The sequence below is a fragment of the Anomaloglossus baeobatrachus genome, chromosome 4 (assembly GCF_048569485.1).
Source record: "Anomaloglossus baeobatrachus isolate aAnoBae1 chromosome 4, aAnoBae1.hap1, whole genome shotgun sequence".
NCBI classification, from domain to species: Eukaryota; Metazoa; Chordata; class Amphibia; order Anura; family Aromobatidae; genus Anomaloglossus; species Anomaloglossus baeobatrachus.
In genome coordinates this window covers 676,525,254-676,668,691 of record NC_134356.1, presented here as the reverse complement: position 1 = coordinate 676,668,691, position 143,438 = coordinate 676,525,254, and the positions used below count along the sequence as shown (strand labels likewise).

Below are 143,438 nucleotides of genomic sequence, written 5' to 3'. Positions count from 1 at the left end.
CAGACCAATCAGATCACTCCTTTTTACTATCCGGGCAATGTGGCTCCTCCCCCAAGGAGCAGAAGTGGAGGCTCATTTGATAAGTGTCTCACCAATAGACGGATGGATGGAGACGTGAAGAATTGAGAGGCTTAAGGGCCGCATGAAGAAGCACAAAATGACTGTTCACACCAAGTACAGCTGCTCAGTGCATCATGGCGGGGCCAATTATTTAAATGCACCATCCCACCTGCTTGTTTTCTCTCAATCTCCACCTTTTTCTGCTCTATGAAGCAAGAGTTATCAAAGAGGGAAAGGTGAACATGGTGGGAAGATGCACTTAAATGTTTCGCCCCACCTTGATGCACCGAGCACAAGTACTGTCAGCACAGAATGACATTCAAACCAAATCCACATTTAAGGTCTCATACAGACATCCATGCAACACAATTGCCAAGAGTCTTCCCAACCCAAGCGTTAAGATAAGAAGTTGTCCCGTTATTCGGGAGACCCCTGAAAAATCTGTGCATTATGGACCCTGTTGTACAGATATCTGCATCCATCATCTGATGGGTTCTGACAAAAAGGAATAACTATATCCTGGGACACATGGAACCCTGAGACAACTTTGGGTGATAATGACTGATCGAAACTAAAAAAATAATTCAGTCCTCCAGAAACTTTAGGTATGGCTCTCTAATTGAGAAGGTCTGAAGTTCACGGACCCTTCTCACCGTAGTGATTGCAACTAGGAAGACGACCTTTGAAGATTACATGTCTAAATCCATGGAGGTTATTGGCTCAAAAGGGGGCAGTGTTAACCCTTTGAGGACAATTCAGATTCCAGGGAGGAATTAAGGTGGAAGGTTTTGGATGTAATCTGAAGGCCAACATGAACCTTTTCATCCAGCAATGATCCGTAAAGTTCTTGTCTCAGAAGGATCCTGAAGGGTGAAACCTGGTCCTGGAGGTATTGGGTTTTAAGCCTTTTTCCAATCCAAATCTGAAGGAAATCTAGAATCTGGGCCATGATAGGATGAAGTGGGTCTGGAGGATTAGGTGCACACCATGATACAAAAGGTTTTCCATGACTTGTAGATCAGTGGCCCTTAACCTGTAGCTCGCGGGCCCATGATGTGTGGCTTGTGGCTGTCTGCCAGCTTGGTGCATTTGCCCCAGGTCTTGTGAGCAATTATGAAGAGCAGGTGTCCAGATGATGACATTTGTAAATAGTCCCATGCAGAAGGGCAGATCTGAATAGAGGTAAGAACCCCTAGATATTGGTCTACTGCCACGATGAGGTGATTTCTGTGGAGAAGCTTTGGCTGTCATTCTACTGGTGGGGTGTGAACTGGATGTGGCTCGTAACCCTCTCTCAGAGGTGAATGTTGGTCTCAAGGTTGATTGGGACCTCGATCTGCACACATATCAGCTGTTTTCAACAGCTGACATGTGTGCCTGCTAGCCGCGAGTGGAATCGCTTCCACCCGCAGCCATTAACCCCTTACATTTTGCTGCCAAAATCTGGCAGCGATATGTATATGGGCGCCACCATGACAGTTACTTACCCCGCCCCACCAGAAGTCACGGGACATGATCATTTGACTTTCGGTGGTTGCCATCGTAGCACAGGGTCTTGTGATGATGCCTGCAGCTATGAAGTTTCACTTTCGTTTTCACCCGAATCGGAGCAGGGTGAAACAGGAAGTGACTACAGCTGTAAACAGCAGATAGATAAGAGCGATCGGATTGCTAGTCGCTATAGCCCCCTAGGGGCTATAGTAAAATAAAAAAAAAAAAAATTCAAATCACCCCCCTTTCACCCCATTGAACATTAAAGGGTTAAAAAAATAAAAAGAAGGGAATTTTGTTTACTTACCGTAAATTCCTTTTCTTCTAGCTCCAATTGGGAGACCCAGACAATTGGGGTGTATAGCTATGCCTCCGGAGGCCACACAAAGTATTACACTAAAAGTGTAAAGCAACTCCCCTTCAGCCTATACACCCCCCGTACTGCTACGGGCTCATCAGTTTTGGTGCAAAAGCAAGAAGGAGGAAAAAATTATAAACTGGTTTAAAGTAAATTCAATCCGAAGGAATATCGGAGAACTGAAACCATTTAACATGAACAACATGTGTATACAAAAACAGGGGCGGGTGCTGGGTCTCCCAATTGGAGCTAGAAGAAAAGGAATTTACGGTAAGTAAACAAAATTCCCTTCTTCTTTGTCGCTCCTAATTGGGAGACCCAGACAATTGGGACGTCCAAAAGCAGTCCCTGGGTGGGTAAATAATACCTCATAATAGAGCCGTAACGGCTCCGTCCTACAGGTGGGCAACCGCCGCCTGAAGGACTTGCCTACCTAGGCTGGCATCTGCCGAAGCATAGGTATGCACCTGATAGTGTTTCGTGAAAGTGTGCAGGCTCGACCAGGTAGCTGCCTGACACACATGCTGAGCCGTAGCCTGGTGTCGCAAGGCCCAGGACGCTCCCACGGCCCTGGTAGAATGGGCCTTCAGTCCTGAGGGAACCGGAAGCCCCGAGGAACGGTAAGCTTCGAGAATTGGTTCCTTGATCCACCGAGCCAGGGTTGATTTGGAAGCTTGTGTCCCTTTACGCTGGCCAGCGACAAGGACAAAGAGTGCATCGGAGCGGCGCAGGGGCGCCGTACGAGAAATGTAGAGTCTGAGTGCTCTCACAAGATCTAACAAGTGCCAATCCTTTTCACATTGGTGAACTGGATGAGGACAAAAACGAGGGTAAGGAGATGTCCTGATTGAGATGAAAAATGGGCAAGGCAAATGGCCAGGGAGAAGAAGGGAATTTTGTTTACTTACCGTAAATTCCTTTTCTTCTAGCTCCAATTGGGAGACCCAGACAATTGGGTGTATAGCTACTGCCTCTGGAGGCCGCACAAAGTACTACACTTAAAAGTGTAAGGCCCCTCCCCTTCTGGCTATACACCCTCCCGTGGGAGCACGGGTCCCTCAGTTTTAGTGCAAAAGCAAGAAGGAGGAAAGCCAATAACTGTTTCAAAAACCAAATTCAATCCGACAGACAATATCGGAGAACAGAACTTATCAACATGAACAACATGTGCACCCGAAAAACCAATACCCTAAGAAAAACAGGGCGGGTGCTGGGTCTCCCAATTGGAGCTAGAAGAAAAGGAATTTACGGTAAGTAAACAAAATTCCCTTCTTCTTTTTCGCTCCTAATTGGGAGACCCAGACAATTGGGACGTCCAAAAGCAGTCCCTGGGTGGGTAAAGGAATACCTCGTGATAGGGCTGTCAAGCAGCCCTTTCTTACAGGTGGGCTACCGCCGCCTGAAGGACTTGTCTACCTAGGCTGGCATCTGCCGAAGCGTAGGTATGCACCTGATAATGCTTGGTAAAAGTGTGCAGACTCGACCAGGTAGCCGCCTGGCACACCTGCTGAGCCGTAGCCTGATGCCGTAATGCCCAGGACGCACCTACGGCTCTGGTAGAATGGGCCTTCAGTCCAGAAGGAATCGGAAGCCCAGCAGAACGGTAGGCGTGAAGAATTGGTTCCTTGATCCACCGCGCAAGGGTGGATTTGGAAGCCTGCGACCCTTTATGCTGACCAGCGACCAGGATAAAGAGTGCATCCGAACGGCGCAGAGGCGCCGTGCGGGAAATGTAGATCCTGAGTGCCCTCACCAGGTCCAACAGATGTAAACCCTTTTCAAATTGGTGAACTGGATGCGGACACAAAGATGGTAAAGTGATATCCTGATTGAGATGAAAGGAAGATACCACCTTGGGAAGAAACTCTGGAATTGGACGCAGAACTACCTTGTCTTGGTGAAACACCAGGAAGGGAGATTTGCAAGATAACGCCGCCAGCTCTGACACTCTCCGAAGAGACGTGACCGCCACTAGAAAAGCCACTTTCTGAGAAAGCCGAGAAAAGGAAATCTCTTTCATAGGCTCGAAAGGCGGCTTCTGGAGAGCAATTAGAACCTTGTTCAGATCCCAGGGTTCCAATGGCCGCTTGTAAGGGGGGACAATATGACAAACCCCTTGCATGAACGTGCGTACTTTAGGAAGTCGCGCTAGGCGTTTCTGAAAAAATACGGATAGCGCGGAGACTTGACCTTTTTAAGAGAGCTAAGCGACAAACCTTTTTCCAACCCAGACTGCAGGAAGGAAAGAAAAATAGGCAATGCAAATGGCCAGGGAGAAACTCCCTGAGCAGAGCACCACGATAGGAATATCTTCCACGTCCTGTGGTAGATTTTGGTGGAGGATGGTTTCCTAGCCTGTCTCATGGTGGCAACAACTTCATGAGATAAACCTGAGGTCCCTAGGATCCAGGACTCAATGGCCACACAGTCAGGTTCAGGGCCGCAGAATTCAGATGGAAAAACGGCCCTTGAGACAGCAAGTCTGGACGGTCTGGTAGCGCCCACGGTTGGCCTACCGTGAGATGCCACAGATCCGGGTACCACGACCTCCTTGGCCAGTCTGGAGCGACGAGAATGGCGCGGCGGCAGTTGGACCTGATTTTGCGGAGCACTCTGGGCAACAATGCCAGAGGTGGGAAAACATAAGGTAGCCGGAACTGCGACCAATCTTGAACTAGGGCGTCTGCCGCCAGAGCTCGGTGATCGTGAGACCGTGCCATGAAAACCGGAGCTTTGTTGTTGTGCCGTGACGCCATCAGGTCGACGTCCGGCGTCCCCCAGCGGCGACAGATCTCCTGAAACACGTCCGGGTGGAGGGACCATTCTCCTGCGTCCATGCCCTGGCGACTGAGAAAGTCTGCTTCCCAGTTTTCCACGCCTGGGATGTGAACTGCGGATATGGTGGATGCTGTGTTCTCCACCCACGTTAGAATCCGCCGGACTTCCTGGAAGGCTTGTCGACTGCGTGTTCCCCCTTGGTGATTGATGTACGCCACCGCTGTGGAATTGTCCGACTGAATCCGGATCTGCTTGCCTTCCAGCCACTGTTGGAAGGCTCGCAGGGCAAGATAGACTGCTCTGATTTCCAGAACATTGATCTGCAGGGTGGACTCTTTCTGAGTCCACGTACCCTGAGCCCTGTGGTGAAGAAACACTGCTCCCCACCCTGATAGGCTCGCATCTGTCGTGACCACCGCCCAGGATGGGGGTAGAAACGACCTTCCTGTTGACAATGAGGTGGGAAGAAGCCACCACCGGAGAGAGTCCTTGGCTGTCTGAGAGAGGGAGACGTCTCTGTCGAGGGACGTCGATTTCCCGTCCCATTGGCGGAGAATGTCCCATTGTAGGGGGCGCAGATGAAACTGCGCGAAAGGGACTGCTTCCATTGCTGCCACCATTTTCCCTAGGAAATGCATGAGGCGCCTCAAGGAGTGCGACTGGCTCTGAAGGAGAGATTGCACCCCTGTCTGCAGCGAGCACTGCTTGTCCAGTGGAAGTTTCACTATCGCTGAGAGAGTATGAAACTCCATGCCAAGATATGTTAGTGATTGGGTCGGGGTTAGATTTGACTTTGAAAATAAGAATTATTCTTACCGATAATTCGGTTTCTAGGACCTTCCACGACAGCATAGGAGGTTGTCTCTCCACGCCCTAATTGGGACAGGAAGTTCAAGAGGTTTAAAAGGACCCTCCCACCTCCCACAGCCAGTGTCTTACAAAGAATCCATAGCATATGAGAAGTACTACACATTCAGGAATACATGAATACATAGGGGAGGGAATTACCTGCTGTCGTGGAAGGTCCTAGAAACCGAATTATCGGTAAGAATAATTCTTATTTCTCTAGTCCCTTCCACGACAGCATAGGAGGAATACCAAAGAATTGATACCTAGGGGGGGACCACAGCCTGCAGGACTTTCCTGCCAAAGGCCAAATCCCTGTTGGAATCCAGATCCAGACGATAATGCTTCGTGAAAGTATGGAGCGAAGACCACGTAGCCGCCTTGCAGATCTGCTCAGGGGAGGCCCCTGCCCGTTCGGCCCAGGAGGCAGAGGTAGCCCTGGTGGAGTGCGCCGTGAATCCAGTAGGCGGAGAGAGATGCTGAGCGAGGTAGGCATCTCTAATTGCCCGCACAATCCAGTTGGCGACGGTACTCTTAGCCACCTTCTTGCCCTTATTGCGGCCAAAGGGCTGGATGAACAGGTTAGAATCAAGGCGCCAAGAAGCAGTAACCTCTAGGTAGTGCAACACTATCCGACGGACATCCAAAGAACGAAACACTTCCTCACCCGGAGTCCGAGGATTCTGACAGAAGGAAGGCAGGACGATGGACTGCGAACGGTGAAAATCCGAAACCACCTTGGGAAGGAAGGAAGGGTCCAGCTGAAAAACAATGCTGTCATCTGTGATGGTCAGGTAAGGTTCCCTAACAGACAAAGCCTGAAGTTCGCCGACTCTGCGAGCAGATGTAATAGCCACAAGAAAAGCAGTCTTGTGAGAAAGAGAACGAATGTTACAAGAGCACAGAGGTTCAAACGGAGACTGAGATAGTCCTGTAAGGACCACATTGAGATCCCAGCGAGGTGTCAGGACCCTCTGACGTGGACAGAGTCTACTAGCGGACACGAAGAACCGACGGATCCAACGATGATCTGCCAGAGCCGTGTCAAAGACCGCACTGAGTGCTGACACCTGAACTTTCAGGGTGCTAGGCCTAAGACCTAAGTCTAAACCACTTTGGAGAAAGTCCAGAATCTGCGCAATATTAGGCCGAAGAGGGTCAGGAGGCCGAGAACCACACCAGGAGGAAAATCTCTTCCAGAGTTTGTTGTATATACTATTAGTCACAGGTTTACGGTTCTTCTGCAGCGTAGCCACAACTTTGTCAGAAAGCCCTTGGGCCTTCAGTGCCCGGGCCTCAGAAGCCAGGCAGCCAAGTTGAGTTTCTGAGGAGCCGGATGGAAAATCGGACCCTGCGATAGTAAGCTTGGGTCTGAACCTAAGAGGACTGGGCCGTCGATTCCTAGCGTCAGGACCAGGCTGTACCAACTCCTCCGGGGCCACAGAGGGGCCACCAGTATAGTTGGGACCCCCTCGTCTCTGATCTTCCTCAGGGCCCGTGCGAGAAGAGGAAGAGGGGGGAACGCGTAAGCGAGGCGAAAGGACCAACTGTGGCAGAAAGCGTCTACCCCTAACGCCTCGTCCCTTGGGTTCAGGGAGAAATATGTTGCGACCTTGCGATTCCCTGCCGAGGCAAAGAGGTCCACCTCTGGTGCACCCCACCTCGCCACTAGAGAGCAGAACACCGCTTGATCCAGGCTCCATTCTCCCGGATGAACATCCCGACGACTCAGGAAATCCTCCTGAAGATTGAGGGAGCCCTTCAGATGGACCGCAGAAAGGGAGAGCAGAGATTGTTCTGCCCATTGAAAGATTCGGGAGGACACTGATTTCAGGGCGCCGGAGCGTGTACTGCCCTGATGGCGGAGATGTGCCACCGTTGTGACATTGTCTGAATATACCAGGACGTGAGAGTCCCGGACGAGGTCCTGAGCCGCAAGGAGGGCTTCCCTGACTGCCCTGAGCTCCCGGTAGTTGGAGGATTGGGAACTGACGTAAGGACTCCAGACCCCTTGAAATGGGGAATTTGCCACCATTGCCCCCCATCCTCGTAGGCTGGCATCTGTGGTCAGTGTAACCAGGGGACTCTGAGTCCAGGCAACCCCCACCTGCAGGTTGGCGGGACTCAGCCACCAGAGAAGGGATGAGGAGACGGACTCCGAGAGGCGAAACCTTCTGTTTAGGGATGACGGGAGTCTGTCCCAATGTGCCAGGATATGATCCTGGAGACACCGAGAATGGGCCTGAGCCCACCTGACCGAGGGAATGCAGGATGTCATGGAACCCAGGGCCGACATAGCCGCACGAAGCGTCGGGCGAGCCTGCCTGCGGAGTTTTGATATATTGGATAACAGAGCTATCCTGTGGCCCTCTGGGAGAAAGGATGCCTGTCTGTCGGAGTCCAGCAGCACTCCGAGAAACTGCCGAGTGGAGGAGGGGGTTAACTGTGATTTCTTGAGATTGGGAATCCATCCCAGAGACCGAAGGATTCCCAAAGACCTCTCCACATGGCTCCGGAGGGTTGGAGCAGACGGAGCCATGAGAAGAAAGTCGTCCAGATACGGAACTATACAGATACCCTGCAATCTTATGAAGGCGACCACCTCTGCCATGATCTTGGAAAAGATCCTTGGAGCTGAGGAGATCCCGAAGGGAAGTACATTGAATTGGAAATGAAGTACTTCCTCCCCGTGAAGCACCGCAAACCTGAGGTATTGTCTGTGTCCCGGATGGACGGGTACATGGAAGTAGGCATCTTTCAGATCGATAGAGGCCATCTGATGGTGTAGACCTATCAGGGGAATAGCTGATTTCACCGACTCCATCTTGAACCGCCGGTACCTGACCTGACGGTTTAGACTTTTTAAATTGATAATTATACGGACGTCGCCGGATGGCTTCTTGACCAGGAAGAGACGGGAGTAGTGTCCTACCCCTTCTTCCTGACTCGGGACTGGGGAAACGACCCCCGAGTGCACTAGCTCTATAATCTTTGTGTACAACAGAGTCTGTGAACCCGGTGACGCCAGCGCAGTGACTCGGAGACCCGGAAGAGGGGGGGAAAGGAATTCTATGAGAAGACCGTCCGAGATGATCTTCAGAACCCATTGGCAAGAGGTTATGGACTGCCACTGGGTAAGAAATGCCGAGAGTCTTCCCCCCACCCGGGCCGAGTCACTGTTTGTCCTGCTGAGGACGTTGCTGATGTGGAGGGATGAGGATGTTTCTCCCTCTACCTTTGGGGTAGCTCCACCTGCCTGCCTTCCCTTTCCCTCTGGGCTGGGAGGCCTGAGGCATCGAGGGACGAAAGGACCGCTTCCTGTTAGGTCTAGGATCGGGCAAGGCCTTACGATCAGTCGCCTTGTCCAGGATATCATCCAGGGCAGGCCCAAACACTAAATCCCCTTTAAACGGAAGGGAACAAAGCCTCATTTTAGAGGTGGAGTCTCCACTCCAGGCCTTAAGCCAGAGGGCACGTCGGGCAGAGTTAGAAAGCACCGAGGTCCTGGCTGCCAGGCGGACAGATTCCACCGAGGTATCTGCCAGAAAACAGGTAGCCTTCCTAAGCAAGGGAAGGGATTCCAGTAATTCCTCCCTAGGGGTCCCTTGTGAAATATGAGCCTCCAACTGGTCTAACCACCTAATTAGGGACCTGGATACGCAGGTGGAGGCAATGTTGGCATGAATAGAGGAAGACGATGCCTCCCAGGACCGCTTCATCAGGCCCTCTACCTTCCTATCCATTTGATCCTTCAGTTGGGAAGTATCCTCAAAAGGAAGAGCCGTTTGCTTAGCTACCCTAGCCACCTGAACGTCCACCCTTGGGATCTCCCAATGTAGTCCCGAAGGTTCCAGAGGAAACCGGAGTCTAAGGTCACTCCGTACCCGCCTCTCAGGACATTCCCATTCCTGAGAGACAATATCCAATATATTGGCATGAACTGGGAATCCCAATTGTTTGACTGACTTCAGGCCAGCAAACATTTCGTCCTGGATTGAAGGAAGAGACTGCACTTCCTCTAAACCCATAGTGCTCCGAACTGCCTCAATAAGATCCCCCAACTCTTCTGAGTGAAAGAGAAAGGACTGGTCAGACCCCCCAGATGGAATTCCGTCATCAGGACCCTCAGAGGTGGAATCAGCGTCCTCCTGATCAGAAGGGGTCGACTGGAGTCTCCTCTTTTTTGGAGGAGAGGGTCCAGTAGCAGGGCCAGGCGCAGGGCCAGGAGCAGGGCCAGGAACAGGGCCAGGAACAGGGCCAGGACCAGGGCCAGGAACAGGGCCAGGAACAGGGAGAGAAGACAGTGAGGCCCTAATCTCCTGTTTCATCATGGACCGCAATTCATCTATCAGAGATGGTTGTTCGGCCCTAATAACCTGGTCCGTACATTGCTGGCAAAGCTTTTTATCCCATACTGCAGGGAGCTTTTTTACACAGATGGGACATTTTTTAATTTTGTCCACTCTGTCAGGTCTATCAGGCTTATCGGACTTGTCAGTTTTTTCTGACTTCTCAGGCTTCTCTGATTTCTCATTCCTGTCAGTTTTCTTGGTGGCCTTGTCCTCCTAGAAAACACAGAGCAGAGAGCCATAAATCAACTGATGAGACCTAAGTCCGAGGGACCATTCCCCTCCATACTCACAGTAGCAGGGGGCACACTGGGTTCTGCAGAGGCAGCTGCAGCGGAAGACATGACAGGGAGCACGGTCTTACCATGATCTGATGTCTTCGTGGCAGCCCTTATGGCAAAGGGCCTGCCTCCCCAGTGACGGTGCACGTTTTCCCCGCCTCCCGCATCCGGTCCTGGGCAGGCCGAGTCACTGTCGGCGTGCCTCCACGCTGCCTCCGCAAACCGGAAGCGCTCGACCGGAAGTCCGCAAGACCGGAAGTCCCGCCCCCGGGAGCACTTCCGGATCGCTCCGGCAGCGTGCATGCGGGAAGCGGCCGGCGGCTCAGGGAGGACGCCGGCCGGGGAGCTCAACAGCCTGCATCACCCCTCAGGAGGATCCGGAAGGCTGGAGCAGCGGTCTCCCACAGCGTGAGGGAACAGCAAGGGAGGAGCGGCGAAGGCCCGACCGATGCTGTCCGGCTGAAGGTAATAGGGGGAAAAAAAAAAAATATACTGCAGGTCGCCGGCCACCACAGCATAGGAGAAAAACAAAACCTCTCCATGCCCCATGGGGACAGGAAAGACACTGGCTGTGGGAGGTGGGAGGGTCCTTTTAAACCTCTTGAACTTCCTGTCCCAATTAGGGCGTGGAGAGACAACCTCCTATGCTGTCGTGGAAGGGACTAGAGAAAGTTGATAATCCACCCGAACCTCTGGAGAGTCTTCAGTGCCACGTTCAGACTGTGTTGGCATGCCTCTTGAGAGGGTGCCTTTATCAGTAGATCGTCCAGATACGGGATCACAGAGTGCCCTGCGAGTGCAGGACTGCTACTACTGCTGCCATGACCTTGGTGAAGACCCGAGGGGCTGTTGCCAGCCCGAAAGGTAGCGCTACGAACTGCAGGTGTTCGCTTCCTATAACGAAGCGTAGAAAACGCTGATGCTCTGGCGCAATCGGCACGTGGAGATAAGCATCTTTGATGTCTATTGATGCTAGGAAATCTCCTTGAGACATTGAGGCGATGACGGAGCGGAGAGATTCCATCCGGAATCTCCTGGTTTTTACGTGTTTGTTGAGCAACTTTAGATCCAGGACGGGACGAAACGATCCGTCCTTTTTTGGTACCACAAACAAATTGGAGTAAAAAACGTGACCTTGTTCTTGAAGAGGAACAGAAGTCACCACGCATTCCGCCTTTAGAGCGGCCACCGCCTGCAGCAGAGCATCGGCCCGGTCGGGCGGTGGAGAAGTTCTGAAGAAACGAGTTGGAGGACGAGAGCTGAACTCTATCCTGTACCCGTGAGACAGAATGTCCCTCACCCAACGGTCTTTGACCTGTGACAGCCAAATGTCGCCAAAGCGGGAGAGCCTGCCACCGACCGAGGATGCGGAAAGAGGAGACTGAGAGTCATGAGGAAGCCGTCTTGGTAACGGGTCTTCCGGCTGGCTTTTTTGGGCGTGATTGAGTCCGCCAAGAATCTGAGCCTCTCTGATCCTTTTGAGTCCTCTTGGACGAGGAGAATTGGGACCTACCTGAGCCTCGAAAGGACCGAAAACTAGACTGACCCCTCCTTTGTTGGGGTTTGTTTTGTCTGTGTTGAGGTAAGGATGAATCCTTACCCTTGGAGTGTTTAATGATTTCATCCAAACGCTCACCAAACAGTCGGTCACGAGAAAAAGGCAAACTGGTTAAGCACTTCTTGGAAGCAGAATCTGCCTTCCATTCTCTCAACCACAGGGCTCTGCGTAAAACCACGGAGTTGGCTGACGCCACCGCCGTACGGCTCGTAGAGTCCAGGACAGCATTAATCGCGTAAGACGCGAATGCAGACATCTGAGAGGTCAATGGTGCCACCTGCGGAGCAGATGTACGTGTGACTGAGTCGACTTGTGTAAGCCCAGCTGAAATAGCTTGGAGTGCCCATACGGCTGCGAATGCTGGCGCCAACGACGCTCCAATAGCTTCATAGATGGATTTCAACCAGAGCTCCATCTGTCTATCAGTGGCATCTTTAAGTGCCGCTCCATCTTCTACTGCAACTAAGGATCTAGCCGCAAGCCTGGAGATTGGAGGATCCACCTTGGGACACTGGGTCCAGCCCTTGACAACGTCAGGGGGGAAAGGATAGCGTGTATCTTTAAGCCTTTTGGAAAACCGCTTATCAGGATAAGCGTGGTGTTTCTGGATTGCGTCTCTAAAGTCAGCATGGTCCAGAAAGGAGCTTAATTTACGCTTGGGATACCTGAAATGGAATTTCTCCTGCTGTGAAGCTGACTCCTCCGCAGAAGGAGCTGGCGGAGAAATATCTAACATCTTATTGATGGACGCTATAAGATCATTCACTATGGCGTCACCATCCGGTGTATCTAGATTGAGAGCGGTCCCAGGATCAGAATCCTGATCAGATACATCCGCCTCATCACACATAGATTCATCCCGCTGGGATCCTGACCAGTGAGACGAAGTTGAGGGCCCCTCATAGCGAGCCCGTTTAGGTTGTCTGGGACTGTCGTCCGAGTCAGAGTCGTCACCCTGGGGTGCGTGTGACACCCCTGGAGCACGGAAGTGTTCCAGCTGAGGGGGACCAGGGAGCAATGATTCAACCGTGTCCATGGTCTGAGTAACTGGTCTAGACTGTAATGTTTCAAGAATTTTAGACATAGTCATAGACAATCTGTCAGCAAAAGCTGCAAACTCTGTTCCTGTCACCTGGACAGCATTCACAGGTGGTACCCCCTGGGTCACGTCTAGCAGAGGCCCCGGCTGTGCCAGTGTCACAGGGGCCGAGCACTGCACACAATGGGGGTTAGCGGAACCTGCCGGTAGAACAGCCCCACATGCGGTACAGGCAGCATATAACGTCTGTGCCTTGGCACCCTTGCGTTTTGCGGACGACATGCTGTTGCCTCCTTGTAATCTAGGAGGGTATATAGCCGAGAAAACACCAGCGACCGCACAGTGCAAAGTATTTGCAAACACAAAATACCAAGTACACAAACGGCACAAGTGGGGGTGAGCCCTTGAGGGCTGCTTACCGCCCGCTGAACAGCGGGTATGAGGCCGCAGAATCCCGTGTCTGGGTCTCCCCGTCTTCCCTCTGCAGCTCAGCGTGCAGGCAGGAATGGCTGCCGGCGTTGTGTGCAGAGGGGCGGACCGTGGGCGTGCCCAAACAAAAGTGCGGGAAACTGCGTCCCCCTGTGCCTAGTGTGAGGGCTGGAGTATGTAAAAAAGACTCCAGCCCTCAGCGCTGATGCTCTATACAGCGTCCCGCCCTCCTCCTGACTGGCAGGTGCGGAGGCGGGAACGAGACAAACTAGGCCGCAAAAAGCCGGGGACTGTAGTAATAAGCGCGGCCATGATATATGCACGGCCAGCGCGGAAGTCCCCGGCGCACCACAAGTCACAGCAGTGTCGCAGTGCGACTGACCCCAGCGGCCTGGCGCGACCGTTCGCCCTAGTCTACCCACTCAGCTGAGCTGTAGTGAGGAAATGGCACAAGCGCAGCAGCGCTGATGTCCCCGGCGCACTAACACACCCAGCAATGCTGCGGTGTGCGCGCGTATGCACGGGGACACAGAGTACCTTGACGGAGCAGGGCCCTGTCCCTGACGATACTCAGCTCCATATCCAGCGGCTTCTCCAGGGGCTGCGGATGGAGCACGGTCTCAGTGCCTGGAGACCGGTAAAATCCCACTTCAGCCAGAGCCCTAATGGGGATGGAGAAGGAATCAGCATGTGGGCTCCAGCCTCCGTACCCGCAATGGGTACCTCAACCTTAACAAACACCGCCGACAGAAAGTGGGGTGAGAAGGGAGCATGCTGGGGACCCTGTATGGGCCCTCTTTTCTTCCATCCGACATAGTCAGCAGCTGCTGCTGACTAAACAGTGGAGCTATGCGTGCGTGTCTGACCTCCTTCGCACAAAGCAAAAAACTGAGGGACCCGTGCTCCCACGGGAGGGTGTATAGCCAGAAGGGGAGGGGCCTTACACTTTTAAGTGTAGTACTTTGTGTGGCCTCCGGAGGCAGTAGCTATACACCCAATTGTCTGGGTCTCCCAATTAGGAGCGAAAAAGAAAACCCCTGAGCAGAGCACCACGACAGGAATATTTTCCACGTCCTGTGGTAGATCTTGGCGGACGTTGGTTTCCTAGCCTGTCTCATAGTGGCAATGCCCTCTTGAGATAATCCTGAAGACGCTAGGATCCAGGACTCAATGGCCACACAGTCAGGTTGAGGGCCGCAGAATTCAGATGGAAAAACGGCCCTTGAGACAGCAAATCTGGTCGGTCTGGCAGTGCCCACGGTTGGCCGACCGTGAGATGCCACAGATCCGGGTACCACGACCTCCTCGGCCAGTCTGGAGCGACGAGGATGGCGCGGCGGCAGTCGGCCCTTATCTTGCGTAACACTCTGGGCAACAGAGCCAGAGGAGGAAACACATAAGGAAGCTGAAACTGCGACCAATCCTGAACTAAGGCGTCTGCCGCCAGAGCTCTGTGATCTTGAGATCGAGCCATGAATGTTGGGACCTTGTTGTTGTGCCGTGACGCCATTAGGTCGACGTCCAGCATCCCCCAGCGGCAACAGATCTCCTGAAACACGTCCGGGTGAAGGGACCATTCCCCTGCGTCCATGCCCTGGCGACTCAGAAAGTCTGCTTCCCAGTTTTCTACGCCCCGGATGTGAACTGCGGATATGGTGGATGCTGTGGCTTCCACCCACAGCAGAATCCTCCGGACTTCCTGGAAGGCTTGCCGACTGCGTGTCCCACCTTGGTGGTTGATGTAAGCCACCGCTGTGGAGTTGTCCGACTGAATTCGGATCTGCTTGCCTTCCAGCCACTGCTGGAACGCTTTTAGGGCAAGATACACTGCCCTGATCTCCAGAACATTGATCTGAAGTGAGGACTCTTGCTGAGTCCACGTACCCTGAGCCCTGTGTGGTGGAGAAAAACTGCTCCCCACCCTGACAGGCTCGCGTCCGTCGTGACCACCGCCCAGGATGGGGGTAGGAAGGATTTCCCTTTCGATAATGAGGTGGGAAGAAGCCACCACCGAAGGGAAGCTTTGGTTGCTTGAGAGAGGGAGACGTTCCTGTCTAGGGACGTCGGCCTCCTGTCCCACTTGCGTAGGATGTCCCATTGAAGATGACGCAGGTGAAACTGCGCGAAAGGGACTGCTTCCATTGCTGCCACCATCTTCCCCAGGAAGTGCATGAGGCGCCTCAAGGGGTGTGACCGACCTTGAAGGAGAGATTGTACCCCTGTCTGTAGTGAACGCTGTTTGTCCAGCGGAAGCTTCACTATCGCTGGAAGAGTATGAAACTCCATGCCAAGATATGTCAGTGATTGGACCGGTGTCAGATTTGACTTTGGAAAATTGATGATCCACCCGAAACTCTGGAGAATCTCCAGAGTAACGTTGAGGCTGTGTTGGCATGCCTCTTGAGAGGGTGCCTTGACCAGCAGATCGTCTAAGTAAGGTATCACTGAGTGACCCTGAGAGTGGAGGACCGCAACTACTGTAGCCATGACCTTGGTGAAGACCCTTGGGGCTGTCGCCAGGCCGAACGGCAGTGCCGCGAACTGAAGGTGTTCGTCTCCTATGGCGAAGCGCAAGAAGCGCTGATGCTCTGGAGCAATTGGTACGTGGAGATAAGCATCCTTGATATCGATCGATGCTAGGAAATCTCCTTGGGACATTGAGGCGATGACGGAGCGGAGGGATTCCATCCGGAACCGCCTGGTCCTTACGTGTTTGTTGAGCAGTTTTAGGTCCAAAACAGGACGGAAGGACCCGTCCTTCTTTGGAACCACAAACAGGTTGGAGTAGAAACCGTGACCCTGTTGCTGAAGAGGAACCGGGACCACCACTCCTTCTGTCTTCAGAATGCCCACCGCCTGCAGAAGAGCCTCGGCTCGCTCGGGAGGCGGAGATGTTCTGAAGAATCGAGTCGGAGGACGAGAGCTGAACTCTATCCTGTAACCGTGAGACAAAATGTCTCTCACCCAACGGTCTTTTACTTGTGGCAGCCAGGTGTCGCAAAAGCGGGAGAGCCTGCCACCGACCGAGGATGCGTTGTGAGGAGGCCGTAAGTCATGAGGAAGCCGCCTTGGTAGCGGCACCTCCGGCGGTCTTTTTAGGGCGTGATTTAGACCGCCATGCGTCGGGGTTCCTCTGATCCTTCTGAGGCCTTTTGGACGAGGAGAATTGGGACCTGCCCGCACCCCGAAAGGACCGAAACCTCGACTGTCCCCTCCTCTGTTGGGGTGTTTTTGGTTTGGCTTGGGGTAAGGATGTTTCCTTTCCCTTGGATTGTTTGATGATTTCATCCAATCTCTCACCAAATAAACGTTCGCCAGAAAATGGCAAACCAGTTAAGCACTTTTTGGAAGCCGAATCTGCCTTCCATTCCCGCAGCCATAAGGCCCTGCGTATTGCCACCGAATTGGCGGCTGCAACCGCTGTACGGCTCGCAGAGTCCAGGACAGCATTAATAGCGTAGGCCGCAAATGCCGACGTTTGAGAGGTTATGGACGCCACCTGCGGCGCAGACGTACGTGTGAGTGCGTCAATTTGCGCCTGACCAGCTGAGATAGCTTGGAGTGCCCATACGGCTGCGAATGCTGGAGCAAAAGACGCGCCGATAGCTTCATAGATGGATTTCAACCAGAGCTCCATCTGTCTGTCAGTGGCATCCTTGAGTGAAGCTCCATCTTCCACTGCGACTATGGATCTAGCCGCCAGTCTGGAGATTGGAGGATCCACCTTGGGACACTGAGTCCAGCCCTTGACCACGTCAGGGGGGGGAAAGGGTAACGTGTATCCTTAAGGCGCTTGGAAAAACGTTTATCTGGACAACCTCGGTGTTTCTGGACTGCCTCTCTGAAGTCAGAGTGGTCCAGAAACATACTCTTTGTACGCTTGGGAAACCTGAAACGGAATTTCTCCTGCTGAGAAGCTGACTCCTCCACTGGAGGAGCTGAGGGAGAAATATCCAACATTTCATTGATGGACGCAATAAGATCATTCACTATGGCGTCCCCATCAGGAGTATCAAGGTTGAGAGCGGCTTCAGGGTCAGAATCCTGATCAGCTACCTCCGCTTCATCATACAGAGAGTCCTCTCGCTGAGACCCTGAACATTGTGATGATGTCGAGGGGATTTCATAGCGAGCTTTCTTAGTCGGTCTGGGGTTGCGGTCCGTGTCAGAGACCTCACCCTGGGATCCATGAGACACCCCGGGAAGACATTGCTGTTCCAACTGAGGGGGACCATGGGACAATGATTCTACAGTGCCCATGGCTTGAGATGCCGGCCTGGACTGCAGGGCTTCTAATATCTTAGCCATAGTCTCAGAAAGTCTTTCAGTAAAAACTGCAAACTCCGTCCCTGTCACCTGGACAGTGTTAGCAGGTGGTTCTTCCTGGGCCACCCCTAGCAGAGGCTCCGGCTGAGAAAGTGCCACAGGGGCCGAGCATTGCACACAATGAGGGTCAGTGGAACCTGCCGGCAGTATAGCCGTACATGCTGCACAGGCAGCATAGTAAGTCTGTGCCTTGCTATTTGTGGACGACATGCTGTTGTCTCCTCTGAGCAATACAGGAGGGGATATAGCCAAAAATCAACAGTGCACCATACAGTGTAAAGTATAGACTATAATCCATAAACTATAAATACACTTCTGCACTAGTGGGGCCAGCACCACAGGTGCTGCTTACCGCCCTTGCAAAGCGTTTGTGTGGGCACCAGAATTCCTGCCTGGGTCTCTTTCAGCTTGTCTGTCCTCTCCAGCATTAGCAGAGCTGAGAGTAATGGCTGCCAGCGTCCTGAGGAGAGGAGGGAGCCGTGGGCGTGACCCAGAAAAGTGCGGGAACTGGTGCCCCACTGTGCAGAGTGAGGGGGGTGGAGTATGCAAAGCATGCTCCAGCCCTCAGTGCTGCTGTACTGTAGCCATACCCTGTACAGCGTCCCGCCCTTCCCCTGACTGGCAGGGCTGAGGGCGGGAAGAAAAAGAGACTAGGCCGCAGAAGCCGGGGACTCGAGTTATAAGCGCGGCCGCCGTATAAGCGCGGTCGGCGCGGAAGTCCCCGGTGCACTAACAGTCCCAGCCGCGCCGCAGTGATACCCATGGCAGCGGCGGCCAGCGCGGCAGTCCCCCTACACAAACACACTCAGCAACGCTGAGTGTATAGTGGCACAAAACGCAGTCAGCGCTGCGGTCCCCGGTGCACTAGCACACCCAGCAATGCTGGAGTGTTGCTGTGCGCGGTCCCCACGGGGACCCAGAGTACCTCCAAGTAGCAGGGCCATGTCCCTGAACGATACCCGGCTCCTATCCAGCAGGGTCCTCAGGAGCTGTGGATGGAGCACGGTCTCCTGTGCCTGGAGACCGATGAGATCCCACTTCACCCAGAGCCCTAATTGAGGGATGGGGAAGGAAAGCAGCATGTGGGCTCCAGCCTCCGTACCCGCAATGGATACCTCAACCTTAACAACACCGCCGACAAGAGTGGGGTGAGAAGGGAGCATGCTGGGGGCCCTGTCATGGGCCCTCTTTTCTTCCATCCGACATAGTCAGCAGCTGCTGCTGACTAAGCTGTGGAGCTATGCGTGCATGTCTGCCTCCTTCGCACAAAGCATAAAAACTGATGAGCCCGTAGCAGTACGGGGGGTGTATAGGCTGAAGGGGAGGGGCTTTACACTTTTAGTGTAATACTTTGTGTGGCCTCCGGAGGCATAGCTATACACCCAATTGTCTGGGTCTCCCAATTAGGAGCGACAAAGAAGAAGGGAATTTTGTTACTTACCGTAAATTCCTTTTCTTCTAGCTCCAATTGGGAGACCCAGACGATTGGGTGTATAGCTACTGCCTCCGGAGGCCACACAAAGCATTACACTAAAAAGTGTAAGGCCCCTCCCCTTCTGGGTATACACCCCCCGTGGGATCACGGGCTGCTCAGTTTTAGTGCCAAAGCAAGAAGGAGGAAAGCCAATAACTGGTTTAAACAAATTCAATCCGAAGAACATCGGAGAACTGAAAACCGTTCAACATGAACAACATGTGTACCCGAAAAAACCAAAAATCCCGAAGGAAACAGGGCGGGTGCTGGGTCTCCCAATTGGAGCTAGAAGAAAAGGAATTTACGGTAAGTAACAAAATTCCCTTCTTCTTCGGCGCTCCATTGGGAGACCCAGACGATTGGGACGTCCAAAAGCAGTCCCTGGGTGGGTAAATTAATACCTCATGTTAGAGCTGCAAAAACAGCCCTTCCCTACGAGGAGGCAACCGCCGCCTGCAGGACTCTTCTACCTAGGCTGGCGTCCGCCGAAGCATAGGTATGCACCTGATAATGTTTGGTGAAAGTGTGCAGACTCGACCAGGTAGCTGCCTGGCACACCTGTTGAGCCGTAGCCTGGTGTCGTAATGCCCAGGATGCACCCACGGCTCTGGTAGAATGGGCCTTCAGCCCTGAAGGAACCGGAAGCCCGGCAGAACGGTAGGCTTCAAGGATTGGTTCCTTGATCCATCGAGCCAGGGTGGATTTGGAAGCCTGCGACCCTTTGCGCTGACCAGCGACAAGGACAAAGAGTGCATCCGAGCGGCGCAGGGGCGCCGTGCGGGAAATGTAGATTCTGAGTGCTCTCACCAGATCTAACAAATGCAAATCCTTTTCATACCGATGAACTGGATGAGTACAAAGAGAAGGTAAGGAGATATCCTGATTGAGATGAAAGGAGGATACCACCTTAGGGAGAAACTCCGGGATCGGGCGCAGCACTACCTTGTCCTGGTGAAACACTAGGAAGGGGGCTTTAGATGACAGCGCTGCCAGTTCGGACACCCTCCGAAGAGACGTGACCGCTACCAGAAAGGCCACTTTCTGTGAGAGTCGAGAAAGTGAAACATCCCTCAGAGGCTCGAAGGGCGGCTTCTGGAGAGCAACTAGTACCCTGTTCAGATCCCATGGGTCTAACGGCCGTTTGTACGGAGGGACGATGTGACGAACCCCCTGCAGGAACGTGCGTACCTGAGGAAGTCGTGCTAGACGCTTTTGAAAAAATACAGATAGCGCTGAGACTTGCCCTTTAAGGGAGCCGAGCGACAAACCTTTTTCCAACCCAGACTGCAGGAAGGAAAGAAACGTAGGCAATGCAAATGGCCAGGGGGACACTCCCTGAGCAGAGCACCAGGATAAGAATATCTTCCACGTTCTGTGGTAGATCTTAGCAGACGTGGGCTTCCTAGCTTGTCTCATGGTGGCAACAACACCTTGAGATAATCCTGAAGACGCTAGGATCCAGGACTCAATGGCCACACAGTCAGGTTCAGGGCCGAAGAATTCCGATGGAAAAACGGCCCTTGTGACAGCAAGTCTGGTCGATCTGGCAGCGCCCACGGTTGTCCAAGAGTGCCAGAGGTGGAAACACATAGGGCAGCTGGAACTGCGACCAATCCTGCACTAAGGCGTCTGCCGCCAGAGCTCTTTGATCGCGAGACCGCGCCATGAAGGCCGGAACCTTGTTGTTGTGCCGAGACGCCATTAGGTCGACGTCCGGCATTCCCCAGCGGCGACAGATTTCCTGAAACACGCCCGGGTGAAGGGACCATTCCCCTGCATCCATACCCTGGCGACTGAGAAAGTCTGCTTCCCAGTTTTCTACGCCCGGGATGTGAACTGCGGATATGGTGGAGGCCGTGGCTTCCACCCACAGCAGAATCCGCCGGACTTCCTGGAAGGCTTGCCGACTGCGTGTCCCGCCTTGGTGGTTGATGTATGCCACCGCTGTTGAGTTGTCCGACTGAATTCGGATCTGCTTTCCTTCCAGCCACTGTTGGAAGGCCAGTAGGGCCAGATACACTGCCCTGATTTCCAGAACATTGATCTGAAGAGTGGACTCCTGCTGAGTCCACGTACCCTGAGCCCTGTGGTGGAGAAAAACTGCTCCCCACCCTGACAGACTCGCGTCTGTCGTGACCACCGCCCAGGAAGGGGGTAGGAAGGACTTTCCTTGTGATAATGAGGTGGGAAGAAGCCACCACTGAAGCGAGTCCTTGGCCGTCTGGGAGAGGAGGACTTTCTTGTCTAAGGACGTCGACCTCCCGTCCCATTGGCGGAGAATGTCCCATTGAAGTGGGCGCAGATGAAACTGGGCAAACGGGACTGCTTCCATTGTTGCCACCATCTTCCCCAGGAAGTGCATGAGGCGTCTTAAGGGGTGCGATTGACCTTGAAGGAGAAACTGTACCCCTGTCTGTAGTGACCGCTGCTTGTCCAGCGGAAGCTTCACTACCGCTGAGAGAGTATGAAACTCCATGCCAAGGTATGTCAGTGATTGGGTCGGTGATAGGTTTGACTTTGAAAAGTTGATGATCCACCCAAAAGTCTGGAGAGTCTCCAGCGCAACGTTTAGGCTGTGTTGGCATGCCTCTTGAGAGGGTGCCTTGACAAGCAGATCGTCTAAGTAAGGGATCACCGAGTGTCCCTGAGAGTGCAAGACTGCTACCACTGCTGCCATGACCTTGGTGAAAACCCGTGGGGCTGTCGCCAGACCGAAGGGCAGGGCTACGAACTGAAGATGGTCGTCTTCTATCACGAAGCGTAGAAAACGCTGGTGCTCTGGAGCAATCGGCACGTGGAGATAAGCATCTTTGATGTCTATTGATGCTAGAAAATCTGCTTGAGACATTGAGGCAATGACGGAGCGGAGGGATTCCATCCGGAACCGCCTGGTTTTTACGTGCTTGTTGAGCAGTTTTAGGTCCAGAACAGGACGGAACGAGCCGTCCTTTTTTGGCACCACAAACAGATTGGAGTAAAAACCTTGACCTCGTTCCTGAAGAGGAACAGGGATCACCACTCCTTCTGCCTTTAGAGAGCATACCGCCTGCAGAAGGGCATCGGTTCGGTCGGGATGTGGGGAAGTTCTGAAGAACCGAGGCGGAGGACGAGAACTGAACTCTATCCTGTACCCGTGAGACAAAACGTCTGTTACGCACCGGTCCTTGACCTGTGGCAGCCAAATGTCGCAAAAGCGGGAGAGTCTGCCACCGACCGATGATGCGGAGGGAGGAGGCCGAAAGTCATGAGGCAGCCGCCTTGGAAGCGGTTCCTCCGGTTGCTTTCTTTGGGCGTGAGTGAGCCCGCCAGGAATCTGAGCTCCTCTGCTCCTTCTGAGTCCCCTTGGACGAGGAGAATTGGGCCCTGCCCGAGCCTCGAAAGGACCGAAACCTCGACTGTCCTCTCCTCTGTTGAGGTTTGCTTGATCTGGGCTGGGGTAAGGAAGAATCCTTACCCTTGGACTGTTTAATGATTTCAGCCAATTGCTCACCAAACAGTGTCTCCAGATAATGGCAAACTGGTTAAGCATTTTTTGGAAGCAGAATCTGCTTTCCATTCCTTTAACCACAAGGCTCTGCGCAAAACCACAGAGTTGGCGGACGCCATTGAGGTACGGCTCGTGGAGTCTAGGACCGCATTGATAGCGTAAGTCGCAAACGCAGACATTTGCGAGGTTAAGGACGCCACTTGCGGCACTGATGGACGTATGAGAGAGTCCACCTGCTCCAGACCAGCTGAAATAGCTTGGAGTGCCCACACGGCCGCGAATGCTGGAGCGAACGACGCGCCGATAGCTTCATAGACCGATTTCAACCAAAGGTCCATCTGTCTGTCATTGGCATCTTTTAGTGAAGCCCCATCTTCCACTGCAACTATGGACCTAGCCGCAAGCCTGGAGATTGGGGGGTCCACTTTTGGACACTGGGTCCAGCGTTTGACCACGTCAGGGGGAAAGGGATAACGTGTATCCTTAAGACGTTTGGAGAAACGCTTGTCTGGATAAGAATGGTGTTTCTGGACTGCTTCTCTGAAGTCAGAGTGGTCCAGAAAAGTACTCAATTTACGCTTGGGATACCTGAAATGGAATTTCTCCTGCTGTGCAGCTGCCTCCTCCGCTGAAGGGGCTGGGGGAGAAATATCCAACAGTCTATTGATGGCCGCTATAAGATCATTTACCATAGCGTCACCATCAGGAGTATCCAGATTGAGAGCGGTCTCAGGATTAGACTCCTGATCAGCTACCTCTGCCTCATCATACAGAGAAGCCTCTCGCTGAGACCCTGACCAGTGTGATGACGTCGAGGGTCTTTCCCAGCGAGCTCGCTTAGGCTGCCTGGGACTGTCGTCCGAGTCAGAGCCTTCAGCATGTGATGCCTGAGACCCCCTTGTAGCCTGGACTAGTTCCCACTGAGGGGGACCGGGGAACATTGCATCAACAGTGTCCATGGTCTGAGTGACCGGCCTGGACTGCAAAGTTTCAAGAATTTTTGTCATAGTCACAGACATCTTATCAGCAAAAACTGCAAACTCTGTCCCCGTCACCGGGGCAGGGTTCACAGGCGTCTCTGCCTGGGCCACTACCACCATAGGCTCCGGCTGACGAAGTGGCACAGGGACCGAACATTGCACACAATGGGGGTCAGTGGAACCTGCCGGTAGATCAGTCCCACATGCGGTACAAGCATATAAAGCCTGTGCCTTGGCACCCTTGCTTTTTGCGGATGACATGCTGTTGTCTCCTCAGAGCAATGGGGTATAAGCCAAGAAGCGACCGTACAGTGCAATATATAGGTACAGACAAAAAGTACACTAAATAACACTGTGGCACTAGTGGGGTCAGCACTTTTGTGCTGCTTACCGCCCGCTTAACAGCGGGTGTGTGGTCGCCAGAATCCCTTGTCTGGGTCTCCCAGGGCTATGTCCGTTCTCCAGCTCAGACTGCATGCAGGAATGGCTGCCAGCGTCCTGTGAAGAGGGACGGTCCGTGGGCGTGTTCAGACAAAGTGCGGGAAACTGGCGTCCCACTGTGCCCAGTGAGGGGGCTGGAGTATGTAAAGAAGACTCCAGCCCTCGGCGCTGACTGATTGTACAGCGTCTCTCCCCTTCCGTGATTGACAGGGTTGGGGGCGGGAACGAAACGGAGCTAGGCCGCAAAAGCCGGGGACTAGATTTATGAGCGCTGCCGTCGTACAAGCACGGTCAGCGCGAGTCCCCGGCGCACTACAAGTCTCAGCCACGCCGCCGCTCCAGGGGCGGTCGGCGCGGTAGTTCCCAACACAGAAAGTCACCCAGCTAAGCTGTAGTGAATAAGACCCAGGCGCGCAGCGCTACTGTCCCCGGCGCACTAGCACACCCAGCAACTCTGGCGTGTGTCTGTGCCTGTTCTGTGGTAGATCTTAGCAGACGTGGGCTTCCTAGCTTGTCTCATGGTGGCAACAACACCTTGAGATAATCCTGAAGACGCTAGGATCCAGGACTCAATGGCCACACAGTCAGGTTCAGGGCCGAAGAATTCCGATGGAAAAACGGCCCTTGTGACAGCAAGTCTGGTCGATCTGGCAGCGCCCACGGTTGTCCAAGAGTGCCAGAGGTGGAAACACATAGGGCAGCTGGAACTGCGACCAATCCTGCACTAAGGCGTCTGCCGCCAGAGCTCTTTGATCGCGAGACCGCGCCATGAAGGCCGGAACCTTGTTGTTGTGCCGAGACGCCATTAGGTCGACGTCCGGCATTCCCCAGCGGCGACAGATTTCCTGAAACACGCCCGGGTGAAGGGACCATTCCCCTGCATCCATACCCTGGCGACTGAGAAAGTCTGCTTCCCAGTTTTCTACGCCCGGGATGTGAACTGCGGATATGGTGGAGGCCGTGGCTTCCACCCACAGCAGAATCCGCCGGACTTCCTGGAAGGCTTGCCGACTGCGTGTCCCGCCTTGGTGGTTGATGTATGCCACCGCTGTTGAGTTGTCCGACTGAATTCGGATCTGCTTTCCTTCCAGCCACTGTTGGAAGGCCAGTAGGGCCAGATACACTGCCCTGATTTCCAGAACATTGATCTGAAGAGTGGACTCCTGCTGAGTCCACGTACCCTGAGCCCTGTGGTGGAGAAAAACTGCTCCCCACCCTGACAGACTCGCGTCTGTCGTGACCACCGCCCAGGAAGGGGGTAGGAAGGACTTTCCTTGTGATAATGAGGTGGGAAGAAGCCACCACTGAAGCGAGTCCTTGGCCGTCTGGGAGAGGAGGACTTTCTTGTCTAAGGACGTCGACCTCCCGTCCCATTGGCGGAGAATGTCCCATTGAAGTGGGCGCAGATGAAACTGGGCAAACGGGACTGCTTCCATTGTTGCCACCATCTTCCCCAGGAAGTGCATGAGGCGTCTTAAGGGGTGCGATTGACCTTGAAGGAGAAACTGTACCCCTGTCTGTAGTGACCGCTGCTTGTCCAGCGGAAGCTTCACTACCGCTGAGAGAGTATGAAACTCCATGCCAAGGTATGTCAGTGATTGGGTCGGTGATAGGTTTGACTTTGAAAAGTTGATGATCCACCCAAAAGTCTGGAGAGTCTCCAGCGCAACGTTTAGGCTGTGTTGGCATGCCTCTTGAGAGGGTGCCTTGACAAGCAGATCGTCTAAGTAAGGGATCACCGAGTGTCCCTGAGAGTGCAAGACTGCTACCACTGCTGCCATGACCTTGGTGAAAACCCGTGGGGCTGTCGCCAGACCGAAGGGCAGGGCTACGAACTGAAGATGGTCGTCTTCTATCACGAAGCGTAGAAAACGCTGGTGCTCTGGAGCAATCGGCACGTGGAGATAAGCATCTTTGATGTCTATTGATGCTAGAAAATCTGCTTGAGACATTGAGGCAATGACGGAGCGGAGGGATTCCATCCGGAACCGCCTGGTTTTTACGTGCTTGTTGAGCAGTTTTAGGTCCAGAACAGGACGGAACGAGCCGTCCTTTTTTGGCACCACAAACAGATTGGAGTAAAAACCTTGACCTCGTTCCTGAAGAGGAACAGGGATCACCACTCCTTCTGCCTTTAGAGAGCATACCGCCTGCAGAAGGGCATCGGTTCGGTCGGGATGTGGGGAAGTTCTGAAGAACCGAGGCGGAGGACGAGAACTGAACTCTATCCTGTACCCGTGAGACAAAACGTCTGTTACCCACCGGTCCTTGACCTGTGGCAGCCAAATGTCGCAAAAGCGGGAGAGTCTGCCACCGACCGATGATGCGGAGGGAGGAGGCCGAAAGTCATGAGGCAGCCGCCTTGGAAGCGGTTCCTCCTGTTGCTTTCTTTGGGCGTGAGTGAGCCCGCCAGGAATCTGAGCTCCTCTGCTCCTTCTGAGTCCCCTTGGACGAGGAGAATTGGGCCCTGCCCGAGCCTCGAAAGGACCGAAACCTCGACTGTCCTCTCCTCTGTTGAGGTTTGCTTGATCTGGGCTGGGGTAAGGAAGAATCCTTACCCTTGGACTGTTTAATGATTTCAGCCAATTGCTCACCAAACAGTCTGTCTCCAGATAATGGCAAACTGGTTAAGCATTTTTTGGAAGCAGAATCTGCTTTCCATTCCTTTAACCACAAGGCTCTGCGCAAAACCACAGAGTTGGCGGACGCCATTGAGGTACGGCTCGTGGAGTCTAGGACCGCATTGATAGCGTAAGTCGCAAACGCAGACATTTGCGAGGTTAAGGACGCCACTTGCGGCACTGATGGACGTATGAGAGAGTCCACCTGCTCCAGACCAGCTGAAATAGCTTGGAGTGCCCACACGGCCGCGAATGCTGGAGCAAACGACGCGCCGATAGCTTCATAGACCGATTTCAACCAAAGGTCCATCTGTCTGTCATTGGCATCTTTTAGTGAAGCCCCATCTTCCACTGCAACTATGGACCTAGCCGCAAGCCTGGAGATTGGGGGGTCCACTTTTGGACACTGGGTCCAGCGTTTGACCACGTCAGGGGGAAAGGGATAACGTGTATCCTTAAGACGTTTGGAGAAACGCTTGTCTGGACAAGTATGGTGTTTCTGGACTGCTTCTCTGAAGTCAGAGTGGTCCAGAAAAGTACTCAATTTACGCTTGGGATACCTGAAATGGAATTTCTCCTGCTGTGCAGCTGCCTCCTCCGCTGAAGGGGCTGGGGGAGAAATATCCAACAGTCTATTGATGGCCGCTATAAGATCATTTACCATAGCGTCACCATCAGGAGTATCCAGATTGAGAGCGGTCTCAGGATTAGACTCCTGATCAGCTACCTCTGCCTCATCATACAGAGAAGCCTCTCGCTGAGACCCTGACCAGTGTGATGACGTCGAGGGTCTTTCCCAGCGAGCTCGCTTAGGCTGCCTGGGACTGTCGTCCGAGTCAGAGCCTTCAGCATGTGATGCCTGAGACCCCCTTGTAGCCTGGACTAGTTCCAACTGAGGGGGACCGGGGAACATTGCATCAACAGTGTCCATGGTCTGAGTGACCGGCCTGGACTGCAAAGTTTCAAGAATTTTTGTCATAGTCACAGACATCTTATCAGCAAAAACTGCAAACTCTGTCCCCGTCACCGGGGCAGGGTTCACAGGCGTCTCTGCCTGGGCCACTACTAGCATAGGCTCCGGCTGACGAAGTGGCACAGGGACCGAACATTGCACACAATGGGGGTCAGTGGAACCTGCCGGTAGATCAGCCCCACATGCGGTACAAGCAGCATATAAAGCCTGTGCCTTGGCACCCTTGCTTTTTGCGGATGACATGCTGTTGTCTCCTCAGAGCAATGGGGTATAAGCCAAGAAGCGACCGTACAGTGCAATATATAGGTACAGACAAAAAGTACACTAAATAACACTGTGGCACTAGTGGGGTCAGCACTTTTGTGCTGCTTACCGCCCGCTTAACAGCGGGTGTGTGGTCGCCAGAATCCCTTGTCTGGGTCTCCCAGGGCTATGTCCGTTCTCCAGCTCAGACTGCATGCAGGAATGGCTGCCAGCGTCCTGTGAAGAGGGGCGGGTGGGCGTGTTCAGACAAAGTGCGGGAAACTGGCGTCCCACTGTGCCCAGTGAGGGGGCTGGAGTATGTAAAGAAGACTCCAGCCCTCGGCGCTGACTGATTGTACAGCGTCTCTCCCCTTCCGTGATTGACAGGGTTGGGGGCGGGAACGAAACGGAGCTAGGCCGCAAAAGCCGGGGACTAGATTTATGAGCGCTGCCGTCGTACAAGCACGGTCAGCGCGAGTCCCCGGCGCACTACAAGTCTCAGCCACGCCGCCGCTCCAGGGGCGGTCGGCGCGGTAGTTCCCAACACAGAAAGTCACCCAGCTAAGCTGTAGTGAATAAGACCCAGGCGCGCAGCGCTACTGTCCCCGGCGCACTAGCACACCCAGCAACTCTGGCGTGTGTCTGTGCCTGTCTGTACGGGGACACAGAGTACCTGAATGATGCAGGGCCTTGTCCCTGACGGCACTCAGCTCCGTATCCAGCAGGATCTCCGGGTCTGTGGATGGAGCCCGGCCTCAGAGTCTGGAGGCCGGTAAGATCCCACTTCCCCAGAGCCCTTCAGGGGGATGGGGAAGGAAAGCAGCATGTGGGCTCCAGCCTCCGTACCCGCAATGGGTACCTCAACCTTAACAAACACCGCCGACAAGAGTGGGGTGAGAAGGGAGCATGCTGGGGGCCCTAGTATGGGCCCTCTTTTCTTCCATCCGACATAGTCAGCAGCTACTGCTGACTAAACAGTGGAGCTATGCGTGGATGTCTGACCTCCTTCGCACAAAGCTTGAAAACTGAGCAGCCCGTGATCCCACGGGGGGTGTATACCCAGAAGGGGAGGGGCCTTACACTTTTTAGTGTAATGCTTTGTGTGGCCTCCGGAGGCAGTAGCTATACACCCAATCGTCTGGGTCTCCCAATGGAGCGCCGAAGAAATACACATATTTGGTATCACTGCGTTCAGAAATGCCCTATCAAAATATAAAATCAATTAATCTGATCAGTAAATGGCATAGTGGCAAAAAAATTTCAAACGCCAAAATTACGTTTTTTGGTTGCCGCAATTTTTGCGCAAAATGCAATAACAGGCGATCAAAATGTAACATCTGCGCAAAAATGGTACCGTTAAAAACGTCAGCTCGAGACAAAAAATAAGCAGTCACTGAGTCTCAGATCCTGAAAAATGAGAACGCTACGGGTTTTTGAAAATGGTGCAAAACGTGCGCCACTTTTTTTGGACAAACTTGTGAATTTTTTTTAACCCCTTAGATACAAGTAAACCTATACATGTTTGGTGTCTACAAACTCGCACTGACCTCAGGCATCACATAGATCTTAGTTTTACCATATAGTGAACACAGTGAATAAAATACCCCAAAAACTATTGTACGATCACACTTTTTTTGCAATTTTTCCGCACTTGGAATTTTTTTGCCGTTTTCCAGTACACTATATGGTAAAACTTATGGTTTCATTTAAAAGTACAACTCGTCCCGCAAAAAACAAACCCTTATATGGAAAGATTAATGGAAAAATTAAAAAAAAAAAAAAGTTACGGCTTTCGGAAGAAGGGGAGCAAAAAAAACAAAAACGGAAAGTGCCCGGGGGCTGAAGGGGTTAATGACACTGTCCAAGAGGCCCCTGTTTTTAGGAGTTGCAGATTCAAGAGCCAGAATCAAGTTCTGAGGATTTGTGTAGCATATTGGACCTTGGTGAAGATTGCTGATCGGTGAGAGCATGTTGGGACCTTCTCGGGGGGGGTAAACAGATCAGATCACCAAACCAGCTTCCTCTTTGGCCAGAGGGGTGCTACCAGGATCTATTAGAGACAGCTGCCCCCTACCCCACTAATAATGTTATCCATCCCAAGAGCTTTTGCAATTCTATTATCAAAAAGAGAAATAAGTCCAGAAAGAAGGGAATTTTGTTACTTACCGTAAATTCCTTTTCTTCTAGCTCCAATTGGGAGACCAAGACAATTGGGGTGTATAGCTACTGCCTCCGGAGGCCACACAAAGCATTACACTAAAAAGTGTAAGGCCCCTCCCCTTCTGGCTATACACCCCCCGTGGGATCACGGGCTGCTCAGTTTTAGTGCTAAAGCAAGAAGGAGGAAAGCCAATAACTGGTTTAAACAAATTCACTCCGAATAACATCGGAGAACTGAAAACCGTTCAACATGAACAACATGTATACCCGCAAAAAAACCAAAAATCCCGAAGGACAACAGGGCGGGTGCTGGGTCTCCCAATTGGAGCTAGAAGAAAAGGAATTTACGGTAAGTAACAAAATTCCCTTCTTCTTTGTCGCTCCTAATTGGGAGACCCAGACAATTGGGACGTCCAAAAGCTGTCCCTGGGTGGGTAACTTAGTACCTCATGTTAGAGCTGCAAAACAGCTCTCCCTTACGAGGAGGCAACTGCCGTCTGCAGGACTCCTCTACCTAGGCCGGCGTTCGCCGAAGCGTAGGCATGCACCTGATAATGTATGGTGAAAGTGTGCAGACTCTACCAGGTAGCTGCCTGGTACATCTGTTGAGCCGTAGCCTGGTAACGTAATGCCCAGGACGCACCCACGGCTCTGGTTGAGTGGGCGTTCAGCCCCGATGGAACCGGAAGCCTAGCAGAACGGTAGGCTTCAAGAATTGGTTCTTTGATCTATCGAGCCAGGGTGGATTTGGAAGCCTGCGACCCTTTGCGCTTACCAGCGACAAGGACAAAGAGTGTATCCGAGCGGCGCAAAGGCGCCGTGCGGGAAATGTAGATTCTGAGTGGTCTCACCAGATCTAACAAATGTAAGTCCTTTTCATACCGATGAACCGGATGAGGACAAAAGGAAGGTAAGGAGATATCCTGATTAATATGAAACGAGGATACTACCTTAGGGAGAAACTCCTGAATGAGGCGCAACACTACCTTGTCCTGGTGGAACACCAGGAAGGGAGCCTTGGATGACAGTGCTGCTAGCTCAGACACTCTCCGAAGAGACGTGATCGCTACCAGAAAGGCCACTTTCTGAGATAGTCGAGAAGGTGAAACATTCGTCAGAGGCTCGAAAGGCGGCTTCTGGAGAGCAACTAGTACCCTGTTCAGATCCCATGGATCTAACGGCCGCTTGTACGGGGGGACGATATGACAAACCCCCTGCAGGAACGTGCGTACCTGAGGAAGTCGTGCTAGACGCTTCTGAAAAAAACACCAATAGCGCCGAGCCTTGCCCTTTAAGGGAGCCGAGCGACAAGCTCTTTTCCAACCGAGATTGCAGGAAGGAAAGAAGAGTAGGCAATGCCAATGGCCCGGGGGACACTCCTTGTACCGAGCACCAGTATAAGAAAATCTTCCACGTCCGTGGTAGATCTTAGCAGACGTGGGCTTCCTAGCCTGACTCATAGTGGCAACGACCCCTTGGGATAATCCTGAGGACACTAGGATCCAGGACTCAATGGCCACACAGTAGGTTCAGGGCCGTAGAATTCAGATGGAAAAAACGGCCCTTGGGACAGTAAGTCTGGCCGGTCTGGTAGTGCCCACGGTTGACCGACCGTGAGATGCCTGTCGCCAGAGCCCTTTGATCGCAATGAAAATCGGGACCTTGCTAATGTGCCGATTCTTGACATCCGTCCGGGTGCAGAGACCATTCTGCTGCGTCCACGCCCTGGTAACTGCGGATATGGTGTATGCTCTGTCTGCCACCCACAGCAGAATCCGGCGAACTTCCTGGAAGACTCGCCGACTGCGTAGTCCGCCTTGGTGGTTGATGTATGCCACCGCTGTGGATTGTCCGACCGAATTCGGATGTGTTTGCCTTCCAGCCACTGCAGGAAGGCTTGTAGAGCAATATACACTGCCCAGAGCTCCAGACAATTGATCTGAAGAGTGGACTCGTCTGAAGAGAGTTCTTGATCGTCTGAGAAAGAGGGACGTTCCTGTGTAGGGACGTCGACTTCTCCTCCCATTAGTGAAGAATGTTCCATTGAAGTGGACGTAGATGAAACTGCGTGAAAGGGACTGCCTCTGGATGAGGCGTCTTCTTGAACGAGAGACTGCACCCCCGTCTGTAGTGAACGCTGTTTGTCCAGCGGACGCTTCACTATCGCTGAGAGAGTGTGAAAACTCCCTGCCAAGATATGCCAGCGATTGGGTTTAACTTTGAAAGTTGAAGACCCACCCGAAACTCTGGAAAGTCTCCAGCGCCATGTTCAGGCTGTGTTGGCATGCCTCTTAAGAGAGTGCCTTGACAAGTAGATCGTCTAAATAAGGGATCACAGAGTGACCCTGAGAGTGCGGGACTGCTCACACTGCTGCCATGAAGTTGGTGAAAACCCGTGGTGCTGTCGCCAGACCGAAGGGTAGGGCTACGAACTGAAGATGCTCGTCTTCAAAAACGAATGGTAGCAAACGCCGGTGTCCTGGAGCAATCGGCACGTTGAGATAAGCATCCTGATGTCAATTGATGCTAGGAAATCTCTTTGAGACATTGAGGCCATGACGGAGCGGAGGGATTCCATCCGGAACCGCCTGGTTTTCACGTGCTAGTTGAGCCGTTTAAGGTCCATAACGGAACGGAAGGAGCCGTCTTATGTTGGCACTACGACCAGATCGGAGTAAAAAGCGTATCTTGTTCCTGAGGAGGAACAGGGATTACTACTCTTTCTGCCTTCAGAAGAGCCTCGGCTCGCCGGTGAGGAAGTTTTGGGACAACTGTCTCTCATCCACCGACCTTTGACCTGTGGCAGGTAAGTGTCGCTAAAGCGGGGGAGTCTGCGACCGATCGGGGACGCGGAGTGAGAGGGCTGAAGGTCATGAGGAAACCGCCTTGATAGCAGTTTCTCCGGCTGCTTTCCCCGGGCGTGATTGAGCCCGCCAGGAATCTGCGCCCCTCTGAGCCATTTGCGTCCCTTTGGACGAGGACCACTGGGACCTGCCCGAGCCTGGGGAGGACCGAAACCTCGACTGTCCCTTCTCCTGTTGGGTTTTGTTTGATGTGGGCCGGGGTAAGGAAGAATCCGTACCCTTGTACAGTTGAATGATTACTTCCAACCACTCACTAAACAGTCTGTCACCAGATAACGGCAACCTGGTTAAGCACTTTTTGGAATCAGCATCTGCTCCAATCCCTTAACCACTAGGCTCTGCGTAAAAACACGGAGTTGGCGGACGCCACTGACGTACGGCTCGTAGCGTCCAGGACAGCATTAACGGCTTGAGTCGCAATGCCGACATTGCGAGGTTAAGGACGCTACTGCGGCCAAGATGTACATGTGACAGCGTCCCCCTGCGCAATACCAGCTGAAATAGCTTGGAGTGCCTCTATGGCTGCGAATGCCGGAGCAACCGACCCGCCGATAGCTTCATAGACAGAGTGCAACGAGAGGTCTATCTGTCTGTCAATGGCATGTTTAAGTGAAGTCCCATCTTCCACTGCAACTATAGATCTAGCCGCAAGCCTGGAGATTGGGGGATCCACCTTTGGACACTGGGTCTAGCGCTTGACCACGTTAGGGGGGGAAGAGACACCGCGTATCCTAAATACGGTTGGAGAAACTGTTATCGGGATAAGCGTGGAGATTCTGGACTGCTTCTCTGGAGTCAGAGTGACCAGAAAAATACTCAATATACACTTGAGATACTGAAAGAGGGATTTATCCTGCTGTGAAGCTGACCCCTCCCCTGGAGGAGTTGAGGGGGAAATACCCAACTTTCCATTGATGGACGCTATAAGATTATTCACTATAGCGTCACCATCCGGTGCATCCGGATTGAGAGCGGTCTCAAGATCAGAGTCTTGAACAGCTACGTGTGCCTCATGATACAGAGAGTACTCCTGTGGTGACCCTGACCAGTGATGAAGTCGAGGGCCATTCCCATGGAGCTCGCTTAGGCCGTCTGGGACTGACGTCCGTGTCAGAGCCTGCACCCTGGGATGCATGGGAGCCCCCTGGAACCCTGATTTATTCCCAATCAGGGTGGCCAGGGGCATTGAATCAACCTTGGCCAAGGTCTATCTGGACTGCAAAGTCTGTAAGATACTAGTCATAATCACAGACAATATAGCAGCGGAAAACTGCAACTCCATCCCTGTCCATGGACAGGGATCACAGGTGGTCTTTTGGCTACCTGTAGCGGAGACCCCGGTTGAGCAATTGCACATACTGGGGGCCCTGGAACCGTATCACATGCAGTACAAGCAGCATAGAAAGCCTGTGCCTTGGCACCCCTGCTTTTTTGCTGTTGTTGTCTAGCCATCTAGGAGCATTAGCTCAGAATAGCGACCTTACAGTGAATGCATACAAGCATGAAGTACAAATAAACACTTCAGCCCATGTAGTACAAGCAGCCTAGAAAGCTTGTGCCTTGGCACCTTTGCTTTTCTGCTGCTGTTGTCTAGTTATTCAGGAGCATTAGCGAAGAATAGCTACATACAGTGAATGTATAGCATACAAGCATGAAAATAAACACTGCAGCACATGCAATCCAAGCAGCATTGAAAGCTTGTGCCTTGGCACCCTTGCTTTTCTGCTGCTGTTGTCAAGTTATCCAGGAGCATTAGCCAAGAATAGCGACATACAGTGAATGTATAGCATACAAACATGAAAATAAACACTGCAGCACATGCAATTCCAGCAGCCTTGAAAGCTTGTGTCTTAGCACCCTTGCTGTTTGCTGCCGCTGGCTAGCCATCTAGGCGGGTAGACAGCCAAGAATAGCCATTACAGTGCCATGTATAGTCTGTGCTTTAGCACCGCTGCCTTTTAGCTGCTGTTTCTAGGCCTGCATCCTGAATAGCGACTTTACAAAGAAGGGAATTTTGTTACTTACCGTAAATTCCTTTTCTTCTAGCTCCTATTGGGAGACCCAGACGATTGGGTGTATAGCACTGCCTCCGGAGGCCACACAAAGCAATTACACTAAAAAGTGTAAGGCCCCTCCCCTTCTGGCTATACACCCCCAGTGGGATCACTGGCTCACCAGTTTTAGTGCAAAAGCAAGAAGGAGGAAAGCCAATAACTGGTTTAAACAAATTCACTCCGAGTAACATCGGAGAACTGAAAACCGTTCAACATGAACAACATGTGTACCCGCAAACAAACCAAAAATCCCGAAGGACAACAGGGCGGGTGCTGGGTCTCCCAATAGGAGCTAGAAGAAAAGGAATTTACGGTAAGTAACAAAATTCCCTTCTTCGGCGCTCCATTGGGAGACCCAGACGATTGGGACGTCCAAAAGCTGTCCCTGGGTGGGTAAAGAATACCTCATGTTAGAGCTGCAAGACAGCCCTCCCCTATAGGGAGGCAACTGCCGCCTGCAGGACTCTTCTACCTAGGCTGGCGTCCGCCGAAGCATAGGTATGCACCTGATAATGTTTGGTGAAAGTGTACAGACTCGACCAGGTAGCTGCCTGGCACACCTGTTGAGCCGTAGCCTGGTGTCGCAATGCCCAGGACGCACCCACGGCTCTGGTAGAATGGGCCTTCAGCCCTGATGGAACCGTAAGCCCAGCAGAACGGTAGGCTTCAAGAATTGGTTCTTTGATCCATCGAGCCAGGGTGGCCTTAGAAGCCTGCGACCCTTTGCGCTTACCAGCGACAAGGACGAAGAGTGCATCCGAACGGCGCAAGGGCGCCGTGCTGGAAATGTAGATTCTGAGTGCTCTCACCAGATCTAACAAATGTAAATTCTTCTCATACTGATGAACTGCATGAGGACAAAACGAAGGCAAAGAGATATCCTGATTAAGATGAAAAGAGGATACCACCTTCGGGAGAAACTCCTGAATGGGGCGCAGCACTACCTTGTCCTGGTGGAAGACCAGGAAGGGAGCCTTGGATGACAGCGCTGCCAGCTCAGACACTCTCCGAAGAGATGTGATCGCTACCAGAAAAGCCACTTTCTGTGATAGCCTAGAAAGCGAAACCTCCCTCAGAGGCTCGAAGGGCGGCTTCTGGAGGGCAACTAGTACCCTGTTCAGATCCCATGGATCTAACGGCCGCTTGTACGGGGGTACGATATGGCAAACCCCCTGTAGGAACGTGCGCACCTTAGGAAGGCGTGCCAAACGCCTCTGAAAAAAGACGGATAGCGCCGAGACCTGACCTTTAAGGGAGCCGAGCGACAAACCTTTTTCTAACCCAGATTGCAGGAAAGAAAGAAAGGTAGGCAATGCAAATGGCCAGGGAGACACTCCCTGAGCAGAGCACCAGGATAAGAATATCCTCCACGTTCTGTGGTAGATCTTAGCGGACGTGGGCTTCCTAGCCTGTCTCATGGTGGCAACGACCCCTTGGGATAATCCTGAAGACGCTAGGATCCAGGACTCAATGGCCACACAGTCAGGTTCAGGGCCGCAGAATTCCGATGGAAAAACGGCCCTTGGGACAGTAAGTCTGGTCGGTCTGGTAGTGCCCACGGTTGGTCGACCGTGAGCTGCCACAGATCCGGATACCACGCCCTCCTCGGCCAGTCTGGGGCGACGAGTATGACGCGGCTGCAATCGGATCTGATCTTGCGTAGCACTCTGGGCAAGAATGCCAGAGGTGGAAACACATAAGGGAGCCGGAACTGCGACCAATCTTGCACTAGGGCGTCTGCCGCCAGCGCTCTTTGATCGCGAGACCGTGCCATGAAGGTTGGGACCTTGTTGTTGTGCCGGGACGCCATTAGGTCGACGTCCGGCCTTCCCCATCGGCGACAGATTTCCTGAAACACGTCTGGGTGAAGGGACCATTCCCCTGCGTCCATGCCCTGGCGACTGAGGAAGTCTGCTTCCCAGTTTTCTACGCCGGGGATGTGAACTGCGGATATGGTGGAGGCCGTGGCTTCCACCCACATCAGAATCCGCCGGACTTCCTGGAAGGCTTGCCGACTGCGTGTCCCCCCTTGGTGGTTGATGTATGCCACCGCTGTGGAGTTGTCCGACTGAATTCGGATCTGCCTTCCTTCCAGCCACTGCTGGAAGGCTAGTAGGGCAAGATACACTGCTCTGATTTCCAGAACATTGATCTGAAGGGTGGACTCCTGCTGAGTCCACGTACCCTGAGCCCTGTGGTGGAGAAAAACTGCTCCCCACCCTGACAGACTCGCGTCTGTCGTGACCACCGCCCAAGACGGTGGTAGGAAGGATCTTCCCTGTGATAATGAGGTGGGAAGAAGCCACCACTGCAGAGAGTCCTTGGCCGTCTGGGAAAGGGAGACTTTCCTGTCCAGGGATGTTGACTTCCCGTCCCATTGGCGGAGAATGTCCCATTGAAGTGGGCGCAGATGAAACTGCGCAAACGGGACTGCCTCCATTGCCGCCACCATCTTCCCGAGGAAGTGCATGAGGCGTCTTAAGGAGTGCGACTGACTTTGAAGGAGAGCCTGCACCCCAGTCTGTAGAGACCGCTGCTTGTCCAGCGGAAGCTTCACTATCGCTGAGAGAGTATGAAACTCCATGCCAAGATACGTTAGTGATTGTGTCGGTGACAGATTTGACTTTGAGAAGTTGATGATCCACCCGAACGTCTGGAGAGTCTCCAGTGCAACAGTCAAGCTGAGTTGGCATGCCTCTTGAGAGGGTGCCTTGACCAGTAGATCGTCCAAGTAAGAGATCACAGAGTGTCCCTGAGAGTGCAAGACTGCTACCACTGCCGCCATGATCTTGGTGAACACCCGTGGGGCTGTCGCCAGACCAAATGGCAGAGCTACGAACTGAAGATGGTCGTCTCCTATCACGAAGCGTAGAAAGCGTTGGTGCTCTGTAGCAATCGGCACGTGGAGATAAGCATCCTTGATGTCTATTGATGCTAGGAAATCTCCTTGAGACATTGAGGCAATGACTGAGCGGAGGGATTCCATCCGGAACCGCCTGGCGTTCACATGCTTGTTGAGCAGTTTTAGGTCCAGAACAGGACGGAATGAGCCGTCCTTTTTTGGCACCACAAAGAGATTGGAGTAAAAACCTTGACCTCGTTCCTGAAGAGGAACAGGGACCACCACTCCTTCTGCTCTTAGAGAATTCACCGCCTGCAGAAGGGCATCTGCTCGGTCGGGATGTGGGGAAGTTCTGAAGAACCGAGGCGGAGGACGAGAACTGAACTCTATCCTGTACCCGTGAGACAAAATGTCTGTTACCCCCCGGTCTTTGACCTGTGGCAGCCAAATGTCGCAAAAGCGGGAGAGCCTGCCACCGACCGAGGATGCGGAGGGAGGCGGCCGAAAGTCATGAGGCAGCCGCCTTGGAAGCGGTACCTCCGGTTGCTTTCTTGGGGCGTGAGTGAGCCCGCCAGGAATCAGAGCTCCTTTGCTCTTTCTGAGTCCCTTTGGACGAGGAGAATTGGGGCTTGCCCGAGCCTCGAAAGGACCGAAACCTTGACTGCCACTTCCTCTGCTGAGGTTTGCTTGATCTGGGCTGGGGTAAGGAGGAGTCCTTACCTTTGGACTGTTTAATGATCTCAGCCAATTGCTCACCAAACAGTCTGTCTCCAGATAATGGCAAGCTGGTTAAACATTTTTTAGAAGCAGAATCTGCTTTCCATTCTTTTAACCACAAGGCTCTGCGCAAAACTACAGAGTTGGCGGATGCCATTGAGGTACGGCTCGTAGAGTCCAGTACCGCATTGATAGCGTAGGTCGCAAACGCAGACATTTGTGTAGTTAGGGACGCCACTTGCGGCACTGCTGGACGTATGAGAGAGTCCACCTGTGCCAGACCAGCTGAAATAGCTTGGAGCGCCCACACGGCCGCGAATGCTGGAGCAAACGACGCGCCGATAGCTTCATAGACAGATTTCAACCAAAGGTCCATCTGTCTGTCATTGGCATCTTTAAGTGAAGCCCCATCCTCCACTGCAACTATGGATCTAGCTGCAAGCCTGGATATTGGAGGGTCCACTTTTGGACACTGGGTCCAGCGTTTGACCACGTCAGGGGGAAAAGGATAACGTGTATCCTTAAGGCGTTTAGAAAAACGCTTGTCCGGATAAGTATTGTGTTTCTGGATGGATTCTCTGAAGTCAGAGTGGTCCAGAAAAGTACTCAATTTACGCTTGGGATACAGGAAATGGAATTTCTCCTGCTGTGCAGCTGCCTCCTCTGCAGAAGGGGCTGGGGGAGAAATATCCAACAGCCTATTGATGGCCGCTATAAAGGTCATTTACCATGGCGTCACCATCTGGCGTATCCAAATTGAGTGCGGCGTCAGGACAAGACTCCTGATCACCCACCTCTGAGTCATCATATAGAGACCCTTCTCGCTGAGACCCTGATCCGCGTGATGACGTGGAGGGTCTCTCCCAGCGAGCTCGCTTAGGCGGACTGGGACTGTCATCGGAGTCAGAGCCCTCAGCCTGTGATGCCTGGGACCCCCTTGAATTACGGATTAATTCCAGCTGAGGGGGGCCGGGGAACATAGACACAGCGGTGTCCATGGTCTGAGCAACTGGCCTGGACTGCAAGGTCTCCAGGATTTTTGCCATAGTCACAGACATTTTATCAGCAAAAACTGCAAATTCTGACCCCGTCACCGGGGCAGGGTTCGCAGGCGACTCTGCCTGGGCTACCACCACCATAGGCTCTGGCTGACGAAGTGCCACTGGGACTGAACATTGCACACAATGAGAGTCGTTGGAGCCTGCTGGTAGATTAGCCCCACATGCTGTACAAGCAGTGTAAGCAGCCCTTGCCTTGGCACCCTTGCGTTTTGTGGATGACATGTTGTTGTCTCCCCAGAGTAATATAGGGTATACAGCCAAGAAGCGACCAAACAGTGCAGTATATGTATATATAAATATATCTGGTACAGCGAAAAAACAGTACACCAATATAACACTGTGGCACTAGTGGGGCCGCACGTATGTGCTGCTTACCGCCCGCTTAGCGCGGGTGTGTGGTCGCCAGAAATCCCTAGCCTGGGTCCCCCAGAGCCTGCGTCCGTTCTCCAGCCAGACTGCATGTGTATAATGGCTGCCGGCGTCCTGGGGAGCTGCAAGCCTGGGGGCGGGCCTAGGGCGTGCACAGAGAAAAAGCGCGAAGCCTGTGTCCTACTGTGCTCAGTGAGAGGGCTGGAGCATGTAAATCGTGCTCCAGCCCTCGGCGCTGCCGATTGAACAACGTCTCTCCCCTACCCTGATTGACAGGGTGGGGGGCGTTAACGAAGCGGAGCTAGGCCGCAGAACAAACCGGGAACTAAAGTTAGAAGCGCCGCCGCCGTAAAAGCGCGGTCGGCGCGTCCCCGGCGCACTACAAGTCGCAGCTGCGCCGCCGCTCCAGGGGCGGTCAGCGCGGCGATCCACACACATAAAGTCCCCCAGTAATCTGCGGGGACTATAAGCCCAGCGCACAGCGCTACAGTCCCCGGCGCACTAGCACACCCAGCAAGTCTGGGATGTGCGTGGCCTGTCATACGGGGACACAGAGTACCTGAAAGTTGCAGGGCCTTGTCCCTGAACGGCACTCCCGCTCCACATCCAGCAGGTTCTATGGGTCTGTGGATGGAGCCCGGCCTCAGGGCTTGGTGGCCGGTAAGATCCCACTTCCTCAGAGCCCCTCAGGGGGATGGGGAAGGAAAACAGCATGTGGGCTCCAGCCTCCGTACCAGCAATAGGTACCTCAACCTTACAAACCACAAGTGGGGTAAGAAGGGAGCATGCTGGGGGCCCTAGTATGGGCCCTCTTTTCTTCCATCCGATATAGTCAGCAGCTACTGCTGACTAAACAGTGGAGCTATGCGTGGATGTCTGACCTCCTTCGCACAAAGCAGAAAACTGGTGAGCCAGTGATCCCACTGGGGGTGTATAGCCAGAAGGGGAGGGGCCTTACACTTTTTAGTGTAATTGCTTTGTGTGGCCTCCGGAGGCAGTGCTATACACCCAATCGTCTGGGTCTCCCAATGGAGCGCCGAAGAAAAATACAGCAGGACACTTCGGCATTAGTGGGTCAGCTGCAGCTGCCGCTTACCGCCCGCACAAAAGCAGGTGTTGGCGCCTCCTGTGACTGCTAGCTCAGCGCTTGTCTCCGTTTTCCCGCTCTGCGTGCCGGAATGGCTGCTGGCGTCCAGAGAAGAGGGGCGGGCCGAGGGCGTGCCCGAGACAAGAGCGGGAACCCGGCGTCCCACTGAGTCTAGTGAAGGGGGCTGGAGAATGCAAAGCAGACTCCAGCTCCCTGCGCTGACTTACTGTACAGCGTCCCACCCCTTCCCTGACTGGCAGGGCTGGGGGCGGGAACGAAAGGAAAACTAGGCCGCAAAGCCGGGGACTCGAGTAATAAGCGCGGCCGTCCTATGTGCACGGCCGGCGCGGAAGTCCCCGGCGCACCACAAGTCCCAGCCGCGCCACAGTGTAAAACACCCAGCAGCGGCCGGCGCGGCCGTTCCCAATACATAAATTCACTCAGCAAAGCTGCAGTGAATAATAGCACAAGCGCTCTGCGCTGTTGTCCCCGGCGCACTAGCACTCCCAGCAATGCTGGTGTGTGTGTGCGCGCTTGCCCGGGGACACAGAGTACCTTAATGTCACAGGGCCCTGTCCCTGAGGATACTCAGCTCCAAATCCAGCAGGTTCTCTGGGTCTGTGGATGGAGCCCGGTCTCAGTGCCTGGAGACCGGTAAGATCCCACTTCACCCAGAGCCCCATCAGGGGGATGGGGAAGGAAAGCAGCATGTGGGCTCCAGCCTCCGTACCAGCAATAGGTACCTCAACCTTACAAACCGCAAGTGGGGTGAGAAGGGAGCATGCTGGGGGCCCCATATGGGCCCACTTTTCTTCCATCCGACATAGTCAGCAGCTACTGCTGACTAAACAGTGGAGCTATTGCATGGATGTCTGACCTCCTTCGCACAAAGCTTGAAAACTGAGCAGCCCGTGATCCCACGGGGGGTGTATAGCCAGAAGGGGAGGGGCCTTACACTTTTTAGTGTAATGCTTTGTGTGGCCTCCGGAGGCAGTAGCTATACACCCCAATTGTCTGGGTCTCCCAATTAGGAGCGACAAAGAAACCTGAGATTTCAAGACATCTGGCCTTCAGTCAAAAGGTTTTCCAGGTCCTGGCACAAGTATTGAAAGTGACAGTTTTCGTAAAGTCTACTACTCCGGAATAAAACCCATCGGGGTTCCAGGTAGAACGGTGTAGATTGAAGTGTGGAACCGTGCAATACAAGAAGATCCTCCATCTCCAGAAAGATACAAGGATCTGATGCAGATGACTTTGTGAACCATTTCATCCAGGCTGCCTAGCCAAAAATGGAGCCATGAAGATGACTTTCCACTTGGTCCTCATTTTATTACCCTCAGGAGCAGAGAGGGAAAGTCCTGAAGAAAGGTGAAATCTTATTTAAGCCTGGTGCCTAACACCGGGTGGTGGTTGGGGGGGGGGGGGTCAAGAGAAAGTGAAGCCCAAGGACATTGAGCTACATCAGTCAGAGGCGCCCCAACCCATCTGTAATAATAAAGGAGCATTGTACACAGGTTTGGTGTTTTTGTTTTTTTTTTTTTAATAAATCGGGTCCGCCATAACAGAGTTGCTCAAAAAAGTTCAGAAATGGATAAAAAGATTCTCATTATCAAACCACTTGGCTGGTCATGTTCAGACTTCAACAGAAAATATTCCTTTCACTTTAGGTTGGAGGGGAGAGAAAAAAAAAAAAAAAACCACCACAACACACCCCACAAAATTGCAAACATACAATCAATGGGGACGTTTAAGTGGTAGGTAATCATATACCTACCACCTGATGGCAGTGTTTTTCCACTTTCCCATAGAAAGCAATGGGGAGAAAAGAAAAAAAAAAAAAAAAAAAAGCTTGCAGTATATACAGGGTCCGACCAGGAGACCCGTTCGTTGTGACTGGAGGGACACCAGGGAGATTCAATAACCGGGTGACGATGTCTCTCCATTTAGCACCGGGTGATTTTTAGACTCGCTGGTGAATGTTGTGCACAGTAATGGAGCTGCAGACTTAATCTAGACAAGTGGATCTTAGATCTGCAGTCACAGGACCGCGGGGGAACAGCTGGAGGACTAAGCAGCACTGCACCCAGTTCACACCAACAGCCGTGTGCGCTGTCTTGCTCCCCACCATATATTATATAGCATGACCCCTCCTGCGCGGGCTGTTGAGCAGAGTTTACGTCTGCAGCGGAAGCCCCGCACTGTATACTCATTACACCGTCCACTACAAAAGCCAGGGAGACCTCGCTTCACTAGTAAAACGTCTTTATTGTTCTTCCGGAAGCCACGATTGCCATCAGATATGGCCTCCACTATACAGGACAGAAAAGGCGGCTACAGGAGAAGTAGTCCTGTAACATACAAAGTTCACTCACTCCTAGAAACGTGGGGGATAAAACAACCCCCGATAATATACCAGTCAGTCACAAACTCGCTTATGTGGGGTGGGGGTTAGCAGTTTGTTGTAGGGCGCAGATCACACAAAGGTGATTTTGGTCCGGGCCTGGTTGACCAGCCAGACGTTCAGCTCCTCGTACTCCTCTAGAGCCGCCTCGATCTGTGCGGGGGTGAAGCCTTTAGATACGCAGCGCTGCTCGGCCTCGGAGAACTTCACGCTACGTGCGCCCTTCTCAGGGACCATCTCACGGATGGTGGCAAAGATCACGTCGGCGGGTCTCTGTGTCCTGGAGAAGATAGAGAAGGTATTACCGACCGCCCGCTATAAATCAGGCACCGGCGGGATGTCACGTGGGTATGGAGATCTCGGCCGCTTACCTTGCCGTCTGCCCCTTGTCTCCCAGCAGGGAGTCTTTAGACATCTCCATTAACCTCATGGCTTCATTCACATCCTCCTTCTCCACAACATCCTCTAGACGTAGGCGAGCCTAGGGGGGGCGGTGTAGGGGGAAGGTCACTACCAGGAAGCCAGCAGGTATCAGACAAGATCCATTAGCCAAAGCGACATTGAAGTACCAAGCACGGCATTGAGTGACTTTACGTAACGGAGTGTTTCGCCAACACTGTCAGACCGAGACAAGTGCAATGCTCCCAGGATTCACCAGCAGTTGCTCCTGTCTCTGCCTGTCAACATCGGCCCGTCTGAGGAGGAGGACTGCGGCGGTGCAGAGCCGGGTCACAGCGAGCGGCGGAAGTGCTGTCCCTACAGTAGATCTGTACGCACCTACCTGCACGAACAGCACTTTGGAGCTCAGTGGACGGAAGAAAAGCTATAGGGAAAAATAAAATAAATGCGAAATCCCACAAGGAGACCCCCTTACCAGAGCGGTGGAGAGCCGCAGGATGGACAGCAGGGTTCGGGCGGAGGTGAACGTGGTGTCCTTGTTGGTCCGCGCCTCCTTCCTCATCTCGACGTAGGCCGCGGTCAGGTAATCGGCGAGGGATTCGGGGATCGCAGGCTGCTTGCGTTTACACATTGTAATATAACGTCTACGGAAAAAGAAAGGATTAATGTGATAAAGTTCCCAATCACAAGGAGGAGACCAGGGGACAGGGAGCACGGGACTGACCTCATCAGCTTCATATCCAGGGCCTGGAACTGAGAAGGCGGCTGCTTGCTGTGCTGATGCACATAGGTGATGTGCTGGGCGAGCCTGGCCGGAGAGGACAGAGGTGAGGACACAGCGGGAGGGGGCGTCGGGGGCACAGACATAATGGTGACTGCTGTACCTGAGGTCGTTGTCCCGGTCAGGCTTGTCCTGAATGAGCCAAAGCAGATCGAACCTGGAGAGGAGGGCGGCCGGGAGCTGGATGTTCTGCTCCACCGTCTTCTTGGGGTTGTATCTTCCGTAGGCCGGGTTGGCAGCGGCGAGGATTGAGCAGCGGGCGTTCAGGGTGGTCATTATACCCGCCTAGTAAATAAACAATGCAATTAACCCTTCCATGTCAATAAACTGTATTTTTCGGATTATAAGACGCACTTTTCCTTCAACAATTTGTAAGGAAAATGAGGGGTGTGTCATAAAATCCAAATGTAGCTTACCGCGTGTGCTGCCGGCGCTTGTCGGTACGGCGCTGTTGTGTGCATTGGCTCCACTCTGCGCGCGGCTGCTTTGTTCTGCACGGTTGCGCTGTGCATTAAGATGTTGACGGTCAGGGATTCAAATGGCGCCTAGAGTCAGCACCTGCGCAGATTGAGCTCTCAGTTCAAGCCCTCATCTGCGCACGCGCTGACTATGGCCGCCATTATTTGAAGCCCTCACAAGTAGACCACTGACATCTTCAGAATGGCTGGTGACTCCCTGCTCCCCGCACAAAGAGCGGTGTCACCGCCCCCACACAGAGCAGAGACCGCATGAGTATCTGGGCCTCCTTCTGTACCATGCCAGCATCACCGTACTCCAGTACCTCTCCTGTCTCCCCCGCTCCGCTGCTGCCCCCTCTCCCTGGTAAGGCACCACCAGATTATAACACCAGACCCCATATTTCTACCCACCACCCACTTTTTTCCTCCAAATTTGGGGTTAGTCTTAAACCATGGTAAGTCACTGTCAGGGGAGCCATCACTCCCATATTTCTTACTTTAGCGATGGAGATGGTTTGCTGCTCCATGACCTCGTGAATGGCGGTGCGGTCAGTGTCCATCATCTTATCGAACTCGTCGATGCAGCAGACCCCCTGATCTGCCAGCACCAGGGCGCCCCCTTCCAGGGTCATCTCTCCGGTTACTGTATCCTTCATGACAGCGGCGGTGAGACCGACCCCCGAGGAGCCTCTTCCTGTGGTGTACTGACCTAGCAGACAGAAGGAGCGGTCACAGGACAGCCCACCGACCGGGAGAAGAAACAACTCAACCAGAGCTGTACTCACTGCGAGGGGCCAGGCGGTCAATGTAGGAAAGCAGCTGGGACTTGGCCACTCCGGGATCTCCCATCAGGCAGATGTTAATGTTCCCTGCAGATGGAGACACTGTCAGGAAAACTCGAGACAACAAACTCCGGACCACCAGGAGGACACTAGGCAAGCACTGACCTCTGATCTTCATGCCACGGGGAGAGTGGTCCACGCCGCCCACCAGGAGCAGCAGCAGCGCCTTCTTCACATCCTCATGTCCATAGATCTCAGGAGCAATGGAGGCAGCAAGTTTCTCATAGAAGTCATCCTCTAGAAATAAACAGACGTCAGAAGAAGCTCCGGATGCCCCGATATTAGCCGCATTCGCACACCAGCGACCTCACACCTCACCTGTGATCTGCCGCAGCTCCTCCTCACTCAGCTCCTCCGTCCCCAGCTCGTCGTCCTCGGTCTTGTTCATCTTCACCATCCGATGAGCCTCCAGGTAGGTCTCCGACAGCAGACCCTGCAAGAGAAGACATCAGAGGCCGTGTACCAAGAATATACAATAACAGAGCGCCGGGCTACCAGCATCCCTACCTGGACTACTTGCCGGAAGCCGGTTCTCAGCATGGGGAGGAAGACTCCGGTAATACTGACGTGGTCGCCGGGCTGCACCAGCCGCGTGTTCTCCCCTCGGATGTAGACGGTCATACAGCGAGGGATGTTACCCACCGGGACTTGGTCGCTCTAACAGAAAGCAACAAGACGGCGCATGTCAGCCTCCGAATAATGGCTGCCGGTCCTGAACTGACGTAGGTAGAGTAATGCTGTCCACGCTCACATGCTCCTGGATCTTCAGCTCCTGGAACTTTATGAACTTGGACCCTCTGGTTTGCAGGTAGAGTCGCCCTCCGGAGCGGTTGGTCTGGCACTCTTTGCTCGGACACATTATCAAGGGCATGAAGGTCGGAGACTGGATCTGTAAAGCAGGGAATAAAATGGTTACAAGGTGTAGGAGGATGAAAGTATAGCAACATCTCCATACAGGGCCTCACTCACTGGCTGGTAGGTCTCCGCGCCGCACTGGTCACAGGTGTACGTGGCCACCACCATCATGGGCTTCACCTCCGTCACCCTGGTCACAATTCCCCGCACAGTTACTAGTTTTCCTATGGAGTCGGCTTTCACATCGCGGACGACACGGGCTTTGGAAGTGGAAGGAGCCTTGAAGTACAACTCACTGGAAGATGGCAGAGTAAAGTTGTCAGTGCCACCAGGAATTAAACTCCTTACACGTGCCGTAGATTACTACATAAAGCCCTGGTGCACATCAGAGTGAGCGTGTGGTGCATGCTTAACAAGGTGACAAAAAAACATGGTGTATGGTGCAGTGAATGCTGCTGTCGATTGCTGAGGGAGGCCATTATGATTCAGTGACCGAGGAGGATCAGAAAAAGGACAAAAATTCGGAAACCCAAAAAGTAACCAGAGTGGCTGGAACCTTAACGGACTGCAGACCTAATCCTGTCACACAACTAGAAGTAGCCGTGGGACAAGCCTATGATGACTTGGACGCCTCGACACAGCCGGAGAACTAAATATTCTTACAGAGAGAAATATAAGAAAAGCTAATCTGCCTCAGAGCAGTCCCCAAAGATAGATAGCCCCCCACATGTAAAGACTACGGTGAAATAGGAAAATACATAGCTAGAAAACAGATTCAGCAAAAATGAGGCCCAGACTATCTGTATAGGAAAGAGCAACTGTCTTCAGCCGTAAAAACCCTAAAAAAAAAAAAAAAAACAAATCTTAGCATGCCCGATATGGAAAAATACTGAGCCTACACAGGCTCTCCCCCACTAAATCAGTACTCTGGTGTTACTGGGATCCAAAAAACCACTAATATAGATTAGGGACTGAATTTAATACCAAGCATGACAAAACACAATACATACAAGAACATGGAGCTAAATATACAGACACTCCGAGCAGAGAATGATCCAACTCCACACAGGCAAAAATCAGGAATCAAGCATTAACAGAAAAAAAAAAAAAAAACCTACAAAAGAGTGGAAACAATAAGCAGAGGTACAAAGTCCAACTTATCTGAGAGGTCTGGTTTCAGAATGTCCTTAGCACACAGGAGATACATTGAGCACCGGCAAGGAACAGGAGAAAACTACTCAGTTATATAGGCCCAATCTGAATGACCTGATTGCCAGTCCTCCACAGGTGTCTGGCTCCCATTCAACAAGGCAACTGCACTACCAGCACTGCCCACAAGAGCGAGCCCCAAACTGGCAAATGTATTCACAACAGGAGGCATTTAGATAGTAGTTATATTGCTTCCCTACAGTTACTGGGTGCTAATGAGGTTACCATGGCAGCTAAGAGATTACAGAAGGTCGCCAGTACCACCAGCTGCACAGGAGATCTGTATATTGACAATACACTGGAAGCATTTGGTGTCCGCCAAATCCTTGAGTCCAGATAATATAATCCACAAGGCTAATAACAGAAGGACAGGACAGTTTTCCTCCATGTCAGGACTTACAATCTGCGCATAAGCTCTGCGGGATACTGGTTGTGGGCGTCCCGGATTTCTGTGGGGTCCCGGCCCCTCTGCTCCATCATCAGACGGTGCTCGATGTAAACGTCCAGAGAGTCCTTGTTTACCACCTGAAGGAGACAGATCCGGGTGAGCGGTCCGGTCTGCAGACACCGGCTGCTGCCTGTGAGGAGCGGCACTCACCTCCCTCTCCTTGTACTGGGGCAGCAGCTCCTGCACCGCATCTGCAAACAGGTTGGTGTATCTGCGAGTGTTCTCACAGATGGCATCCACCAGCTCGGGGTCGTCCTCTGACAGGTCATCCAGGTCGATGTACAGACCCACCTGCTCTCTGTGGGCAATGTTAGTCTAAGGAAAAAAAATACAGTGCCCAACATTACAGCAGGCGAGAGCGACGGGCTGTATACAGAGCTGCACGGGGCGTATAGGGCTCACCAGCTGCATGCCGTACTTAAAGTGCTTCTTCCCCAACTCATCGTCCTTATAGAACTCCTGCAGGAAAGTCTTGAATTTTTCTGTAAAGAGAATAAGTAATGTATGTACACAGTGACTCCACCAGCAGAATAGTGAGTGCAGCTCTGGAGTATAATACAGGAGGTAACTCAGGATCAGTAATGTAATGTGTGTACACAGTGACTGCACTAGCAGAATAGTGAGTGCAGCTCTGGGGTATAATACAGGAGGTAACTCAGGATCAGTAATGTATTTACACAGTGACTGCACTAGCAGAATAGTGAGTGCAGCTCTGGAGTATAATACAGGAGGTAACTCAGGATCAGTAATGTATGTACACAGTGACTGCACCAGCAGAATAGTGAGTGCAGCTCTGGAGTATAATACTGGAGGTAACTCAGGATCAGTAATGTAATGTACACAGTGACTGCACCAGCAGAATAGTGAGTGCAGCTCTGGAGTATAATACAGGAGGTAACTCAGGATCAGTAATGTAATGTATGTACACAGTGACTGCAGCAGCAGAATAGTGAGTGCAGCTCTGGAGTATAATACAGGACGTAACTCAGGATCAGTAATGTAACGTATGTACACAGTGACTGCACCAGCAGAATAGTGAGTGCTGCCCTGGAGTATAATACAGGAGGTAACTCAGGATCAGTAATGTAATGTATGTACACAGTGACTGCAGCAGCAGAATAGTGAGTGCAGCTCTGGAGTATAATACAGGAGGTAACTCAGGATCAGTAATGTAATGTATGTACACAGTGACTGCACCAGCAGAATAGTGAGTGCAGCTCTGGAGTATAATACAGGAGGTAACTCAGGATCAGTAATGTATGTACACAGTGACTGCACCAGCAGAATAGTGAAAGCAGCTCTGGAGTATAATACAGGAGGTAACTCACGATCAGTAATGTATGTACACAGTGACTGCACCAGCAGAATAGTGAGTGCAGCTCTGGAGTATAATACAGGAGGTAACTCACGATCAGTAATGTATGTACACAGTGACTGCACCAGCAGAATAGTGAGTGCAGCTCTGGAGTATAATACAGGAGGTGACTCAGGATCAGTAATGTAATGTATGTACACAGTGACTGCACCAGCAGAATAGTGAGTGCAGCTCTGGAGTATACTACAGGAGGTAACTCAGGATCAGTAATGTATGTACACAGTGACTGCACCAGCAGAATAGTGAGTGCAGCTCTGGAGTATAATACAGGAGGTGACTCAGGATCAGTAATGTAATGTATGTACACAGTGACTGCACCAGCAGAATAGTGAGTGCAGCTCTGGAGTATACTACAGGAGGTAACTCAGGATCAGTAATGTATGTACACAGTGACTGCACCAGAATAGTGAGTGCAGCTCTGGAGTATAATACAGGACGTACAGTACTTAAAAACTTAAGTGTGGAATGACAATGCTGTAAAGTGCTTTAATTTTAATGGGGGTAAAAGATGAGTGATTTGAAGTAATGATATTTATTTTTACAGCTGTTTAAGCTTTTTTGAAGCTGTCTTCTGATGGTCTGATCCGTACAGCAGAAACAATCAGCCCCCGCTCTATACAGCAAAAATCAGTCTCCTGTGAATGTCCTCACAGCCAGTGATCACAGGAGGACCGTCATGTCAGAGACCGGGTCATTAGCAGACCGCCATTTGCCACGGCAACCCATTGGCACCTCACATCACGGTGCAGCCAATGGGAGCGTGGAATGACGCGCTCCTCACTGAGGCATGTTAGATCCCGCTGTCAGATTACCAGTAGGATGTAACAGGCACTGGTGGATCTCAGATCCACATGTCACAGCTGAGGTGAGGACAGGGGCAGCCTCACCACAGGGGTCGGCATTAAAGGGCCACACACAGCCATGGATGTACAGTTACTCCCAAGATCGTGAAAGGGATAAACACCGCTCAGAGCCTGACGGCAGCAGTTAAATGGTTAACAACGGCAGAAGCCAGATCATTTTGCGTGAAGGGGTTAATTGATAATACTATGACCCCTGCTATTGTGCGAGTGCCGCTCCGGGGCGCACTGTGAGCATGCGCAGCTGCCCTCTCCTGTGACGTGACCGGGGCGAGCCGGATGCGGAAGCCCGGAGCACCGGCCGCCCTGCTCTCAGTGTCGCGCTGTTAGGCCGGAGATCCCCGGACTGGTGAGTACTAGGAGCCGCCGCCCGCCCGGGAGCAGAGAGGAAGACGGCCGCCGCCTGCAGAGCGGCCGCCAGGACACGACGCGCGCCCTCTGGTGGTGGAGGACGGTAACTGCAGCCGCCTATGTTATCCCTGCAGAACAGTGCGCTCCTGTCAGTCATTCCGATCCCGGCGCCGCACAGCCGACTCCCGCCTGACGTCGCCCCTCCCCGCCGGCATCCTGCCCTTCTCCCCGGCGCGCTCCTTACCTTTATCGGCCTGGTAGTCCCGCGGCATGGTGTCGGTGCTGCTGCGCGCTCTGCTGCTCTCCTCACTGACTGCGCTACTCTCTTTTTCGCGGGCTTTCTTTTCGCGCGCTTTCTACACAAGTAGAACTCTGATTGGCTGAAAAGCTTAGCACCGCCCCCTTAGCGACAGAGCCGCTTGTACGTAGCCAATGAACGCTAAGCAGTAAAGAATTGACAGCCCCGCCTTCCTCTGCTGACTGACAGCGGGCTCAGCCAATAAGCGGCGAGCGGCTCTAGAGTCTTTTTCCCGCGCTTTTGTGTCTTTTGTCGTGAGGTGACTGGAAAGACGCGTCTTTGTGTCGCCTTATATCACGATATATCACGATGTGAGCAATAAATATAACCATTTGTGCCCACAGAGTCACTTTTGTATGTATTTTGGTGCAAAATATATCAATTTGTGTTACACGCCGCAAAAATTACCTCACGCCGTCTTTAATGGCGGAACGTAGTCGCGATTCGTGCAATCACCATTATTTTTTTGACCCTGTTTTGAAAACAACTTCACTGATGTTATAATCACACAGAAATGGCGATTTTTTTTTTTTGCAGAAATTTTGCGTGTTAGGCCGGCGTCACACTTGCGATTGACTCGCACGAGTGCAATGTGAGAAAATCTCGCACTGCGCTCGGACCCATGTTAGTCAATGAGGCAGCTCCCATCTGCTATTTTTTTTCTCAGCTCAAATCGGAATGAGAAAAAAATCGCAGCATGCTCCGATTTTTAGTTTCTCGCGCGAGTCACTCCAATACAAGTCTATGGGTGCGAGACACAAAAATGGACGGCACACGGACCATCCTAGTGACATGCGTTTTTCTAAATACATTTATCGCATGATGCAGAAAACACTGAAAATGAATGAGGTCTGTCGATGTCGGTCAATCTCTCTGTCAGTCGGTCTCTCCATCTCCGTCTCTCTCTGTCCGTCGGTCAGTCTCTCCCTCCCTCCTTTATACTCACTGATCACCGGCGCGGCGCTGCACGGCGTTCACACTGCTCCGCTGGCTTTTCCTCTTTTGAAAATGCCGGCCGCTCATTATTCAATCTCGTATTCCCTGCTTTCCCCGCCCATGATTGGTTGCAGTCAGAATCGTCCCCACGTTGAGTGACAGCTGTCTCACTGCAACCAATCAGAGCTGCCGGTGGGCGGGTCTATATCGTGCAGTAAAATAAATAAATAATTTAAAAAAAACGGCGTGCGGTTCCCCCCCAAATTTTGATACCAGCCAAGGTAAAGCCACATGGCTGGAGGCTGGTATTGTCAGGATGGGGAGCCCCACCCACCCTAAGAATATTAGCCAGCAGCCACCCGGAATTGCCGCATACAATAGATGCGACAGTCCCGGGGCTCTACCTGGCTCATCCCGAATTGCTCTGGTGTGGTGGCAATCGGGGTAATACGGAGTTAATGACAGATGACATAGCTGCTGAGAATAAAAACGGATCACACACGGACTACAATCATGAGAAAAATCACAGAATCGCATTGCAGTTGTGTGAAGCCCCACAGGTGTTGTGTAGCATTACCTTCAGGGACTCCACGTGGAATGGTCTGGTCACAGGTAAGTTATCTTCTTTGGATTTTTGTGATGCCACTCTCGGTATTGCGGTCAGGGGACCGCCGCTGCAGGTTAGGGGATGCCTGGGGCTGGTGTTGTGTGCAGCTGGGTGTCGTGGCCTCCCGAGAGTGAGGCAGGCCCCAGGGTCCGGTTGGAGCGTGTGTGGAACCACAAGTAGCAGAATGACTCAGGCACAGTCCAGACAGTCTTTCAGGGTTTTTACTCACAATTGATGGCAGGGTGAGTACCCGGGCGTAGCTGGGATGAACCAGAGGAAACCAGGCACTCCGTCAGGCTGACTTTTGAGGGTGACTACTGACTCACCCTCCTAGCCCTGGCGTTTTTGGGGTGACCCCGACTTGTAGTCCTGCTGGGTCGCCCAGGGAAGTTGCTGCTGCCTGTTCTCCCCTCGTTTCGGCCCGTTTGCTTGTAGCCTGGACCAGGTCACTCCAGCTGCTTGCCTCCTGTGAGCTATGGGTAGTCTCTTTGCTACGTGGCTGCGGACTCTGTGTTGTTGGGTGGAGGGTCTGAAGTGCCCCCCCAGGTTTGGCAGGAGAAAATTGAATAAATCTCTGCACTGGGACCTGTAACCCCGTGTGGCCTGGTACCTCCCTGGCAGTCCCGTACTCAGCCACCCCTTTGCTCTCTCTAGCCTTGGGTGGATTTCGGGTGGCACTACCAGGTGACCGATCTCCCCCGTTGGTAGCCACTGCACGTGCGTTGTCAGATTGTGCCAGGCTCCAGGGTCTGCTTCTTGCATCTGCTCTCCCTGAGCTGCACTCACTAACTGGCTCACTACTCCCTCCCCTCTGTGCCTGCCTACGCAACCTAGCAACCAGGCTCTCTACCACACCCCTTGAGTGGACATGGAGGCTCCGCCCCCTCCTGGATTCCCCAGGGGTCCCTATCAAAGGTAGATGTGTGAGACCTGGTTACTATGCGCCTGTGTAGTCACACCTCGGTCAGCCTTCTGGATCACCTGTATTGTACTGCCCCCAGCATGGGTGCAGTACTCAGTGGTGCCTGACCAGGTCAGGGGCGCCACAGTTGCATTGCACACGGATCAACACTCGGACAGAGCTCATGCTACTTTCCAGCATGAGAGTTGGACCGATTTTATAGTCGCAAGTGTGACGCCGGCCTTAGACTTTTTTCCACTTCCAATCGCAAATTCAGTGCGTTTTCTGAGTGAAAATCATGGTCGTGCAATAAAAACACGTTCTCTTTTGCCTGAGGTGATTTTCCATTTTTTTTAAATATTTATTTTAATTTCTCTATTGCTCGTTATTTGCGGGATACGTTGCAGTTGTGAAGGACAACGTTCATTTTACCATATAATGTCCTGAAAAATGGGGCGAAAAATTCTAAGTGTGGTGAAATGGGGAAAATAAACAAAATTCTACCATTTTTTAAACATTTTGAGGTAAAAATATGATTACGGCGATATCAGATATGTCTTTCTTTCTTCAGAAATTTCTGATTAAAGAAAAACTACCCCCCCCCCCCAAAAAAAAAAAAAAAAAAAACCCTCTTTTTATTTTCCCACATCTGGAGCATTTTTCTTGTATTTTTCGGTGTGATTTCTGTTTTCCGTTTTTTTTCCTCCCTTTCTTCTAAGAGCCATAAGTTTTTATAGCCATATCAGGGCTTGTATTTGCGGAACGAGTTGTACTTTTGATTCATTCCGCCCCTTATTGTACTGGAAAACAAAGTGTGGTGATATTGCACGATTATATTTTGTGTTCCCCGTGTTCACTATTTGGTAAAAGAGACCCGGAATTATGATTCCTCAGGTCGGTGCGAGTTCGTAGACACCAAACATGTATAATTTTACTTTTATCTAAGTGGTGACAAAAAAATCAGATATTCGTCAAAAATAAGAATTGCGCTTCTGTCGCCTTTTTCTGAGACCTGTGGCGTTCTCATTTTTCGGGATCTGGGGCTCAATGATGGCTTAGTTTTTGCGTCTTGAGCTGACATTTCTAAATATACCATTTTTGGGTGGATACAATGTTTTGATCGCCTTTTTATTACATTTTAACCCCACCCACCCATGGACAAACCCCCGCCAACTTGCAACGGACCAATTAAACAGCTGAGTGGGTGGGGTTTCACCCACCGAACAATCAAGTTTTACACCCAGTGAGAGCCATTTAAAGGGAACCTGGCACCAGAATTTTCGCTATTAAACTAAAAGAATCCCCTTCTGCAGCTCCTGGGCTGCATTCTAGAAAGGTTAATCTTGCTACTGGCCCCCCTTTCAATAAATAACAACTTTATAACCTATTACCTTTTGCTATGGTAATGAGGTTTGCTGGCCACGGGGGCGGGCTGTATTTCGTCCGTTATCCCCCTCCTGCCGCTGTTCGCCATCCCCCAGTGTTCATTTACATAAATGAGGCCGCTGCCCTCATGTTATGCAGTGCTCCTGAAGTCTTGCGCATGCGCAGTGGCACTATCGCGGGACTGAGCACTTTTCAAATCGCGAGCGCCAGTGATGTTATTGCGCAGGAGCGAGATTATGGGCGGGTACTTGGATAACGCACCAGCGTCATCCAAGAAGCCACCCGTAATCTCGCGCCTGCGCAATAACATCACCAGCGCTCGCGGTTTGTTAACAGTGCTGTAGTGCGATAGTGCCACTGGGCATGCGCGAGATTATGGGCGGCTACTTGGATGACGCGTCACCAGCGTCATCTAAGTAGCTGTCCATAATCTTGCGCCTGCGCAATAATATCTCCGGCGTTCGCGATTTGAAAAGTGCTCAGTCCCGCGATAGTGCCACTGCGCATGCGCGAGACTTTAGGAGCACTGCGTAACATGAGGGCGGCGGCCTCATCTATGTAAATGAACACTGTGGGATGGCGAACAGCGGCAGGAGGGGGATAACGGACGAAATACAGCCCGCCCCCGGGGCCTGCAAACCTCTTTACCATAGCAAAAGGTAATATTTTATAAAGTTAGGTCTGAAAGGGGGGCCAGTAGCAAGATGAACCTTTCTAGAAAGCAGCCCAGGAGCTGCAGAAGGGGATTCTTTTAGTTTAATAGCGAAAATCCTGGTGACAGGTTCCCTTTAAGAGAATTTAGTGGCTCTCACTGGGGTGCCGGCTTCTGTGAGTCACAGCAGGGAGCTGGATCATTCATGACCAACACATCAGAAGATTAAACCAGCAGTGATCGGAGCTCGCTCTGATCACTGCTGTTAGAAGTGCTGGCTGTATGAAACAGCCACCACCTACCCTGTGTGGCGCCGACTCCGTTCCTGAGCCCGTACCCATCGTAGGGCATACTGTAAAGTCCTATATTGAGACGGGTTAAACATTTTTGTACTCTATTTTTTTTCCCCCAAATTTGAGGCAAATACAGCAGATTCCTCCAATCTGAATTAATTCTATAGAAAAATAAACGACACCTACTGTTATGAAATAATGTATGGGATTAAAAATAATATTCTAAAATCCAAACTTGGTCTGGGCGTGAAGAGAATAAAAAAAAAAATTACCCTAAAAAATATTTAGGAGATTTTATACCCACCGAGCTCCAGTAGGGAGGGGGTGTAATACCTCTGTTTTCCTGCGGGAGCGCTGTAGCACACACACACTACACTTCTAGTTTCTAAACATGAGGTGGTGCCTTCTGTAATTCGTCACTGTTTTCTTCTTTTCCAGGGCTGAGGTGGAACCATGATCTCACAGCTTTTCATCCTTTCCTCCAAAGGCGACCTCCTCATCTACAAGGATTGTATCCTCTAGTTCGCACATCTTAAAGGGGTTGTCTTATTAATTTGTTAGATATAAAGGTCCAAGCGAGTTATTTCTCACTCTTCTAGACGACTATCGCTAAACCCCACCCCCAAAAAATACCTTGACCACTATTTTTTCCTTCTGTGTAGGTCTCCCAGAAAAACTAAAGCTTGTTGGCCAATGTCACATGACCCATTTCACTATTCTCTACCTGCAGTTCCAAAACCCTCTACATCCATCTTTTCCTTCTTTTTCTCAACATCACGTCCAGTTAGTCTTCTTCACCCTCTGGCAGCAATAAATATAGTTCATCATTAAAGGACTACAGGGACTATGTGTCTTGGTTGACTAGTCTTAGGCAGGTCCTAAGCAGACTTCTCCCCAATTCACTTTAGTTGACAGACTGATCGGGGTAGGGAAAAAACGGTCAATCAGAGGGATTGGTCAAGAAACTGTCTCCCTCTGACCTGTCAGCCAAGACACCTAGTTCCCGGACGGCCTTTTGATGTATATTTGCTCTGAGATGTTGCATTGTTTCAAAATAAAACATACAGTACAGACCAAAGGTTTGGACACACCTTCTCATTCAAAGAGTTTTCTTTATTTTAATGACTCTGAAAATTGTAGATTCACATTGAAGACATCAAAACTATGAATTATCACATGTGGAATGAAATACGTAACAAAAAAGTGTGAAACAGCTGAAAATATGTCTTATATTCTAGGTTCTTCACAGTAGCCACCTTTTGCTTTGATCACTGCTTTGCACGCTCTTGGCATTCTCTTGATGAGCTTCAAGAGGTAGTCACCGGAAATGGTTTTCACTTCACAGTTGTGCCCTGTCAGGTTTAATAAGTGGGATTTCTTGCCTTATAAATGGGGTTGGGGCCATGGTGTTGTTCAGAAGTCTGGTGGATACACAGCTGATAGTCCTACTGAATAGACTGTTAGAATTTGTGTTATGGCAAGAAACAAGCAGCTAAGTAAAGAAGAACGAGTGGCCATCATTACTTTAAGAAATGAAGGTCAGTCAGTCCGAAAAATTGGGAAAACTTTGAAAGTGTCCCCAAGTGCAGTGGCAAAAACAATCAAATGCTACAAAGAAACTGGCTCACATGAGGAAAGGAAGACCAAGAGTCACCTCTGCTGCGGTGGATAAGTTTATCTGAGTCACCAGCCTCAGAAAACGCAGGTTAACAGCAGCTCAGATTAGAGACCAGGTCAATGCCACACAGAGTTCTAGCAGCAGACACATCTCTAGAACAACTGTTAAGAGGAGACTTTGTGCAGCAGCCTTCATGGTAAAATAGCTGCTAGGAAACCACTGCTAAGGACAGGCAACAAGCAGAAGAGACTTGTTTGGGCTAAAGAACACAAGGAATGGACATTAGACCAGTGGAAATCTGTGCTTTGGTCTGATGAGTCCAAATTTGAGATCTTTGGATCCAACCACCGTGTCTTTGCATGACGCAGAAAAGGTGAACAGATGGACTCTACATGCCTGGTTCCCACCGTGAAGCATGGAGGCGGAGGTGTGATGGTGTGGGGGGGCTTTCCTGATGACACTGTTAGTGATTTATTCAAAATTGGAGGCATACAGAACCAGCATGGCTACCATAGCATCTTGCAGCGGCGTGCTATTCCATCCGGTTTGCGTTTAGTTGGACCATCATTTATTTTTCAACAGGACAATGACCCCAAACACACCTCCAGGCTGTGTAAGGGCTATTTGACTAAGAAGGAGAGTGATGGGGTGCTACGCTAGATGACCTGGCCTCCACAGTCACCAGACCTGAACCCAATCGAGATGGTTTGGGGTGAGCTGGACCACAGAGTGAAGGCGAAAGGGCCAACAAGTGCTAAGCATCTCTGGGAACTCCTTCAAGACTGTTGGAAAACCATTTCCGGTGACTACCTCTTGAAGCTCATCAAGAAAATGCTAAGAGTGTGCAAAGCAGTAATCAAAGCAGAAGGCGGCTACTGTGAAGAACCTAGAATATAAGACATATTTTTTTAGTTGTTTCACACTTTTTTGTTAAGTATTTCATTCCACATGTGATAATTCATAGCTTTGATGCCTTCAAAGTGAATCTACAATTTTCAGAGTCATGAAAATAAAGAGAACTCTTTGAATGAGAAGGTGTGTCCAAACTTTTGGTCTGTACTGTACTTGGCAGCAATTGTACAGCCAGTTTTGATCTATGCTGCCCGTAGTTCTGGAAGCCCAAATCTTATTACACTCTCCCTTTAAGTTCATTGTCAATCCTATTCCACCTCTGAAAGCTGTAGATATAATCTAGTGATTTCTAAGCAAGTCTCTATCTCCGTCACACGGAGTTTTGCACAAACTTCGCCAGTTGTCATGGTGGCATTGGACTCTGTTCAGATTGCAGCTTCTGACGCTTTGCCTGATGGATTTTCTGGTGACTGGCATCAACAGAGGCAGACTCAGGCGTCAGCCTGTTGTGTGCTGATTTCAAGGCAGGCTAGCAAGAGTTTATCTCGGCTGGTCTGCTTGCTCCTTTAATCACAGGTTGTGGGGAGGCCTATTACATCTGCTCCCCTCCTATTTATGCTGGTGGAATCCTTCCACCCATGCCAGCTATAGTTTATTCTATATTGGTCTGTGAGATGAGGTGTTCCAGACTCTCTGGTGAAAGTTGTGCTCATTGCTTGAAGCGTTTGTGGAGTTTACCCCTGATGTTTTGTAGCCTCTTTCCTGCTCTTGTTTTTCCTCCTGAAAAATCGTATTGTCTTTACCTTTGTATCTGCTTGCTATGTGACAGAGTTTTGTTTTTTCCCTTGTCTGTCTTTATCTGTTATTTTCAACAGACTCCTGTCCTGTCCCTCCCTAGGGGGAGTCAGATTAGGATTGGTAAAGAGCAGGGCCAGGAAGGAGACTCAGGCCTCTTCATTATCAGGAGTATTCCTGAAGTATCTTGAGGTACATCTTTGGAGCCCTGGTTTTCCGCTATCCCATAGTCATCGTGACTATCCCCTTATGGGAGCAATAAATATAGTCCTCAATAAGTTTCTATTCAGTCTATTACCCCCTCTTGCAGCAATAAATACAGTCATATGAAAAAGTTTGGGCACCCCTATTAATGTTAACCTTTTTTTCTTTATAACAATTTGGGTTTTTGCTATTTCAGTCTCATATATCTAATAACTGATGGACTGAGTAATATTTCTGGATTGAAATGAGGTTTATTGTACTAACAGAAAATATGCAATCCACATTTAAACTAAATTTGACCGGTGCAAAAGTATGGGCACCTCAACATAAAAATGACATTAATATTTTGTAGATCCTCCTTTTGCAGAAATCACAGCCTCTAGTCGCTTCCTGTAGCTGTTAATGAGTTCCTGGATCCTGGATGAAGGTAGATTTGACCATTCCTGTTTACAAAACAATTCCAGTTCAGTTAAGTTTGATAGTTGCCGAGCATGGACAGACGCTTCAAATCATCCCACAGATTTTCAATGATATTCAGGTCTGGGGACTGGGATGGCCATTCCAGAACATTGTAATTGTTCCTCTGCATGAATGCCTGAGTAGATTTGGAGCGGTGTTTTGGATCATTGTCTTGCTGAAATATCCATCCCCTGCGTAACTTCAACTTCGTCACTGATTCTTGCACATTATTGTCAAGAATCTGCTGATACTGAGTTGAATCCATGCGACCCTCAACTATAACAAGATTCCCGGTGCCGGCATTGGCCACACAGCCCCAAAGCATGATGGAACCTCCATCAAATTTTACTGTGGGTAGCAAGTGCTTTTCTTGGAATGCCGTGTTTTCTTGCCTCCATGCATAACGCCTTTTTGTATGACCAAACAACTCAATCTTTGTTTCATCAGTCCACAGGACCTTCTTCCAAAATGTAACTGGCTTGTCCAAATGTGCTTTTGCCTACCTCAGGCGACTCTGTTTGTGGCGTGCTTGCAGAAACAGCTTCTTTCGCATCACTCTCCCATAGAGCTTCTCCGTGTGCAATGTGCGCTGTATTGTTGACCGATGCACATTGACACCATCTGCAGCAAGATGATGCTGCAGGTCTTTGGAGGTGGTCTGTGGATTGTCCTTGACTGTTCTCACCATTCTTCTTCTCTGCCTTTCTGATATTTTTCTTGGCCTGCCACTTCTGGGCTTAACAAGAACTGTACCTGTGTTCTTCCATTTCCTTACTATGTTCCTCACAGTGGAAACTGACAGTTTCAATCTCTGAGACAACTTTTTGTACCTTCCCCTGAACAACTATGTTGAATAATCTTTGTTTTCAGATCATTTGAGTGTTGTTTTGAGGAGCCCATGATGCCACTCTTCATAGGAGATTCAAATAGGAGAACAACTTGCAAGTGGCCACCTTAAATACCTTTTCTCATGATTGGATACACCTGCCTATGAAGTTCAAAGCTCAATGAGGTTACAAAACCAATTTAGTGCTTTAGTAAGTCAGTAAAAAGTAGTTAGGAGTGTTCAAATCAAGAAATTGATAAGGGTGCCCATACTTTTGCACTGGTCAAATTTAGTTTAAATGCGGATTGCACATTTTCTGTTAGTACAATAAACCTCATTTCAATCCAGAAATATTACTCAGTCCATCAGTTATTAGATATATGAAACTGAAATAGCAAAAACCCAAATTGTTATAAAGAAAAAAGGTTAACATTAATAGGGGTGCCTACACTCATCTGACCACAAGAGATTAGTTACAGTGCCCAGAGTTGTTAACGTCTTGATTATGTTGCGCACCATGGACAAAAGAACATCAAGATCTCTGGAGATAAACTTGTAATTTTGAGATTAATATTTTTTAACAATTTTGGTTCTGAAATCCTCAGACAGTTCTCTCCTCCCCTTTCTGTTCTGCGTGTTTAGTGTGGAACACACAGTGTAAAGATTGAGTCAACCTCTCCCCTTTTTACCTGGTTTTATTTGTGATTTCCATATTGCCCACACCTGTTACTTTCCACAGATGAGTGTGAACAAGCATCCCACGCTTGAAACAAAGTTATTTACCTACAATTTTGGAAAGTTGCCAACAATGTTATACAGCCCGTTTTTGGAGTTTTGTGGGAAAGTATGTCCAATTTGCCAGTTTTCTCATTTTTTGTGTTGTTCCAATACATGCAAGGAAAATAAATTTATATAACAAAAAATGGGACACTAGGACCTATCATGATTAATTTATCCAGCGTTTTAAATAAATTTGTAACAAAACGTGTAATTGCAATACTTTTCTGAGAAATACTTCAACACTTTCGGCCATGACTGTATGTTTTATTTCCACTAAATCTCCTTTCCACCCTGGTATAGTCCCCAGTAAATCTACTTCCCCCTCTGGCAGATGTAATTATAGGTCCCAGTCAGTGTCCTAGTAAGTTCCAAATAATTCAGTTTCTCCCTCATACAGAAATAATTGTAGTTCCCAGTAAGTCTTCTTCCACTTCTGGCAGAAATAACTATGATACTCAGTAAGTTCCTGGTCAGTCTACTTCCCCTTCTGGCAGATATAAGTATAATTCCCTAGGTAGTGTCCTAGGAAAAGCCAAGTTAATCTGTTTCTCTTCCATACAGGAATATAGTTTCCAGTGAGGTAAATAGGGTATATAGACAAGCCCTTTAAGTCATCTTTAATTATATTAACTTCGATATATACAGAATAAATATAAGTTCTTATTTTTCAGCGTGAAAATCCAGGTTTGGTCTGTTTTTTGGTACGATGCGTTTCGTCTGGAAGTCAGCAGTGTAGACGTCTCCGTTTTCTTGTTACTTTCCTTACAGTCGTCTCAGATCACGGCCTCTCCACAAACTCTGCTGCCGCTGATGGCCTGTACCTGAAGCTGTCGTCTCTTCCTTCAGACCAGGCCCCCGTGGTCATGGTAAGAAGCCTCTTCCTCCTCCATTTGCTTCTAATTCTTTCTTCATGTGGGGGGTCGTCCCGAGTGGATTGTTAAGTGCTGCTATAGGAGGTTACCACTCAACTTTCCCAGGAGTAGATACTACTTTGATTTTACCGCTTTTCGCCGTCCTCCTTTGATGATTGATGTGGATGACGCATCCATCATCATCCACGTAGTTGGGCTAAATCCCATGCCTGCGCAATCATTCCTGGCTTGTACAGGCGCACTTCGCTCTGCCCCATTGCAGGCAGAGCCGAAAACATACTGTAGGTGCACGAGCCAGTGAGCTCTCTGCGCAGGCGCGAGATTGTGAGAGAGCTCACCGGCTCGCGCAAGCGAAACTATGTTTTTGGCTCTGCCCGCAATGGGACCGAACGAAGTGCACCTGCGCAAGCCAGAAATGACTGCGCAGGTATGCGATTTCGTCCACTACGTGGATTATGATGGAGGCGTCAACCACATCAATCATCAAAGGAGGACAGCGAACAGCGGCAAAAGGAGGGACAGGAGCCGAAAAAGAGGACACCCATCCGACCAAGAAAAGGACACCCATACGACCAGAATGGTTTATTTACATACGTGGCGGCAGATTTTATAAAGGTATTTGTGGGGTCTGCAAGAGGAGTCGGGGAACAAGGTGCACCTTCATAGAATGCAGCCCAGGAGCTGCAGAAGGTGATACTTTTGGTTTAACACTCAAACTGGTGACAGGTTCCCTTTAAGAAGAAACTTATTTAAAAATCAGCTTCTCTGGGGCTTAATTTGAGGACACAGGAACCATGGGTTATTTGCTGCCACCTGGAGGCTGAGACTTAGAATACATCTTAGAAAAAATGTGTTCCCACCAGCCGACACCCAGCTATTCAGTTTCGCTTAGTGTCACGTCGGAGGCAGACACAGATCTCCATTTCAAGCCTTTTTTTTGCCTATGATTCTTCCTTCTGCAATACTACTATTAATTTGCCCACCCCAGAGACTGCGTTGTGATGTTCTATGGTTCCGATCTCCTCTAATGAAGCTCCTGAGAAATGAGGATTTCTTCGGCGCTCCATTGGGAGACCCAGACGATTGGGTGTATAGCTACTGCCTCCGGAGGTCACACAAAGCATTACACTAAAAAGTGTAAGGCCCCTCCCCTTCTGGCTATACACCCCCCGTGGGAACACGGGATGCTCAGTTTTCAAGCTTTGTGCGAAGGAGGTCAGACATCCACGCATAGCTCCACTGTTTAGTCAGCAGTAGCTGCTGACTATATCGGATGGAAGAAAAGAGGGCCCATATAGGGTCCCCAGCATGCTCCCTTCTCACCCCACTTGTGGTTTGTCAAGGTTGAGGTACCCATTGCGGGTACGGAGGCTGGAGCCCACATGCTGCTTTCCTTCCCCATCCCCCTGAGGGGCTCTGAGGAAGTGGGATCTTACCGGCCCCCAAGCCCTGAGGCCGGGCTCCATCCACAGACCCATAGAACCTGCTGGATACGGAGCTGGGTACCGTTCAGGGACAAGGCCCTGCAACATTAACAGGTACTCTGTGTCCCCGTATGGAAAGGCCGCGCACACTCCAGACTTGCTGGGTGTGCTAGTGCGCCGGGGACAGTAGCGCTGAGCGCTAGGGCTACAGTCTCTGCAACTTTGCTGAAGGACTTTATGTGTTGGGGACTGCCGCGCCGACCGCCCCTGGAGCGGCGGCGCGGCTGAGACTTGTGGTGCGCCGGGGACTTAGCGCCGACCGTGCTTTTACGACGGCGGCGCTTATAAATTTAGTCCCCGGTTTTTGCGGCCTAGCTCCGCTTCGTTCCCGCCCCCACCCTGTCACTCAGGGAAGGGGAGAGACGCTGTACGATAGTCGGCGCCGAGGGCTGGAGTCTTATTTACATACTCCAGCCCTCTCACTTGGCACAGTGGGGACGCAGGTTTCCCGCACTTTGTCTGCACACGCCCAGGGCCCGCCCCTCTCCACAGGACGCCGGCAGCCATTCCTGCATGCAGTCTGGCTGGAGAACGGACATAGCCCTGGGAGACTCAGACAAGGGATTTCTGGCGACCACACACCCGCGTTAAGCGGGCGGTAAGCAGCACATTAGTGCTGGCCCCTCTAGTGCCACAGTGTGATATTAGTGTACTCTTTTCTCTGTACCATATATTCATATATATTTGCACTGTAAGGTCGCTTCTTGGCTGTAGACCCTATATTGCTCTGAGGAGACAACAACATGTCACCTGCAAAACGCAAGGGTGCCAAGACACAGGCTGTATACGCTGCTTGTGCCGCATGTGGGGCTGATCTACCGGCAGGTTCCAATGATCCCCATTGTGTGCAATGTTCGATCCCTGTGCCACTTCGTCAGCCGGAGTCTATGGTGGTAGTGGACCAGGCAGAGACGCCTGTGAACCCTGCCCCGGTGACGGGAACAGAGTTTGCAGTTTTTGCTGACAAGATGTCTGTGACTATGACAAAAATCCTGGAGACCTTGCAGGCCAGGCCAGTCACTCAGACCATGGACGCTGCTGTGTCAATGTTCCCCGGTCCCCCTCAGTTGGAGCTAATCCGTGCTTCAAGGGGGTCCCGGGCTTCTCAGGCTGAGGACTCGGACTCAGAAGACAGTCCCAGGCAGCCTAAGCGAGCTCGCTGGGAGAGACCCTCCACGTCATCACGCTGGTCAGGGTCTCAGAGAGAAGAATCTCTGTATGAGGACACAGACGAGGGTGAGCAGGAGTCTAATCCTGAAACCGCTCTCAATCTAGATACCCCTGACGGTGACGCCATGGTAAATGACCTTATAGCGGCCATCAATAGACTATTGGACATTTCTCCCCCAGCCCCTTCAGCAGAGGAGGCAGCTGCTCAGCAGGAGAAATTCCATTTCAGGTATCCCAAGCGTAAACTGAGTACTTTTCTGGACCACGCTGACTTCAGAGAAGCAGTCCAGAAACACCATGCTTATCCAGACAAGCGTTTCTCCAAACGTCTTAAGGATACACGTTATCCCTTTCCCCCTGACGTGGTCAAACGCTGGAACCAGTGTCCAAAGGTGGACCCCCCAATCTCCAGGCTTGCGGCTAGATCCATAGTTGCAGTGGAAGACGGGGCTTCACTTAAAGATGCCACTGACAGACAGATGGACCTTTGGTTAAAATCTGTCTACGAAGCTATCGGCGCGTCGTTTGCTCCAGCATTCGCGGCCGTGTGGGCACTCCAAGCTATTTCAGCTGGTCTGGCGCAGGTGGACTCTATCATACGTCCAGCAGTCCCGCAAGTGGCGTCCTTAACTACGCAAATGTCTGCGTTTGCGACCTACGCTATCAATGCGGTACTGGACTCTACGAGCCGTACCTCAATGGCGTCCGCCAACTCTGTGGTTTTGCGCAGAGCAACTGGCTGAAATCATTAAACAGTCCAAGGGTAAGGACTCCTCCTTACCCCAGCCCAGATCAAGCAAACCTCAACAGAGGAAGTGGCAGTCGAGGTTTCGGTCCTTTCGAGGCTCGGGCAAGCCCCAATTCTCCTCGTCCAAAGGGACTCAGAAGGAGCAAAGGAGCTCAGATTCCTGGCGGGCTCACTCACGCCCCAAGAAAGCAACCGGAGGAACCGCTTCCAAGCCGGCTGCCTCATGACTTTCGGCCTCCTCCCTCCGCATCCTCGGTCGGTGGCAGGCTCTCCCGCTTTTGCGACATTTGGCTGCCACAGGTCAAGGACCGGTGGGTAACAGACATTTTGTCTCACGGGTACAGGATAGAGTTCAGTTCTCGTCCTCGGCCTCGGTTCTTCAGAACTTCCCCACATCCCGACCGAGCAGATGCCCTTCTGCAGGCGGTGGGCTCTCTAAGAGCAGAAGGAGTGGTGATCCCTGTTCCTCTTCAGGAACAAGGACAAGGTTTTTACTCCAATCTCTTTGTGGTGCCAAAAAAGGACGGCTCATTCCGTCCTGTTCTGGACCTAAAACTGCTCAACAAGCATGTGAACGCCAGGCGGTTCCGGATGGAATCCCTCCGCTCCGTCATTGCCTCAATGTCTCAAGGAGATTTCCTGGCATCAATAGACATCAAAGATGCTTATCTCCACGTGCCGATTGCTACAGAGCACCAACGCTTTCTGCGTTTCGTGATAGGAGACGACCATCTTCAATTCGTAGCTCTGCCATTTGGTCTGGCGACAGCCCCACGGGTTTTCACCAAGGTCATGGCGGCAGTGGTAGCGATCTTGCACTCTCAGGGACACTCGGTGATCCCTTACTTGGACGATCTACTTGTCAAAGCACCCTCTCAAGAGGCATGCCAACTCAGCCTGAATGTTGCGCTGGAGACTCTCCAGGCTTTCGGGTGGATCATCAACTTTTCAAAGTCCAATCTGTCACCGACCCAATCACTAACGTATCTTGGCATGGAGTTTCATACTCTCTCAGCGATAGTGAAGCTTCCGCTGGACAAGCAGCGGTCACTACAGACAGGGGTGCAGTCTCTCATTCAAGGTCAGTCGCACCCCTTAAGGCGCCTCATGCACTTCCTAGGGAAGATGGTGGCAGCAATGGAGGCAGTCCCGTTTGCGCAGTTTCACCTGCGCCCACTTCAGTGGGACATTCTCCGCCAATGGGACGGGAAGTCAACATCCCTGGACAGGGAAGTCTCCCTTTCCCAGACGACCAAGGACTCTTTGCAGTGGTGGCTTCTTCCCACCTCTTTATCGCAGGGAAGATCCTTCCTTCCCCCATCCTGGGCAGTGGTCACGACAGACGCGAGTCTGTCAGGGTGGGGAGCAGTTTTTCTCCACCACAGGGCTCAGGGGACGTGGACTCAGCAGGAGTCCACCCTTCAGATCAATGTTCTGGAAATCAGGGCAGTGTATCTGGCCCTACTAGCCTTCCAGCAGTGGCTGGAAGGAAAGCAGATCCGAATTCAGTCGGACAACTCCACAGCGGTGGCATACATCAACCACCAAGGAGGGACACGCAGCCGGCAAGCCTTCCAGGAAGTCCGGCGGATTCTGATGTGGGTGGAGGACAGAGCATCCACCATATCCGCGGTTCACATCCCGGGCGTGGAAAACTGGGAAGCAGACTTCCTCAGTCGCCAGGGTATGGACGCAGGGGAGTGGTCCCTTCACCCGGACGTGTTTCAGGAAATCTGTCGCCGCTGGGGTGTGCCGGACGTCGACTTAATGGCGTCTCGGCACAACAACAAGGTCCCGACCTTCATGGCGCGGTCTCGCGATCAAAGAGCTCTGGCGGTAGACGCCTTGGTGCAAGATTGGTCGCAGTTCCGGCTCCCTTACGTGTTTCCACCTCTGGCACTCTTGCCCAGAGTGCTACGCAAGATCAGATCCGATTGCAGCCGCGTCATACTCGTCGCCCCAGACTGGCCGAGGAGGTCGTGGTACCCGGATCTGTGGCATCTCACGGTCGGCCAACCGTGGGCACTACCAGACCGACCAGACTTACTGTCCCAAGGGCCGTTTTTCCATCGGAATTCTGCGGCCCTGAACCTGACTGTGTGGCCATTGAGTCCTGGATCCTAGCGTCTTCAGGATTATCCCAAGGGGTCGTTGCCACCATGAGACAGGCTAGGAAGCCCACGTCTGCTAAGATCTACCACAGAACGTGGAAGATTTTCTTATCCTGGTGCTCTGCTCAGGGAGTGTCCCCCTGGCCATTTGCATTGCCTACTTTTCTTTCTTTCCTGCAATCTGGGTTAGAAAAAGGTTTGTCGCTCGGCTCCCTTAAAGGGCAAGTCTCGGCGCTATCCGTCTTTTTTCAGAAGCGTCTAGCACGACTTTCTAAGGTGCGCACGTTCCTGCAGGGGGTTTGTCATATCGTACCCCCGTACAAGCGGCCGTTAGATCAATGGGATCTGAACAGGGTACTAGTTGCCCTCCAGAAGCCGCCCTTCGAGCCTCTGAGAGATGTTTCACTTTCTCGACTATCACAGAAAGTGGCTTTTCTGGTAGCGATCACATCTCTTCGGAGAGTGTCTGAACTAGCAGCGCTGTCATCCAAGGCTCCCTTCCTAGTGTTTCACAAGGACAAGGTAGTGCTGCGCCCCATTCAGGAGTTTCTCCCTAAGGTGCTATCCTCTTTTCATCTTAATCAGGATATCTCCTTGCCGTCCTTTTGTCCTCATGCAGTTCATCGGTATGAGAAGGATTTACATTTGTTAGATCTGGTGAGAGCACTCAGAATCTACATTTCCCGCACGGCGCCCCTGCGCCGGTCCGATGCACTCTTTGTCCTTGTCGCTGGTAAGCGCAAAGGGTCGCAGGCTTCCAAGGCCACCCTGGCTCGATGGATCAAAGAACCGATTCTTGAAGCCTACCGTTCTGCTGGGCTTCCGGTTCCTTCAGGGCTAATGGCCCACTCAACCAGAGCTGTGGGTGCGTCCTGGGCATTACGACACCAGGCTACGGCTCAACAGGTGTGCCAGGCAGCTACCTGGTCGAGTCTGCACACTTTCACCAAACATTATCAGGTGCATACCTATGCTTCGGCGGACGCCAGCCTAGGTAGAAGAGTCCTGCAGGCGGCAGTTGCCTCCCCGTAGGGGAGGGCCGTCTTTGCAGCTCTAACATGAGGTATTTCTTTACCCACCCAGGGACTGCTTTTGGACGTCCCAATCGTCTGGGTCTCCCAATGGAGCGCCGAAGAAGAAGGGAATTTTGTTACTTACCGTAAATTCCTTTTCTTCTAGCTCCTATTGGGAGACCCAGCACCCGCCCTGTTGTCCTTCGGGATTTTTGTTTTTTTCGGGTACACATGTTGTTCATGTTGAACGGTTTTCAGTTCTCCGATGTTACTCGGAGTGAATTTGTTTAAACCAGTTATTGGCTTTCCTCCTTCTTGCTTTAGCACTAAAACTGAGCATCCCGTGTTCCCACGGGGGGTGTATAGCCAGAAGGGGAGGGGCCTTACACTTTTTAGTGTAATGCTTTGTGTGACCTCCGGAGGCAGTAGCTATACACCCAATCGTCTGGGTCTCCCAATAGGAGCTAGAAGAAAAGGAATTTACGGTAAGTAACAAAATTCCCTTCTTTTGGTACTCACTGTAAAATCTCTTTCTCGTAGCCTTCATTGGGTACACAGGTGTCACAATTCCACCACTCACCTATGGACATTGTGAGTGACAGCTCAGCCAGCCTATAGGATCAAGGGTGTGTTGGGCTGTCAGTATTGTGAGTGACAGCTCAGTCATCCAATCTAAGGCAGGGGCGTGCTGGGCTGTCAGTATTGTGAGTGACAGCCCAGTTATCCAATCTAAGGCAGGCGAGTGCTGGGCTGTCAGTATTTTGAGTGACAGCCCAGTTATCCAATCTAAGGCAGGCGAGTGCTGGGCTGTCAGTATTCTGAGTGATAGCCCAGTCATCCAATCTAATGCAGGGGCATGGTGGGCTGTCAGTATTGTGAGTGACAGCCCAGTCATCCAATCTAATGCAGGGGCATGGTGGGCTGTCAGTATTGTGAGTGATAGCTCAGTCATCCAATCTAATGCAGGGGCATGGTGGGCTGTCAGTATTGTGAGTGACAGCCCAGTCATCCAATCTAAGGCAGGCGAGTGCTGAGCTGTCAGTATTGTGAGTGACAGCCCAGTCATCCAATCTAAGGCAGGGGCGTGCTGGGCTGTCAGTATTGTGAGTGATAGCTCAGTCATCCAATCTAAGGCAGGGGCGTTCTGGGCTGTCAGTATTGTGAGTGACAGCTCAGTCATCCAATCTAAGGCAGGGGCGTGCTGGGCTGTCAGTATTGTGAGTGACAGCCCAGTCATCCAATCTAATGCAGGGGCATGGTGGGCTGTCAGTATTGTGAGTGATAGCTCAGTCATCCAATCTAATGCAGGGGCATGGTGGGCTGTCAGTATTGTGAGTGACAGCCCAGTCATCCAATCTAATGCAGGGGCATGGTGGGCTGTCAGTATTGTGAGTGATAGCTCAGTCATCCAATCTAATGCAGGGGCATGGTGGGCTGTCAGTATTGTGAGTGACAGCCCAGTCATCCAATCTAAGGCAGGCGAGTGCTGAGCTGTCAGTATTGTGAGTGACAGCCCAGTCATCCAATCTAAGGCAGGGGCGTGCTGGGCTGTCAGTATTGTGAGTGATAGCTCAGTCATCCAATCTAAGGCAGGGGCGTTCTGGGCTGTCAGTATTGTGAGTGACAGCTCAGTCATCCAATCTAAGGCAGGGGCGTGCTGGGCTGTCAGTATTGTGAGTGACAGTCCAGTCATCCAATCTAAGGCAGGGGCGTGCTGGGCTGTCAGTATTGTGAGTGACAGCCCAGTCATCCAATCTAAGGCAGGGGCGTGCTGGGCTGTCAGTATTGTGAGTGATAGCTCAGTCATCCAATCTAATGCAGGGGCATGGTGAGCTGTCAGTATTGTGAGTGACAGCCCAGTCATCCAATCTAAGGCAGACGAGTGCTGGGCTGTCAGTATTGTGAGTGACAGCCCAGTCATCCAATCTAAGGCAGGGGCGTTCTGGGCTGTCAGTATTGTGAGTGACAGCCCAGTCATCCAATCTAAGGCAGGCGAGTGCTGGGCTGTCAGTATTGTGAGTGACAGCCTAGTCATCCAATCTAAGGCAGGCGAGTGCTGGGCTGTCAGTATTGTGAGTGACAGCCTAGTCATCCAATCTAAGGCAGGGGCGTGCTGGGCTATCAGTATTGTGAGTGACAGCCTAGTCATCCAATCTAAGGCATTGGCGTGCTGGGCTATCAGTATTGTGAGTGACAGCCTAGTCATCCAATCTAAGGCCGGGGCATGCTGGGCTGTCAGTATTGTGAGTGACAGCCTAGTCATCCAATCTAAGGCAGGGGCGTGCTGGGCTATCAGTATTGTGAGTGACAGCATAGTCATCCAATCTAAGGCAGGGGTGTGCTGGGCTGTCAGTATTGTGAGTGACAGCCCAGTCATCCAATCTAAGGCAGGGGCGTGCTAGGGTTGTAAATATTGTGATTCACAGCCCAGCTGCCCTATCTGGCCGGGCCTGCAGGATTTTCTTCAGGTGTCACCCGTTCAGGGTGATTACGTGACTATTTAGCTGGCTGGCAGGGATCAGATCACTGCCAGTTGTAGCTTTGCTCAGTGGTGTTTGTCTTATATTCTAACCTTGAATATACCTTTGACTGCTCGCTTGGATTATCCCTTTTACCTTGATGCACTCAGACCTTTTTTACCTGACTCCGGACTTTGCCTCTGACTTTCACTTGGTCTGATGCCTTTGTCCTTTGATGTACTCCCCTGGCTTTTGATCTTGGACTCTTGACATCTCCGCCCTATGGCTTGTCTGTGAAAGTGACTCAGCGTGGAACCAGAGTTATATTCTGCCACCTAGAGGCTGAGAATATATTAGAAAAAAAAATTGGCTCCTCAGCAACAGCGTACATCTGGCTATTCAGTGTTGTTTAGTGTCACGTTGGAGGCAGACACAGGTGTTTTAGGCTTTTTTTGCCTATTCTTCTTCTTTCTGCTATACTGTAACTAATTTGCCCATCCCAGGGACAGCTTTAGTACATCCCATGATTCCTATGTCCTCCAATGAAGCGCCCCACGAATGAGGATTTTTGGTACTCACTGTAAAATATCTTTTTATTATTCACTAGGGGGGACAAATCATCCTTCATTCTTTAGGGGTAGTCTGGGGAGAACATACCTTTTTTTTCTCTCTAGGTGGCAGCAAGTAACCCATCCCCCAATGAAGGCTATGAGAAAAAGATTTTACAGTGGGACCCAAAAATCCTCATTTCTATTGTGCAGCTTTTTCTATTCCTTAGCATATCGCCTGCAGTGTAAAGAATGGAGGGTAGCGTGGCATGACTATGTCCACGATCATGTGCAGAAAAATACATATATACTGTCACAACCATGTGATAGTAGATGATTAAAGGACAAAGTTGACTTCACATAAAAGCATAATGTATAGATTGAAAACCACCATTCTTTACACTGCAGGCTGCACCCAGAGAAGTGGAAAACTGCTCAATATAGCCAAGATTTATACTAGAGTATATGGGATTTGTGCTGTTAGTCCAGTGGGAGACCTCCTCCCCGTTAACTACTTTCCCCCCTCTCCCGCTGTCTAACAGGAACACGAGGGCAGTCACTTTCTCCACACCCGGCACCGGGGTCTGTATTTTGTCATCGGCGTTCGCCCGGATGATTCTCCCTTCATGTATCTGGATCTTCTGAACCGGTCAGTATAAGACCAGACTCACACGCCGGCTTCTCAGGCTAAGTTCACATTTCCGTTGTTTTGTATCAGTCACATGCGTCGCTTGACGCATGTGACTGATGCGCTGTTCAACGCTGTACAACGGATGACAAAGAACAGAATTCTTTGTCGGATTCCGTTGTGTGCGGGGGGCGGAGTTCGGGGGGGAGGGGAGCCGAGCGGGGGGCGGGGCCAGGCGCTGAGGATGTCAGTGGAAGTGCTGCGGTCTGCATGGCTGGGGACAGGTGAGTGTATGTGTGAGTGAGTGTGTGTATGTGCATGTATGTATGTATGAGCAAAAATTTAGCCATATTAAATATAAACCCCATGGAAACACTCAGTAGTGACCCATAGGGAAATGCCTACTCCGAGGAATATGCAAAACCGGAGGAATTGGAGAATAAGGCAACAGACATATGCAAAAATTATCATTTTATTCATTAAAATGCATACAAATTGACATAAGGATTATATTGCATGGGTGGAGCCACAGGCGAGGATAGCCACAGGCTGTTTTCCCTGCCCCCAGTACCAACCAACAGGTATTCTTATTTTCATTATTCCACCATGGGAAAGGCACTGTCTGACTGCGTGCTGCTCCGGGTTGCTGCACAGTGATCTTACCTACACATTGATCTTCACTGTTTGCTCTGCGGCTCCCTGTAGCTGCGCGCTGCCAGCACACATGCCATATTTTGGCTGATCAGTCCTGACGGGCACTAGAATTAATTGCATCACCTTGCATATTGATGTTGCATATACACAGGTGCATGGTTCTGCAGTCCTCCCAGTATCACATTGCCGCACTCTTACTATAGGAGCCCTTGTTCCCTCCATACTGCGTCGACAGCGCGGTGCACCAGGCTTGGATTATTAATATACATGTATTGTTGTTGACACAACCCCATTTAGGCTATCCTCGCCTGTGGCTCCGCGCGGCGACCCAGTTGACTTCCCTAGGACTGCGGCGTGTCCCTGGGGGAAACATTAACATAGGTACATGCACTCTGCAGATTATTTTTGAATTCCATCATACTGCCCGGTCTGCTCTCCTTGTCACAATTCACCACATGACAATTTTGTGAGTGGTGGCACTATAATAATCTTTAACCATAATTTGGTTGGTCCTGGTTGGCAGGTTGCCCCACCATTTCCCCCCTCCTCTTCTCTCCTTACTCCTACTTTTATGTCTCACTGCTGGGTTGACTTCTTCCACCCATGCAATATAATCCTTATGTCAATTTGTATGCATTTTAATGAATAAAATGATAATTTTTGCATATGTCTGTTGCCTTATTCTCCAATTCCTCCGGTTTTGCATGTATGTATGTATGTATGTGTGTGTGTCCACATGCAAAGTGCGGGAGGGGGCGGAGCCGAGCGGGGGGCGGGGCCAGACGAGGGTGTCAGTGGCAGTGCTTGTCTGCATGGCTGGGGACAGGTGTGTGTGTACATACATGTGCGGAGTGCGGGAGGGGGCGGGGCCGAGCGGGGGAAGTGTCGGCCTCCCTGCACACGTAACCAGCCTAAATATCGGGTAACAGCAAAGCACCCGATGTTTACCTTGGTTACCCGATATTTACCTTGGTTACGGGCCTACACCGCTTAGCGCTGGCTCCTTGCACCGTAACCAGGGTAAATATCGGGTAACCAACCAAAGCTGGTGACGTGTGCAGGGAGCCAGAGAGCATGCGCAGCGAAATCCGACGGATCTCGCTGCTCAAAAAACGTTACATGCTGCGTTCCCCCCGCCCGGCGGTCAGTCGTTCCACGACTGATCAGTCGGGCGGAGGGTGCAACGCAGCATCATCAGTCACAATCCGCTGCTCATACAAGTCTATGGGAGCAGCGGAATCCGCTAAACGGATTCCGTTGTTTACAAGAGCAGCGGATTGTGACTGATACATTTTAGCGGAAATGTGAACTTAGCCTCACATAACAAATCCTCAAGTAATGGAAAACTCTGCAACTTGTTGACATGTGAATAGACCTCTGCTTGCTGGCAATGAATAAGGCTATTCACCTTTTACATCCAGAGGCTAAAAACTAATCATGCGGATGCCAGCGGTTTTTTGTAACCAGCAGTTACAACACACAACAGATATTTGGCACAGAGTTTTCCGCAGCAGAATCTGTGCTGATTTCACGTGGATGTCGCTGAGGATTTGGTGTGGATCTGCACAGAATTACCATGCTGGAAATATAAAATCACACATTTATGACTTACTGCACCCTTGTCCTAGATTGGCCGCCCTGATCCGTGACTACTGCGGAGACCTCAGCGAGGACGTCATACGACTCAACTTTGCTTTGATCTATGAGCTGCTGGATGAAGTCCTGGTAGGTGGCGGACGGAGGCTAATCAAAACTGTGTACATAAGTGGTATATACTTCACAAGGGTGTGACCGCTCTCTGCCTTCAATTCAGGATCACTTCTAGATACACCTGCACACAGTTCTAGAAGGAACTCGGCTGGGAGGTTCTTCCAAACATCTTGGATAACTAACCACACATCATCGGTGGATGTAGGATGTGCAAATCCTTCTACAAACACACACACATTATATAAATATATATATATATATATTTATATATATATATATATATATATATATATATATATATATATATATATATATTTATTTATATATATATATATATATATATATATATATATATATATTTATATTTATATATATATATATATATATATATATATATATATATATATATATATTTATATATATATATATATATATATATATATATATATATATATATATATTTATATATATTTTTATATATATATATATATATATATATATATTTTTATATATATATATATATATATATATATATAATATATATATATATATATATATTTATATATATATATATATATATATATTTATATATATATATATATATATATATTTATATATATATATATATATATATATATATTTTTATATATATATATATATATATATATTTATATTTATATATATATATATATTTATATTTATATATATATTTATATATATATATATATATATTTATATATATATATTTATATATATATATTTATATATATATATATATATATATATATATTTATATTATATATAAATATATATTTATGTAGTGTGTGTGTTTGCATATATATATATATTTATATTATATATAAATATATATTTATATAGTGTGTGTGTTTGTATATATTTATATATATATATATATATATATATATTTATATAATGTGTGTGTGTTTGTATATATATATAAAATATATATGTATAAAATATATATTTATATATATATATATATATATATATATATATTTATATATATTGTAAGGTAGCACGGTCGGCTGCGCAGCAGAAGACACGGGATCCAGGCATATAGGTTCACAGCACACGGTTTTAATCTTCAAAACAAAAGTCCATAACACAATACATGTGCCTCTCCAGCAGAAAACTCAGGGAGTTCTGTTCACTCCCTCACACCCGGCACACCTGCCCTTGTTCCTGATTCTATTTAACCCTTCCTTCAGTCTGTAGGGAAACAGCATTAACCCTATAGTGGATTTACTTTCTATCATGGAGTGAGCACAACCTGGGCAAGACATACCGGCCGTCATAGATAACCCCGGTCACAGTCTCACATACCCCCCCCCTCAGTTCAAGCGTGCGGGGTTGAACTCCAGCCATCAAACACGGGCCGCGGGACAAGGCATCGGCGTTGCCCTGCAACCTACCGGCCCGGTGTTCAACCGTAAACCGGAAGTTCTGCAGAGAAAGGAACCACCGGGTAACCCGGGCATTCCGTTCCTTGGCGGACCTCATCCAGACCAGTGGAGAGTGATCCGTCACCAAGCGAAACTGCCGTCCCAGCAGGTAATAGCGTAGGGACTCCAAGGCCCACTTGATCGCCAGGCACTCCTTCTCCACTACACTATAATTCCGCTCGGGAGGGGTGAGCTTCCTACTCAAGAAGGTGACGGGGTGTTCCTCCCCCTGAACCACCTGAGACAGTACTGCCCCCAGGCCGACCTCCGAGGCGTCAGTCTGTACAATGAACTCCTTCCGGAAATCAGGGTTGACCAGAACGGGCTGTCCGCACAGGACCTCCTTCAGAGCCCGGAAGGAGTCCTCGACCTGCGGAGTCCAGCGCACCATGACGGACTTCTTGCCTTTGAGAAGGTCCGTCAAGGGGGCTGATAGTCCCGCAAAATCCTTTACAAACCTCCTGTAGTACCCCACGATACCCAGGAAGGCCCTAACCTGCTTCGTGGTCAGGGGTCTAGGCCACTTCTGGATCGCCTCAACCTTGTTAATTTGGGGCTTAATCACTCCTTGGCCTATCACGTAGCCCAAGTAGCGGGCTTCCGTGAGTCCCAATGCACATTTCTTGGGATTGGCTGTCAGTCCGGCTGTTCGAAGCGCGTCCACCACCGCTTGTACCTGTTCCAAGTGGGTCTGCCAATCGGAGCTGTAAATAATGATGTCATCCAGGTACGCTGATGCATACGCCTGGTGGGGTTCCAGCACTAAGTCCATCAACCTCTGGAACGTGGCTGGAGCGCCATGTAACCCAAAAGGCAAGACAACATAGTGGAAGAGACCCTCCGGCGTAACAAAAGCGGTTTTCTCCTTGGCGGACTCCGTCAGTGGCACCTGCCAGTACCTCTTGGTCAGGTCGAGCGTGGTAAAATACCGCGCCTGTCCCAGCCTATCAATCAGCTCATCCACTCTGGGCATGGGGTAGAGATCGAACTTGGATATTTCGTTCAATCTCCTAAAGTCATTGCAGAACCTTAAGGAGCCATCGGGTTTTGGTATTAGGACGATCGGACTAGCCCATTCACTCCGGGATTTTTCGATGACCCCCAGGCGTAACATTGTCTTTACTTCCTCCGATATGGCTTGTCGTCGAGCCTCCGGTACCCGGTATGACTTCAGGCGTACCTTCAGGTGGGGCTCGGTGACAATATCATGTCGTATCAGACTGGTCCTACCGGGCAGCTCGGAGAAGACATCGGGGTTCTGCTGAACCAACCGTCTGGCCTCTCGCCTCTGAGTCTTGGTGAGGGCTTCTCCAATCCTTACTTCCGGTTCGTCCTCTCCGGAGGTCGCTGGAGCCGGAGGTGAAGGACCCGAAGAGGAGGGAGATGGGGAAAAAACAGCCATCAGGCTTTCCCGTTCCTGCCAGGGTTTTAATAGGTTGACATGGTATATTTGTTCAGGTTTCCGCCTACCGGGCTGCAATACTTTATAGTTAACCACCCCGACTCTTTCCTTTATCTCGTAGGGGCCTTGCCACTGAGCCAGGAATTTACTCTCCGCCGTGGGGATTAATACCAACACCCGATCCCCGGGTTTAAAGGTCCGCACGGTGGCTTGTCTATTGTAGCGGCCGCTTTGCGCGGCCTGAGCCTCCTGTAAATGCTCCTTCACAATTGGCATGACCGCACTTATGCGGTTCTGCATACCCAAAATGTGTTCAATCACACTTTTATGGGGGGTGGGCTCTTGCTCCCATGTTTCCTTTGCCAGGTCCAACAATCCCCGGGGATGTCGCCCGTATAACAACTCAAAAGGCGAAAACCCCGTGGATGCCTGTGGCACCTCACGGATGGCAAACATCAAATAGGGAAGCATCATATCCCAGTCTTTCCCGTCTTTTGAAATCACCCTTTTTAGCATGGTTTTCAGGGTTTTATTGAAACGCTCCACTAAACCGTCCGTTTGAGGATGGTACACAGACGTACGCAACTGCTTGATCTGGAGTAGCCGGCATAGCTCTTTGGTCACTTTAGACATGAATGGGGTCCCCTGATCCGTAAGGATCTCCTTGGGCAACCCCACCCGGCAGAACACAGCAAACAACTCCCGAGCTATAAGCTTTGCTGCAGTATGTCTGAGAGGTATCGCCTCGGGATACCGGGTGGCATAGTCAACGATCACTAGGATGTGTTGGTGCCCTCGAGCGGACTTTACGAGGGGCCCCACCAGATCCATCCCTATCCGTTCAAAAGGGACTTCTATAATGGGTAACGGTACCAACGGACTGCGAAAATGGGTCAGGGGTGCGGTAAGCTGACACTCCGGGCAGGTTTCGCAGAACCGTTTTACCTCCCCAAAGACTCCGGGCCAATAGAACCTTTGCAATATTCGCTCCTGCGTTTTCTTGACCCCCAGGTGGCCACTCATCAGGTGTTTATGAGCCAAGTCGAGGACCCGCCGACGATGCGGCTGGGGCACCACCAACTGCTCTACCCCCACGCCCCGTATTTCATCTACCCGGTAGAGTAAATCCTGCTTAAGAGCGAAATGGGGGTACCTTACCTGGGCACCGGGCAGCTGTGCCACCCCGTCAATTACTGTCACCCGACTCCGGGCATGTATTAATGTAGGGTCCTGGAGTTGGGCAGTCCCAAACGTATCCGGGGACGCCTCCAACTCCGGGATGGGTTCGACCGTCTCAGCCTCTCCTGCCAATACCTCTAGGGGCGACCTATCGGGTTCACATTCTGTCCCTATCATGGGGACCCCTACGGCAGGTGTCCCGGATTCAGGATTGTAGGGCTCAGGTCCCGGACTGACCAATATCTGAGGAGACTTAGGGGGTCCCTTCCATAAAGTCCAAAAATAGGGCAGATCCCTTCCTAGGATCACGTCATAAGGAAGAGTGTTAAGAAGTCCCACCTCATGTTGCACCTGACCGCAAGGTGCTGTGATGGTGACAATCCCCGTGGGATAGTCTCGGCGGTCCCCATGTATGCAAACCACCCCCACGGTACGTCCTGTGGCCTTTACTTTAGCCCTCAAGGTGGATCGCACAAGGGTCACTAAGCTTCCGGAATCCAACAATCCTGTAACCGGACATCCATTCACCTGTATTTGGCACAAGTGGGGCTCCGTCTCTGGGGAGACCAGGTCAGCGGTACACACCACCTGAGCATACATTGAACCCCGCCGGGTAACCCCACAATCCATGGGCTCCGTGGTGAGTGGACACTGGGCTTCCATATGTCCCACCCGCTGGCACCGCCAACATCTAATGGGGACGGAAACACCTTTGACGGGTTGTCGTTTAGGGTACAGAACCTTCCGGACCTCAGGATTGGCGGCCGCGGCCTCAGGCGGGACGGTAGGGGACTCCTGCACCGTTGTCGGCGGTGGGTCCTTGGCCCTAGGCTTGGAGGGGCCGGACCGACGGGCGGTACGCAAAGTCTCAGTGTCCCGTATCAAGTCCTGCGTAGCCACATGCCGCTCTACCAGGGACACTAACTGGTCCAGGGTACTCGGGTCACCCTGTCCTACCCACCGTTGAACGGTGACGGGTAAAGTGCGCACAAAACGATCCACTACTACCCTTTCCACCATCTGCGCCGGGCTCAGAGTGTCAGGCTGCAACCATTTTTTTACAAGATGGAACAAGTCATAGGCCTGGGAGCGTACGGGTTTGGCTTCCTCATAGAACCACTGATTTACCCGCTGAGCCCGTACATAGGTATTCACCCCCAACCGTGCCAGTATTTCGGCTTTTAGGGTCACATAGTCAATGGCGTCCTCGGTACAGAGGTCCAGGTACGCTTTTTGGGGTTCCCCCGTCAGATAGGGTGACAATACCTCAGCCCACTGGGGGGTCGGCAGCTTTTCCCGCTCGGCCACCCGCTCAAACACCGCCAGGAACACTTCCACATCGTCCCCCGGGGTCATCTTTTGCAACGCTTGTCTCACCGCTTTCCGGACGCTGCCGTCATCACCCGGTCCCGGTGTTGTTGCTGCCGGTCCGGCACGGATCGACTTGGCCAGGAGAACCATCTGTTCTTGGTGCCTTTTTTCCTGCAATTGCAAGGCTTGCTGCTGACGTGCATTGGCCTGATCCATCTGTTCTTGGAATTTTTTTTTCCTGCACTTGCAAGGATTGCAGCAGGTGTGCATTGGTCTGTTGTTGCTGTGCATTAGCCTGTTGTTGCTGTGCATTAGCCTGTTGTTGCTGTGCATTAGCCTGAGCCAAATGCTTTAGTATGTCCTCCATGGCGTCGCCGGGTTTGGGCTGTAGTATAGCCGCTCGAATCCAGGACATGCGCAGCTGGGTCACCAGGGATGGATGCTACACCTCACCGGCTGTGATGCCCGCCGATTCTCCACCATATGTGAGGTAGCACGGTCGGCTGCGCAGCAGAAGACACGGGATCCAGGCATATAGGTTCACAGCACACGGTTTTAATCTTCAAAACAAAAGTCCATAACACAATACATGTGCCTCTCCAGCAGAAAAACTCAGGGAGTTCTGTTCACTCCCTCACACCCGGCACACCTGCCCTTGTTCCTGATTCTATTTAACCCTTCCTTCAGTCTGTAGGGAAACAGCATTAACCCTATAGTGGATTTACTTTCTATCATGGAGTGAGCACAACCTGGGCGAGACATACCGGCCGTCATAGATAACCCCGGTCACAGTCTCACAATATATATATTTATATATATATATTTTTATATATATATATATATATATTTTTATATATATATATATATATATATATATATATATATATATATATATATATATATATATATATATATATATATATATATATAATACATATATTGAAACAGATGAATAGATCCAGCAAATACGAGGAAACTCCAGGTGGCAGTAAAAAATATTGTCCAACTTTATTAAGCTCGGATTAAAATATTCCAGAGCTCATAACAGTAAGTGCAACATACACGCAGTAGTATACTACGCGTTTCGGCGGTAGCAACCACCTTCTTCACAGTCCTAACCCAGTTTTTGAGTTTTGGGTTGGGACCGTGAAGAAGGTGGTTGCTACCGCCGAAACGCGTAGTATACTACTGCGTGTATGTTGCACTTACTGTCATGAGCTCTGGAATATTTTAACCCATGCTTAATAAAGTTGGACACTATTTTTTACTGCCACCTGGAGTTTCCTCGTATTTTCTGGATCCATTCATCTGTTTCACTATTCCCTGGATGTTCTCCCAGTCCAGATCCGTTCAACAAAGAAAAACCAGGCGTATTATTTGGCATGAGCTCTGACCGGTGAGCTGGTCTATAATGTGTTTTTGAATCTTTATATGTATATACCCACATACAGACGGCGGGTTAGATAAGTTTTGAACATGTCACCAATTTTCTAAGTAAATAGATTTCTAAACATGCGATTGACAAATTTCTCACCGGATGTCGGTGACAACTCATCCTATCCACACAGACAAAGAGATAAAACCATTGATGACCATAAATTAAGTGAAGTGTAATGAGAAAAAACACAGGGAAAAGAAGGGAATTTTGTTTACTTACCGTAAATTCCTTTTCTTCTAGCTCCAATTGGGAGACCCAGACAATTGGGTGTATAGCTATGCCTCCGGAGGCCACACAAAGTATTACACTTAAAAGTGTAAAGCCCCTCCCCTTCTGCCTATACACCCCCCGTGGGATCACGGGCTCCTCAGTTTTAGTGCAAAAGCAAGAAGGAGGAAAGCCAATAACTGGTTTAAAAACAAATTCAATCCGAAGAAACATCGGAGAACTGAAACCATTCAACATGAACAACATGTGTACCCGAAAAAACAAAAATCCCTAAGAAAACAGGGCGGGTGCTGGGTCTCCCAATTGGAGCTAGAAGAAAAGGAATTTACGGTAAGTAAACAAAATTCCCTTCTTCTTTGTCGCTCCTGATTGGGAGACCCAGACAATTGGGACGTCCAAAAGCAGTCCCTGGGTGGGTAAAATAACACCTCGTGATAGGACCGTAAAACAGCCCTTTCCTACAGGTGGGCAACCGCCGCCTGAAGGACTTGTCTACCTAGGCTGGCATCCGCCGAAGCGTAGGTATGCACCTGATAATGCTTGGTAAAAGTGTGCAGACTCGACCAGGTAGCCGCCTGGCACACCTGCTGAGCCGTAGCCTGGTGCCGTAATGCCCAGGACGCACCCACGGCTCTGGTAGAATGGGCCTTCAGCCCTGAGGGAACCGGAAGCCCAGCAGAACGGTAGGCTTCAAGAATTGGCTCCTTGATCCACCGAGCCAGGGTGGATTTGGACGCTTGCGACCCTTTACGCTGACCAGCGACAAGGACAAAGAGTGCATCCGAGCGGCGCAGGGGCGCCGTGCGGGAAATGTAGATTCTGAGTGCTCTCACCAGATCCAACAAATGCAAATCCTTTTCACATTGATGAACTGGATGAGGACACAAAGAAGGTAAGGAGATATCCTGATTGAGATGAAAGGGGGATACCACCTTAGGGAGAAACTCCGGAATCGGGCGCAGAACCACCTTGTCCTGGTGAATCACCAGGAAGGGAGATTTGCATGACAGCGCTGCTAGCTCGGACACTCTCCGAAGAGACGTGACCGCTACTAGAAAAGCCACTTTCTGTGAAAGGCGAGAAAGGGAAACATCCCTCATAGGCTCGAAAGGCGGCTTCTGGAGAGCAATTAGAACCCTGTTCAGATCCCAGGGCTCTAACGGCCGCTTGTAAGGAGGGATGATATGACAAACCCCTTGCAGGAACGTGCGTACCTGAGGAAGTCGTGCTAGGCGCTTCTGAAAAAATACAGATAGCGCTGAGACTTGTCCTTTAAGGGAGCCGAGCGACAAACCTTTTTCCAAACCGGATTGCAGGAAGGAAAGAAAAGTAGGCAATGCAAATGGCCAGGGAGAAACTCCCTGAGCAGAGCACCAAGATAAGAATATCTTCCACGTCCTGTGGTAGATCTTGGCGGAGGTTGGTTTTCTAGCCTGTCTCATGGTGGCAATGACCTCTTGAGATAATCCTGAATACGCTAGGATCCAGGACTCAATGGCCACACAGTCAGGTTCAGGGCCGCAGAATTCCGATGGAAAAACGGCCCTTGAGACAGCAAGTCTGGTCGGTCTGGTAGTGCCCACGGTTGGTCTACCGTGAGGTGCCACAGATCCGGGTACCACGACCTCCTCGGCCAGTCTGGAGCGACGAGGATGGCGCGGCGGCAGTCGGACCTGATCTTGCGCAGCACTCTGGGCAACAGTGCCAGAGGTGGGAACACATAAGGTAGCCGGAACTGCGACCAATCTTGAACTAAGGCGTCCGCCGCCAGAGCTCGGTGATCGTGAGACCGTGCCATGAAAACCGGGACCTTGTTGTTGTGCCGGGACGCCATTAGGTCGACGTCCGGCATCCCCCAGCGGCGACAGATCTCCTGAAACACGTCCGGGTGAAGAGACCATTCCCCTGCGTCCATACCCTGGCGACTGAGGAAGTCTGCTTCCCAGTTGTCCACGCCTGGGATGTGAACTGCGGATATGGTGGATGCCGTGTCTTCCACCCACGTCAGAATCCGCCGGACTTCCTGGAAGGCTTGCCGACTGCGTGTTCCTCCTTGGTGGTTGATGTATGCCACCGCTGTGGAGTTGTCCGACTGAATTCGGATCTGCTTGCCTTCCAGCCACTGCTGGAAGGCTTGTAGGGCAAGATACACTGCTCTGATTTCCAGAACATTGATCTGAAGGGTGGACTCTTGCTGAGTCCACGTACCTTGAGCCCTGTGGTGGAGAAACACTGCTCCCCACCCCGATAGACTCGCGTCTGTCGTGACCACCGCCCAGGATGGGGGTAGGAAGGACTTTCCTTTTGACAATGAGGTGGGAAGAAGCCACCACCGAAGAGATTCCTTGGCCGCCTGAGAAAGGGAGACGTTCCTGTCGAGGGACGTCGACTTCCCGTCCCATTGGCGGAGAATGTCCCATTGTAGTGGACGCAGATGAAACTGCGCGAAAGGGACTGCCTCCATTGCTGCTACCATCTTCCCTAGGAAGTGCATGAGGCGTCTCAAGGGGTGTGACTGGCCTTGAAGGAGAGATTGCACCCCTGTCTGTAGTGAACGCTGTTTGTCCAGCGGAAGCTTCACTATCGCTGAGAGAGTATGAAACTCCATGCCAAGATATGTTAGCGATTGGGTCGGGGTCAGATTTGACTTGGAAAAGTTGATGATCCACCCGAAACTCTGGAGAGTCTCCAGCGCAACGTTCAGGCTGTGTTGGCATGCCTCTTGAGAGGGCGCCTTGACAAGCAGATCGTCTAAGTAAGGGATCACAGAGTGTCCCTGAGAGTGCAGGACTGCTACTACTGCTGCCATGACCTTGGTGAAGACCCGTGGGGCTGTCGCCAGACCGAAAGGCAGAGCTACGAACTGCAGGTGTTCGTCTCCTATAACGAAGCGTAGAAAACGCTGATGCTCTGGAGCAATCGGCACGTGGAGATAAGCATCCTTGATGTCTATTGATGCTAGGAAATCTCCTGGAGACATTGCGGCGATGACGGAGCGGAGGGATTCCATCCGGAACCGTCTGGTTTTCACGTGCTTGTTGAGAAGTTTTAGGTCCAGAACGGGACGGAAAGACCCGTCCTTTTTTGGTACCACAAACAAATTGGAGTAAAAACCGTGACCTTTCTGCTGAAGAGGCACAGGGATCACCACTCCTTCTGCCTTTAGAGTGCACACCGCCTGCAGAAGAGCATCGGCTCGGTCGGGAGGCGGAGACGTTCTGAAGAATCGAGTTGGAGGACGAGAACTGAACTCTATCCTGTACCCGTGGGACAGAATGTCTCTCACCCAACGGTCTTGGACCTGTGGCAGCCAAATGTCGCCAAAGCGGGAGAGCCTGCCACCGACCGAGGATGCGGAGAGAGGAGGCCGAAAGTCATGAGGAAGCCGCCTTGGTAGCGGGTCTTCCGGCTGTCTTTTTTGGGCGTGACTGAGCCCGCCAAGAATCTGAGCTCCTCTGATCCTTTTGAGTCCTTTTGGACGAGGAGAATTGGGACCTGCCCGAGCCCCGAAAGGACCGAAACCCCGACTGTCCCCTCCTCTGTTGGGGTTTGTTTTATCTGGGCTGAGGTAAGGATGAATCCTTACCCTTGGACTGTTTAATGATTTCATCCAAACGCTCACCAAACAGTCGGTCACCAGAAAATGGCAAACTGGTTAAGCACTTTTTGGAAGCAGAATCTGCCTTCCATTCCCTTAACCACAAGGCTCTGCGTAAAACCACGGAGTTGGCGGACGCCACTGCCGTACGGCTCGTAGAGTCTAGAACAGCATTAATCGCGTAAGACGCAAATGCAGACATTTGAGAGCTTAAGGATGCCACCTGCGGAACAGATGTACGTGTGACCGTGTCAATCTGTGTAAGACCAGCTGAAATAGCTTGTAGTGCCCATACGGCTGCGGATGCTGGAGCAAACGACGCGCCGATAGCTTCATAGATGGATTTCAACCAGAGCTCCATCTGTCTGTCAGTGGCATCTTTAAGTGCAGCCCCATCCTCCACTGCAACTATGGATCTAGCCGCAAGCCTGGAGATTGGAGGATCCACCTTGGGACACTGGGTCCAGCCTTTGACCACGTCAGGGGGAAAGGGATAACGTGTATCCTTAAGCCGTTTGGAGAAACGCTTATCTGGATAAGCGTGGTGTTTCTGGATTGACTCTCTAAAGTCAGAGTGGTCCAGAAAAGTACTTAATTTACGCTTGGGATACCTGAAATGGAATTTCTCCTGCTGTGAAGCTGACTCCTCCACTGGAGGAGCTGGGGGAGAAATATCCAACATTCTATTGATGGACGCTATAAGATCATTCACTATGGCGTCACCATCAGGAGTATCCAAATTGAGAGCGGTCTCAGGATCAGAATCCTGATCAGCTACCTCCGCCTCATCACACAGAGAGTCCTCCTGCTGGGACCCTGACCAGTGTGATGAAGTCGAGGGCCGCTCATAGCGAGCTCGCTTAGGCTGTCTGGGACTGTCGTCCGTGTCAGAGCCGTCACCCTGGGATGCATGGGACACCCCCGGAGCCCGGAGCTGTTCCAACTGAGGGGGACCAGGGAGCAATGATTCAACCGTGCCCATGGTCTGAGTTACTGGTCTAGACTGCAAAGTTTCTAGAATTTTAGTCATAGTCACAGACAATCTATCAGCAAAAACTGCAAACTCTGTCCCCGTCACCTGGACAGTATTCACAGGTGGTTCTCCCTGGGTCACCTCTAGCAGAGGCCCCGGCCGAGCAAGTGTCACAGGGGCCGAGCACTGCACACAATGGGGGTCAGTGGAACCTGCCGGTAGAGTAGCCTCACATGCGGTACAAGCAGCATAGAAAGCCTGTGCCTTGGCACCCTTGCTTTTTGCGGACGACATGCTGTTGTCTCCTCTGAGCAATCTAGGAGGGTATATAGCCAAGAATCACCAGCGACCGTACAGTGCAATGTATAGCATGCAAGCATAAAAATACAATTGTACACTTCGGCACTAGTGGGGTCAGCACCAGAGGTGCCGCTTACCGCCCGCTCAAAAGCGGGTGTGTGGTTGCCAGAATCCCGTGTCTGGGTCTCCCAGAACTTGTCTCCCCTCTCCAGCTCAGACTGGAATGGCTGCCGGCGTTCTGTGAAGAGGGGCGGACCGTGGGCGTGCCTCAGACAAAGTGCGGGAAACTGGCGTCCCACTGTGCCCAGTGTGAGGGCTGGAGTATGTAAAGTAGACTCCAGCCCTCGGCGCTGACGTTCTGTACAGCGTCCCGCCCTTCCCCTGACTGGCAGGCCTGGGGGCGGGAACGAAACGAAACTAGGCCGCAAAAGCCGGGGACTCGAGTAATAAGCGCGGCTGTCATATATGCACGGCCAGCGCGGAAGTCCCCGGCGCACCACAAGTCCCAGCCGCGCCGCAGTGTAAAACTGACAGCAGCGGCCGGTGCGGCAGTTCCCAATACATTGACTCCCTCAGCAAGCTGTAGTTAGTATGGCACAAGCGCGCAGCGCTGTTGTCCCCGGCGCACTAACACACCCAGCAATGCTGCAGTGTGTCTGCGCGCGGTCTGTATGGGGACACAGAGTACCTTGACGTAGCAGGGCCCTGTCCCTGACGATACTCAGCTCCATATCCAGCAGATCCAGGGGCTGTGGATGGAGCACGGTCTCAGTGCCTGGAGACCGGTAAAATCCCACTTCACCCAGAGCCCTAAGGGGGATGGGGAAGGAAGCAGCATGTGGGCTCCAGCCTCCGTACCCGCAATGGGTACCTCAACCTTAACAAACACCGCCGACAAAAGTGGGGTGAGAAGGGAGCATGCTGGGGGCCCTAGTATGGGCCCTCTTTTCTTCCATCCGACATAGTCAGCAGCTGCTGCTGACTAAACAGTGGAGCTATGCGTGGATGTCTGACCTCCTTCACACAAAGCATGAAAACTGAGGAGCCCGTGATCCCACGGGGGGTGTATAGGCAGAAGGGGAGGGGCTTTACACTTTTAAGTGTAATACTTTGTGTGGCCTCCGGAGGCAGTAGCTATACACCCAATTGTCTGGGTCTCCCAATTAGGAGCGACAAAGAAAGTATTGAACACACGACGTAACAGAAGTGAAAAAAGTCATGACACCAGCGGAAATCTATCAGTAATTAGAAAGCAATGCTGCCACTTAGTGAAAAATAATACCAGCTGGTTCAAGTGATGGTCTATAAAAAGGTTATGTTATCACAGCTCACCTAGACCTATATGTATCCCAAATGGTGGACGGTGCCAGGCACATCAGGCCAGATCCTGGTGTAATAGCGATGAATGAGAGAAGTGGAAAAAGCCAGCAGCCATCTTGGAAAAACTGAAGCTTCATTGTGAAAAATCCATAAAAAATATACAGTGGATTAAAAGCTCAGCGTGTAGACAAGGGTCTACGCGTTTCAGGCCTAACATAGAACTGGCCCTTAATCATGACCAAAAGCCAGTTCTATGTTAGGCCTGAAACGCGTAGACCCTTGTCTGCACGCTGAGATTTTAATCCACTGTATGTTTTTTATGGTATTTTCACAATAAAGCTTCAGAGTTTTTCCAAGATAGTTTCTGACTTTTTCCACTTCTCTTGTTCATCGCTATAAAAAGGTGTCTCATTACCAAGGTGCCACACAAGAAACATCTCGTGATGGGTAAAACCAATGAGCTGTCTCAAGACTTTCACAACCTTATTGTTGCAAAACATAGTGACAGTATTAGTTACAGAAGAATTTCTGAACTATTGAATGTACCTGTGAGCAATGTTGAGGCCATGATCCGGTAGTGGAAAGAATATTATTTCATCGTAAACCAGCCATGAGCAAGTTAAAAAAAAAATGATCAGAGCCACCTGTGGAAAACTGGAAAGACCTGGAAACAGCAGGTACATAGTCTAGTTAGATGAGATCATATTGAACTCTTTGGAGGCCATAATACACACCATGTTTGGAGGCCAGAAGACAAATCACTCCAAAAACATCATACGACTGCGAAGTGTGGAGGTGGGAACATCGTGGTGTGGGGCTGTTTTTCATATAACTGAAGGAAAGCTAAATGGTCAAATCTACAGAGACGTTCATGATAAAAATCTGCTGTCAACTACCAGGATGATGAAGATGAACATTTCCGTAAGACGTTGATCAAACACACAGCTAAGGAAACTGGTTTCCGGGATAGAAAATAAATCTGCTAGAATGGCCGAGCCGATCACCGGAGCTGAATCCAATAGAACATGTCTGGAATGAACTAAAGCTCAGAGTTCATAGAAGGAGCCGGGACCTGCAGGATGTGAAGAGTCTTTAAGTGGAAGAATGGACCAAAATGCCACCTGAGCAATGCAGGCGACTAGTTTCTCTATATAGTAGGCATCTTGGAGCTTCAGCACCATCAAAGGCATTTTTACGAACTATTAAGTTTCAGTAAGGGTGTTCAATACTTTTTCCCCAAATCATTTCTCATTATTACACATCACTAGGACCGCTATGGTTTGATTTCTTAGACTATGTGGATTGGATGGGTTGTTACTGACATCTGGTAAGAAATTCATGTCAATAGCACCTTTATAAATATATTTTACTTAGAGAATTGTTAAGGTGGTTAATACTTATTTCACCCCCTGTATGCATACCTGTATATATACAGCATATTATATACTGTGCTCCTTCACAGGACTATGGATTCATCCAGACGACCTCCACAGACGTGCTGAAGAACTTCATACAATCAGATCCGGTCGTCACAAAGCCATTTAGTCTCCTGGACCTGAGCAGTGTGGGGCTGGTGAGAGCCATATATATATATATATATATATATATATATATATATATATATATATATATATATTTATTTATCTATCTGTGTGTGTGTGTACGTATCCTCTCCAGCTATATACCACTATCCTTCACGAACTTGTCTCTTCCACCCCGGTACTTCTTTTTATTTGACAATCCGCAGTTTGGAGCGGAGACTCAACAGAGCAAAGTTGCGCCAAGTTCTGCGGCCAGTCGGCCGATGCTGTCCGCGCGTCATCCACAAGTGAGTAATGCCTCACATCATAATTTATCTGTGCAGAGAAGGAGATACGTGGATATTATTGTTTTCTTTCCCCACTAGGGTGATCAGAACGAGATCTTCCTGGATGTCATTGAACGCATGACGGTGGCCATTGGGGCTAATGTGAGTGACGATATAATGTCTGACTGGAGGAAAGATGCGCAAAGGCCAATATGGCCACTGTGTCAGCGCCCACTGAAGTTGTTTCCTGCTGCTAGAAGAGGTGGTGGTGTTTATACTTTGTGGTCACGGCAAAAAAAAAAACCTTTTTACGGCATTTCTGAATATCCCAACCAAAACAATGCCTTTTTGCTTGAAAGCTGCAGTGTGTGGACACAGCCTAAAAAATATCTGATTACTAATGCAATTTACTACCGCCTCTGTCTTCTCTTTTTCTGGCTACAAAGTGCTCAGTAAGCACCATGGAGCAAATAGAAGATCACCAGGCCCCACAGATCCGCTCTGCCATTGCTGCCTGGCACAGCAGTGGGCCTGTAACTGGGAATCCTATAGATGTGCCCGGCTTCCCCTGTAACTGGGAATCATATGGATGTGCCCAATTTCCCCTGTAACTGGGAATCATATGGATGTGCCCTCTTTCTCCCTTAACTGGGAATCCTGTGGATATGCCGTTTCCCCTGTAACTTGGAATCCAATTGATGTTCTGTTTCCCCTGTAACTGGGAATCCTATGGGTGTGCCCTCTTTCCCCTGTATCTGGGAATGCTATGGATGTGCCCTGTTTCCCCTGTAACTGGGCATCCAATAGATGTACCCTGTTTCCCCTGTATCTGAGAATCCTAAGGATGTGCCCTGTTTCCCCTGTAACTGGGCATCCAATAGATGTACCCTGTTTCCCCTGTATCTGAGAATCCTAAGGATGTGCCCTGTTTCTCCTGTAACTGGGAATCCTATGGATGTGCCCTGTTTCCCCTGTAACTGGGCATCCAATAGATGTACCATTTTCCCTGTAACTGGGAATCCTATTTATGTGCCCTGTTTCCCCTGTAACTGTGAATCATATGGCTGTGCCCTATTCCCCTGTAACTGGGAATCCTATGGATGTGCCCAGTTTCCCCTGTAACTGGGAATCCTATGGATGTGCCCAGTTTCCCCTGTAACTGGGAATCCTATGGATGTGCCCCGTTTCCCCTGTAACTGGGAATCCTATGACTGTGCCCTGTTTCCCCTGTAACTGGGAATCCTATTGATGTGCCCAGTTTCCCCTGTAACTGGTAATCCTATTGATGTGCCCAGTTTCCCCTGTAACTGGGAATCCTATGAATGTGCCCCGTTTCCCCTATAACTGGGAAATCTATTGATGCCCTAGTTACAGTGGCAAAAAAAAAAATCCAAATTATATATTATAATTTTTTTTTAGAGGGCCAAATTATTTTAAATATAAACAACCGCTCAGAAAAAAAATATTTGCATCGCAAAAAAAATGTAATAAATTACGCAGTAATTTATATGCACCTGATAACAGCATTAAAAAATACAATTTGCCCCACATGAAACAAAGCCTTACACTGCCTCGTCAGACCCAGGTCGGGAGGCTTTTGGTTAGTCCGTGCATTGCAGTCTGCGCTCGGGATGTTGCGTGGACGTCTGCACGAGCCCGAACTCTCTTTCTTCGGCGCTCCATTGGGAGACCCAGACGATTGGGTGTATAGCTACTGCCTCCGGAGGCCACACAAAGCATTACACTAAAAAGTGTAAGGCCCCTCCCCTTCTGGCTATACACCCCCAGTGGGATCACTGGCTCACCAGTTTTCAAGCTTTGTGCGAAGGAGGCACACATCCATGCATAGCTCCACTGTTTAGTCAGCAGTAGCTGCTGACTATGTCGGATGGAAGAAAAGAGGGCCCATATTACAGGGCCCCCAGCATGCTCCCTTCTCACCACACTTGCGGTTTGTAAGGTTGAGGTACCTATTGCTGGTACGGAGGCTGGAGCCCACATGCTGTTTTCCTTCCCCATCCCCCTGAGGGGCTCTGAGGAAGTGGGATCTTACCGGCCCCAAAGCCCTGAGGCCGGGCTCCATCCACAGACCCATTGAACCTGCTGGATACGGAGCTGGGTACCGTTCAGGGACATGGCCCTGCACCATTCAGGTACTCTGTGTCCCCGTACACACAGGCACAGCACACTCCAGACTTGCTGGGAGTGCTAGTGCGCCGGGGACAGTAAAGGGTTACAGTCACAGCAGCCTAGCTGAGTGACTTTATGTATTGGGAACTACCGCGCCGGACGCTCCGGGAGCGGCGGCGCGGCTGGGACTTGTAGTGCGCCGGGGACTTAGCGCCGACCGCGCTTTTACGGCGGCGGCGCTTATAAATCCAGTCCCCGGCTTTTGCGGCCTAGCTCCGCTTCGTTCCCGCCCCCACCCTGTCAATCAGGGTAGGGGAGAGACGCTGTACAATCAACAGCGCAGAGGGCTGGAGCCTTATTTACATGCTCCAGCCCTCTCACTGGACACTGTGGGACGCCGGTTTCCCGCTCTGACTTGGGGCACGCCCATGGCCCGCCCCTACTCACACGAGCTGGAGAAGGACGCCGGCAGCCATTACTGCAGGCCGAGCTGACAGAACGGACTCTGGGCAACCAGGCACAGGACTGGGGCGACCACACACCCGCTTATAGGCGGGCGGTAAGCGGCACCTGAAGTGCTGACCCCACTAAATACCGCAGTTTGTCCATTTGTATTTTATGCTTACACTGCATAGGTCGCTATTTTTGCCTATATGCCATCTCAGATGGCGACACATCAGCAGCAGGAAAGCAGGGGTGCTAAGGCACAGGCTTTCTATGCTGTTTTTACTGAGGCACAAAAAAGCCTCAGAGCAATGCTGCTTGTATTGCAGGTGCTGCAGTGTTAATTTGTACTTATGCTTGTATGCTATACATTGCACTGTATGATCGCTATTCTAGGCTATATTCCCCTAGATGGCTAGCCTACAGCAGCAGAAAAGCAGGGGTGCCATGGCACAGGTTTTCTATGCTGCTTGTATTGCATGTGCGGCAGTGTTCATTTGTACTTTCTGCTTGTATGATATACATTGCACTGTACGGTCGCCATTCTTGGCTCTATACTCCTAGATGGCTAGTCGGCAGCAGCATATAAGCAACACAGGCTTTCGATGCTGTTTTTACTGCATGTGATACTGTTCCACGGCACTGAACCCCATTGTGTGCAATGCTCCCCTGTAGCACTTGGCCAACCGGGGTCTCTCCTAGACGTGGCCAAAGGAACCACCTGTCAACCCTGTCCAAGGACAGGGACGGAGTTGCAGTTTTGGCTGATATATTGTCATGGGATAGAGGCTTGCAGTCCAGACAGGCCATGCGCAATCTGGTTCATTGCTCCCTGGCCGCCCTCATTTGGAATAAAATCGGTGCTCCGGGGGGGGGTCCCAGGAGGCTCTCTGTATGATGAGGCAGACGTAGCTCATCAGGACTTTGATCCTGACACCGCTCTCAATCCGGATACACCGGATGGTGACGCCATAAGGAATGATCCTATAGCGTCCATCAAGGGAATGTTGGATCTTTCTCCCTCAGCTCCCCCAGCGGAGGAGTCAGCTTCACAGCAGGAGAAGTCCCATTTCAGTAGCTCAAATGTATATTGAGTTTTTTTTTTTCTGGCCACGCTGACTTCAGAGAATCAGTCCAGGAACACCACGCTTACCAGATAAGCGTTTTCTCCAAACGTATTAAGGATACACGTTATCCCTTTCCCCCTGACGTGGTCAAGCGCTGGACCCAGGGTCCATTGGTGGATTCTCCATTCTCCAGGCTTGCGGCTAGAGCCATAGTTGCAGTGGAGATGGGACTTCACTTAAAGATGCCATTGATTGACAGATGGACTCTGGTTGCAATCTGTCTATGAGGCTATCGGCGTGTCGGTTGCTCCGGCATTCACAGCCGTATGGGCACCCTAAGCTTTCAGCTGTTCTTGCGCAGCTGGTCTTGAGCATATGTACATCTGTGCCGCAGGGGCGTCCGTCACCTCGCAATGTCTGCATTGCGACTTACCCTATTAATGCTGTCCTGGAAGGACAGTCGAGGTTTCGGTCCTTCCCAGGCTCGGGCAGGTTCCAGTTGTCCTCGTCCAAAAGGGCTGAAAAGCCTCAGAGGGGCTCAGCTTCCGGCCGGGCTCAATCACGCCCAAGGAAGGCAGACGGAGGAACCGCTACCAAGGCGGTCTCCTCATGACTCTTAGCTCTCTCTCTCTCTCCGCATCCGCGGTTGATAGAAGACTCGCTCGCCTTTGGCGACATTTAGCTGCCACAGGTCACAGACCGGTGGGTGAGCGACATTGTGCCCACGTGCACAGGACAGAGTTCTGTTCTCGTCTTCCGACTCGATTCTTCAGACCGTCCCCACCTCCCCACCGAGCCGATGCTCTTCTGCAGGCAGAAAGAGTGGTAATCCCTGTTCCTCTTCAGGAACAAGACACGGTTTTCCTCCAATCTGGTTGTGGTGCCAAAAAAGGATGGCTCTTTCAGTTTCGCTCTGGACCTAAAACTGCTCAACAAGCACGTGGAGGCCAGGCGGTTCCGGATGAAACCCTCCGCTCCGTCATTGCCTCAATGTCTCTAGGAAATTTCCTAGCATCAATAGACATCAAAGATGCTTATCTCCACGTGCCGATTGCTACAGAGCACCAATGTTTTCTACGTTTCGTGATAGGTGACGACCATCTTCAGTCCGTACCTCTGCTATTCGGTCTGGCGACAGCCCCACGGGTGTTCACCAAGGTCATGGCGGCAGGGGTAGCAGTCTTGCACTCACAGGGACACTCTGTGATCCCTTACTTGGACGATCTACTTGGCAAGGCACCCTCTCAAGAGGCATGCCAACTCAGCCTGAATGTTGCGCTGGAGACTCTCCAGACGTTCGGGTGGATCATCAACTTCTCAAAGCCAAACCTGTCACCGACCCAATCACTGACGTATCTTGGCATGGAGTTTCATACCCTCTAAGCGCTAGTGAAGCTTCCGCTGGACAAGCAGCGGTCACTACAGTCTGGGGTGCAGACTCTCCTTCAAGGTCAGTCGCACTCCTTAAGACGCCTCATGCACTTCCTCGGGAAGATGGTGGCGGCAATGGAGGCGGTTCCGTTTGCGCAGTTTCATCTGCGTCCACTTCAATGGAACATTCTCCGCCAATGGGACGGGAAGTCAACATCCCTGAACAGGAAAGTATCCCTTTCACAGACGGCCAAGGACTCTCTGTAATGGTGGCTTCTTCCCACCTCATTATCACAGGGAAGATCCTTCCTACCACCGTCTTGGGCGGTGGTCACGACAGACGCGAGTCGGTCAGGGTGGGGAGCAGTTTTTTCTCCACCACAGGGCTCAGGGTACGTGGACTCAGCAGGAGTCCACCCTTCAGATCAATGTTCTGGAAATCAGAGCAGTGTATCTTGCCCTACTAGCCTTCCAGCAGTGGCTGGAAGGAAGGCAGATCCGAATTCAGTCGGACAACTCCACAGCGGTGGCATACATCAACCACCAAGGGGGGACACGCAGTCGGCAAGCCTTCCAGGAAGTCCGGCGGATTCTGATGGGGGTGGAAGCCACGGCCTCCACCATATCCGCAGTTCACATCCCCGGCGTAAAAAATTGGGAAGCAGACTTCCTCAGTCGCCAGGGCATGGACGCAGGGGAATGGTCCCTTCACCCGGACGTGTTTCAGGAAATCTGTCGCCGATGGAGAGGCCGGACGTCGACCTAATGGCGTCCCGGCACAACAACAAGGTCCCAACCTTCATGGCACGGTCTCGCGATCAAAGAGCTCTGGCGGCAGACGCCCTAGTACAAGATTGGTCGCAGTTCCGGCTCCCTTATGTGTTTCCACCTCTGGCACTCTTGCCCAGAGTGCTACGCAAGATCAGATCCGATTGCAGCCGCGTCATACTCGTCGCCCCAGACTGGCCGAGAAGGGCGTGGTATCCGGATCTGTGGCATCTCACGGTCGGCCAACCGTGGGCACTACCAGACCGACCAGACTTACTGTCCCAAGGGCCGTTTTTCCATCGGAATTCTGCGGTCCTGAACCTGACTGTGTGGCCATTGAGTCCTGGATCCTAGCGTCTTCAGGATTATCCCAAGGGGTCGTTGCCACCATGAGACAGGCTAGGAAGCCCACGTCCGCTAAAATCTACCACAGAACGTGGAGGATATTCTTATCCTGGTGCTCTGCTCAGGGAGTGTCTCCCTGGCCATTTGCTTTGCCTACCTTTCTTTCTTTCCTGCAATCTGGGTTAGAAAAAAGGTTTGTCGCTCGGCTCCCTCAAAGGTCAGGTCTCGGCGCTATCCGTCTTTTTTCCGAGGCATTTGGCACGCCTTCCTAAGGTGCGCACGTTCCTACAGGGGGTTTGCCATATCGTACCCCCGTACAAGCGGCCGTTAGATCCATGGGATCTGAACAGGGTACTAGTTGCCCTCCAGAAGCCGCCCTTCGAGCCTCTGAGGGAGGTTTCACTTTCTAGACTATCACAGAAAGTGGCTTTTCTGGTAGCGATCACATCTCTTCGGAGAGTGTCTGAGCTGGCAGCGCTGTCATCCAAGGCTCCCTTCCTGGTCTTCCACCAGGACAAGGTAGTGCTGCGCCCCATTCAGGAGTTTCTCCCGAAGGTGGTATCCTCTTTTCATCTTAATCAGGATATCTCTTTGCCTTCGTTTTGTCCTCATGCAGTTCATCAGTATGAGAAGAATTTACATTTGTTAGATCTGGTGAGAGCACTCAGAATCTACATTTCCCGCACGGCGCCCTTGCGCCGTTCGGATGCACTCTTTGTCCTTGTCGCTGGTAAGCGCAAAGGGTCGCAGGCTTCTAAGGCCACCCTGGCTCGATGGATCAAAGAACCAATTCTTGAAGCCTACCGTTCTGCTGGGCTTCCGGTTCCATCAGGGCTGAAGGCCCATTCTACCAGAGCCGTGGGTGCGTCCTGGGCATTGCGACACCAGGCTACGGCTCAACAGGTGTGCCAGGCAGCTACCTGGTCGAGTCTGCACACTTTCACCAAACATTATCAGGTGCATACCTATGCTTCGGCGGACGCCAGCCTAGGTAGAAGAGTCCTGCAGGCGGCAGTTGCCTCCCTATAGGGGAGGGCTGTCTTGCAGCTCTATCATGAGGTATTTTTTACCCACCCAGGGACAGCTTTTGGACGTCCCAATCGTCTGGGTCTCCCAATGGAGCGCCGAAGAAGAAGGGAATTTTGTTACTTACCGTAAATTCCTTTTCTTCTAGCTCCTATTGGGAGACCCAGCACCCGCCCTGTTGTCCTTCGGGATTTTTGGGTTTTTTCTGGTACACATGTTGTTCATGTTGAACGGTTTTTCAGTTCTCCGATGTTACTCGGAGTGAATTTGTTTAAACCAGTTATTGGCTTTCCTCCTTCTTGCTTTTGCACTAAAACTGGTGAGCCAGTGATCCCACTGGGGGTGTATAGCCAGAAGGGGAGGGGCCTTACACTTTTTAGTGTAATGCTTTGTGTGGCCTCCGGAGGCAGTAGCTATACACCCAATCGTCTGGGTCTCCCAATAGGAGCTAGAAGAAAAGGAATTTACGGTAAGTAACAAAATTCCCTTCTTTCCTTTATTTCCCAGGGGTCGCTGTTAAAAGCCGACGTTCAGGGAGAATTACGATTGAAAAGCTTCTACCAAAACTGTCCAGGTCAGTAAAGGAAAGCCGTCAGGAGAAGCTTGAGTCGGTTGGACGTTACCTCGGTGTCATCTTTTTTTTCTTTTCAGAACTGAGAATTGGACTTAGTGAAGAGTTCTGTGTCGGGAGCTCGGAGCTGAGAGGTCAGTAATGGTAATACTCATCACCTTGGTCTCCACTGTTAATACCACTCGGGGTCCGACTACTGGGACCATCACCAATCCAGAGAAGTGTCCCATTGCCATAAAGGATGGAGTGGTGGTATGTGTATCCCACCCCATGGCTCTGTATAGAAGGGACATTTTAAAGCCACATTCTCAGGATTAGTGGGCATTCCAGCAGCCAAAACAAGTTATACCATCTACCGGTGGGCTATAACCCTGTAAGCTTTAGTTACATAGGACTGACAGATACGGTTGACTGTTTACGTTGCCCCCTACAGGTTACGGCTCTGCGGTGCGAGTGGACAGCTGTCAGTTCCACGAGTCGGTAAAACTGGATGAGTTTGAGATCAGTCGGATCCTAAAAGTGCTCCCCCCACAGGGCGAGGTGAGAAATACAGAGCACTGTTGCCCTCACTGATAAGCATTAAAGGGGTCCGCCATCTACCATTTTTTTTTTTTTCTTACATGGACTTGCGCTCCGTAAAAACAATAAATCAACTATTATTTACCGTCGAATCCAAGGCCATCTGCATTGGCATCCCCAGTGATCTGTGCTGTAGCCTGAAAATGATTACCAAGAGCGGAGGAAAGCTGGAGCAGGGGAGGGCGACTACAGCCGATTTTATTAATTTAAAGGGAACCTGTCATCAGAAATTTGGCTTTCAACCTAAATGTTTCCCCCTCTGCAGCTCCTGGGCTGCATTCTAGTAAGGTTTCTATACTTTTTGTGCCCCCTTTTAAACCAAAATAAATACTTTATAAAACTGTACCTTTCGGTTTGAAAATCTTGTAAATTATCCATGGGGGCGGGCCGTGTGGCGTCCGTTGCTGTATCTTACGCTGTCCCCCATGCTCCAAATCATCCCTCAGAACGCTGCCCACTGCGCCCGAGGTCCCGTGCACGCCGGGACACCTAGTGACGTGGTCGCAGGCACGAGAGTATGGGCGGCGCTGTGATTGCATCGCAAGTGCCCGCCCATACTCTCGTGCCCGCCCTTTCCCCACTGCCTCCAGCGTTCTGCGCCGGTCCGACGTCACCTCCTTCCCATCGTACCCTGCAGCAGGAAATAGATGGGAGGAGCGGAGCAGGCCACCACAGGAGAAGCGGAGATGATCTGAGCGACGTACAGAGGGGAGAGCGCGGCCACGAGAGTATGGGCAGGCACTTGCGATGCAATCACAGCACCGCCCATACTCTCATGCCTGCGACCACGTCACCAGGTGTCCCGGCGTGCACGGGACATCTGGCGCTGTGGGCGGCGTCCTGAGGGATGATTTGGAACATGGGGGACAGCGTAAGATACAGCAACGGACGCCAGAGAGCCCGCCCCCATGGAGAATTTACAAGATTTTCAAACCGAAAGGTACAGTTTTATAAAGTATTTATTTTGGTTTAAAAGGGGGCACAAAGAAGGGAATTTTGTTACTTACCGTAAATTCCTTTTCTTCTAGCTCTTATTGGGAGACCCAGACGATTGGGGTATAGCTACTGCCCTCTGGAGGCCACACAAAGCACTACATTAAAAGTGCAAGGCCCCTCCCCCTCTGGCTATACCCCCCCGTGGTATCACGGGTACTCCAGTTTTAGTGCCAAAGCAAGAAGGAGGAAGCCAACAACTGGTTTAAACAAATTAACTCCGAGTAACATCGGAGAACTGAAAAACCGTTCAACATGAACAACATGTGTACCCGCAAACAGCAAAAACAATCCCGAAGGACAACAGGGCGGGTGCTGGGTCTCCCAATAAGAGCTAGAAGAAAAGGAATTTACGGTAAGTAACAAAATTCCCTTCTTCTTCAGCGCTCTATTGGGAGACCCAGACGATTGGGACGTCCAAAAGCTGTCCCTGGGTGGGTAAAGAAATACCTCATGTTAGAGCTGTAAAACAGCCCCCCCCTACGGGGATGTCACTGCCGCTTGCAGGACTCTTCTACCTAAGCTGGCATCCGCCGAAGCATAGGTATGCACCTGATAATGCTTGGTGAAAGTGTGCAGACTCGACCAGGTAGCTGCCTGACACACCTGTTGAGCCGAAGCCTGGTGCCGTAATGCCCAGGACGCACCCACGGCTCTGGTTGAGTGGGCTTTTAGCCCTGAAGGAACCGGAAGCCCAGCAGAACGGTAGGCCTCTAAAATTGGTTCTTTGATCCATCGAGCCAAGGTGGCTTTAGAAGCCTGCAACCCCTTGCGCGGACCGGCGACAAGGACAAAAAGTGCATCGGAACGGCGCATGGGCGCCGTGCGGGAAATGTAGATCCTGAGTGCTCTCACCAGATCTAGCAAACGCAAGTCCTTTTCATACCGGTGAACCGGATGAGGATAAAAGGAAGGCAAGGATATATCCTGATTAAGATGAAACGAGGATACGACCTTAGGGAGAAACTCCGGAATGGGGCGCAGCACTACCTTGTCCTGGTGGAACACCAAGAAGGGAGCCTTGGATGACAGAGCTGCTAGCTCAGACACTCGCCGGAGCGATGTGATCGCAACAAGAAACGCCACTTTCTGTGACAGGCGAGAAAAAGAAACTTCTTTGAGAGGCTCGAAGGGCGGTTTCTGGAGAGCCACTAGTACTCTGTTCAGATCCCATGGATCCAACGGCCGCTTGTACGGGGGCACAATATGACAGACCCCCTGCAGGAACGTGCGCACCTTAGGAAGACGTGCTAGACGCTTCTGAAAAAACACGGATAGTGCCGAGACTTGCCCTTTAAGGGAGCTGAGCGACAAGCCCTTTTCCAACCCTGATTGCAGGAAAGATAGAAAGGTGGGCAATGCAAATGGCCAGGGAGACACTCCCTGAGCAGAGCACCAGGTTAAGAAAATTTTCCACGTTCTGTGGTAGATCTTAGCAGAAGTTGACTTCCTAGCTTGTCTCATTGTGGCTACCACTCCCTGGGATAAGCCTGTTGACGATAGGATCCAGGACTCAATGGCCACACAGTCAGGTTCAGGGCCGCAGAATTCTGATGGAAAAACGGCCCTTGAGACAGCAGGTCTGGACGGTCTGGAAGTGACCACGGTCGGCCGACCGTGAGATGCCACAGATCCGGATACCACGATCTCCTCGGCCAGTCTGGGGCGACGAGTATGATGCGGCTGCAATCGGATCTGATTTTGCGTAGTACTCTGGGCAAGAGTGCCAGAGGCGGGAATACATATGGGAGGCGGAACTGCGACCAATCTTGCACCAAGGCGTCTGCCGCCAGCGCTCTTTGATCGCGCGACCGCGCCATGAATGCCGGGACCTTGTTGTTGTGCCGAGACGCCATTAGGTCGACGTCCGGCACCCCCCAGCGGCGACAGATTTCTTGAAACACGTCCGGGTGAAGGGACCATTCCCCTGCGTCCATACCCTGGCGACTGAGGAAGTCTGCTTCCCAGTTTTCTACGCCTGGGATGTGAACCGCGGAGATGGTGGATGCTGTGTCCTCCACCCAATTCAGAATGCGCCGGACTTCCTGAAAGGCTTGCCGGCTGCGCGTCCCTCCTTGGTGGTTGATGTATGCCACCGCTGTGGAGTTGTCCGACTGGATTCGGATCTGCTTTCCTGCCAGCCACTGTTGAAAGGCTAGTAGGGCAAGATACACTGCCCTGATTTCCAGAACATTGATCTGAAGGGTGGACTCTTGCGGAGTCCACGTCCCCTGAGCCCTGTGGTGTAGAAACACTGCTCCCCACCCCGACAGACTCGCATCTGTCGTGACCACTGCCCAGGATGGGGGCAGGAAGGATCTTCCCTGAGACAATGAGGTGGGAAGGAGCCACCATTGTAGAGAGTCCTTGGCCGTCTGGGAAAGAGAGACTTTCCTGTCTAGGGAAGTCGTCTTCCCGTCCCATTGGCGGAGAATGTCCCATTGAAGTGGACGCAGATGAAACTGCGCAAAGGGAACTGCTTCCATGGCTGCCACCATCTTCCCTAGGAAGTGCATGAGGCGCCGTAAGGGGTGCGGCTGGCCCTGAAGGAGAGATTGCACCCCTGTCTGTAGGGACCGCTGCTTGTTTAGCGGAAGCTTCACTCTCGCTGCTCGAGTATGGAACTCCATGCCAAGATACGTTAGTGACTGTGTCGGTGACAGATTTGACTTTGGAAAGTTGATGATCCATCCAAAAGTCTGGAGAGTCTCCAGCGTAGCCTGTAGACTGAGTTGGCATGCCTCTTGAGAGGGTGCCTTGACAAGTAGATCGTCTAGGTAAGGGATCACCGAGTGTCCCTGAGAGTGCAAGACTGCTACCACCGCCGCCATGACCTTGGTGAAGACCCGGGGGGCTGTCGCCAGACCGAATGGCAGAGCTGTGAACTGAAGATGGTCGTCTCCTATCACAAAACGTAGAAAACGTTGATGTTCTGTAGCAATTGGCACGTGGAGATAAGCATCTTTGATGTCTATTGAGGCAAGGAAGTCTCCTTGAGACATTGAGGCAATGACAGAACGGAGGGTTTCCATCCGGAACCGTCTGGCGTGTACATGTTTGTTGAGCAGTTTTAGGTCCAGAACAGGACGGAATGAGCCGTCCTTTTTTGGCACCACAAAGAGATTGGAGTAAAACCCTCTCCCTTGTTCCTGAGACGGTACAGGAACCACTACTCCTTCCGCTCTTAGGGAGTCCACCGCCTGCCGCAGGACATCTACACGGTCTGGGTGTGGGGAGGTTCTGAAGAACCGAGCTGGAGGACGAGAACTGAACTCGATTCTGTACCCGAGCGACAAAATGTCTGTCACCCACCGGTCTTTGACCTGTGACATCCAAGTGTCGTAAAAGCGGGAGAGCCTGCCCCCGACCGGTGATGCGGAGGGAGGGGACTGTAAGTCATGAGGTAGCCGCCTTGGAAGCGGTTCCTCCATTTGCTTTCTTGGGGCGTGAATGAGCCCGCCAGGAATCTGAGTTTCTTTGCGTCCTCTGAGTCCCTTTGGACGAGGAGAATTGTGTTTTGCCCGAACCTCGAAAGGACTGAAACTTCTGCTGCCACTTTCTCTGCTGAGGTTTGTTTGATCTGGGCTGGGGTAAAGAGGAGTCTTTACCCTTGGACTGTTTAATGATGTCAGCCAATGGCTCGCCAAACAGTCTTTCTCTAGACAAAGGCAAGCTGGTTAAACATTTTTTGGAACCAGCATCTGCTTTCCAGTCCTTTAACCACAATGCCCTGCGCAAAACTACCGAATTGGCAGACGCCATTGAGGTGCGGCTGGTAGATTCTAGGACCGCATTGATAGCGTAAGACGCAAACGCGGACATCTGCGAGGTAAGGGACGCCACTTGCGGCACCGCTGGATGTAAGATAGCATCCACTTTTGCTAAACCAGCTGAAATAGCTTGGAGTGCCCATACGGCTGCGAATGCTGGAGCAAACGACGCGCCGATAGCTTCATAGACAGATTTTAACCAAAGGTCCATCTGTCTGTCATTGGCATCCTTAAGTGAAGCGCCATCCTCCACTGCAACTATGGATCTAGCTGCAAGCTTGGAAATCGGGGGGTCCACCTTTGGACACTGGGTCCAGCGCTTGACCACATCAGGGGGGAAAGGATAACGTGTATCCTTAGAACGTTTAGAGAAACGCTTTTCTGGATGAGCGTCGTGTTTCTGGATTGATTCTCTGAAGTCAGAGTGATCCAACAGAGCACTTAATTTACGCTTGGGATAGAGGAAACGAAATTTTTCCTGCTCTGCCGCTGCCTCTTCTGCTGAAGGGGTTGGGGGAGAAATATCTAACAGCCTATTGATGGCTGAGATAAGATCGTTTACCATGGCGTCCCCATCCGGGGTATCTAGATTGAGAGGGGTTCCAGGATTAGACTCCTGATCACTCTCTTCAGACACATCACAGGGAGACTGATTGCGCTGAGACCCTGAGCAGTGTGATGACGTTGAGGGTCTTTCCCAGCGAGCCCGCTTGGGGTGGCTGGGGCAATCATCTGAGTCAGTATACTCATCCTGAGAAGCCGGGGACTCCCTTGCAGTCTGGATTAAATCCAACTGCGGAGGATTAGAGGACATAGACCTCGCCGTGTCCATAGACTGAGCCCCAGGCATGGATTGCAAAGTTTCCAGGATTTTTGCCATAGTCACCGACATATTAACCGCAAAAACTGCAAAGTCTGACCCTGACACCGGGGCAGGACTTACAGGCGTCTCAGCCTGGGTCACTATCTCTCCTGACTCCGGCTGGCGAAGCAGCACCGGATCTGAGCATTGCACACAATGGGGGTCCTTGGAGCCTGCTGGTAGAGCAGCCCCACATGCAGCACACACAGTGGACACAGCCCTAGCCTTGGCAGCTTTGCGTCTTGTGGATGACATGCTGCTGCTTCCTCAGAGCGATCTGGGGTATTCAGCCAGGAAGCGACCTCACAGTGCAAGAAATCAATAAATATCTATGTCCAGTGACACAATACACTAACATACACTGAGGCACTAGAGGGGCCAGCTGAAAAGCCGCTTACCGCCCGCTTAAGAGCGGGTGTGTGGTCTTCCAAAGCCCCTCAGTCTAGGTCTCCCAGAGCCTTGCGTCCTTCCTCCAGCCAGACATGCATGTAATGGCTGCCGGCGTCCTGAGAGAAGAAGGGGGGCGGGCCCTGGGCGTTCCTGACCAAGAGCGGGAAGCCTGCTTCCCTCTGTGCCTAGTGTGAGGGCTGGAGCATGTAAATCAGGCTCCAGCCCTCCTCGCTGCCGTGAAACAGCGTCTCTCCCCTACCCTGATTGACAGGGTGGGGGCGGGAACGATCGGAGCTGCCGGCGTCCTAGGCCCAAAAGCCGGGGACTAGAGTTATAAACGCCGCCGCCGTAAAAGCGCGGTCGGCGTATCCCCGGCGCACCACAAGTCACAGCAGCGCCGCCCGGTCCAGTGAGGGTCGGCGCTGCGTTCCCAGAACATAAAGTCCCCCAGATAACTGTAGGAACACCAGCTCAGTGTACGGTCCCCGGCGCACTACAACACCCAGCCAGCCCGGAGTGTGTGTGTGCCTGCCGGGGACACAGAGTACCTGTATGATGCAGGGCCCGGTCCCTGATGGTACTCCTGCTCCGTATCCATCAGGTTCTAATGGGTCTGTGGATGGAGCCCGGCGTCAGAGCTTTGAGGCCGGCAGGATCCCACTTCCACAGAACCCCCAAGGGGATGTGGAAGGAAAACAGCATGTCAGGCTCCAGCCCTGTACCAGCAATAGGTACCTCAACCTTACAACACCATCCAGGGGTGAGAAGGGAGCATGCTGGGAACACTATATGTGTCCTCTTTTCTTCCATCCGAACTAGTCAGCAGCTACTGCTGACTAAAATCTGTGGAGCTATGCATGGAATGTCTGACCTCCTTCGCACACAAAGCTAAAACTGGAGTACCCGTGATACCACGGGGGGGTATAGCCAGAGGAGGAGGGGCCTTGCACTTTTAATGTAGTGCTTTGTGTGGCCTCCAGAGGGCAGTAGCTATACCCCAATCGTCTGGGTCTCCCAATAGAGCGCTGAAGAAAAGTATAGAAACCTTACTAGAATGCAGCCCACGAGCTGCAGAGGGGGAAACATTTAGGTTGAAAGCCACATTTCTGATGACAGGTTCCCTTTAAAAAGGCAAGATAATTGGGAGAAAAAATAAAAAAAATGTATTGGAAACCCCTTCAGGGTCATAGTCGCACCTGAGTTTTTGCCATGATTTTCTAAAATTGTGACAAAAAGGCAACAATGTAGTAAAAATAAAAAAAAAAATACGCAGCACAGATGTATTGTGTGAACATGGCTGTAGGTAGGTATGTTCATATAACGCCAAAAATATAGCTGCATGCTGAAATACTACCGTATAATATGTAAACATTTAATACATGACATTGCATTAGTGCTATAGAAACTGTGTTAAAAAATGAGGTATTCAGCGTAAAAATTGGGCAATTCATGGGAGCCCAACAGCCTGTACTGTGCGAATGCATAAATTGTAAAAGGTATCAACCACTGAGGACTCTCAGTTCTTTTAAACAATTTTTTTTAAATTGTTTGTGAGATATTTTCTTCACTGTGTTCACTATATGGTAAAACTGATGTGTGGGTGTGATGCCTCAGGTCGGTACAAGTTCGTAGACACCAAACATGTATAGGTTTACTTTTATCTAAGGGGTTAAAAATTAATTCGGACAAATTTGACATTACTAATGGTACGAGGCAGGGGTCTCCCCTCTCACCATTAATATTTGCACTAATAATCAAGCCCATTGCAGAAAAAATCTGTTCGCATTCTGGTATAACAAGTGTTAAAATTGGGAAATCCGAACACAAAATTGGATTGTTTCCCGACGATATTATTTTAGCTCTCACCAACCTCACAGAATCGATAGCTAAAGTCAAGGAAGTAATTGATTCTTTTACTAAGGTCTTGTACTATAAAATAAACATCTCCAAGTGCCAAATATTAAACAATGCCCTCTGTCTCATACCCTGCGGAGCTGAAGAAGGGAATTTTGTTACTTACCGTAAATTCCTTTTCTTCTAGCTCCAATTGGGAGACCCAGACGATTGGGTGTATAGCTACTGCCTCCGGAGGCCACACAAAGCATTACACTAAAAAGTGTAAGGCCCCTCCCCTTCTGGCTATACACCCCCCGTGGGAACACGGGATGCTCAGTTTTAGTGCCAAAGCAAGAAGGAGGAAAGCCAATAACTGGTTTAAACAAATTCAATCCGAAGAACATCGGAGAACTGAAAACCGTTCAACATGAACAACATGTGTACCCGAAAAAACCAAAAATCCCGAAGGAAACAGGGCGGGTGCTGGGTCTCCCAATTGGAGCTAGAAGAAAAGGAATTTACGGTAAGTAACAAAATTCCCTTCTTCTTCGGCGCTCCATTGGGAGACCCAGACGATTGGGACGTCCAAAAGCAGTCCCTGGGTGGGTAAATTAATACCTCATGTTAGAGCTGCAAAAACAGCCCTTCCCTACGAGGAGGCAACCGCCGCCTGCAGGACTCTTCTACCTAGGCTGGCGTCCGCCGAAGCATAGGTATGCACCTGATAATGTTTGGTGAAAGTGTGCAGACTCGACCAGGTAGCTGCCTGGCACACCTGTTGAGCCGTAGCCTGGTGTCGTAATGCCCAGGACGCACCCACGGCTCTGGTAGAATGGGCCTTCAGCCCTGAAGGAACCGGAAGCCCGGCAGAACGGTAGGCTTCAAGGATTGGTTCCTTGATCCATCGAGCCAGGGTGGATTTGGAAGCCTGCGACCCTTTGCGCTGACCGGCGACAAGGACAAAGAGTGCATCCGAGCGGCGCAGGGGCGCCGTGCGGGAAATGTAGATTCTGAGTGCTCTCACCAGATCTAACAAATGCAAATCCTTTTCATACTGATGAACTGGATGAGTACAAAGAGAAGGTAAGGAGATATCCTGATTGAGATGAAAGGAGGATACCACCTTAGGGAGAAACTCCGGGATCGGGCGCAGCACTACCTTATCCTGGTGAAAAACCAGGAAGGGGGCTTTAGCTGACAGCGCTGCCAGTTCGGACACCCTCCGAAGAGACGTGACCGCTACCAGAAAGGCCACTTTCTGTGAGAGTCGAGAAAGTGAAACATCCCTCAGAGGCTCGAAGGGCGGCTTCTGTAGAGCAACTAGCACCCTGTTCAGATCCCATGGGTCTAACGGCCGTTTGTACGGAGGGACGATGTGACGAACCCCCTGCAGGAACGTGCGTACCTGAGGAAGTCGTGCTAGACGCTTTTGAAAAAATACAGATAGCGCTGAGACTTGCCCTTTAAGGGAGCCGAGCGACAAACCTTTTTCCAACCCAGATTGTAGGAAGGAAAGAAACGTAGGCAATGCAAATGGCCAGGGGGACACTCCCTGAGCAGAGCACCAGGATAAGAATATCTTCCACGTCCTGTGGTAGATCTTAGCAGACGTGGGCTTCCTAGCTTGTCTCATGGTGGCAACAACACCTTGAGATAATCCTGAAGACGCTAGGACCCAGGACTCAATGGCCACACAGTCAGGTTCAGGGCCGAAGAATTCCGATGGAAAAACGGCCCTTGTGACAGCAAGTCTGGTCGATCTGGCAGCGCCCACGGTTGTCCGACCGTGAGATGCCACAGATCCGGGTACCACGACCTCCTCGGCCAGTCTGGGGCGACGAGTATGACGCGGCGGCAATCGGACCTGATCTTGCGTAGCACTCTGGGCAAGAGTGCCAGAGGTGGAAACACATAGGGCAGCTGGAACTGCGACCAATCCTGCACTAAGGCGTCTGCCGCCAGAGCTCTTAGATCGCGAGACCGCGCCATGAAGGCCGGAACCTTGTTGTTGTGCCGAGACGCCATTAGGTCGACGTCCGGCATTCCCCAGCGGCGACAGATTTCCTGAAACACGTCCGGGTGAAGGGACCATTCCCCTGCATCCATCCCCTGGCGACTGAGAAAGTCTGCTTCCCAGTTTTCTACGCCCGGGATGTGAACTGCGGATATGGTGGAGGCCGTGGCTTCCACCCACAGCAGAATCCGCCGGACTTCCTGGAAGGCTTGCCGACTGCGTGTCCCGCCTTGGTGGTTGATGTATGCCACCGCTGTTGAGTTGTCCGACTGAATTCGGATCTGCTTTCCTTCCAGCCACTGTTGGAAGGCCAGTAGGGCCAGATACACTGCCCTGATTTCCAGAACATTGATCTGAAGAGTGGACTCCTGCTGAGTCCACGTACCCTGAGCCCTGTGGTGGAGAAAAACTGCTCCCCACCCCGACAGACTCGCGTCTGTCGTGACCACCGCCCAGGAAGGGGGTAGGAAGGACCTTCCCCGTGACAATGAGGTGGGAAGAAGCCACCACTGAAGCGAGTCCTTGGTTGTCTGGGAGAGGAGGACTTCCTTGTCTAAGGACGTCGACCTCCCGTCCCATTGGCGGAGAATGTCCCATTGAAGTGGGCGCAGATGAAACTGGGCAAACGGAACTGCTTCCATTGTCGCCACCATCTTCCCTAGGAAGTGCATGAGGCGTCTTAAGGGGTGCGATTGACCTTGAAGGAGAAACTGCACCCCTGACTGTAGCGACCTCTGCTTGTCCAGCGGAAGCTTCACTACCGCTGAGAGAGTATGAAACTCCATGCCAAGGTATGTCAGTGATTGGGTCGGTGACATGTTTGACTTTGAAAAGTTGATGATCCACCCAAAAGTCTGGAGCGTCTCCAGCGCAACGTTTAGGCTGTGTTGGCATGCTTCCTGAGAGGGTGCCTTGACAAGCAGATCGTCTAAGTAAGGGATCACCGAGTGTCCTTGAGAGTGCAAGACTGCTACCACTGCTGCCATGACCTTGGTGAAAACCCGTGGGGCTGTCGCCAGACCGAAGGGCAGGGCTACAAACTGAAGATGGTCGTCTTCTACCACGAAGCGTAGAAAACGCTGGTGCTCTGGAGCAATCGGCACGTGGAGATAAGCATCTTTGATGTCTATTGACGCTAGAAAATCTCCTTGAGACATTGAGGCAATGACAGAGCGGAGGGATTCCATCCGGAACCGCCTGGTTTTTACGTGCTTGTTGAGCAGTTTTAGGTCCAGAACACGACGGAACGAGCCGTCCTTTTTTGGTACCACAAACAGATTGGAGTAAAAACCTTGACCTCGTTCCTGAAGAGGAACAGGGATCACCACTCCTTCTGCCCTTAGAGAGCATACCGCTTGCAGAAGGGCATCGGTTCGGTCGGGAGGTGGAGAAGTTCTGAAGAACCGAGGCGGAGGACGAGAACTGAACTCTATCCTGTACCCGTGGGACAAAACGTCTGTTACCCACCGGTCCTTGACCTGTGGCAGCCAAATGTCGCAAAAGCGGGAGAGTCTGCCACCGACCGATGATGCGGAGGGAGGAGGCCGAAAGTCATGAGGTAGCCGCCTTGGAAGCGGTTCCTCCGGTTGCTTTCTTTGGGCGTGAGTGAGCCCGCCAGGAATCTGAGCTCCTCTGCTCCTTCTGAGTCCCCTTGGACGAGGAGAATTGGGCCCTGCCCGAGCCTCGAAAGGACCGAAACCTCGACTGTCCTCTCCTCTGTTGAGGTTTGCTTGATCTGGGCTGGGGTAAGGAAGAATCCTTACCCTTCGACTGTTTAATGATTTCAGCTAATTGATCACCAAACAGTCTGTCTCCAGATAATGGTAAACTGGTTAAGCATTTTTTGGAAGCAGAATCTGCTTTCCATTCCTTTAACCACAAGGCTCTGCGCAAAACCACAGAGTTGGCGGACGCCATAGAGGTACGGCTCGTGGAGTCTAGGACCGCATTGATAGCGTAAGTCGCAAACGCAGACATTTGCGAGGTTAAGGACGCCACTTGCGGCACTGATGGACGTATGAGAGAGTCCACCTGCTCCAGACCAGCTGAAATAGCTTGGAGTGCCCACACGGCCGCGAATGCTGGAGCAAACGACGCGCCGATAGCTTCATAGACCGATTTCAACCAAAGGTCCATCTGTCTGTCATTGGCATCTTTTAGTGAAGCCCCATCTTCCACTGCAACTATGGACCTAGCTGCAAGCCTGGAGATTGGGGGGTCCACTTTTGGACACTGGGTCCAGCGTTTGACCACGTCAGGGGGAAAGGGATAGCGTGTATCCTTAAGACGTTTGGAGAAACGCTTGTCTGGATGAGTATGGTGTTTCTGGACTGCTTCTCTGAAGTCAGAGTGGTCCAGAAAAGTACTCAATTTACGCTTGGGATACCTGAAATGGAATTTCTCCTGCTGTGCAGCTGCCTCCTCCGCTGAAGGGGCTGGGGGAGAAATATCCAACAGTCTATTGATGGCCGCTATAAGATCATTTACCATAGCGTCACCATCAGGAGTATCCAGATTGAGAGCGGTCTCAGGATTAGACTCCTGATCAGCTACCTCTGCCTCATCATACAGAGAAGCCTCTCGCTGAGACCCTGACCAGTGTGATGACGTCGAGGGTCTTTCCCAGCGAGCTCGCTTAGGCTGCCTGGGACTGTCGTCCGAGTCAGAGCCGTCAGCCTGTGATGCCTGAGACCCCCTTGTAGCCTGGACTAGTTCCAACTGAGGGGGACCGGGGAACATTGCATCAACAGTGTCCATGGTCTGAGTGACCGGCCTGGACTGCAAAGTTTCAAGAATTTTTGACATAGTCACAGACATCTTATCAGCAAAAACTGCAAACTCTGTCCCCGTCACTGGGGCAGGGTTCACAGGCGTCTCTGCCTGGGCCACTACCACCATAGGCTCCGGCTGACGAAGTGGCACAGGGACCGAACATTGCACACAATGGGGGTCAGAGGAACCTGCCGGTAGATCAGCCCCACATGCGGTACAGGCAGCATATAAAGCCTGTGCCTTGGCACCCTTGCTTTTTGCGGATGACATGCTGTTGTCTCCTCAGAGCAATAGGGTATAAGCCAAGAAGCGACCGTACAGTGCAATATATAGGTACAGACAAAAAGTACACTAAATAACACTGTGGCACTAGTGGGGTCAGCACTTTTGTGCTACTTACCGCCCGCTAAACAGCGGGTGTGTGGTCGCCAGAATCCCTTGTCTGGGTCTCCCAGGGCTATGTCCGTTCTCCAGCTCAGACTGCATGCAGGAATGGCTGCCAGCGTCCTGTGAAGAGGGGCGGGCCGTGGGCGTGCTGCAGACAAAAAGCGGGAAACTGGCGTCCCACTGTGCCCAGTGAGAGGGCTGGAGTATGTAAATAAGACTCCAGCCCTCGGCGCTGACTATTGTACAGCGTCTCTCCCCTTCCGTGATTGACAGGGTTGGGGGCGGGAACGAAGCGGAGCTAGGCCGCAAAAGCCGGGGACTAGATTTATGAGCGCTGCCGCCGTAAAAGCGCGGTCAGCGCGAGTCCCCGGCGCACTACAAGTCTCAACTGCGCCGCCGCTCCAGGGGCGGTCGGCGCGGTAGTTCCCAACACAGAAAAGTCACTCAGCAAAGCTGTAGTGACTAAGACCCATGCGCACAGCGCTAGTGTCCCCGGCGCACTAGAACACCCAGCAACACTGGCGTGTGTCTGTGCCTGTCTGTACGGGGACACAGAGTACCTGAATGTTGCAGGGCCATGTCCCTGACGGCACTCAGCTCCGTATCCAGCAGGATCTCCGGGTCTGTGGATGGAGCCCGGCCTCAGAGTCTGGAGGCCGTTAAGATCCCACTTCCCCAGAGCCCTTCAGTGGGATGGGGAAGGAAAGCAGCATGTGGGCTCCAGCCTCCGTACCCGCAATGGGTACCTCAACCTTAACAAACACCGCCGACACAAAGTGGGGTGAGAAGGGAGCATGCTGGGGGCCCTAGTATGGGCCCTCTTTTCTTCCATCCGACATAGTCAGCAGCTGCTGCTGACTAAACAGTGGAGCTATGCGTGGATGTCTGACCTCCTTCGCACAAAGCTTGAAAACTGAGCATCCCGTGTTCCCACGGGGGGTGTATAGCCAGAAGGGGAGGGGCCTTACACTTTTTAGTGTAATGCTTTGTGTGGCCTCCGGAGGCAGTAGCTATACACCCAATCGTCTGGGTCTCCCAATGGAGCGCCGAAGAAAACTAAATATCCCTTCAAGTGGGTCAATGACAGTATAATGTACCTGGGAATCCATCTAGCCCCCTCCTCAGATAAAATGCTCTCACTAAATTATGTGGCTCTAAGAAAAAACCTGAAAGCAGATCTGCTGCGCATGAGACAATGTGGAGGTCACCTGAGCTGTAGTATGTTTGTTTAAACGTAATAAGAATATCTGTGTATATAAATAATCAAAATGTAGATGTAGATACAAAATTATCTGTCTGTCTATGTAGCCATCGCATAGACCCATAGTAGAATTCAAAGTTGTATAGTCATGAAGGGGTTAACCAAAGAATGAAGCCAAAATGTGAAGCTACAAACTCTTATCAGTAGTGTCCACACAGAAAGAATGTTTTAATGAACAGATGTATTGTACCATATGCTGGGAGAAATAGGGGAGTGACACTCCCATAAACTCTGTGTATCATTTTCAAGGCCGAAGGTGCCTTCTGTAACAATTAAGTTTCTTTCTATAATGAGCTCAGTTGCTGATGCTGACTCAGAGAGAGCATGTCTGTGTTTATATATATATATATATATATATATATATATACATATATATATATATATATATATATATATAAATACAGCACCGTCTCTGGATATCTCAAATGAGGACTCCATTAGCAGTCTTCAACCCAAATTCCTCCCTTGACAACAACACGACCTGTCCTGGCTAGGAAGAATCGCAGCCCTTAAGATGTTCATCCTCCCCCAAGTATTATATTTATTCCACAATCTTCCCATTGCATTCCACATGAAAATGCTCAAGGAATTGTATACAATCCATTATAATGAAGTATATCTGGCAAGAGAAACAACAGAGTCAGAGCAGACATTTTATATATCCCCATCAAAAGAAGGGAATTTTGTTACTTACCGTAAATTCCTTTTCTTCTAGCTCCTATTGGGAGACCCAGACGATTGGGTGTATAGCTACTGCCTCCGGAGGCCACACAAAGCATTACACTAAAAAGTGTAAGGCCCCTCCCCTTCTGGCTATACACCCCCCGTGGGAACACGGGATGCTCAGTTTTAGTGCTAAAGCAAGAAGGAGGAAAGCCAATAACTGGTTTAAACAAATTCACTCCGAGTAACATCGGAGAACTGAAAACCGTTCAACATGAACAACATGTGTACCCGAAAAAAACAAAAATCCCGAAGGACAACAGGGCGGGTGCTGGGTCTCCCAATAGGAGCTAGAAGAAAAGGAATTTACGGTAAGTAACAAAATTCCCTTCTTCTTCGGCGCTCCATTGGGAGACCCAGACGATTGGGACGTCCAAAAGCAGTCCCTGGGTGGGTAAAGAAATACCTCATGTTAGAGCTGCAAAGACAGCCCTCCCCTACGGGGAGGCAACTGCCGTCTGCAGGACTCCTCTACCTAGGCCGGCGTTCGCCGAAGCGTAGGCATGCACCTGATAATGTATGGTGAAAGTGTGCAGACTCTACCAGGTACCTGCCTGGTACATCTGTTGAGCCGTAGCCTGGTAACGTAATGCCCAGGACGCACCCACGGCTCTGGTTGAGTGGGCGTTCAGCCCCGATGGAACCGGAAGCCTAGCAGAACGGTAGGCTTCAAGAATTGGTTCTTTGATCTATCGAGCCAGGGTGGATTTGGAAGCCTGCGACCCTTTGCGCTTACCAGCGACAAGGACAAAGAGTGTTCAGATCCCATGGATCTAACGGCCGCTTGTACGGGGGGACGATATGACAAACCCCCTGCAGGAACGTGCGTACCTGAGGAAGTCGTGCTAGACGCTTCTGAAAAAAACACCAATAGCGCGGAGCCTTGCCCTTTAAGGGAGCCGAGCGACAAGCTCTTTTCCAACCGAGATTGCAGGAAGGAAAGAAGAGTAGGCAATGCCAATGGCCCGGGGGACACTCCTTGTACCGAGCACCAGTATAAGAAAATCTTCCACGTCCGTGGTAGATCTTAGCAGACGTGGGCTTCCTAGCCTGACTCATAGTGGCAACGACCCCTTGGGATAATCCTGAGGACACTAGGATCCAGGACTCAATGGTCACACAGTAGGTTCAGGGCCGTAGAATTCAGATGGAAAAAACGGCCCTTGGGACAGTAAGTCTGGCCGGTCTGGTAGTGCCCACGGTTGACCGACCGTGAGATGCCTGTCGCCAGAGCCCTTTGATCGCAATGAAAATCGGGACCTTGCTAATGTGCCGATTCTTGACATCCGTCCGGGTGCAGAGACCATTCTGCTGCGTCCACGCCCTGGTAACTGCGGATATGGTGTATGCTCTGCCACCCACAGCAGAATCCGGCGAACTTCCTGGAAGACTCGCCGACTGCGTAGTCCGCCTTGGTGGTTGATGTGTAAGGCCCCTCCTATGCCACCGCTGTGGATTGTCCGACCGAATTCGGATGTGTTTGCCTTACAGCCACTGCAGGAAGGCTTGTAGAGCAATATACACTGCCCAGAGCTCCAGACAATTGATCTGAAGAGTGGACTCGTCTGAAGAGAGTTCTTGATCGTCTGAGAAAGAGGGACGTTCCTGTGTAGGGACGTCGACTTCTCCTCCCATTAGTGAAGAATGTTCCATTGAAGTGGACGTAGATGAAACTGCGTGAAAGGGACTGCCTCTGGATGAGGCGTCTTCTTGAACGAGAGACTGCACCCCCGTCTGTAGTGAACGCTGTTTGTCCAGCGGACGCTTCACTATCGCTGAGAGAGTGTGAAAACTCCCTGCCAAGATATGCCAGCGATTGGGTTTAACTTTGAAAGTTGAAGACCCACCCGAAACTCTGGAAAGTCTCCAGCGCCATGTTCAGGCTGTGTTGGCATGCTTCTTAAGAGAGTGCCTTGACAAGTAGATCGTCTAAATAAGGGATCACAGAGTGACCCTGAGAGTGCGGGACTGCTCACACTGCTGCCATGAAGTTGGTGAAAACCCGTGGTGCTGTCGCCAGACCGAAGGGTAGGGCTACGAACTGAAGATGCTCGTCTTCAAAAACGAATGGTAGCAAACGCCGGTGTCCTGGAGCAATCGGCACGTTGAGATAAGCATCCTGATGTCAATTGATGCTAGGAAATCTCTTTGAGACATTGAGGCCATGACGGAGCGGAGGGATTCCATCCGGAACCGCCTGGTTTTCACGTGCTAGTTGAGCCGTTTAAGGTCCATAACGGAACGGAAAGAGCCGTCTTATGTTGGCACTACGACCAGATCGGAGTAAAAAGCGTATCTTGTTCCTGAGGAGGAACAGGGATTACTACTCTTTCTGCCTTCAGAAGAGCCTCGGCTCGCCGGTGAGGAAGTTTTGGGACAACTGTCTCTCATCCACCGGCCTTTGACCTGTGGCAGGTAAGTGTCGCTAAAGCGGGGGAGTCTGCGACCGATCGGGGACGCGGGGTGAGAGGGCTGAAGGTCATGAGGAAACCGCCTTGATAGCAGTTTCTCCGGCTGCTTTCCCCGGGCGTGATTGAGCCCGCCAGGAATCTGCGCCCCTCTGAGCCATTTGCGTCCCTTTGGACGAGGACCACTGGGACCTGCCCGAGCCTGGGGAGGACCGAAACCTCGACTGTCCCTTCTCCTGTTGGGTTTTGTTTGATGTGGGCCGGGGTAAGGAAGAATCCGTACCCTTGTACAGTTGAATGATTACTTCCAACCACTCACTAAACAGTCTGTCACCAGATAACGGCAACCTGGTTAAGCACTTTTTGGAATCAGCATCTGCTCCAATCTCTTAACCACTAGGCTCTGCGTAAAAACACGGAGTTGGCGGACGCCACTGACGTACGGCTCGTAGCGTCCAGGACAGAATTAACGGCTTGAGTCGCAATGCCGACATTGCGAGGTTAAGGACGCTACTGCGGCCAAGATGTACATGTGACAGCGTCCCCCTGCGCAATACCAGCTGAAATAGCTTGGAGTGCCTCTATGGCTGCGAATGCCGGAGCAACCGACCCGCCGATAGCTTCATAGACAGAGTGCAACGAGAGGTCTATCTGTCTGTCAATGGCATGTTTAAGTGAAGTCCCATCTTCCACTGCAACTATAGATCTAGCCGCAAGCCTGGAGATTGGGGGATCCACCTTTGGACACTGGGTCTAGCGCTTGACCACGTCAGGGGGGAAGAGACACCGCGTATCCTAAATACGGTTGGAGAAACTGTTATCGGGATAAGCGTGGAGATTCTGGACTGCTTCTCTGGAGTCAGAGTGACCAGAAAAATACTCAATATACACTTGAGATACTGAAAGAGGGATTTATCCTGCTGTGAAGCTGACCCCTCCCCTGGAGGAGTTGAGGGGGAAATACCCAACTTTCCATTGATGGACGCTATAAGATTATTCACTATAGCGTCACCATCCGGTGCATCCGGATTGAGAGCGGTCTCAAGATCAGAGTCTTGAACAGCTACGTGTGCCTCATGATACAGAGAGTACTCCTGTGGTGACCCTGACCAGTGATGAAGTCGAGGGCCATTCCCATGGAGCTCGCTTAGGCCGTCTGGGACTGACGTCCATGTCAGAGCCTGCACCCTGGGATGCATGGGACCCCCCTGGAACCCTGATTTATTCCCAATCAGGGTGGCCAGGGGCATTGAATCAACCTTGGCCAAGGTCTATCTGGACTGCAAAGTCTGTAAGATATTAGTCATAATCACAGACAATATAGCAGCGGAAAACTGCAACTCCATCCCTGTCCATGGACAGGGATCACAGGTGGTCTTTTGGCTACCTGTAGCGGAGACCCCGGTTGAGCAATTGCACATACTGGGGGCCCTGGAACCGTATCACATGCAGTACAAGCAGCATAGAAAGCCTGTGCCTTGGCACCCCTGCTTTTTTGCTGTTGTTGTCTAGCCATCTAGGAGCATTAGCTCAGAATAGCGACCTTACAGTGAATGCATACAAGCATGAAGTACAAATAAACACTTCAGCCCATGTAGTACAAGCAGCCTAGAAAGCTTGTGCCTTGGCACCTTTGCTTTTCTGCTGGTGTTGTCTAGTTATTCAGGAGCATTAGCGAAGAATAGCTACATACAGTGAATGTATAGCATACAAGCATGAAAATAAACACTGCAGCACATGCAATCCAAGCAGCATTGAAAGCTTGTGCCTTGGCACCATTGCTTTTCTGCTGCTGTTGTCAAGTTATCCAGGAGCATTAGCCAAGAATAGCGACATACAGTGAATGTATAGCATACAAACATGAAAATAAACACTGCAGCACATGCACTTCAAGCAGCATTGAAAGCTTGTGCCTTAGCACCCTTGCTGTTTGCTGCCGCTGGCTAGCCATCTAAGCGGGTAGACAGCCAAGAATAGCCATTACAGTGCCATGTATAGTCTGTGCTTTAGCACCGCTGCCTTTTAGCTGCTGTTTCTAGGCCTGCATCCTGAATAGCGACTTTACAAAAAATACAGCAGGACACTTCGGCATTAGTGGGTCAGCTGCAGCTGCCGCTTACCGCCCGCACAAAAGCAGGTGTTGGCGCCTCCTGTGACTGCTAGCTCAGCGCTTGTCTCCGTTTTCCCGCTCTGCGTGCCGGAATGGCTGCCGGCGTCCAGAGAAGAGGGGCGGGCCGAGGGCGTGCCCGAGACAAGAGCGGGAACCCGGCGTCCCACTGAGTCTAGTGAAGGGGGCTGGAGAATGCAAAGCAGACTCCAGCTCCCTGCGCTGACTTACTGTACAGCGTCCCGCCCCTTCCCTGACTGGCAGGGCTGGGGGCGGGAACGAAAGGAAAACTAGGCCGCAAAGCCGGGGACTCGAGTAATAAGCGCGGCCGTCCTATGTGCACGGCCGGCGCGGAAGTCCCCGGCGCACCACAAGTCCTAGCCGCGCCACAGTGTAACACACCCAGCAGCGGCCGGCGCGGCCGTTCCCAATACATAAATTCACTCAGCAAAGCTGCAGTGAATAATAGCACAAGCGCTCTGCGCTGTTGTCCCCGGCGCACTAGCACTCCCAGCAATGCTGGTGTGTGTGTGCGCGCTTGCCCGGGGACACAGAGTACCTTAATGTCGCAGGGCCCTGTCCCTGAGGATACTCAGCTCCAAATCCAGCAGGTTCTCTGGGTCTGTGGATGGAGCCCGGTCTCAGTGCCTGGAGACCGGTAAGATCCCACTTCACCCAGAGCCCCATCAGGGGGATGGGGAAGGAAAGCAGCATGTGGGCTCCAGCCTCCGTACCAGCAATAGGTACCTCAACCTTACAAACCGCAAGTGGGGTGAGAAGGGAGCATGCTGGGGGCCCCATATGGGCCCACTTTTCTTCCATCCGACATAGTCAGCAGCTACTGCTGACTAAACAGTGGAGCTATTGCATGGATGTCTGACCTCCTTCGCACAAAGCTTGAAAACTGAGCATCCCGTGTTCCCACGGGGGGTGTATAGCCAGAAGGGGAGGGGCCTTACACTTTTTAGTGTAATGCTTTGTGTGGCCTCCGGAGGCAGTAGCTATACACCCAATCGTCTGGGTCTCCCAATGGAGCGCCGAAGAAAAGGAGGTCTGGGATGCCCCTCAGTGGTCAGATACTACAGAGCAACCATACTCGAGCAGATACGCTTTATGTGGAATAATAATGACGATAGCACTGGATAGCGATCGAAAAACACTTGATCGGAACTCTAGATGTAGCATCTTTCTTTTACTAATGCGCCCTGACCAACCCCAATAGAAGGCTGCGTGTCTCCCTGACTGTGGACGCTGCTCGGGGGGTGCGGGGTGTACAGACTAATAAGCTGAGCTCTATAAAAGGTGGTGCTCTCTAGCGCCCCTGTGGAGACACTGGAGCAGTGTATCCCGGACCTCCAGATCCACACCTGGAGACCCCTGGGGATCACAATGATCGGAGACCTGTATGTGGGAGAGACACTGTCTCCTTTCACTGCACTTACACACAAATATCACATCCCATATAAAGACTTCTATAAATATTTATATACTAGCTGTACTCCCCGGCTTCGCCCGGGTTAATAACTGCTGTTAACAAAATAGAATGTATTAACAAAAATGTATTCTGCACACAAACACCACAAAACAAATAGATAGAAATGTAATTATGTCTGTCTCCCCCTCTGTATATATCTTTGTCTCTCTCTCTTTCCCTGTCTGTCTGTCTCTTTCCCTGTCTATCTATATCTGTCACTTTTCCTGTCTCTTTCCCTCTGTGTCTTTCCCTGTGTCTGTCTCTTTACCTGTCTTTGTCTGTCTCTTAACCTGTGTCTCTCTTTCCCTCTCCCTGTCAGTCTGTCTCTTTGTCTGTCTCTTTGTGTCTGTTTCTTACCCTGTCTGTGTCTGTCTCTTTCCCTGGCTGCATTGTGACACGCCAACATTCCATATAAGGGCGTGGCTGCGCATTCTTCTGAAGTTCTAGTTGCACTGTGGCTCCCAGCTCCATTCGCTTTAATGGAGGCAGGTTTTTTTGGTGAATAACTGTAAGGGTAAGAACGCACTTTGCTTTTTACCTGCTTTTTCAACTGCAGCGTTTATTGCCAAAATGGATGTGTTCTGCTTTTCAAGCAAAGTCTATGGGAATTTGGTTTTCTAAACCACACTATGCAGTTCAAACTGCAGCATTTTTGTGGCAGAACTTGGGTCAAAAACTCAGCTTTGCAGTACAAAACCCAAATGGCAAAAACAATTGACATGTCCATTTTTTTTTTTTTTTTAGCTCAAAAATGCAGCTAAAAAAAAGTGTGCGGACAGCAAAAATGAAAAGTCATACTTTCCTGGGGAAGCAAAGTCATGCAGTTTTGAGCCCAAAAAACGCACCTGAAAAACGCTCAGTGCGCACATAGCCTTATACACCAGAGAAACTTGGAGAGGTTACATTATGTCCGCACTCGTCCAACAGTTACGCAGCATTCTATGCGTTGTACCTGATATTGTAGCTGAACTCTAGTACCGCGCTCGTCCTTTTCTATGGGCGCGGTTTTTGTTTTTCCTGGGTATTTACATCCCGGTGTTTTCAGCTCACAGTGATGCAGTACCAGGTCTCGGACAGCCTCTGCACCAGCCTGCCCTTCTACTTGTTCCCCAGCGTGGAGAGAGATCCTGGCAGCAGGTAAGGAAAAATGGGAGGAATTATCATAAACCTTTCAAGACCTATTTACATTTCTTTCTCTCCTTTATTTATACCTTTTTGGGGTGGATATGATCTTTTGATCCCTTTTTTGGGGAGGTACAGCTACTTATGGTAAATGCCGCTGTGAACACCTCCCTTGTCTGGGCTCCAGGTATCCGTACGTCTCATGTTGGAAAGTGTTCAGAGGAAAATCTAGTGTCAGTGCTACATCTGGGTGCAGTACAATGGTGGTGTTGAGGTGAGACTACAATGGGTCTCTTAAGGTCTGACTGCCGTGTTCAGATTATATTGTCTTGTGTGCACTTTGAGAATAAAATAACGGACTACGAGTCAGTTATGACATTCTCTCATGACAGACGCCAGAGATTCCGTCTAAGTTTATTGTTCAGAAAGAAGGGAATTTTGTTTACTTACCGTAAATTCCTTTTCTTCTAGCTCCAATTGGGAGACCCAGACAATTGGGGTGTATAGCTTCTGCCTCCGGAGGCCACACAAAGTATTACACTTAAAAGTGTAAAGCCCCTCCCCTTCTGCCTATACACCCCCCGTGCATCACGGGCTCCTCAGTTTTGGTGCAAAAGCAAGAAGGAGTAAAAGTTATAAATTGGTTTAAAGTAAATTCAATCCGAAGGAATTTTGGAGAACTGAAACCATTCAACATGAACAACATGTGTACACAAAGAACAACAGCCCGAAGGGAACGGGCGGGTGCTGGGTCTCCCAATTGGAGCTAGAAGAAAAGGAATTTACGGTAAGTAAACAAAATTCCCTTCTTCTTTTTCGCTCCATTGGGAGACCCAGACAATTGGGACGTCCAAAAGCAGTCCCTGGGTGGGTAAAATAATACCTCGTAATAGAGCCGTACCACGGCCCTTTCCTTCAGGTGGGCAACCGCCGCCTGAAGGACTTGCCTACCTAGGCTGGCATCCGCCGAAGCATAGGTATGCACCTGATAGTGTTTCGTGAAAGTGTGCAGGCTCGACCAGGTAGCCGCCTGACACACCTGCTGAGCCGTAGCCTGGTGCCGCAAAGCCCAGGACGCACCCACGGCTCTGGTAGAATGGGCTTTCAGCCCAGAGGGAACCGGAAGCCCAGAAGATCGATAAGCTTCGAGAATTGGTTCCTTGATCCACCGAGCCAGGGTTGATTTCGAAGCCTGTGACCCTTTACGCTGGCCAGCGACAAGGACAAAGAGTGCATCCGAACGGCGCAGGGGCGCCGTACGAGAAATGTAGAGTCTGAGTGCTCTCACCAGATCTAACAAGTGCAGATCCTTTTCACACTGGTGAACTGGATGAGGACAAAAAGAGGGTAAGGAGATATCCTGATTGAGATGAAAGGGGGATACCACCTTAGGGAGAAATTCCGGGACCGGACGCAGAACCACCTTGTCCTGGTGAAACACCAGGAAAGGGGCTTTGCATGACAGCGCTGCTAGCTCAGACACTCTCCGAAGTGATGTGACTGCTACTAGGAAAACCACTTTCTGTGAAAGGCGTGAAAGAGAAATATCCTTCATTGGCTCGAAAGGTGGTTTCTGAAGAGCCATCAGTACCCTGTTCAGATCCCAGGGTTCTAACGGCCGCTTGTAAGGAGGGACTATGTGACAAACCCCCTGCAGGAACGTGCGTACCTGTGGAAGTCTGGCCAGGCGCTTCTGAAAAAACACAGAGAGCGCTGAGACTTGTCCCTTAAGAGAGCCGAGCGACAACCCTTTTTCCAATCCTGATTGAAGGAAGGAAAGAAAAGTGGGCAAGGCAAATGGCCAGGGAGAAAAACCCTGATCAGAGCACCAAGATAGGAATATCCTCCACGTCCTGTGGTAGATCTTGGCGGACGTTGGTTTCCTAGCCTGTCTCATAGTGGCAATGACCTCTTGAGATAACCCTGAAGACGCTAGGATCCAGGACTCAATGGCCACACAGTCAGGTTGAGGGCCGCAGAATTCAGATGGAAAAACGGCCCTTGAGACAGCAAGTCTGGTCGGTCTGGTAGTGGCCACGGTTGACCCACCGTGAGATGCCACAGATCTGGGTACCACGACCTCCTTGGCCAGTCTGGAGCGACGAGGATGGCGCGGCGACAGTCGGACCTGATCTTGCGTAACACTCTGGGCAACAGTGCCAGAGGAGGAAACACATAAGGGAGCTGAAACTGCGACCAATCCTGAACTAAGGCGTCTGCCGCCAGAGCTCTGTGATCTTGAGACCGTGCCATGAATGTTGGGACCTTGTTGTTGTGCCGTGACGCCATTAGGTCGACGTCCGGCATCCCCCAGCGGCAACAGATCTCCTGAAACACGTCCGGGTGAAGGGACCATTCCCCTGCGTCCATGCCCTGGCGGCTGAGAAAGTCTGCTTCCCAGTTTTCTACGCCCGGGATGTGAACTGCGGATATGGTGGAGGCCGTGGCTTCCACCCACATAAGAATCCGCCGGACTTCCTGGGAGGCTTGCCGACTGCGTGTTCCCCCTTGGTGGTTGATGTATGCCACCGCTGTGGAGTTGTCCGACTGAATTCGGATCTGCTGGCCTTCCAGCCACGGCTGGAACGCCTTTAGGGCAAGATACACTGCCCTTATCTCCAGAACATTGATCTGAAGGGAGGACTCTGTCGGAGTCCAGGTTCCCTGAGCCCTGTGGTGGAGAAAAACCGCTCCCCACCCTGACAGGCTCGCGTCCGTCGTGATTACAGCCCATGATGGGGGAAGGAAGGATTTCCCCCCCCGACAGAGAAGTGGGGAGAAGCCACCACTGAAGGGAAGCCTTGGCTGCCCGTGAAAGGGAGACGTTCCTGTCGAGGGACGTCGACTTCCTGTCCCATTTTCGGAGAATGTCCCATTGAAGAGGACGCAGATGAAACTGCGCAAAAGGAACTGCCTCCATTGCTGCTACCATCTTCCCTAGGAAGTGCATGAGGCGCCTCAGGGGATGTGACTGGCCTTGAAGGAGAGATCGCACCCCTGTCTGTAGTGAACGCTGTTTGTCCAGCGGAAGCTTCACTATCGCTGGAAGAGTATGAAACTCCATGCCAAGATATGTCAGAGATTGGGCCGGTGTCAGATTTGACTTTGGAAAATTGATGATCCACCCGAAACTCTGGAGAGTCTCCAGAGCAATGTTCAGGCTGTGTTGGCATGCCACTTGAGTGGGTGCCTTGACAAGCAGATCGTCTAAGTAAGGGATCACCGAGTGTCCCTGAGAGTGTAGGACTGCTACCACTGCTGCCATGACCTTGGTGAAGACCCGTGGGGCTGTCGCCAGGCCGAAAGGCAGTGCCACGAACTGAAGATGTTCGTCTCCTATGGCGAAACGCAGGAAGCGCTGATGCTCTGGTGCAATTGGTACGTGGAGATAAGCATCTTTGATGTCGATTGATGCTAGGAAATCTCCTTGGGACATTGAGGCGATGACGGAGCGGAGCGATTCCATCCGGAACCGCCTGGTTTTTACGTGTTTGTTGAGCAGTTTTAGGTCCAGAACAGGACGGAAGGATCCGTCCTTTTTCGGTACCACAAACAAGTTGGAGTAAAAACCGTGACTCTGTTGCTGAGGAAGCACAGGGATCACCACCCCTTCCGCCTTCAGAGTGCACACCGCCTGAAGAAGAGCATCGGCTCTCTCGGGGGGCGGAGATGTTCTGAAAAATCGAGTCGGAGGACGAGAGCTGAGCTCTATCCTGTAACCGTGGGATAGAATGTCTCTCACCCATCGGTCTTTTACCTTTGGCAGCCAGGCGTCGCAAAAGCGGGAAAGCCTGCCACCGACCGAGGATGCGGAGTGAGGAGGCCGCCTTGGGAGCGGTTCCTCCGGCGGTCTTTTTAGGACGTGACTTGGACCGCCATGAATCGGAGTTCCTCTGATCCTTTTGAGGCCTTTTGGACGAGGCGAACTGAGACCTGCCCGCGGGCCGAAAGGACCGAAACCTGGATTGTACCTTCCGTGGTTGAGGTCTGTTTGGTTTGGACTGGGGTAAGGATGAATCCTTTCCCTTGGATTGTTTAATGATTTCATCCAATCTCTCACCAAACAGGCGGTCGCCAGAAAATGGCAACCCGGTCAGGAACTTTTTGGAAGCAGAGTCTGCCTTCCATTCACGTAGCCACATGGCCCTGCGGACTGCCACCGAATTGGCGGATGCTACCGCCGTACGGCTCGTAGAGTCCAGGACAGCGTTAATGGCGTAGGACGCAAACGCCGACGCCTGAGAGGTTAAGGACACCACTTGCGGGGCAGATGAACGTGTGACTGCATTAATCTGCGCATGACAAGCTGAGATAGCTTGGAGTGCCCATACGGCTGCGAATGCTGGAGCAAAAGACGCGCCGATAGCTTCATAGATGGATTTCAACCATAGTTCCATCTGTCTGTCAGTGGCATCTTTGAGTGAAGCCCCATCTTCCACTGCAACTATGGATCTAGCCGCCAGTCTGGAGACAGGAGGATCCACCTTAGGACACTGAGCCCAGCCCTTGACAACGTCAGGGGGGAAGGGATAACGTGTATCCTTAAGGCGCTTGGAAAAACGCTTATCTGGACAAGCTCGGTGTTTCTGGACTGCCTCTCTGAAGTCAGAGTGATCCAGAAACATACTCAAAGTACGCTTGGGAGACCTGAAACGGAATTTCTCCTGCTGAGAAGCTGACTCCTCAATTGTAGGAGCTGGTGGAGAAATATCCAACACCTGATTGATGGTTGCTATAAGGTCATTCACTATGGCGTCACCATCAGGTGTATCCAGGTTGAGCGCGGTCTCAGGATCAGAATCCTGATCTGCTACCTCCGCTTCATCATCCGGAGAGTCCTCCTGCTGAGACCCTGAATAGTGTGATGAAGTCGAGTGAATTTCCCAGCGAGCCCGCTTAGGCGGCCTGGGACTGCGGTCCATGTCAGAGACCTCACCCTGGGACCCATGGGTCACCCCAGGAGCACTTTGCAGCTCCAATTGAGGGGGGCCTGGAGTCAATGATTGAACCGTGCCCGGGACCTTAGTCACCGGTCTGGACTGTTAGGCTTCTAGTATCCTAGCAGACCATTTATCCATACTCTCAGACAGTTTGTCAGCAAATACTGCAAACTCCGTCCCTGTCACCTGGACAGTGGTAGCAGGTGGTTTCACCTGGGCCACCAGTAGCAGAGGCTCCGGCTGAGTAAGTGCCACAGGGGCCGAGCATTGCACACAATGAGGGTCCGTGGAACCTGCCGGTAGTATAGCCGCACATGAGGTACAGGTTGCAAAGTAAGCCTGTGCTTTGGCACCCTTGCTATTTGCAGACGACATGCTGTTGTCTCCTCTGAGTATAATCCAGGAGGGTATATAGCCAAAAATCAACAGTGCGACAGTACAGTGTAAATGTATAGCATATATATATATATATATGTACACTTCTGCACTCAGTGGGGCCAGCACCTCAGGTGCTGCTTACCGACCGCTCAAACCGGTTGTGTGGTCACCAGAATCCCTGCATGGGCCTCCCAGAGCCTGTTGTCTCTCCTCTCCAGCGTTAGAAGTGCTGACAGGAATGGCTGCCGGCGTTCTGTGGAGAGGAGGGGGCCGTGGGCGTGCCCTAGAAAGTGCGGGAATCTGGAGCCCCAGTGTGCTGTATGAGGGGGGAGGAGGATACAAAGTATGCTCCAACCCTCAGCACTAACGTCCTGTGCAGCGTCCCGCCCTTCCCCTGACTGTCAGGCCTGGGGGCGGGAATATGCGATACTAGGCCGCAAAAGCCGGGGACTAAAGTAATAAGCGCGGCCGGCATATAAGCGCGGTCGGCGCGGTAGTCCCCGGCGCACAAACACACCCAGCAGTGCTGAAGTGTATATGGCCACCAGCGCTCCATGCGCGGTTCCCACGGGGACACAGAGTACCTCACAGCGCGGCCGGCGCGGTAGTCCCCGGCGCACTAACACACCCAGCAGTGCTGCAGTGTGTGTGGCATCAGCGCTCTATGCGCGGTCCCCACGGGGACACAGAGTACCTCACAGTAGCAGGGCCTTGTCCCTGTCGATACTCGGCTCCTGTCAGCAGATTCCCCAGGGGCTGCGGAGGGAGCACGGTCTCATGTGCCTGGAGACCGATTAGGATCCCACTTCACCCAGAGCCCATTAAGGGATGGGGAAGGAAAACAGCATGTGGGCTCCAGCCTCTGTACCCGCAATGGGTACCTCAACCTTAACAACACCGCCGACAAAGAGTGGGGTGTGAAGGGAGCATGCTGGGGGCCCTGTTATGGGCCCTCTTTTCTTCCATCCGACATAGTCAGCAGCTGCTGCTGACTAAGATGTGGAGCTATGCGTGGATGTCAGCCTCCTTCGCACAAAGCATAAAAACTGAGGAGCCCGTGATGCACGGGGGGTGTATAGGCAGAAGGGGAGGGGCTTTACACTTTTAAGTGTAATACTTTGTGTGGCCTCCGGAGGCAGAAGCTATACACCCCAATTGTCTGGGTCTCCCAATGGAGCGAAAAAGAAATGTATAGTTCTTGATAAGAAAAGGGTGTAGACAAAATATATAGTCCAATCAAATATCGCAGATCGGGCTCAGGGTGTGTAGCAACTTGCATAGTCTCTACTGGATTGGTTGTTCCAAACTTTGGGTGTTTTCAATCTCCTTATCACCTTAGGTGTTGTCAACAACGCAGGAGCCATCTTTGAATTACATGTGCTTACATATTGTATTAAGGAAAATCACTGAATATACATATATACTGTACTAGCTGTACTACCCGGCTTCGCCCAGGTTAATTGTTGTTAACAAAATAGAATGTATTAACATTCCCGGGATAGAATGTATAAATAGAATATATTAACGCCCGGGATAGTAACGGTCTCTCTGTTTCTCTCCCATTCTCTGTCTGTCTCCCCCTCTGTATATATCTCTCTGTCTCTCTCTCTATCTTTCCCTGTCTGTCTCGGTCTCCATCTGTCTCAATCTTTCCCTGTCTGTCTCTTTCCCTGTCTGTCTCTTTCCCTGTCTGTCTCTTTCCCTGTCTGTCTCTTTCCCTGTCTGTCTCTTTCCCTGTCTGTCTCTTTCCCTGTCTGTCTCTTTCCATGTCTGTCTCTTTCCATGTCTGTCTCTTTCCCTGTCAGTATGTCTCTTTGTCTGTCCCTTACCCTGTCTGTTTCTTACCCTGTCTGTGTCTGCCTCCTTCCCTGGCTGCATTGTGACACGCCAACATTCCATATAAGGGCGTGGCTGCGCATTCTTTTGAAATTCTGGCTGCACTGTGACTCCCAGCTCCATTCGCTTTAATGGAGGCAGGTTGTTTGGCGAATAACTGTAAAGCGCGGGGTTAAAATTTCCCCTCAAACATAGCCTATGACGCTCTCGGGGTCCAGACGTGTGAGTGTGCAAAATTTTGTGGCTGTAGCTGCAACGGTGCAGATGCCAATCCCGGACACACACACACACACACACACACACACACACCTTTATATATTAGATGTGTTAGTAAGAAACAAAAGCATTCATAAATATATTTGTTGGGCTACATCAACTAAACTATATATTTGAGTCTATGAAATGGCTTAAGTATTTCAGTTTACTCAATTCTTACCCTCAACAGTGGTCACCCACAAAGGGCAAACATATACTAATAGACTAAAGCTACAAAGAAAAAAAAAAAAGAGGGGTAACCCCGCGCTCCGTGTATCTTATCGGTACTGTGTGCAGTGACGTCTCACCTTCTCTTACAGCCGCCTGCGGATCTACGTGAAACTGCGCTGTGACTTAAGCCCAAAAAGGTAAGTAGATAAAAAATAGATCCTATATTAGGTGAGTGATGTTGAGGATTTTTTACCTGCAATTTGCTATTATCAGTAGAGGATATTAAGGAGAACACTTGGTGAAGACTTCTCCGGCAGGGGCAATGTTGGCCATACTTGTCTCCCCAGTTTCCTGTGGTAGATTTGATGTATGAACTCTATTTCAGGGTAACCTAGTGATCTCCCCCGTTTATTTGTCTCCTCCGTGCAGCCAGGCCATTAATGTCTGTGTCCAGATTCCGGTGCCGAAGGGCGTCTCCAGGTCGGTTTATCACGTAGCCGATAGTGTTGGGTTTTCACGTGCAAACACAGACGCCCTTTTCACCCCCTAAACTCTTGCTCCCCAGTGTCTCTCAGGATCTGAGCAGCCCGGATCAGAGCGCAGAACTGACGCTGAACACGCAGTCCTTATCCTGGAATATTCCCAGGATCCGCGGAGGAAGCCAACTTTCTGCACTCTTCAAGGTAAAAGTGGTCTCAAGATGTAGAAAGCTGAAGACAGTAGAAAAGCCCTGTCATATCTCTTGCTTGTCTCCGGCCTTTCCTCACACTCTCTTCCGTCCTCAGGTGGACGTGTCTGGATGCGCCTCCCTTCCCTCTGCCTTGGATCTTCCTCCTCTTAACCTTTCCTTCGAGGTCCCGTCCCTCACCTGCTCCGGGCTGCAGATCAGATTTCTCCGATTGCGGAGTGAACGTCCGGCACCGATCCACACTTGGGTCAGATATCTCACCCAGAGCGACTCCTACAGCGTCCGGCTCGGCTAGCGGGATCAGTGGACGTTTATGTATATACTTGTATATATGATGTATACAGACTGTGGGATCCCAGGGGACGAGGCAGGAGACGACATCGGAGGTCAAGACATGATGCAGGCAGAAATATGCTCTTCGTGACTGTCACATCGCTGTTCAGTATTTGTCATTTGCACTAGAATATGGGAATATTGTACTGTGCCTTCCCCAAAGTTGTCATATTACAGCACTACCATGTACATACCCCACGAGGGGAAGGTCAATTGGTATCATGGATGATTTATCTGACATTTGTATGGAATAAATATAATGTCTTGTATTATACTCCAGAGCTGCACTCACTATTCTGCTGGTGCAGTCACTGTGTACATACATTACATTACTGATCTTGAGTTACCTCCTGTATTATACTCCAGAGCTGCACTCACTATTCTGCTGGTGCAGTCACTGTGTACATACATTACTGATCCTGAGTTACCTCCTGTATTATACCCCAGAGCTGCACTCACTATTCTGCTGGTACACTCACTGTACATACATGACCAATCCTGTAGTCCATGCTGGTTATTATTCGCCCGCCTTCTCCACACTCCAATTCTGTTAATAAGGCCGGCGTCACAAGTGCAATGCGAGAAAATCTCGCATTGCACTCAAACCAATGTTAATCAATGAGGCAGCTCCCATCTGCTTTTTTTTCTCTCAGCTCAAATCAGACTGAGAAAAAAAAAAATCACAGCATGCTGCGATTTCTAGAGTTTGGCCTAAGCCACACGGTGAGAAAGAAGGGAATTTTGTTACTTACCGTAAATTCCTTTTCTTCTAGCTCCAATTGGGAGACCCAGACAATTGGGTGTATAGCTACTGCCTCCGGAGGCCACACAAAGTATTACACTTAAAAGTGTAAGGCCCCTCCCCTTCTGGCTATACACCCTCCCGTGGGATCACGGGCTCCTCAGTTTCAGTGCAAAAGCAAGAAGGAGGAAAGCCAATAACAGGTTTAAAGACAAATTCAATCCGAAGAAACCTCGGAGAACTGAAACCATTCAACATGAACAACATGTGTACCCGAAAAAACCAAAAATCCCTAAGAAAACAGGGCGGGTGCTGGGTCTCCCAATTGGAGCTAGAAGAAAAGGAATTTACGGTAAGTAAACAAAATTCCCTTCTTCTTTGTCGCTCCTAATTGGGAGACCCAGACAATTGGGACGTCCAAAAGCAGTCCCTGGGTGGGTAAAAGAATACCTCGTGATAGGGCCGTCAAACAGCCCTGTCCTACAGGTGGGCAACCGCCGTCTGAAGGACTTGTCTACCTAGGCTGGCGTCCGCCGAAGCGTAGGTATGCACCTGATAATGCTTGGTAAAGGTGTGCAGACTCGACCAGGTAGCCGCCTGGCACACCTGCTGAGCCGTAGCCTGGTGCCGTAATGCCCAGGACGCACCCACGGCTCTGGTAGAATGGGCCTTCAGCCCTGAAGGAACCGGAAGCCCCGCAGAACGGTAGGTTTCAAGAATTGGTTCCTTGATCCACCGAGCCAGGGTGGATTTGGAAGCTTGCGACCCTTTACGCTGACCAGCGACAAGGACAAAGAGTGCATCCGAGCGGCGAAAGGGCGCCGTGCGGGAAATGTAGATCCTGAGTGCTCTGACCAGATCCAACAAATGCAAACTTTTCTCAAATTGATGGACTGGATGAGGACACAAGGAAGGTAATGTGACATCCTGATTGAGATGAAAGGGGGATACCACCTTAGGGAGAAACTCAGGAATCGGACGTAGAACCACCTTGTCCTGGTGAAACACCAGGAAGGGAGATTTGCATGACAGCGCCGCTAGCTCGGACACTCTCCAAAGAGACGTGACCGCTACTAGAAAGGCCACTTTCTGTGAAAGACGAGAAAGGGAAACATCCTTCATAGGCTCGAAAGGCGGCTTCTGGAGAGCAATTAGAACCTTGTTCAGATCCCAGGGCTCTAACGGCCGCTTGTAAGGAGGGACGATATGACAAACTCCTTGCAGGAACGTGCGTACCTGAGTAAGTCGTGCTAGGCGTTTCTGAAAAAATACAGATAGCGCTGAGACTTGTCCTTTAAGGGAGCTGAGCGACAAACCTTTTTCCAACCCGGATTGCAGGAAGGAAAGAAAAGTAGGCAATGCAAAAGGCCAGGGAGAAACTCCCTGAGCAGCGCACCAAGATAAGAATATCTTCCACGTCCTGTGGTAGATCTTGGCGGAGGATGGTTTTCTAGCCTGTCTCATGGTGGCAATAACCTTTCGAGATAATCCTGAAGACGCTAGGATCCAGGACTCAATGGCCACACAGTCAGGTTCAGGGACGCAGAATTCAGATGGAAAAACGGCCCTTGAGACAGCAAGTCTGGTCGTTCTGGTAGTGCCCATGGTTGGCCCACCGTGAGGTGCCACAGATCTGGGTACCACGATCTCCTCGGCCAGTCTGGAGCGACGAGGATGGCGCGGCGGCAGTCGGCCCTGATCTTGCGCAGCACTCTGGGTAACAATGCCAGAGGTGGGAACACATAAGGTAGCCGGAACTGTGACCAATCTTGAACTAAGGCGTCTGCCGCCAGAGCTCGGTGATCGTGAGACCGTGCCATGAAAGCCGGGACCTTGTTGTTGTGCCGTGACGCCATCAGGTCGACGTCCGGCATCCCCCAGCGGCAACAGATCTCCTGAAACACGTCCGGGTGAAGGGACCATTCCCCTGGGTCCATACCCTGGCGACTGAGGAAGTCTGCTTCCCAGTTTTCCACGCCTGGGATGTGAACTGCGGATATGGTGGATGCTGTGTCTTCCACCCACGTCAGAATCCGCCGGACTTCCTGGAAGGCTTGCCGACTGCGTGTTCCACCTTGGTGGTTGATGTACGCTACCGCTGTGGAGTTGTCCGACTGAATTCGGATCTGCTTGCCTTCCAGCCACTGCTGGAAGGCTTGTAGGGCAAGATACACTGCTCTGATTTCCAGAACATTGATCTGAAGGGTGGACTCTTCCTGAGTCCACGTCCCTTGAGCCCTGTGGTGGAGAAACACTGCTCCCCACCCCGATAGACTCGCGTCTGTCGTGACTACCTCCCAGGATGGTGGTAGAAATGACTTTCCTTTCGACAAAGCGGTGGGAAGAAGCCACCACCGAAGAGATTCCTTGGCCGCCTGAGAAAGGGAGACGTCTCTGTCGAGGGACGTCGACTTCCCGTCCCATTGGCGGAGAATGTCCCATTGTAGTGGACGGAGATGAAACTGCGCGAAAGGGACTGCTTCCTTTGCTGCTACCATCTTCCCTAGGAAGTGCATGAGGCGTCTCAAGGGGTGTGACTGGCCTTGAAGGAGAGATTGCACCCCTGTCTGTAGTGAACGCTGTTTGTCCAGCGGAAGCTTCACTATCGCTGAGAGAATATGAAACTCCATGCCAAGATATGTTAGCGATTGGGTCGGGGTTAGATTTGACTTTGAAAAGTTGATGATCCACCCGAAACTCTGGAGAGTCTCCAGCGCAACGTTCAGGCTGTGTTGGCATGCCTCTTGAGAGGGTGCCTTGACAAGTAGATCGTCCAAATACGGGATCACAGAGTGACCTTGAGAGTGCAGGACTGCTACTACTGCTGCCATGACCTTGGTGAAGACACGTGGGGCTGTCGCCAGCCCGAAAGGCAGAGCTACGAAACGAAGGTGTTCGTGTTCGTCTCCTATAACGAAGCGTAGAAAACGCTGGTGCTCTGGAGCAATCGGCACGTGGAGATAAGCATCCTTGATGTCTATAGATGCTAGGAAATCTCCTTGAGACATTGAGGCGATGACGGAGCGAAGGGATTCCATTCGGAACCTACTGGTTTTTACGTGCTTGTTGAGCAGTTTTAGATCCAGAACGGGACGGAATGACCCGTCCTTTTTTGGCACCACAAACAAGTTGGAGTAAAAACCGTGACCCTGTTCCTGAAGAGGGACGGGGGTCACCACTCCTTCCGCTTTTAGAGTGGACACCGCTAGCAGCAGAGCATCGACTCGGTCGGGAGGTGGAGAAGTTCTGAAGAAGCGAGTTGGAGGACGAGAGCTGAACTCTATCCTGTACCCGTGAGACAGAATGTCTCTCACCCAACGGTCTGTGACCTGTGGCAGCCAAATGTCGCCAAAGCGGGAGAGCCTGCCACCGACCGAGGATGCGGAGAGAGGAGGCCGAAAGTCATGAGGAAGCCGCCTTGGTAGCGGGTCTTCCGGCTGTCTTTTTTGGGCGTGACTGAGTCCGCCAAGAATCTGAGCTCCTCTGATCCTTTTGAGTCCTTTTGGACGAGGAGAATTGGGACCTGCCTGAGCCTCGAAAGGACCGAAACCCCGACTGTCCTCTCCTCTGTTGGGGTTTGTTTTGTCTGGGCTGAGGTAAGGATGAATCTTTACCCTTGGAGTGTTTAATGATTTCATCCAAGCGCTCACCAAACAGTCGGTCACGAGAAAAAGGCAAACTGGTTAAACACTTTTTGGAAGCAGAATCTGCCTTCCATTCTCTTAACCACAAGGCTCTGCGTAAAACCACGGAGTTGGCGGACGCCACTGCCGTACGGCTCGTAGAGTCTAGGACAGCATTAATCGCGTAAGACGCAAATGCAGACATTTGAGAGGTTAAGGGTGCCACCTGCGGAGCAGATGTACGTGTGACCGTGTCAATCTGTGTAAGACCAGCTGAAATAGCTTGGAGTGCCCATACGGCTGCGAATGCTGGAGCAAACGACGCGCCGATAGCCTCATAGATGGACTTCAACCAGAGCTCCATCTGCCTGTCAGTGGCATCCTTAAGTGCCGCCCCATCTTCCACTGCAACTAAGGATCTGGCTGCAAGCCTGGAGATTGGAGGATCCACCTTGGGACACTGGGTCCAGCCCTTGACCACGTCAGGGGGAAAAGGATAACGAGTATCCTTAAGCCGTTTGGAAAAACGCTTATCCGGATAAGCGTGGTGCTTCTGGATTGCTTCTCTAAAGTCAGAGTGGTCCAGAAATACACTTAATTTACGCTTGGGATACCTGAAATGGAATTTCTCCTGCTGTGAAGCTGTCTCCTCCACAAGAGGATCAGGGGGAGAAATGTCCAACATTTTATTGATGGACACTATAAGATCATTCACTATGGCGTCACCGTCAGGTGTATCCAAATTGAGAGCGGTCTCAGGATCAGAATCCTGATCAGCTATCTCCGCCTCATCATACAGAGAGTCCTGCTGGGACCCTGACCAGTGAGATGAAGTCGAGGGCCGCTCATAGCGAGCTCGTTTAGGCTGTCTGGGACTGTCGTCCGTGTCAGAGCCATCACCCTGGGATGTAAGTGACACCCCCGGATCCCGGAGCTGTTCCAACTGAGGGGGACCAGGGAGCAATGAGTTAACAGTGCCCATGGCCTGAGTTACTTGGCTAGACTGCAATGTTTCAAGAATTTTAGTCATAGTCACAGACAATCTGTCAGCAAAAACTGCAAACTCCGTCCCTGTCACCTGGACAGTATTCACAGGAGGTTCTGCCTGGGTCACCTCCAGCAGAGGCCCCGGCCGAGCAAGTGCCACAGGGGCCGAGCACTGCACACAGTGGGGATCAGTGGAACCTGCCGGTAGAACAGCCCCACATGCGGTACAAGCAGCATAGAAAGCCTGTGCCTTGGCACCTTTGCTTTTTGCGGTCGACATGCTGTTGTGTCCTCTGAGTAATCTAGGAGGGTATATAGGAGAGAATCACTGCGACCGTACAGTGCAATGTATAGCTGCAAGCATAAAATACAAATATACACTTCGGCACCAGCGGGGGTCAGCCCTTGAGGGCAGCTTACCGCCCGCTAAAAAGCGGGTGTGTGGGCACCAGAATCCCGTGTCTGGGTCTCCCAGTCTCCTCTCTCCAGCTCAGACTGCACACAGGAATGGCTGCCGGCGTCCTGTGAAGAGGGGCGGACCGTGGGCGTGCCTCAAACAAAGTGCGGGAAACTGGCGTCCCACTGTGCCCAGTGTGAGGGCTGGAGTATGCAAAGCAGACTCCAGCCCTCTGCGCTGACGTTCTGTACAGCGTCCCACCCTTCCCCTGACTGGCAGGCCTGGGGGCGGGAACGAAACGAAACTATTCCGCAAAAAGCCGGGGACTCGAGTAATAAGCGCGGCCGTCATATATGCACGGCCAGCGCGGAAGTCCCCGGCGCACCACAAGTCCCAGCCGCGCCGCAGCGAAAAAACTGACAACAGCGGCCGGCGCGGCAGTTTCAAAGACATGTCCCCTCTCAGCAGAGCTGTAGATAGGAATGGCACCAGCGCGCAGCGCTGTTGTCCCCGGCGCACTAACACACCCAGCAATGCTGCGGTGTGGGCGCGATATATACGGGGACACAGAGTACCTTGACGTAGCAGGGCCTGTCCCTGACGATACTCAGCTCCATATCCAGCAGAGTCTCCAGGGGCTGTGGATGGAGCACGGTCTCAGTGCCTGGAGACCGGTAAAATCCCACTTCACCCAGAGCCCGAAGGGGGATGGGGAAGGATGCAGCATGTGGGCTCCAGCCTCCGTACCCGCAATGGGTACCTCAACCTTAACAAACACCGCCGACAAAGAGTGGGGTGAGAAGGAAGCATGCTGGGGGCCCTAGTATGGCCCTCTTTTCTTCCATCCGACATAGTCAGCAGCTGCTGCTGACTAAACAGTGGAGCTATGCATGTATGTGTGCCTCCTTCGCACAAAGCATGAAAACTGAGGAGCCCGTGATCCCACGGGAGGGTGTATAGCCAGAAGGGGAGGGGCCTTACACTTTTAAGTGTAATACTTTGTGTGGCCTCCGGAGGCAGTAGCTATACACCCAATTGTCTGGGTCTCCCAATTAGGAGCGACAAAGAAATCGGTGCGAGTAGAGTGCGATAAAACATTGTATTCCACTTGGACCAATATTAGCCTGTGTGTCAGCGCACATGAGCAATTATTTTCTCAGCCCTAATTGGACCGAGAAAACAAATCATGCTGCAACTGTAATGTGAGACTCTTTTCTCTCGCACCCATTCAAGTGAATGGGGCGAGAGAAAAATCGCACTGCACTCACAGTACAGCGGTATACCGCGAGTGCAGTGCGAGAATGGCAATAGCCGGCTACGGAGAAGAGAGAGGGAGATAAACCCCTCCCTCCCCTCCTTCGTGCCAGCCCTCCCCTCCACATCGCCGGCCCGCCCCCCGCAGCTGAGGTCCGCTTGCAGGGTCGGACCTCAGTAGCCGTGATACTCACATGACACTCTGCTCCTACTGTGCTGCCAGCGCGAGCCGAGTCTCATGCGAGCATCGCAGTAGTGCCCCGTGTGGCCCCAGCCTTTCTCGCTCGAGTCACTCTAATGCAAGTCTATGGGTGCGAGAAAAAAAACGGATGTCACACGGACGGCACACACCATCCTAGTGACTTGCGTTTTTCTAAATACATTTAACACATGTAGCAGAGAACACTATAAATGAATGAGGTCTGTCGATGTCTCCCTCTCACCCCCTCTCTCATACTCCCCGATCCCCGGCGCGGCACTGCACAGCTGTCACACTGCTCCAGCGGCTTTTCCTCTTTTGAATATGCCGGCCGCTCATTATTCCATCTCGTATTCCCTGCTTTCCCCGCCCACCGGCGCCTATGATTGGTTGCAGTCAGACACGCCCCACGTTGAGTGACCGCTTTCTCACTGCAACCAATCACAGCTGCTGGTGGGCGGGTCTATATCGTGCAGTAAAGAAGGGAATTTTGTTTACTTACCGTAAATTCCTTTTCTTCTAGCTCCTATTGGGAGACCCAGACAATTGGGTGTATAGCTTCTGCCTCCGGAGGCCACACAAAGTATTACACTTTAAAAGTGTAACCCCTCCCCTCTGCCTATACACCCTCCCGTGCATCACGGGCTCCTCAGTTTTGGTGCAAAAGCAGGAAGGAGAAAACTTATAAATTGGTCTAGGGTAAATTCAATCCGAAGGATGTTCGGAGAACTGAAAACCATGAACCAAAAGAACAATTCAACATGAACAACATGTGTACACAAAAGAACAACCAGCCCGAAGGGAACAGGGGCGGGTGCTGGGTCTCCCAATAGGAGCTAGAAGAAAAGGAATTTACGATAAGTAAACAAAATTCCCTTCTTCTTTGTCGCTCCATTGGGAGACCCAGACAATTGGGATGTCCAAAAGCAGTCCCTGGGTGGGTAAAAGAATACCTCGATAAAAAGAGCCGAAACGACCCTCCTCTTACAGGTGGGCAACCGCCGCCTGAAGGACTCGCCTACCTAGACTGGCGTCTGCCGAAGCATAGGCATGCACTTGATAGTGCTTCGTGAAAGTGTGCAGACTAGACCAGGTAGCTGCCTGACACACCTGCTGAGCCGTAGCCCGGTGCCGCAATGCCCAGGACGCACCCACGGCTCTGGTAGAATGGGCTTTCAGCCCCGAAGGAAGCGGAAGCCCAGAAGAACGGTAGGCTTCAAGAATCGGTTCCTTGATCCACCGAGCCAAGGTTGACTTGGAAGCCTGCGAACCCTTACGCTGGCCAGCGACAAGGACAAAGAGCGCATCTGAACGGCGCAGGGGCGCCGTGCGAGACACGTAGAACCGTAGTGCTCTCACTAGATCTAATGAGTGCAAATCCTTTTCACATTGGTGAATTGGATTAGGGCAAAATGAAGGTAAGGAGATATCCTGATTGAGATGAAAAGGAGATACCACCTTAGGGAGAAATTCCGGAACAGGACGCAGAACCACCTTATCCTGGTGAAAAACCAGGAAGGGGGCCTTGCATGACAAAGCTGCCAGCTCCGACACTCTACGGAGTGATGTAACTGCCACTAGAAATGCCACCTTCTGCGAAAGACGTGATAAAGAGACATCCCGCAGCGGCTCGAAAGGTGGTTTCTGAAGAGCCGATAGCACCCTGTTAAGATCCCAGGGTTCCAGCGGACGCTTGTAAGGTGGGACTATGTGGCAAACTCCCTGCAGGAACGTGCGGACCTGCGGAAGCCTGGCCAGACGCTTTTGAAAAAATACGGATAGCGCCGATACTTGTCCCTTGAGAGAACCGAGTGACAAACCCTTGTCCATTCCGGATTGAAGGAATGAAAGAAAAGTGGGTAAGGCAAAAGGCCAGGGAGTAAAACCGTTATCAGCGCACCAGGATAAGAAGATCCTCCAAGACCTGTAATAGATCTTGGCGGACGTTGGCTTCCTGGCCTGTCTCATGGTGGCAATGACATCTTGAGATAACCCTGAAGACGCTAGGAGCCAGGACTCAATGGCCACACAGTCAGGTTGAGGGCCGCAGAATTCAGATGGAAAAACGGCCCTTGTGACAGCAAGTCTGGGCGGTCTGGAAGCGCCCACGGCTGACCCACCGTGAGATGCCACAGATCCGGGTACCACGACCGGCTCGGCCAATCTGGGGCGACGAGGATGGCGCGACGGCAGTCGGACCTGATCTTGCGCAACACTCTGGGCAGCATCGCCAGAGGAGGAAATACATAAGGTAGTCGAAACTGCGACCAATCCTGAACTAATGCGTCCGCCGCCAGAGCTCTGTGATCTTGAGACCGGGCCATGAATGCCGGGACTTTGTAGTTGTGCCGTGACGCCATAAGATCGACGTCCGGCGTTCCCCAGCGGCGACAGATCTCTCGAAACACGTCTGGGTGAAGAGACCATTCCCCCGCGTCCATGCCCTGACGACTGAAAAAATCTGCTTCCCAGTTTTCTACGCCCGGGATGTGAACTGCGGAGATGGTGGAGGCTGTGGCTTCCACCCACTGCAGAATCCGTCGGACTTCCTGGAAGGCTTGACGACTGCGAGTGCCACCTTGGTGGTTGATGTATGCGACGGCAGTGGCGTTGTCCGACTGGATACGGATCTGCCTGCCCTCCAGCCACCGATGAAAGGCCAATAGGGCTAGATATACTGCCCTTATCTCCAGAATATTGATCTGAAGGGAAGACTATCGGAGTCCAGGTTCCCTGAACCCTGTGGTGGAGAAAAACCACTCCCCACCCTGACAGGCTCGTGTCCGTGGTGACCACAGCCCAGGTTGGGGGTAGGAAGGATTTTCCTTGCGATAGAGAATTGGGAAGGAGCCACCACTGAAGAGACGTCTTGGTTGCAAGGGAAAGCGAGACGTTCTTGTCGAGGGAAGTCGACCTCCTGTCCCATTTGCGGAGAATGTCCCACTGGAGTGGCCGCAGATGGAATTGCGCGAAGGGCACTGCCTCCATCACTGCCACCATCTTCCCCAGGAAGTGCATGAGGCGCCTTAAGGGGTGTGACTGACCCCGAAGAAGTGATTGCACCCCTGCCTGCAGAGAAAGCTGTTTGTCCAGCGGTAGCTTGACTACTGCTGACTGTGTATGAAACTCCATCCCGAGGTAAGTCAGTGATTGGGTCGGTGTCAACTTGGATTTCGGGAAGTTGATGATCCACCCGAACTGCTGGAGAGTCGCCAGAGCGACGGTAAGGCTGTGTTGACACGCAACCTGAGAAGGTGCCCTGACTAGGAGATCGTCTAAGTAGGGAATCACCGAGTGGCCCTGAGAGTGTAGGACCGCCACAACGGATGCCATGACCTTGGTGAACACCCGTGGGGCTGTCGCTAGGCCGAAAGGCAATGCCACGAACTGAAGGTGTTCGTCCCCGATGGCGAAACGCAAGAAACGTTGATGTTCGGGTGCGATCGGCACATGGAGATAAGCATCCTTGATGTCGATCGATGCTAGGAAGTCTCCTTGTGACATCGATGCGATGACCGAGCGGAGAGAATCCATCCGAAACCGTCTGATGCTCACATGTCTGTTGAGTAGTTTGAGGTCCAGAACGGGACGGAATGAACCGTCCTTTTTTGGCACCACGAACAAGTTGGAGTAAAAGCCGTGACCATGTTCCTGAGGGGGAACAGGGATCACAACTCCTTCTGTCTTCAGAGCGTCCACCGCCTGAAAAAGTGCGTCGGCCCGATCGGGGGGCGGAGAGGTTCTGAAGAAACGAGTCGGAGGACGAGAGCTGAACTCTATCCTGTAACCGTGAGACAGAATGTCTCTCACCCATCGGTCTTGAACATGTGGCCACCAGGCGTCGCAAAAGTGGGAGAGCCTGTCACCGACCGAGGATGCGGTTCGGGGATGCCGAGAGTCATGAAGAGGCCGCCTTGGAGGCATTGACTCTGGCGGCTTTTTGGGGGCGAGACTTAGCCCGCCACGCATAGGAGTTCCTCTGGCCTTTCTCCGGCCTGCTGGACGAAGAGGATTGGGGCTTGGCGGAGGGACGAAAGGACCGAAACCTCGATTGTATTTTCCGTTGCTGAGGTCTCTTAGGTTTGGATTGGGGTAAGGAGGAGTCCTTTCCCTTGGATTCCTTAATAATCTCATCCAATCGTTCGCCAAACAATCGGTCGCCAGAAAACGGCAAACCGGTTAAGAATCTCTTGGAAGCCGAGTCTGCCTTCCATTCGCGCAGCCACATGGCCCTGCGGACTGCCACAGAATTAGCGGATGCCACCGCTGTACGGCTAGCAGAGTCTAGGACTGCGTTCATGGCGTAGGAAGAAAAAGCTGACGCCTGAGAAGTCAAAGACGCAACCTGCGGAGCAGAATTACGTGTGACCGCATTAATCTCAGCCAGACAAGCGGAGATAGCTTGGAGTGCCCACACGGCTGCAAAAGCCGGGGCAAAAGACGCGCCCGTGGCTTCATAGATGGATTTCACCAGGAGCTCTATCTGCCTGTCAGTGGCATCTTTTAGCGATGAGCCATCTGCCACAGATACCACAGATCTAGCCGCCAATCTAGAGACTGGAGGATCCACCTTGGGACATTGAGCCCAACCCTTAACAACGTCAGAGGGGAAGGGGTAACGCGTGTCAGTGAGGCGCTTAGTAAAGCGCTTGTCCGGAACCGCTCTGGGCTTCTGGACAGCATCTCTGAAGTTAGAGTGATCGAAAAACGCACTCCGTGTACGTTTAGGGAACCGAAACTGGTGTTTCTCCTGCTGAGAAGTCGCCTCCTCTACAGGTGGAGGTGGGGGAGATAGATCTAACACCTGGTTGACGGACGAGATAAGGTCATTTACTAAGGCGTCCCCTTCAGGTGTATCAAGATTGAGAGCAACATCAGGGTCAGAGCCCTGAGCTGCGACATCCGCCTCGTCCTCCAGAGAGTCCTCAAGCTGGGACCCCGAGCAGCGTGAAGAAGTCGGGGAAGATTCCCAGCGAGCCCGCTTAGCCGGTCTGGGACTGTGGTCCGGGCAGGGGTCCTCCACGTGAGACCTAGGGCCCCCCCTGGGAGCGCGCTGTGGCGCGGGCCGAGAGGGGCCTGGAGGCGACGATCCAACAGGGCCCGGGGCCTGTGTAAGGACCGGTCTGGACTGCAAAGCTTCTAGCAGCTTGGCAGACCATTTGTCCATAGACTGAGCCATGGATTGTGAAAGTGACTCAGAGTTTCTCAGCAAAAACGGCAAACTCTGTCCCTGCCGCCTGGACAGGGGGAGCAGGGTGGTCTACCTGAGCCGAGGGGCCCACTAGTGACCGAGGCTCCGGCTGAGCAAGCAAAACAGGGGTCGAGCATTGCTCACAGTGAGGGTAGGTGGAACCCGCAGGTAACATAGCCCCACAAGAGGTACAGGCCCTGTGCCTTAGCACCCTTGCTCCTTGTGGACGACATGCTGTTGTCTCCTAGGAGAGTGATCACTGAGGGTATATGGGAAAGGGTAAATAGCCCGACCGAACAGAAGTATATATATATATATATATATATTATATATATATATTGAATACGTATCTATTCCGGCACCCTAAGGGGACCAGCACCGGGTGACCGATGTGGCTTACCGACCGCTAAAAAGCGGAGTGTGTGTCCTCCAGATTCCCTGCCTTAGGCCTCCCAGAGTTGCAGAGCTCTTTCCTTGTAATCCTCCACCGGCAGAATGCCAAAAAAATGGCTGCCGGAGCTCTCTGGGGAGGAGTGGAGCCGTGGGCGGCGCTAGAAAAAGTGCGGGAATCTGGGGTCCCCACAGTGATCAGTGAGGGGGGAGGAAACATGCAGGATGCTCCAGCCCTCACATCCGACGTCAGGTCGGCAGTCCCGCCCTTACCCCTGACAGGCAGGCCCGGGGGCGGGAGTTTTGCTACTAGGCCGCAATGAAGCCGGGGACTAAATTTAAGACCGCGGCCGACAAGCAGGCGCGGTCGGCGCGGAAGTCCGCCGGTCTTCACAAATCAGCAGCTGCTGCAGCGTCCGGGAAGAAGGCGCTCCATGCACAGCCCCCATGGGGACACAGAGTACCTTAGCGATGCAGGGCCCGGTCCCTGAGGATGAATAGACTCCTGTCCGGCAGATTCCCACAGGGGCTGCAGAGGGAGCACGGTCCCAGTAAATGGATGACCGGTCAGGATCCCACTTCTCCCAGAGCCGCAAAGGGATGGTGAAGGAAAACGGCATGAGGCTCCGGCCTTTGTACCCGCAATGGGTACCTCAACCTTAACAGCACCGCCGACGTAGTGGGGTGAGAAGGGAACATGCCGGGGGCCCCACTTTTCTTCCAACCGATATAACTAATATGAGAATGCATGAGTGGATGTGTGCCTCCTTCCACACAAAGCATAAAACTGAGGAGCCCGTGATGCACGGGAGGGTGTATAGGCAGAGGGGAGGGGTTACACTTTTAAAGTGTAATACTTTGTGTGGCCTCCGGAGGCAGAAGCTATACACCCAATTGTCTGGGTCTCCCAATGGAGCGACAAAGAAATAAATAAATAAAAACGACGTGCGGTCCCCCCCAATTTTGATACCAGCCAAGGTAAAGCCATACGGCAGGAGGCTGGTATTGTCAGAATGGGGAGCGCCACATTATGGGGAGCCAACCACCCTAAAAATATCAGCCAGTAGCCACCCGGAATTGCCGCATCCATTAGATGCGACAGTCCCGGGACTGTACCCGGCTCATCCCGAATTGCCCTGGTGTGGTGGCAATCTGTGTAATAAGGAGTTAATGGCAGCAGCCCATAGCTGCCACTAAGTCCTAGGTTAATCATGGCAGGCGTCTCCCCGACATACCTTCCATGGTTAACCTGTAAGATAAAGAAAATAAACACACACATCCAAAAATCCTTTATTTTGAATAAAAGACAAAAAAACCCCACCAACCTCTTTCACCACTTTATTAATCCCCAAATACCCCTCCAGATCCGACGTAATCCACAGAGGTCCCACAACGCTTACAGCTCTGCTACATGAAGCTGACAGGAGCGGCCACAGACAATGACCGCTCTCTGTGAGCTCCCCGCAGCAACTGAAGTGAGTCGCGCTATCAGCGATGACTTCACTCAGGTTACCCGCGGCCACAGATCTCAGGTAGAGGACTCCAGCTGTGGCTGCGGGTCACCTCAGTGACGGCACAGCTGATAGCGGAGATCACTTCAGTCACTCAGGGGATTTGCGGTCACCGGTGAGACCTTCACCAGTGACCGAAAATCAGGCCCTAACACAGACAGAGCCGCGAGATGACAATGAAGTCGGGTGAAGTTCATCAGAGTTCATTCTGATCGTGCGGCTCTGTCTGTGTC

The 143,438-nt window shown here is 51.4% G+C and overlaps 2 protein-coding genes across 3 annotated transcripts; one reads left to right on the top strand and one right to left on the bottom strand.

The window, feature by feature from the left end:
• Positions 1-43,133: 43,133 nt before the first annotated feature.
• MCM7 (minichromosome maintenance complex component 7) lies at positions 43,134-51,216 on the bottom strand. Its single transcript, XM_075346685.1, has 16 exons — positions 51,112-51,216; positions 48,684-48,763; positions 48,432-48,596; positions 48,234-48,358; positions 46,739-46,919; positions 46,521-46,658; positions 46,277-46,426; positions 46,088-46,202; positions 45,875-46,006; positions 45,713-45,796; positions 45,425-45,636; positions 44,573-44,754; positions 44,413-44,496; positions 44,164-44,332; positions 43,661-43,770; positions 43,134-43,569 (listed from the first exon to the last, which is right to left on the bottom strand). Exons 1-16 carry the CDS (start codon positions 51,137-51,139, stop codon positions 43,362-43,364), a joined length of 2,163 nt encoding a protein of 720 aa, XP_075202800.1. The 5' UTR covers positions 51,140-51,216; the 3' UTR covers positions 43,134-43,361.
• Positions 50,468-129,185, top strand: AP4M1 (adaptor related protein complex 4 subunit mu 1). 2 transcript variants are annotated; one of them, XM_075346687.1, is made up of 16 exons: positions 50,468-50,521; positions 56,379-56,451; positions 62,252-62,340; positions 72,422-72,528; positions 74,790-74,886; positions 89,546-89,656; positions 89,831-89,911; positions 89,990-90,052; positions 97,549-97,615; positions 97,693-97,746; positions 98,046-98,152; positions 120,234-120,325; positions 128,040-128,087; positions 128,320-128,370; positions 128,456-128,573; positions 128,676-129,185. In XM_075346687.1, exons 2-16 carry the CDS (start codon positions 56,394-56,396, stop codon positions 128,871-128,873), a joined length of 1,341 nt encoding a protein of 446 aa, XP_075202802.1. In that variant the 5' UTR covers positions 50,468-50,521; positions 56,379-56,393; the 3' UTR covers positions 128,874-129,185. The 2 variants fall into 2 exon arrangements, with proteins under 2 accessions (XP_075202802.1, XP_075202801.1); XM_075346686.1 differs by lacking the exon at positions 50,468-50,521 and adding an exon at positions 50,760-50,865.
• Positions 129,186-143,438: the final 14,253 nt, after the last annotated feature.

Excerpts from the sequence above, each read along its gene's own strand:
- MCM7 (XM_075346685.1), bottom strand. The coding sequence starts at position 51,139 with ATGCCGCGGGACTACCAGGCCGATAAAG. Across the intron at positions 46,659-46,738 it reads GCGCGGAGACCTACCAGCCA|ATCCAGTCTCCGACCTTCAT; the intron begins GTGAGTGAGGCC and ends CCTGCTTTACAG. Across the intron at positions 44,497-44,572 it reads GACCGGGACAACGACCTCAG|GCTCGCCCAGCACATCACCT; the intron begins GTACAGCAGTCA and ends CTCTCCGGCCAG.
- AP4M1 (XM_075346687.1), top strand. The coding sequence starts at position 56,394 with ATGATCTCACAGCTTTTCATCCTTTCCTCCAAAGGCGACCTCCTCATC. Across the intron at positions 90,053-97,548 it reads CGGTGGCCATTGGGGCTAAT|GGGTCGCTGTTAAAAGCCGA; the intron begins GTGAGTGACGAT and ends TTTATTTCCCAG. Across the intron at positions 128,088-128,319 it reads TGTGACTTAAGCCCAAAAAG|CCAGGCCATTAATGTCTGTG; the intron begins GTAAGTAGATAA and ends TCCTCCGTGCAG.